Source organism: Anabrus simplex, chromosome 6, assembly GCF_040414725.1.
Source record: "Anabrus simplex isolate iqAnaSimp1 chromosome 6, ASM4041472v1, whole genome shotgun sequence".
NCBI lineage: Eukaryota > Metazoa > Arthropoda > Insecta > Orthoptera > Tettigoniidae > Anabrus > Anabrus simplex.
Window position 1 is genome coordinate 344,608,864 of NC_090270.1, and position 144,179 is coordinate 344,753,042.

The following is a 144,179-nucleotide window of genomic DNA, read 5'->3' on the forward strand; positions in this document are numbered from 1 at the left end:
AACATTCAGCTCCGACTACCTGCAGGCCTACGACACGCTGCTCGCCGTACATTGTGGTGACAACGCTCTCGATATTTCTCGAAATTTCTCGCGAGAAATAATGCCTGCGCTAGTCTCGAGAAATCCCGAGAAATCTCGAGACCTCGTCTCAGACTGCACATCACTAGTTTTTGGGGCATAATTTCTGTTTTTTTCAACTGATATTTGAGGCCAATTTTATTTGCAATGTTTCGAAGTTCTGATATCTGGGTTTTTGCTTCTTTTATATCCACTACTAGTAATGTTAAATCGTCAGCGAAACCGAGGTAATTTGTTTTGATTTTTCGGCCAATCTTTATTTTTGGGTGACATTTCCTAAACCATTCCCTAATTACCATTTCTAGAGCACAATTAAATAATAGTAGTGAGAGCCCATCTCCCTGCCATAGTCCAGTTTTTATTTCAAATGTCTCTGATGTTTCACCCCTAAACTTCACTTTTGATTTGGTGTTAATGAGAGTGTAGTCCAAGGTGTCTTAAAATTTTAAACAGAGGTTCTCTATGGATGCAATCATAAGCTTTTCTGAAATCTATAATTGTTATCACCATATCTCTGTTTTTTCTCCTATTATAGTCAATTATCAACTTAAGACATGATCTGATCAGGACAGCTTCTCTAGGGTCTGAAACCTCTGTGATATTCTCCTAGTTCTTTCTCAAGTTGTAAACTTATCCTATAAAGGATGATTATTGAAAATATTGTGTATGTTATGTCTAGGAGCGAGATTTCCCTGTAGTTATTAGGGTCGGTTTAGGCTTCTTTTTTGTGCAGTGGGCGAATGAGGGCTGTTGTCCAGTGTTCTGGTAGTTCTTTAATCCAGATAGAAACAAGTTGTTGATGGAAGGCAAGTTTTGCTGATTTTCCTGCATATTTACAGATTTCCGCGAAGGTCTGTTCTCCTGGCGCTTTGTAGTTTTTTTTATTTATTCAGAGCCTGGTAGACTTCCTTTATTGTGGGGGATTGATGTTCTCTGGTGGTGTTTTTACCGGGGTGTTGTTGTCCAAATGAAGGAGTACTGTAGGTTCCTTACAATTTAAAAGCTTGTTGAAATATTTAGCCAGAATTTCTGCATTGTCTTTATTGTTACGAGCCAGCTTACCATTTTCATCTATCATCAGTAGAGTTGGGGATTCATAATTTTGGAGCTGTTTTCTGAAGGTTTTTTAATAGTCCCTTGATTGAGTTTTATTGAATTATTCTTCAATTAACTGCAGTGTGTCCTTATGACGTCTTTTTATTCTTTTTAAGACTTGGGTAGTTTCTTTTTTCTTTTACTAGATTTACTAGTGTTACTCCTTATTGATGAGATTATTTCCTACCTTCCTTTTCTGTTTGGTTATGCATGGTGGTTATGAGATGTTGAACCTGACTATCTGAAAACTATTGAATTGTTTTGGGTTCTGTAATTAGACGACTTGAGATAATTATTTTACTCACTGATTTGTAGTTCTCCGTTCTTGTGTTCTACATTTTATTTGATTTTAACTTAGGATGTTGTATTCTGTGGTAATAGTGTAATTTGGTTGGTGTTCCTTCTCTATGTTATTCTTGGGAATGTTAAGTTATCTTGTTCATGGTCTATATTTTGGGCTACATCTGGCTCTTGAGGTATGTCTGTTTCTCCGCGTGTTTGTGCTTGTATTGAACTACACCTGTTGATGAAGTGACTGGGTTGTGGTTCATGATTTAATGTATTTGAGAATGAATATTAGTGTACTGACTCAATGATTTGTAGTTACATCTGCCTCTACCTTATCTTATTCTGTTACTCATTGTAGTGGGTATTATCTCTGAAACTTGTTAGTTAGTAAAAGGATAATCCTGCCTTTCTCTATTACTAAAACCCCAAATTACATTGATATTTTTTTTTCTGTTGCCAAAGATAAAATATGGTGACCTATCTTTTTCGGATCCTGGTGTAATGTTATGTGCATAAAACCTAAGTGTAGCTGAATTGGAATGGCGATGTACTGAATTATGGCTCATGGACTCAAATGAATACCAGTCTACTTGATAACTGTTGGTGTTTCATCCTCTACCATGGTAATGCCATGATCTAACAATAAAATGTGTTCTTCCTACCAGCAACGAGTAAGAATTTTATCCTGTAATTAAAAATTGGAAAAGATTATTCTCTTCGCTCGTGTAACGTTTCGCCCAACCCTATGTTGGTCTTCCGAGAGTGGAGGCTATGGCGTATCTAGCCACAATTACGTCTTGTGGACCTAATCTACATGTTATTGAACTTACAAAGGACACTAGCAAAGTTTTGCAATGTGAGTGAACGCTTTAGACTTTTTCAAAATCATTTCCACCACACCCAATACACTTCTCCATACGTCAAAACCAGTCACTGAATCAACTCTGCCACTTTTCTTCGCTTACATTTTCACACTCTTTATCCCATCCTGCCAGAAGCTCCTCGCCGGATGCAAAACGCCGCCTTTTCAGCTTCATATTCACTTCTGGGAAGAGTACGAAGTCACATGGAGCAAGATCAGGACTGTATGGAGGGTGATCAAGCACAGTCAACCCTGATCTGGCAGGAAAATCCATTGTTACATTAGCACGATGTGCAGGAGCATTGTCGTGATGCAAGAGACAAGTGTTGAGCCGTGACCTTGGATGGAGCTGCTTGAGAGCCTGGATGACCTGAGGCAGACAAGTCTCACTATTCCACTTCGCAGTAACTGTCCTTTGTGTTTCTAGCACAACCCGAGTCAGGATGCCCCATTTAGTAAAGAATACTGCAATCATCATTTTCTTCACTCACCTTAACTTTCACAGTCACAGGAGTACCTAGTGATGGGCAGTCTGAGACGAGGTCTCGAGATTTCTCGCGATTTCTCGAGACTAGCGCAGGCACCATTTCCCGCGATAAATTTCGAGAGATCTCGAGAGCGTTGTCCCCGTATTGTGTGGCGTGCAGCGTGTCGTAGGCCTACAGGTAGTCTGAGCTGAATGTTTGTTCCGAGTATGCGAATAGCAGACCACGGGCCATCTCAATGTCGTAAATACGTGTCAACAAGCGACTAGGGCGTTCATTTTACCGAGGTCTATTTTGACGCAGTATAACATACTTATAAAGGATACGCATTCTGGCATTGTATGCACTGGTAGGTACACGAATGAATGGTTTAAGTACAGAACCCGGCGGCTACTGTAGGTACACGTACCTGGATACTAGAGGCGTGCATTATTCGAACTCAAGACGAGGAAAGATGCGCCTTGCTGCATATACAACCACCATTACGCGTGAGTGGAATGTGTAATCTAAAATGCTTGAGTTTGCTCCAATTTTTTAGACAGGTAGGTGTACATCGTTATCAGACCCCACATTCAATAACTTATGACCACTGCCTGTGTTTACCGATATTTTGGTGGCGAAGGAAATAATTCCTTACAATGTTATAAAGTATTCGCGTCATAATTAGGTACTTCGATGTAATGACTGTAATTGTATCTAGTTTTACGCGACAACTTGAAGACGATGTCCAAAACGCAACGTTAAGTCGTGGATGTCGGTTATTTTGAAGAAATATCACATAGCTCAGCCCGCTTTGTAGCTTATTCAAAGGACGTCGGCAGAAATACTTCTGGGATGATCCGACACTTAAAAACACATAATATAAATGAGGAGAGATAGTCAGAGAACACCTCCGGCCCGGTCTGAATCACAAGGAGCTACCTTGCCGACAACGATTGCGAGGCATCCAGGTGGGTTTACATCCTAATAATAGTTATTAACAAATTATATGGGTTATTCAGCTAAGAAGTCCATCTTACGATACTGGCATTCTGTCTTCACTTTTGTTAATGGTATTAAGGAGCTCATAGTTCAACATGCAGTGCTTTCCGAGGCATTTGACAAAATTTATCGTCACACACGTTTCCATACGAGAACTGCTGATGATAACTATCAAGCTTACACTCGTGGTTACTAGGACGTCGCACAGCTCGCAGCACTCGAGAATCGGTCTCGAGAGCGTTGCCAATCAACCGTGCTGAAAGAATTGGAACAAAGTTGGGCATATTAGATTACACGTTCCACTCATGTGTAATAGGGGTTGCATATGTCGCAAAACACATCTTCCCCCTCTCAGGTTCGAATAATGCACGCCTCTAGTATCCAAGTAGGTGTACATCCTATCTACAGTTATTCAGCTAAGATGTCCACCCCAAATAAGTCGTGAACAGTTTAAGATACTGACATTCTGTTTTCACTTTCGTTAATGGTATTAAGGGGTTCATAGTTGAACATGCAGTACTTTTCAAGGCTTTTGACAAAATGTATTGGCTCACACGTTTTCATATAAGAACGTTATTTCACGCAATTACTGCCAGTGATATACTATTAAGTTTACAATCGTAGTTACTGGTACGTCGCACAGCTTGCACTACAGGAGGGTCGGTCTCGAGATCTGCAACGTCAGTCTCGAGAGTCTCGAGCGAGAGCGTTGTCCATCACTACTGGTAGGTACACGAATGAGTGATTTAAGTACAGAACCTGGCGGCTTCTGAAAGTACACGTACCTGGATACCAGAGGCGTGCATTATTCGAACTCGAGACGAGGTAAGATGCGCCTTGCTGCATATGCAACTATCATTACATAGAAGTGGAATGTGGAATCTAAAATGCTTCAGTTTGCTCCAGTTCTTTCGACAGATAGGTGTACATCGTTATCAGACCCCACATTCAATATCACATTATGACCACTGCTTGTGTTTACCGATATTTTCGTGACGAAGGAAATAATTCCTTACGATGTTATAGAGTATTCGCGTCATATGTAAAGTTAGCATAATTACCCAACAACAAGAGTACAACAAGCAATTCTATGGAAAGGAAATATTACAAGAAGTACTACTAATTTAACATTCTAAATCCAGCAGAAAATCACAAATTCAGTGTCCATCGTTTAAAGCTTTTACTTTTCATTTTACACTAGCACAAACCATCTTAAGCGATTTGATACCGGAAGAGAATCTATCAGAGACTGCTGCAGGTAATTTATTCCAATCCCTTATGGTCCTGTTTACGAAGGAAAACTTGCCTACATCACTATGCTGGTTATTATTACACTACTGCAAGTGACCATTGCCACCGGGATATTTCCCATTTGCGATGTATTTGTTAATAATAATAATAATAATAATAATTAGGTACTTCGGTATATGACAGTGCAGTCCGGCCCCGCTCTGTAGGGGGCAACGCGTCCGCCTGTCACCCGACGGCCCCAGGTTCGATTCCCGGCTGGGTCAGGTTTTTTTGATTGTAAATGATTAATATCCCTGGCTTGGGGACTGGGTGTGTGTCGTCCTTAACCCTCCTTTTCCTCACATTCAGCACTCTGCGCTTCCTCCATTTCAATTACACGCAGGTTCATATCACTTAGTGCAAGTAGGGGCAAAAAATCTCTTTAGGTCGACGCCCCGAAGTAATGTCATTTAAAAAAATGACAGTGCAATGTGTAATTGTGTCTAGTTGTACGCGACAACTTGTAGACGATGTCCGAAATGCAACGTAAGTCGTGGATGTCGGTTATTTTGAAGAGATGCCACATAGCACAGCCCGCTGTGTTGTTTATTCCAAAGAAGTAAAATACGTCGGCAGAACTACTTCTGGGATGATCCGACACTTAAACGCACATGATATAAATGAAGAGAAACAGTCAAAGAACACCTCCGGCCCGGCCTGAATCACAAGAAGCTACTCTGCCGACAACGATTGTGAGGCATCCTGGTAGGTTTACATCCTAATAACTAGTGATGTGCGCGAGTGATGCCTGGAATCGCGGTACTCGACTCTTTCGAGTCCAGGCTCGGGCTCGTTTCGCTTGCGAAGACTCGATGACAGCATGACGTCACACGTTCGCTCTCTCGCCCGCTCTTTGATGGATGGAGCACATGTACAAGTGGTCGCCGAGGTTTTATGGAATTGCGATAGACCGGTACGATATAAATATTCTTAATGAGGGAGCGAAATAAATAATATGAATTTGATGATGACTTGCGAAAAATAATACTACAAGTATACGCATAATAAAGTATGAAAATATCCGTTCATGGCGTCTCTCACCCACTCCACTGAACATGCCCTATATTCTAATAATGATAGCACAGATTATCTTGCCTTCAGCCCAACTTGGCAGGTTCGATACTGGTTTAGTCCGGTGGTATTTGAAGGTGCTCAGATACGTCAGCCTCGTGTCGGTAGAATTGCTGGCACATGAAAGAACTCCTGGGTGACTAAATTCCGGCACCTCGACATCTCCGAAAACCATAAAAATATACGTAGTTGGACGTAAAACTCATTACATTATTATTATTTAAAATCACTGTCACGGTGTCCGGCTCCATGGCTAAATGGTTAGTGTGTTGGTCTTTGGTCACAGGGGTCTCGGGTTCGATTCCCGGTAGGGTCGGGAATTTTAACCATCATTGGTTAATTTCACTGACACGGGGGCTGGGTGTATGTGTTGCTTCATCATCATTTCATCCTCATCACGACGCGCAGGTCGCCTACGGCGTCAAATCAAAAGACCTGCACCTGGCGAGCCGAACCCGTCTTGAGATCTCCCGGCACTAAAAGCCATACGCCATTTCATTTTTTTCACTGTCACGGTATGCCAGCAATCGTCCGAGGGGACAGGCGAATAGTTTATACTTACATCATACTTTCGGCAGATAATGTAGGGTATTAAGATTAGGCGTCCAGAATGTGATGTATGTACACGAAGCAAATCATCAGATAGAACGCCATTATGTTCTAGCTAAACAATGAACGCAATGAACAAAATACACCCTCCGTTTTGACGTTTATCATTGCAACACATGACTGTGCAAAGGAACAAAACCGAGTGTAGTCTTTAGAAGTTGAGCGAAGGTCGAAGAATAGCGGCGGGATGTAAGCAGTACTTTCTTTTTTTTGCTTTACGTCGCACCGACACAGATAGGTCTTACGGCGACGATGGGATAGGAAAGGCCTAGGAAGTGGAAGGAAGCGGCTTTGGCCTTAATTAAGGTACAGCCCCAGCATTTGCCTGGTGTGAAAATGGGAACTCACGGAAAGCCATCTTCAGGGCTGCCGACAGTGGGATTCGAATCCACTATCTCCCGGATGCAAGCTCATAGCCGCGCGCACCTAACCGAACTGCGTGTTTCTGTGGTGATTTGTAGTGTAGTGTGTGAATATGAAGAGGAGAGTGTTGGCACGGACAAAAACACCCAGTCCCCGAGCCAGGAGAATTATTCAGAAGCGATAAAAATCCCCGAACCGGCCGGGAATCGAACCCGGGACCCTCTGATCCGAAGGCCAGTACTCTGACCATTCAGGCAACGAGTTGTACAATAACAATAAGTGATACTACAGCATATGTATGTTTTCGAACGCCCTACACATGTATCTTTGTAATAAATTCTCTGGCAGTAATATTGTCATTATTTCGCACAATATTATTACAGGTTTTCCTACAAGGACGTCGCGGGAATAATATTTCACAGCTATCAACAAATCCCTGGTGGCTAATTCCAGGCTGCACAATAATAATAATAATAATAATAATAATAATAATAATATAGCGCTGCCGTTATCGACATTAGAAATGATCCCCACCACAGTATGGAAATTGTCCCCATCCCACGCTCATCTTCAGCCCTACGTGTCCATCTTTCAAGTTGACTGTTTGTTAATAAGTCATAAATATTTTGCCTATGATGATAATAATTATCGTAACAATCAAATGTTTGACGACCGATGACTCAATAAAACCAATCATCAGCAGCAAACATATTGCAATCCACATCACAAACATATTCTGTGAGTGACCCTGAATGCCGTGCAATCCAGTACGAGTACCGTACAATAGATTATAATTGTAAGACATGTCCACAGATAGCGACACTAGTATGCTTGGACTCGAGCCTGCAGTCGAGTATACCGATTCTAAGAGCACATTACTCGATTCTACTCGATTCCGTCGCTAGCCCATCACTACTAATAACAGTTATTAACAAATTATACAGATCATTCCGCTAAGAGGTCCACCTGAAATAACTCGTGAACAGTTTAAGATACTGGTATTCTGTCTTAAATTTCGTTAATGGTATTAAGAAGCTCAGTTCAACATGCAGTGCTTTCCTATGCTTTTGACAAAACTTATCGGCACACACGTTTCCATATAAGAACTGCTGATGATAACTTTCAAGTTTACACTCGTAGTTACTGGGACATTGAGTCGCACAGCTCGCAGCACACGAGAATCGGTCTCGAGAGCGTTGCCCATCACCCCTGCTGAAAGAAGTGAAAAATATTCGGGCATTTTAGATTACACGTTCCACTCATGTGCAATGGGGGTTGCATACGTAGCAAAGCACATCTTCCCCGTCTCAAGTTTGAATAATGCACGCCGCTATTATCCAAGTACGTGTACATCCTATCTACAGTTATTCACAAATTATGCAGGGTTATTCAGCTAAGATGTCCACCTCAAATGAGCCGTGAACAATTTAGGATACTGACATTCGGTTTTCACTTTCGTTAATGGTATGAAGGGGTTCATAGTTGAACATGCAGTACTTTTCCGGGCTTTTGACAAAATGTATTGGCTGACACGTTTTCATACGAGAACGTTATTTCACGCAATAACTGCCAATGATATACTCTCAAGTTTACAGTCGTATTGTAGTTACTGGTACGTCGCACAGCGTGCACTACAGGAGGATCGGTCTCGAAATTCTCGCGAGAGTCTCGAGATCTGCGACGTCAGTCTCGAGAGAGAGCGTTGCCCTTCACTAGGAGTACCCTCATCTTCAAACAGCCACACCTTGCTCTGGGATTTTGTTGGGAAATCTTAATAAATAAAGCCAAGATTCGTCACCTGTAACGATGCTTTCGACGTTACGTGAAGCCCCATTTTCAAACTGTTTTAGCATTTCTCAGCACCATTTCACCCGATGTGCCCGTTGTTCCTCTGAAAGTGAATGGGGTACCCAAAAGGAACAAACATTTCTAACATGGAGATGGTAGTGTAGAATTGAATGAATAGCTGGTGCAGGGATGTGGAGGGTCTCTTCTACCTGCCGATATGTCAAACGCCTCTCTCGCTGCAGCATTTTCCTCACAGCTTCAATGTTTTCCTCAGTCACTGATTCAGACGGTCGCCCCGAACGAGGATCGTCATCAACACCAAAATTTCCCCTCTGGAACTCTTTGTACCAGCGGAAAATTGTTGTCCGATGTGGACAGTCTTTTCCCAGCACAAGAGTTATTTCCTCCAGGCACTGGTCAACAGTTAATCCACGAGCAAAATTGTAGTGGATAATTGCGGGATATTTACCTTTAGACCACACTGACATCGTAACTTGCCTTCAATCCCACTGCTAGGTAACAAATGGCGTGAAGGTTGCGGCTTGCTGCCTTCTAGACCGGTTTTCATCCCTTACCATAACAGGGGTGTCCAGCCAACCGTTTTTGCATATTGCAGATCGTTCCTTAGTGCCCTTTGTATGTTAGTTAGTGAATGCCTGGTAGTTTCTTGTACGCCGTTAGCGCTGGGTTATTGAGCTCATTTGTCATGGTGTGCTGCCACCTGGCAGCGGATATGGAACTATCTCTAGCCATTCGTCAACATGAATTCTGTACGACAATCACTGTTTTCAGTTGTTATTCGGCGTTCGCTGTTGGATAAAGTCCAATCCGTGCTACTAGTGATCAACGCCTAATCTAATTCAGTAAATCCTGATGGAAGGAACGAAGATGGAACACTACCACGGGTGAAATATTTGCCATCACGCCAAAGGCCAGGCAATTTTGATTTTATCTTGAATTTGTCTCCTGCAAGAGTGTAAGTAAGTAGTTTCTTTCTTCTTGTGGACCCCGTGCTAATGTGAAGAATGAGTACGAGCCTAATATGGAACTGTGACTGAATCATGGCCTGTATGTTCACCGAAATTTGTTTGTGGATATTATGTATATTTTTGTCCGATATTAAGGGATTTTTTAAGCAGTAATGTAATTGCGTTCTTAGTCACTATGACCTTGTTAAGTTTGGGGTTTCTTGAGGTAATTACTCAACCAATATATAGGTCTGCCGAGCTCTTCAAAATTGTTCAACGTTCTACGTGATTTATTAAAGTTCACTCATTGTACAATGTCATTAGGACAGGTGTAATTCATGTACTTATCATTTAGGAAAGGTTTTCCTATGTCATGTAAATGGTGGATTGATTCACTAGTTTCTTAATTATTATTTTATCTACTAAAATACCACAGAACTGAATCTTAAGTTTAGGGAGTTGAAAACCGTTTCTTTTGACTTAGTTATTTATGGCAGCCATTTTTCTATCTGGTCATGTGACTGTTGCTAAGGTTAGTGGGCGTGTACACTTGTTATTTGACATATGATGTGCGTTCTCTCTGTTGCATTAATTCTTGATGTTTGTCGTTTGATTTTGTTGTGTAAGTTAACTTGGTAATGTGATGGCTTGCCTTGGTGTTGAATGAATGCCCATGCTCACGCACTTATGATTTGGATATTCATGTGTTTTTCGTGCGAGTTTTAACTTAGTTCTGTAATTTAAATTCATTTTCTGATTTTGCTATTTTGACGTTCCGTCATTTCTGGGAACTCGTTTGTGATACATTGTGGCTACCTTTCATTTCCTATAACTTTTTTTTTTTGCTAGGGGCTTTACGTCGCGCCGACACAGATAGGTCTTATGGCGACGATGGTATAGGAAAGGCCTAGGAGTTGGAAGGAAGCGGCCGTGGCCTTAAGGTACAGCCCCAGCATTTGCCTGGTGTGAAAATGCTGGGGCTGTACCTTAATTAAGGATAGTTCAGTAAGAAACTGTTTTCCACTCAAAGACTGCAGTCAAGTTTTGCGAAAACCATCGATTTATTGTTAAAGAAAAATTATTTTCTCTGATTAATTGGTGGTATACCAAGTGAAGATATGCATTTAAATTTGAGTATAATTGTTTGCTAGTTGTACGGGTAACTGAGTAATATGAATTATGTTATAGTCATTTTAACAAAGATTTTCGCTGTTAGGCCCCTTTAAACAGCAAGCAACAAAGATTTTCTTGCTTTACGTTTAATTTAAATTTGAGTTTAGTTTCCTTCTTTCTTGTGGGAGTATTCCTGGCCAAATATTTTATTCCTTTTAATTAAAGTTGGTTCTCTAAATCTTGGTCTTGTTATTTAATCAGTGCAGTAGAAGTCTGCTATAGCGAGTACGGCATATAACGAGAACCCCGTTCTAACGACAATTTTTGTCTTTCCCTTCAAAATTCCTATATTAAACTGTATATTATCCTTCGGTTACAGCGAGAGCCCTATCACTGATGCATCCGTTATTACGAGCGATTATGCGCTCGATTTTTCCTTTACCGATATTTATGCACCCAGTCATTATACTGCATGCGATCGATCATTTTCGGTATTATTTTCTCACTATGCCCACTAGCGAGCTCTCTCGTCGACACTCAAAGGCAATTTCGGAGTCTATTAGTAATACCCGTTGACTGCTGTTCCATAAAGAAAATAAAAATGAAAGGAGAACATGTTTTCGTTACAAATGCGTAAATAAGGTGTCCGATAACAGTTAACTCGTTAAAGATAAAGGATGAATATGCGATCGCTTAATTTTAATGCTAAATACTGCAATTAAGGAAGAACTGGATACACCTCAAGATATAGCAGAGTGCGTCAAGGATTACAGAGGTTAGTTGATATTTTCTCGCGTGCGTTAAATTACGGAAAGGCTATAGCATGTACATTTATAGCGAGAAGGTTATACTGGCGCTTGAAGTATGTTTTCATCTTACATATAGTACAGTGAAGTTAGGATAGGTGATGCTATTTGAATAAGAAAACTGAAACGTTTGCCACAGAATATGATCGATCATCTTCGGTACCGGTACGGTACAGTTTTCGTGCTATGTGCATTTGCGAGCTCTCTCGTAAACATTTGAAGGCGATGTTGGAGTCGATTAGTAATACCCTCGGCTGCTGTTCTCTAAAGAAAATTCGAAATGAAAGAGGATAACACGTTTTCGTAATAAATGCGTAAATAACGTGGCCGAAAGCAGTTAACTCGTTAAAAATAAATTTCAAATAATGAATAAAATAATTTTAATGTTATACCGTACACTGAAATTAAGTAAGAATGTTATACACCTTAAGATATGGCAGGGTACATAACTGATTTCAGAGGACAGTTTGTTTTCCCGCATCTAGTTACATTTCGGAAAGACTATTCCCGTGTGAATTTTTAGCGAGGTTATTTCTCTACATGCGTTACAAATATGTTTTCATGTTAAATCTATGGTTAAGTTAGGAGAGGCCTTTGAAGAAGAAAACGGCAATGTTTGCCACATAAGCCTCTGGAGTGATATCGTATTTTTCCGAATCCAAGATGACGTTTTTCCCCCAGAATTTGATGTGAAAAATCAAGGGTCGTTTTGCATTCCCGGCCTGACAGTAATGAACACCACTGGCAACTACTGCAGTATCCACGCCGTTTTCCTTTCACCCCCACGTGCGCGCACACACACAAAACTCGTTGACAATACCATTAAGTTTCATAGACAGCAAGAATATTTTCGTGATGGATCGTCGTATTGTAAAGATACGTGGAACAGGTATTGCCGGCAAATTTTCTACGGGTTCTCGTCGATATTATGATGCCCATTTTAATGGCTATTAAACACCCAGAAATGTATAATAATTGTGTAACCGCAAAAAATATGGCGTAGGCCTAACTAAAGCCAATGTTCGGCGTCACCGTGAAGACAAAGATAGCTTAAAAATGCGTACTATACAAAAAATGGATTCAGTGGCCTGCAACAAGGACGCTTTAAAGAAGTCGAAGATGAAATTTTGAGCTATGTGCACAAAAATGCAAGGGCGGAATTGTCATACCGCGGCGCAGTAACTCGTTCGTTGACTTTCAAAGTCCGCGATTAGGCCTATACATCGCTAGCTGCTGAAGTTGATCGAATCCGGCAAGCGAGACGTGCGTGTAGTGGTAGCCATATTTGACGCTGAGCGAAAGCAGTTTTTTAGCAACCAAGAATATTTTCCTGATGGATCGTCGTATTGTAGAGACGTGTGGATTAGGTATTGCCGGCAAATTTTCAACGAGTTCTCTTTGATATTATGATGCAAATTTTAAGTTAATGGTTATTAAACCCGCTGAAATAAACATAATTGTACAGCCGCAAAAAAAAAAAAAAAAAAAAAAAAAAAAAAAAAAAAAATACGGCGTAACTAAAGCCAATGTTCGACGTCTACAAATAGTCTAAAAATGCGTAGGGCCTACTGTATAAGAAAGTCTTATGATTTTACAAAGCACTTTTTAAGCCTTATTAATAATTTTAAGGAAAAAGTGTTCTTTGATTAGGAGAAATACGGTAATATATATTTTTCAGAATGAAATTGAACATACACTTTCACATAGTATCGGATTTCGAAAAATAACAAATAAGTAAGCCGTAGTATGGATATTATCTGCGAAAACGCAAGTTTTGAACAAACTGATTGCTGTTTCATACCGATTTTATGCCAATATGAGTTCTCGCTATAACGGACTCTACTGTATATTAGTTTTAGATTATGATGGTTGGCCGCCTCTGGGCCTACATCTTCCCACATTTTTAAACACGACTTTCGTAGGGGACTGTTACGGTAAGTGTGGTTGTGTTTATTGTTTTGTGTTGATTGGTCACTGGTCGTGTAACAACTGCCGCTGTAAATACTCGGAGATACGCGATATTGGTCAGTATTTTAAATGGAATGCATTCTAATGCAATACCCCTACAAGCATTTGGATCCCCATGATTTCCTTTCCCTTCGTATAGTATCTTTAATGTGGCTGTCCAGAACCGACCCTCTAATGAGGCACTGATTCATGACAGATGTCCAAGCTGCTTTTAGCTCTGTAATGCTCTGTTTCAAATGTTCATTAAATAGGTTAACTGGACTATAGTGATGGGCAGTCTGAGACGAGGTCTCGAGAGATTTCTCGGGACTAGCGCAGGCACTATTTCTCGCGAGAAATTTCGAGAGATCTCGAGAGCGTTGTTCCCGCATTGTGCTGCGAGCAGCGTGTCGTAGGCCTACAGATAGTCGGAGCTGAATGTTGTTTGCGCCGAGTATGCGAATAGCCAACCACAGGCTTTCTCCATTTCGTAAATACGTGTCAACAAGCGACTAGGGCGTTCATTTCTACCGAGGTCTGTTTTGACGCAGTATAATGTCATTATAAAGGACACGCATTCTCGCACTGTATTCACTGGTAGGTACATGAATGAGTGGTTTAAGTACAGAAACTGACGGCTACTGTAGGTACACGTACCTGGATACTAGAGGCGTGCATTATTCGAACTCGAGACGAGGTAAGATGCGCCTTGCTGCATATGTAACCACCATTACGCATGAGTGGAGTGTGTAATCTAAAATGCTTGAGTTTGCTCCAGTTCTTTCGATAGGTAGGTGTACATCGTTATCAGACCCCACATTCAATATCATATGGCCACTGCTTGTCTTTACCGATATGTTGGTGACGAAGGAAATAATTCCTTACAATCTTATCGAGTGTTCGCGTCATAATTGGGCACTTCGATATATGACGGTGCAATGTGAAATTGTATGCGACAACGTGAAGACTATGCACGAAACTTAACGTAAGTCGTGCATGTCGGTTGTTTTGAAGTGATGTCGCATAGCACAGCCCGCTGTGTTGCTTATTCAAAAGTAAAATATGTCGGCAGAAATACTTCTGGGATGAAACGGCACTTACAAACGCATAATATCAATGAAGAGGAAATGAAATGGCGTATGGCTTAGTGCCGAGAGTGTCCGAGGACATGTTCGCCTCGCCAGGTGCAGGTATTTCGATTTGACTCCCTTAGGCGACCTGCGCGCCACGATGAGGATGGAATGATAAAGACGACACATACACCCAGTCCCCGTGTCGGACTAATTAACTAATGATGGTTAAAATTCCCGACCCTGCCGGGAATCGAACCCGGGACCCCTGTGACCAAAGGCCAGCACGCTAACCTTTTAGCCATGGAGACGGACAATGAAAGGAAATCGTCACACAACACTTCCGGCCCGGTCTGAATCACAAGAAGCTGTCCTACCGACGATTGTGAGGCATCCAAATAACAGTTATTAACAAATTATACGGGTTATTCACCTAAGAAGTCCAACTGAATTAACTCGTGAACAGTTTAAGATACTGGCATTCTGTCTTCACTTTCGTTAATGGTATTAAGAAGCTCACAGTTCAACATGCAGTTTATCTAGGCTTTTGACAAAATTTATCGTCACACACGTCTCCATATGAGAACTGCTGATGATAACTATCAAGCCTACACTCTTAGTTACTGGGACGTCGCACAGCTCGCAGCACACGAGAATCGGTCTCGAGAGCGTTACCCATCTCCTACGCTGAAAGAATTAGATCAAAGTCGGGCATTTTAGGTTACACGTTCCACTCATGTGTAATAGGGGTTGCATATGTAGCAAAACACATCTTCCCCGTCTCAAGTTCGAATAATGCATGCCTCTAGTATCCAAGTACATCCTATCTACAGTTATTCACAAATTATGCAGGGTTATTCAGCTAAGATGTCCACCCCAAATATGCCGTGAACAGTTTAAGATACTGACATCCTGTTTTCACTTTCGTTAATGGTATTAAGGGGTTCATAGTTGAACATGCAGTACTTTTCCAGGCTTTTGACAAAATGTATTGGCTCACACGTTTTCATATGAGATCGTTATTTCACGCAATAACTGCCAATGATATACTATCAAGTTTACAGTCGTAGTTACTGGTACGTCGCACAGCTTGCACTACAGGAGGATCGGTCTCAAGACCCTCGCGATCTGCGAGGTCAGTCTCGCGAGTCTCGAGCGAGAGCGTTGCCCATCACTACTAGACCACAAGCCTCTTACGTCTTCTGTGAACAGCCGGGTAAAGGTAATGTTATTGTCGTTCTTCTTGGATGATCTGGAGTCCTTGGCCTGTAGTACCTTACTGAAATGTGATCTCCAAGTTTCCATTGTCATGTGCCTTGGGAATTTTGGTTGCCTTGCTTGCAGAACCCTATAGGGATTTTGTTCCGCTCTTATCAATTTAATTTCAGTTATATGCTGGGACGCTTCCTTGGCTTCTTTAATCATCTTTTAAAGCCTCCTTAGTGTTGAGTATGTTTGTACGTTTGTTTGAAATCTGGTCTCGCTAACTAAAGCATCTAATGCATTCCTCCTTGCCTGGTAGCAAGCAGCACTGAACCAGGGTTTAGCCCTACGTTCGATCATTCTGTTACCTTTGAGTTTTGCAGCATATTTTCTATGATATGTACTGCTTCATTCAGATTTCCCAAATGTATCCTCTCTTAAGAGATCTGGTGTTCTTGCTAATTCATCAGCTAGGAGGGAGCAATCAACCATCCTCGAATTAGTCTTGTCGCGAGTGTAAAACACCATCGTATCCTCTGTCTGATGGTCGTCTCTACTCGTAAGTGCTTCCTGACAATTATGTCTTCAAGAACCATCTTTCTTGAGATTGAGACCATGTTTGAGAAGACGAGGTCGATTGTGCTGCTCCCGTTATATGAGAAGTGTTTTCTTCTCTGGATCATTAAGAAGGTTCAAACTCTAGGAAATGTAGAATGAGTTGTCTTAGTAGTCTTATCTATTCTACAGTTCAGATCACCAGTCATTCCTCTATCATGATACTTTCATGGGTGTCTGGTGGGAAGTATACACCAATTATGGTGCACATTCAGAGATGCCAACTTTCAAGAAAGGCAATTCGTAACGCAACCGTTCGGTTAAGGGGGGGGGGGGGGGGGGTTGAATTTTTTAAATAGATTTTACTAACATCTTGGTGGAATGATGAAGTGAGAGCAGCCTGTAAACGTAAAAAGGCTCATCAGAAATGGCTCCAAACAAGGGCCGAGGCAGACAGGGATTTGTACGTAGATGAAAGAGCGAAACAAATAGTTGTTGAATCCAAAACGAAGTCGAGGGAAGATTTTGGCAGTAACCTGGAAAGGCTAGGTCAAGCAGCAGGGAAACCTTTCTGGACAGTAATAAAGAATCTTAGGAAGGTAGGGGAAAAAAAAAAAGAACAATGTTTTGAGTAATTCAGGTGAACTCATAATAGATTCCAGGGAATCACTGGAGAGGTGGAGGGAATATTTTGAACATCTTCTCAATGTAAAAGGAAATCATTCTTGTGGTGTTGCAAACAGCCAAGCTCATGGGGACGAGGAAAATGTTGGTGAAATTATGCTTGAGGAAGTGGAAAGGATAGTAAATAAACTCCATTGTCATAAGGCAGCAGGAATAGATGAAATTAGACCTGAAATGGTGAAGTATAGTGGGAAGGCAGGAATGAAATGGCTTCATAGAAGTAAAATTAGCGTGGAGTGTTGGTAAGGTACTTTCAGATTGGACAAAAGCAGTAATTGCACCTATCTATAAGCAAGGGAACAGGAAGGATTGCAACAACTATCGAGGTATCTCATTGATTAGTATACCAGGCAAAGTATTCACTGGCATCTTGGAAGGGAGGGTGCGATCAGTCGTTGAGAGGAAGTTGGATGAAACCCAGTATGGTTTCAGACCACAGAGAGGCTGTCAGGATCAGATTTTCAGTACGCGCCAGGTAATTGAAAAATGCTACGAGAGGAATAGGCAGTTGTGTTTATGTTTCGTAGATCTAGAGAAAGCATATGACAGGGTACCGAGGGAAAAGATGTTCACTATACTGGGGGACTATGGAATTAAAGGTAGATTATTAAAATAAATCAAAGCCATTTAAGTTGACAATTGGGCTTCAGTGAGAATTAATGGTAGAATGAGTTCTTGGTTCAGGGTTCTTACAGGAGTTAGACAAGGCTGTAATCTTTCACCTTTGCTGTTCGTAATTGACATGGATCATCTGCTGAAAGGTATAAAATGGCAGAGAGGATTCAGTTAGGTGGAAATGTAGTAAGCAGTTTGGCCTATGCTGACGACTTGGTCTTAATGGCAGACTGTGCCGAAAGCCTGCAGTCTAATATCTTGGAACTTGAAAATATGTGCAATGAGTATGGTATGAAAATTAGCCTCTCGAAGACTAAATTGATGTTAGTAGGTAAGAAATTCAACGGAGTTTAATGTCAGATTGGTGATACAAAGCTAGAACAGGTCAATAATTTCAAGTATTTAAGTTGTGTGTTCTCCCAGGATGGTAATATAGTGAGATTGAATCAAGGTGTAGTAAAGCTAATGCAGTGAGCTCGCAGTTGCGATCGGCAGTATTCTGTAAGAGGGAAGTCAGCTCCCAGACAAAACTATCTTTACATAGGTCTGTTTTCAGACCAACTTTGCTTTACGGGAGCAAAAGCTGGGTGGTCCCAGGATATCTTATTCATAAGTTAGAAGTAACAGACAAAAGTAGCAAGAATGATTGCTGGCACAAACAGGTGGGAACAATGGCAGGGGGTATTCAGAATGAGGAGGTAAAGGTTAATTTTGGAGAAGGATGAAGCTGTATGCATAAACTGGCTCGGTGGTGGGGTCATGTGAGGCAAATGGTGGAGGATAGGTTACCTAGGAGAATAGACTCTGCAATGGAGGGTAAGAGAAGTAGAGGGAGACCAAGACGACGATGTTTAGACTCGGTTTCTAACGATTTAAAGATAAGAGGTATAGAACTAAATGAGGCAACAACACTAGTTGTAAATCGAGGATTGTGGCGACGTTTAGTAAATTCTCAGAGGCTTGCAGACTGAACGCTGAAAGGCATAACAGTCTATAATGATAATGTATGTATGTATGTATATGTATGTATGCATGCATGCATGTTACTAACTTACATATCCTTGAAAAATCAATGAACAACATACAGTTCAACCAGATATTCAAAGACTGTCATATAGGGAGTGTATGATTCTTACCTGCTAAAGGAACAGGTGATCTGCAGAACATATCTGACTGGAGGTTGAAGGATCATTTCTTTTGTTGAGTACTGTAGTTGCTGTTTGGTAAACGAACACTGGTGACGTGAGTTTCCTTTTGATACCGTGTGCATCCTCTGCACTAACAGAGCACTTAACAGTTCAGTGTTCATATTAGTACGAAACTGTCTTGTCCTTCCTCACCATCCGCACCTGAAAAATCGCGGCTACATACACTACAAAACTCGTGTGAATGAGATTTTGAGGAACGCAGTAATCAGGGCTGTTCCTTCGAGTATTCCTCCCTAAAATTTTGAACTATTTTTGGTTTATTACTTCTGTCACTAATCACGGTAACGTCACCACACTTATTTTCCTGCACAGGAAATCGCTTCATTATTTCAAACATTTCGCATTTTGTAACACACGATTAGCATACATCTTAGAAGAGCCATGTATGTAAATTTGGCAACCAAAATGGCAATAATATTTCTTTAACAGTCACACACACACACACACACACACACACACACACACACACACACACACACACACACACACACACACACACACACACACACACACACACACACACACACACACACACACACACACACACACACACACACACACACACACACACACACACACACACACACACACACACACACACACACAGTATCCACAATGAAACTGAGTTTGTCACCACTTTGCTGTCAAAACAAAGACAAAAGAACTCTCATACTTGCATGGAAGTCATGTGATGAACAAAGACAACAACTCTGCAAGATATACCACTTCACAGGTGCCTTTATTTCTGGTACTGGAAGCACACACTGCGTTCGGCGTGTGAAAACGCCAAATATTCTTGAAGGACAGGAAAGGGGTAAAAAATTATTACTGAAAAATCTGAAAATAATATTCTGAGAATTCAAGCTGTAATGGCATTTCTTGTGTATTCTTTTGAACACTTCATACACTTAGATTTTAAAATCAACCAAAAATCGTAATTTGTGGTGTGTGATTCGTAAAGGCGTAATTGTGATGGGTAATTCATAATTATTACGATTGAATTGTAATAGTTGGCATGTCTGCACATTGTAGGTTTTACAACTAAAACGTTGTCATTTTTAATGAATCAGTTCAGAAGGTGATAGACCTGGACTTATGAAGTATGAAATACCTCCTTTTGGGCGCCCTTTCAGCCCCTGCGTTGCTAGTACATGGACCGTGTACTGATCTGGTGGAGTCCGTTCATCTGGTAAAAAGGTTTCTAATACGACTGATATCATACGTATCCAACAGAACTTGACTTGAGTTATAAGTAGTCCTATATTCCAAGATGGAGCTTCTTGTACGGTGTACAATTCCTATCACTCTTCTCTCTCAGTATGTTATTAGTCCAAATTTTGTAGTGACCTACATATGGTATTCCAAGTGAACATTTAGTCATGAATTTATGCATATGTCTATACCATGGCCATTAACTGCATTAAATTAAATTAATAAATTAAGAGTATCCTCTTGAGAATTAAATCAGCTTTTAGACCTTTCATAGTTTTACTAATAATATTACATAACCAGGGATTGTCAATCAATAATCAAAGCAAGACTTTGAAAAAGACGAGCATATTTCATAATTTTATTTAGATAGAGAGCCTAAAACAAACCATTCACCTGCATTAACTAATGACAAAATTTATCTAAAATATAAATGTAAAAAATGCAACTTTTACAAAATTCAGTCTTTAAGCAACATTTAAAGTCACATTGTTTAACTTCAGAAATACAAATATTTAAATGCAGTATGTAACAGTCTTTCGAAATATAGACTAGCATAAATATAATTGAAAACTGACATGGTAACCACCTAACAAAACCATATTGGACAGTAGTCATTTACAGTATTTTCAGAGAACTACAGAATTAAGTGCCATTTTTCGTACATTGCATTACAAGGTATCCCTGATTTCACATAAGATGATGATACACGTTTATCTTACAAGTTAAATGAACACAGAAATTGAGCAATATTCAACAATGTCTCCACAGCATCACCTTTCAGCAATACATGTCTGGAGCAAACAACACTGCACAGTAAGGGGAAAAAAGGGGGAACAAGACAGGAACGTAAATAGTCAAAATTGGTTAGCTCTTAACTTCAGAAATACAAATATTTAAATGCAATATGTAACAATCTTTCCAAATATAGACTAGCATAAATATAATTGAAAACTGACATGCTAACAACCTAACAAAACCATATTGGACAGTAGTCATTTACAGTACTTTCACAGAACTACAGAATTAACTGCCATTATTTTTTTAATACATTTCATTAGAAGAATTCTAATTATATAATTATGTAAATTGTATTTGAAGTTAAGAGAAGCCAAGTAAACATAGAACTGTTTAGAGAATGTAGAACAGTTTTCCGGGTAGTATTATTAATGGAAGAAATGAAATTAACCCTGAAATTAATAATAGACTAAGTAAAGGTAGAACATTTTATCAAGTCAGAGCTTTTATGGGATGAAAAGTACCCAAGAGAACAAAATTAACCTTATATAAATAGTATTTCATACCAACTGTAACATACGGACTAGAAACACTGGCAACTAATAAGATCCAAGCAGTAGAAATGAAAATTTTAAGAACATCGGTTAAAACAACAAGAGATAGAATTCAAAATATTAAAATCAGAGAAGAGCTAAATATAGAACCGTTAGTACAGAAAGCAAGATTGACATGGTTCAGACACAAAAAAAAGAATAGTAAAGGAACGGGTAGCAAGAAGGGAATTGAAAAGACTAGTTGGAAGACCGAGAAGATGGATGGATCAGATTTGGAAGGACATTAGAGAAGCTGGATTGGATGTGGTGGAAGTAATGGAGCAGGAAAAGTCTAAGGACAGAAAGGAGTGGAGGCTTGTTAACCACACCCGGGCGACTGGAGTGGGACATCGATGATGGTTAGCTGGATTTTGATACAGGCTGATGTAAGTAAGTATGGAGGTACATCACATTTAAAATACTGTAGTCCTCGACTTATTTTTTAAGTGTTCTCATGCCTTAACATTTACTTTCTATTTTCTGTCAAATTTATTCCATGGATCATAATCATTTCCCTTTATCCAGCTGTAGCCGGATAGGGGCAAATAAGGTTCCTCTCCACTCTTTCCACGACTCCAACACTGTGTCCCAGTCCAGGTTTCTTTCTATAAAACTGCCTTGGATTGCGTGTCGTCCATGGCTTCTCCTTCCTTGCATTTCCATCACCCTTTTTGGCATTCTTTTATCACTCATTCGCTTTGTGTGCCCAAACTATCTTAGTCGGCTCTTCTCTATTCTACCGTTCCATTTTTTTCACTCCAAATTCTTCCTGGATTTTCTCATTCCTTATTTTGTCTCTTCTACTCCTCTGTATCAGATTCCTCAAGAACTTCATTTCAGCTGCCTGTATTTGACTCTCATCCTAAGTTATGGGTAAGTAATACATGTTTCTTACACTATCACAGAAACAGCTTCGATCTTTAATTCTCTTACTAATCTCTAGCATTCTCCATTACTTCACTCACCTTTCCCTTCTTTCTGCCCGCTAGTCATAACAATAGTTTTACTATTTTCTCCCCAAATCACAATATCATCTGCAAATAACATGTTCATTTCTCTTCCTCCATATGTTGCTTTTGCTGTTCTTGCAAAGTCATCCATTACTACTGTAAACAGGATTGGCAACAGAACACTTCCCTGTCACAGCCCACCAGTTACTTTGAACTAACTTGTCCTGCCAACTTGTGTTTGCATGCAAGTACAACATTTCTTGTACATTACCTCGATCATTTTTATTAATCCCTGCCCAATTCCTTTTTGCACCAGACTCTCTGAAACTTTAGTCCTGGGGACACTGTCATATGCCTTTTCAATGTCAATGAATGTCATCACCATATTTTTCCCAAACTCCCATTGCTTTTCCATTAGTTTTCAATGAAAATGGGCTCTATTGTTGAACTTCCACTTCTGAAACTAAACTGATATTCCTGCATCTCATTTTCAACTCTCAACCTTATCCTACTTTCCAGTATCCTCTCCATCATCTTAGCAACATGGGATATCAGTGTAATTCCCCTGTAGGTCAAAACTTTCTGATCGCCTTTCTTAAAAATTGGGATGATTATTCCTTTTTTGCCATTCCTTAGGGACCTCATTCTCCCAGACAATCCTGAGAACTCAGGCCTACAGCTCCAGCTGCCTTGATCATCTCCACTGAAATTGGATCTTTTCCAGCAGTTTTTCCATTCTGCATCTTTCTTACTGCCATTTCAATTTCATTCATTGTAATTTCTTTAACCATTTCTTCATCAACTAATTGCCTTTCCTGGTCATCCATTGAATGACTCAGTTATGTTCAGCAACTTCTAAAAATACTCCATCTATTATTTCTTCTGGCTTTGTTAATATTATGCCACCTTCATCCTTCACAAATCTGGTGTTTACTTGTTCTCTCTTTTTGTTTCTTAAGATACCATACAGTAATTTCTTGCTGCCCTGCATATCATCTCTCAATTTGTGTGTGAATAAGGCCCACCATTTTCTCTCTTCTTCCTCCACTACTTGGTCAAATTCTTTGCCTCCACATATTTTCTTCTACTTTCTTCAGTCTTAGGTTTATTTGGTGTTTGTGTGTGCATGGTTTTAGAAATGGAGGGAGAGCGTCAGTACAAGAGCCATGTCTAAAAGACGTAAATTTCATAATGATTGATCTGTATTGAACTGTGATTGCAATAGTATTTAAATATTTTATTATTAAGGTCCACCTTTTTAATACAAACTATACAATATCTCACGTTACATTTACGTTCAAGGACTAGTTTCGACCTAAGTCATCAGCCTTAAAGCAAATCACACAAATATATCTTAGAAAATAAACAATGTATAGACACAAAAGTCTTAAAAAAAAACCCACCATGTGCACAACCCGTAGAATTGAAGTTAAGACTGGTTACATAAAATAAATTCTGCCAAACGTTCAAGCAATTTAATATACAGTGCAGTGTCTATGACATATAAAAATAATATATACATACCATGTATGAATTAAGGTATTACCCAGCCAGCGAATTGTTGCGGGTGGCGGAAATCTGAACTAATACGCTCCACCCAGCCACACGCCTGCGATAGAAGTGCAGTTGTCGCCAGCGAAACTTCATCTCATGTCGTGTGAGTGAATGATTCGTGCTGGGTCATGCATTGTGCGTTGTAGATTAGTGAACCCGTGTACATAAGTACGTACGTTCGTACGTGAAAACAGTTAATAGACTATTGTTCGTTGAGCAGTGGAGTAGATGTACTTTAACATAATAGTACATAGTACGAATAATAATAATAATAATAATAATAATAATAATGGAAACTTCGAAACAGGAAAAGGGGAAATGGACTCATTCCGCGGAGAAGAAAACGATATACAATGTCGTGCAGTTTTCTAAGCAAGAGAAAAAAGTAATTATACCTCTTCAAAAAGCAATTTTAAGGGCGGCACATGATTGGCAAGTCCGAAAAAACCGTAAGAAATATTTTGAAAGACATTGAAAAGGCGGAGCAAACCGGCGAAAAGGTTACAATACCATGGAAAAAAAAAAAAAAAACAACACGGTCTGGGAAAAAAAAAGATTTCTATTGATGACTGATATAATGCAATAAATTCAGTACCGGTTTCGACCCCTATGGGGTCATCCTCAGCTGACACACATTAAATTGGTTTCAAAACCATCACATGTAAGACATTACACCTTCATACAACTGACCCAATTAAACCAAACATTAAAAAGTTGCTTATTAAAATAGCAAATGGATCTTTTTTCTTTGGCTTAAAAAGTACTTGTTATGTGAGGCATATCACCTCATTGTGCCTAATCTATTGAACATCAAATTAAGTTTACACTTGTTTACACTAGTGTTTGTAAAATTGTTACGTATTTACAGCATTCATCGTATCGTAGGTATGAAGGGGCGTTGCCTACGAACGGAAGGGGGCAATTTTGAAGTAGCATAATCTGTGAATTGAAATAAGTGAACATGGCACCGTGCTGTGTAGTGTAATCCACAGGAACCTGAAGTTTTGAGCATATAATATCAAAAAATACAACGGTTTTATATTCCGAACATTTGAATATGACCGAGGAGTCGTTATATACCAAGGAAAAAGAACTAAGTGTGAAGACTGATCATGACTTTCCTCCACTTCGTAAGCCCGACGTCCTCATTGGTGATAACTTAAAGATTCTCTCGTACCTTCATGAACCAGCTGTTCTGTACAGCCTTCAAGCAGGCTTTTTACAAAAGAACCTTATCTACAACACAAAAGAAGCCCCCACGCTATCACCAGAACAAATGTACATTGGCTAACATCGACATAATTTAAACCTTACTTCAAGATGCACGGCATATCAAATGAAATTCAGTTCATAATAGGCACTATTTAACTTAATAATGGCACAGACAATTCTTCACAACATCTGTATATCAAGATAACTTCTTCACCTGCATACTAGCAGTGGTCAAAAATTGGAACGAATGAAAAACAATTATAAGCCTCAACTTTAGCATATATACACCGTGTACTTACCATTACAAGTACAATGCAGCAATAACAAACAGTACAAAGTAGAACAAAAAATTGGACCCATTTCATTTGTTTTTACCATTTCATCCATTTTTAACCGGCCTGTTACATCGGGTCTAAAAACTTTTTATGTATACATATATTTTTAAAGACGAATGCTGTAAATATGTAACAATTTTACAAACACTAGTGTAAACAAGTGTAAACTTCATTTGATGTTCAATAGATTTGGCACAATGAGGTGCTATGCCTCGCATAACAAGTACTTTTTAGGCCAAAGAAAAAAGATCCATTTGCTATTTTAATAAGCAACTTTTTAATGTTTGCTTTAATTGGGTCAGTTGTATGAAGGTGTAAGGTCTTACATGTGATGGTTTTGAAACCAATTTAATGTGTGTCAGCTGAGGATGACCCCATTGGGGTCGAAACCGGTACTGAATTTATTGCATTATAGTAAATATTGTATTGATAAGGTGGAGGCTTCTAAATTATTTTTATGTTGTAGTAGCAATCAATACGGAAATGAAGCTAATAGATTATGACTTTGATAAATGTCGTATTCGTAGAAAATTCCTAAGAGTATTATGAACAAAAATTCCTACACTGCAGAAACTGCTTGTATTTGTGAAACATGAAATACAGTTTAAGAGAGGAAAGGAAACTTTCCAGAAAATTGTAAAGGAAATGGGGTTTTATTTCTGGAAGTGTAAAAATAAACGAACTATCCTCGAGGAAAGGTCAGACGTTGCTAGACGTGCGGACTATTTACGTGCTATAAGAAATAACGCGAAGGGTCCAAATAAACCAGTAGTGTACACGGATGAAACGTGGGTTCATACACACTACACTGTAAAAATATGTTGGCAACATGAAGACGTCGCAGGGGTTATGACGAATCACAGTCCAGGACAACGAGCTATTGTCGTCCATGTGCGAGGGAGCAAATTTAATTTATGATTAAAAATCAAAATCACAAGATTACCATAATGAAATGAATAGCTGCAATAATTATCAGAAATGGGTAGAAGACAAACTTATTCCAAATATTCCACCCGAGAGCATAGTTGTTATCGATAACGCGCCCTATCATACTGCGTAAGTCAATAAAGCCCCCACTACTGCATCTCGTAAGGCTGAAATGGTAGACTGGCTTACTCAGCATAACATATATTGTGATCCCACTTGGAGGCGAGATGAACTTTTGAAACTTATAACACGTAATAAGCCAAAACCGGCATATAGAGTGGATACAATGTTAGAACATAAGGGATTTACTGTCTTAAGGCTCCCTCCATACCATTGTGACCTTAATCCAATTGAACTTATTTGGAATTTGTTAAAACAAAATATTGCTGCTAAAAATGTCTCTGCTATTAGCTTAAAAACCCTAAAGGAACTGACCAACACTTCTTTACGTGAAATCACTCAACAGGACTGGGCAAAAGCTTGCGAAAAAGTACGAACAGCTGAGGAAAGTTATTGGTACAGGGATGGGTTAATGGAGGAAACCATAGAAAATATCATAAATGTTGGCCTTGACAGTGACGATGGTGATGAAAATACAAATGAAAATGAGTGTCGTGACAACACTGAACAAAGTGATATGGATACTGATACTGCAAGTGAACCTGGTACGGACAATAGTGAGACCGACACAGCTGATGAAGAACCTGGTATCTATCCTTTGTGTGCAGGACCATCATCGTCTAGTACAATGTAACTTCAAGCAGGTTAGTGGTACTGTTCTCATTTTATGACTGTACATGCGTTCCCCCTCTTGCCTCTCTCCCGTCTGCGGCAGCCATACCGTGGGGAGCTGATGTAATGTATACACAACAGCAGCGCTCTATGTCTAGCGGTAACAATTCCCTGGTGGAGTAGTAAGTTTCAAGAGATGCACTGCGTACGTTAAAAAGTTGGTATTTGATATTCTTAAAATGCTGGTTAAGGATCCTGCATAGAAGTTGAATTAAGGCTGGCTCCTTAAATATGCTGCTTTCTATTCAAAGTTCAACTGAGCCAAAACTGTCTTCAGACGATTGCCTAAGTACTGTGAATAGAACAAAATTGTATTCCTGCATCTCTCAGCCCCGCCTTGATCCTCTTTCTTTCCGCTTCCCTTCCTCCCCGCACCTCCTCCTCAAGGCTTCAGTAAAACCTCATCCACTCCACTCCTCAGTCACGCTTCATATCCAGCTTCGCACAACACGTTGCAGCACAAGGTGAATCCCATACAACACATGTCATTTAATTATATTCTTACCCCTAATGTAACTATCTTAGCTCTCATTTATCCAGGTCAACTGTACAGTCCGCACTGAACTGCGAAATCCAACCACCTACTAACATATTTAGACCTCTATGCGCAACAATCATCTTTCAAGATACTTAAAACAGAAGAGCCTTTCTAACATGATGCACTGCATTAATGTATACTGAAAATTTGAATATTTTGAGAAGACAGCTTAACTTCAGCTCAGTTGAACTCTGAATGAATAGAAAGCAGCATATTTAAGGAGCCAGCCTTAATTGAACTATGCATCATCCTCAACCAACATTTTATGAATCTCTATCAAATAGGAACTTAATGTAGTGCAGCGCATCTCTTGAACCTTACCTTACTTCATACATGGTATGTATTTATCATCTTTATGTCACTGACACTGCACTGTGTCTTAAATTGCTTGAACTTACAACAGAATTTATTTTATGTAACCAGACTTTACTTCAATTTTATGAGTTGTGCATACTGTTTTGTAAGACCGTTGAGTTTATAAATTGTTTATTTTCTTCCATATATTTGTGCAATTTGCTTTAAGGCTGACGATGACCAACAGATCAAAACTAGTCCTTGAATGTAAATGTAATGTGAAACATTGTACAGTTTGTATTGAAAAGGTGGACCTTAATAATAAAATATTTAAATATTATAGCTATATTCATAAAGGCCACTTAGTCCTGTTAAACACCCGGATGCATTCAAAGAGGTGTCTTCAAACATCATAAAGAGCAACGATGGGCCAAGTTTAAAGAAAAGATTTAGGTCTCCATTACCAGGCCAACCACAGAAATTCATCAGGTTGGCTGAAAGTGGTGTTTGCAAAATGTCCCCAGATTTTCCATAAAAATATCCAAAATTCCAGTCAGTAAGACCAGAACAAGGAAAATGGGGTACCCTACTCGCGAAGAACAGGAAGAAATGAAAAACTATCAAATAAAGGCTAATCCAATAAAAGAAAATTTTCACCCTCCCCAACTTTGCAAGGAGAGTAGAAAAGAAACCTGCTACAAAAGTCGAGCCCTTTAAATTGACTGAATATGTACAGAAGGAATTGCCAGTGGAGCCACTGTTGAAGTTTTCTGCAAACGCTGTTCCTAGAGGAAAAGCCCCAGCCATTAAAAAAGTAAAGATGAAAGTCTCAGTTCTTCAGGAGAGAGTTGGAGGCAACTTAGCTGTAAATGATGAAACTGGTCGCTGTAGTCTATTGCCATCTCATAACTGTGACTTCACCTGAGCTTTTCTCTCGAGGAGAGAGAAAAAATAAGGCTGAGAAGGAGGAAACGGAGGAAGGAAAAAAACCAACAGATACTGGAACGAGAGAAAAAGGTGAGAGAATTTCATGCCCAGCCACTTCCAAATTTGTAAAAGATACCACATGTTTCTTGCTCACCTGGTGCTTCCACCTGTGTTGCAGATCCTAGTTGTTCAAAGGTCCAAGAGGAAAAAAGAGGAGAAGCAGTAGAAACATCTACAATAAGAAAGGCTACTTTACTTTTAATGTGAATGAAATAAAACTTCTATCAAAAATATTTTTTACATGGGAGGAAAATTAAGGAAAATAAAGTTTAAATCTTTAAATTTTTTTAAATCTTCCCCTGGCACTGAGCATAATCATTCCATGAATAATACACTTAAAAAGGAAAATATCTCTGCACGAAGATTAACGAGAGGAGATTCTTGTTTCCAAGTATATTCCTAAAAACCCTCATGCCAACATTTTCTTCTGGAAAAAACCAAGGCACTAATTCTTTAAGTTTACAAAAACCATTATATACAATTAGGATTCTTTACCATGTATATTATGCATACAAAGGGGAATAGCCAGGAATTCTCAGCTGAGATGGTTAGGTCTCTGTTTTAACTTCTTCTTTGGCTGGTACAGAGCAAGTATCCTCTGTACATTTAGGTTCTTCTTCATTCACCCCATTGACAACTGGACTGTTTTCTTCCTTTGGTGCAAGATGTTGAATACCAAGAGCTTCGAAGAATTTTATGTTTGGAAGATGTTCAGCAGGACGTTCCTGTTTGAAATTAAGAAGGACCTCCTTTCCTCCAGCTGAAACCACAAGCGCTCCTCCAACCTGCACCTTGTCACCCCTCATGTCGCCACCAACTTTTAACTGCCTTCCCTGCAAAATGAATCAAATTATTTGTAATGTTAGTCTCCAACAACATCAAGCAACTCAAACCCCACGAAAATACCCTTCAAGTAGCAGCAGTTACTTCTGAAGCTTAAGTCAGGTAAGAGTAAAGAAGAGAAAACCCTTGATTATACATGTCATCACTGAAAGAATAGTTAAAATTAAAATGGTTCAAAATAATTTAAGGATTTAGTACATATGGTTCTGGAAGGAACTACGCCTCTACTCTTAACTAGTAATCAAAATTATGCCTTTTGCTTAGATGTTCCCTGCGTCTTATCGGCCCACAGGTGACCTGATGCTGCTTTTAGTTATCAGTTCAGGTCACCAGTGACCTGACGAATTTGACTTTAGTTAGACCCTACTGTGAAATCCAAAACAATGCCTGAGCACTTGTGTGCCTTATCGCTGTGGAGATATTCCAATATATTCACATCTGCGACAGTTTTCAGATTAGAAAAAGTGTGTGACCCAGAAATGACCCCGGAAGTAGTAAATGTTAGTTTCTCATTCATTGATATGTTTTTTGGGAACTTAATGCTTATGTTAATTATTTTCATATTATGCTTAGTAAAAAAATTATATCACAAAAGGCTAGGCTGTACGTAGGATCATCAACAGATACTTAAGAGAAATCACCGTCACTGTCATAACTGTTCGAAATAATGACCAATTTGTCTGGGATGAAGTGCAGTCCTAAACCTCTTTTCCATGCCACCGATGGAGGAATAGGTTACACGAGATACAATCTGCCACCTGAAGGCAGCAACATTCAACGTAACCGCGCAAGTGATTCCTGCATAAAAATATAGGGTAGATAATCCAAACACAGGGTGACCTGAAGCTATATGAATGGAACTTTCCTTCGGGTCACCGTTGGGCAGATCGAAACCAGCAGTATACATCGAACCTTTACTTCAATAGGAACACTGTTGCCATTAGATATCAGAAATCTGTAACTAGGACGTAGTTACTCCACAATTTTGGGAAGTTCTCTCCGACGGATAAGAGTAACATGCTTCGGGACACATGGTGACCCAAACCGCAAGGAGCATGTTAAGCAATACATCGGCACTTCGTAAGGTTTTCGGTTATCTTTATCTGTCTACTTGTTAACTCGCCACTTGTTGATTTGCGAAAATGAATTTATTGTTTAACAACCTATTCAATACATTATAGCCTTATATAATTAGGATTTTATCCTTATTACCTTATAAAATGTGAGACATGTTTCGCCTTTCATTGAAGGCATCTTCAGTTATTGTACCTCCTCAAGGTTAAATCAGGCACTTGCTTTATAATTAAAATATAATTAGAAAAATTTAATATTAACATACTTAAAATAGCAGTCTAAAGAAAACTAAATAACAATTTTTGTTATTGTGAATAACAACCATATCAGCCGTTGGCTGTTGATTAATATTTGTGACAAAGGTACATAGTACATACAATGCTTAGTAGCACGGTCTGTTTTGGATGTTTTAATTACAATTTTTTGGATTGTTAGGAAAAACATTCCAGCAATATGAGAATGTTAACTCCTATGCACCCGTAAGTGGACTGATATGCCAGGGTGCAAGATCGCATATTTGAGATGTTTGTGACATGTTGGCTTTTTCTGGAAACATTTATGCTTGATATCTGTTCTTGGTGTCTCAAAGTGTCAGAGTGCTCTCGTATGCTTCTTTGGCAAAGAGAATTGATTAAAATATCGATCGAGAAATTTGTATTCTGTTGTTGACAAGATGTCTGAGAAGGAAGTTGCTTTCTCCCACGATATGCTCAGGAATAGCGAAATTCAAAGCTTACTTTATGTTTTAGGCTCTGGTTTCAGCAGTGATAGTGAGGAAGAAGTTATTAGTGATCCTGTGCATGAATGAACACTAGATCTTTCGCGTAGTAATATTGTACGACGTGAAATGCCGAATGGACTTCCTCCCACCCCTCAAGATCCGATTAAGACTGCCGGATTTGAACCTATGATCTTGGTACCTGGATGCGAATACTTTACCACTAATCCTTAATAATATACTGATTGAGACATACGGCTGCAAGTTCTCATCTGCTGCCTCATCACTGGTTTCCCATTAGTTACTTATTTCCAAATCAGGCACGTTAGGTTCGTGTCGTACAATTAAGGCCATACCACACCAAAGAACTTCTGAGGTAAGATAAGTGAAAAAAATTTAAGTTTTCAAAAGGATTTTTTTATGCGTTATATTTCTGTATTGTCCTGTTTTTTGTGTCATGAGCAATAGCGTGGAATTTCTCAATAATATAAAACGGGTCCCGTGATAATATGTGCAGTCAATCACCCACCATACTGTTTTAACCGAAAGCTTGCAACACCAAAGTTGCATACTGAAAAGTTGGCGGATTCCTATCAATGTCGGAGCAAAGGGTGGGTGGGTGCATATGGGTTAATTGAGACCTTATTCAGAAGTAAAGTCGTAAAAATTGAAAAACTATCTGGTTCAAGTCTTTGGTTCAATAAGTAAATAATGATTTAACATTTGGCGTAAACAGACAACTTGATTGGAGTATCTTGACTTAAAATAAGCCTTCATTAATCTTGTTAGTGAAGTTGCAAGTAGCACAGCATGATGGTGTTGGTGCGTGCTGGATGCTAGCATGTTGATCAAAAGGGACATTAATTTGTGATGGATGGTGTGAATGCCAAGCGTGTGTAGACCGACTAATTGAGAAAATTCATTATTAAACTTATTGTTCACAAGAAATGAGCTAAGCAGTAAAGATCAGTAAATGTTAATATCACTTAACCCTTAGACCACTAAGATGTTATTTGTGTTTGTGTTGAGTGTTGTCGAACCAATGAAGGTGACTCGGTTCCTACTTCTCGTATTGTATCCATGAGGTCGTAGTGGAGGGGGAAGCACAGCTATGGGCTTGCTGTCCACGCACAGAGGAAAGTTGATGGAAATAGGGGAGGTAGAGGGGAGGGGCGTGCTGTCGTTGGGAGTGTTAGCTGACCTGGTATTAGAGATCTAAAAAAAAGTTATTGTCTTGAAAATTAATTTTTTTTGTAGAATAGGAATTTGATCATAAAGGGGGCTTTTTATATCTATTATATCCATTCATGTTTTTGTCTTTATTGAAGTGTTGGTCCAAGAAGATGTATAGATTTTCATATTTGGTCATTGGTCTGCCTTTCTAGATTCTTTTTATGATTTTCGAGTCCCGTTCTATTGTGGTGAAAGGGTGACCAGTATCCCTTATGTGGATACTCACCGCGTTAAAGTGTTCTAAACATATCTAGTTTGGAAGCAGCGTCCAGTTTGATATGCGGAAAATTACGTTCTGAACAATTGAGTCTATAGATTCCTGAGCCTGTGTAGCGGTTATTTACATTGACAGTGTTTTGATTAAAAAATTTGTTTTGATTTGTGTTCCGCGTTTTGAAAGCGATATTGACTTTTTTTTAGGGGGTTGGCTATCTGCAAACTTTAGGTTATTGGGTTTTATTGGGGAAAGTTGTGTTAGTTTTACTTTGTTAATAATTTTATTAATCATGCCGGTATTGAAGCCATTGAATTTGGCTATTTCTTTTATGTAATTTAGTTCTTTTTTCAAATGATTTGCCAAAAAGCAAATGTTTAAAGCTCTATATATTAAACTGTAATATGAAGCTTGTTTATGGGAGTTGGGTGTGATGAATTATTTGTTAGCTGAGTGAAGGAAGGTTTTCTGTAGATATGAAAGTAGAATTTATTATCCATTCGTGTGATACTTATGTCTGAAAAATTAATCGAGCTGTTATTTTCGTCTTCCTTTGTGAATTTTATATTATTATTCAAAGTGTTTGAAAATGTGAGGATGTTATCTCTGCTATTGCATTGCTTGTCAATTACTGCTAATGTGTCGTCGACATAACAGAGACATGGATGAAGCCCATTAATGTTTTTTATTACTTTTGGTGTTCTAAGTTGTCAATATAGATGTTTGCTAAAATTCCTGAAATAGGGTCACCCATCGCTAAACCTTTTTGGTGGTATATTTTGTTGTTAAATGTGAAATAATTATTGTTTAATACGAACGTTAATAATTTAACAAATTCTTCAATTTTGTTTAGTCCACTATGTTTAGAAAGGTTGTTTTTATGATTTTGATGGTTTCAGTGACTGGGATGTTCGGATACATGTTAGTGATTTGGGTATCAGAGTAAATTTATTTAAAGTTTCGCATGAGGCAATTGAGATTTTAATGGGGTTTTTGTTATTGAATTTGAAATTTTTTAAAGAAAATAATGTAGAAATCTTGAAGTTTTGTATTGTGACCTTATCGGTCATGTACATATTTATTTATTAATTATTTGGCAGTGAAAAACCTTTGTAAAGCTCCCTCGTACTTGTTACAAAAAGTTGCATTAGGTTGCACATGCTTACACAACCTTTGTAACCTGCTAAACACCACTCCGTCTTAACTAAAAGGATACACAGATAGAGAGGGAAGAAAATTTCAAGCCAGAAAAATCGATAATGATACCGTCACCCGTTGAAAAAATGGCCGAACACGATGTTGCCAGCTCGCGAATCGCATTATTATGATGAGATTTTGAGACATGCATAATATTTAATATGGGAAACCTCGGGATGTTATATGATTTAATTATAGACATCTGCCAAAATTCTAATTCTTTATAATATATTAACGTGTGGAAGAATACACAATCGTTGCATTATATAACACGCTAAGCGTCCCTTGTACGCAGCACCCTCATGGAAGACATTGTTGGGGCATTATTTTGATAATTAATTTTGAATAAATGGCCGAACATTTCAGGTTCCGCACATAACCAGACTACTTAAGAATCGTCACATGTTTGAGTGTATTACCGATGTCATACGACACGTGGAACTATTAATTAAAAAAAGTAGTGGGGACTATCTACTGTCTCTTGCATGGAAGGGGGAAAGTTTATAAAAGGAATCGCGACGATGACAACAGTATCCATTTCACGCGAAGGATCCAAAGCAGAACCACGGTTTGATGGTGTTCTGATCTATTTAGTGTTTCAGACTGTAAATGTACAGTTTATATCTTCGAGAATATTGTAATTGTCTACAAACAATAGTATTTAAAACAGGTTGAAGTTATGTGATCGCAAGAACGGTATAATTGTAACTTTTTAAATGAAGCAACAAGTCTTAATCTCATAAAAACTGTTATAAGTGTAGAAGATAACCATTGGAATATGAACGTGCTCAGCGGGAGTAACAACGGACATGAACCCGTGACCAACGTCAACACCATGGAAGCTTAAAAGGAAAGAATGAGGGTCTTACCCGGGACCCGAACCTTGGATTGTTACGACATGATAAGTACTAAAATGAAATAATTTTTTAATAAATGCGCGGTCATTCATTATGCAGATCAAGTAAATTAGGTTAGACATGTAAATTGCATGTATTTTTTTTTTAATTAGAAAGAGAACTTGTGAGTGGTCTTCATATTCATTTATGTTCATTTCATGGAATTTATAGTCTACTCCATGGGCTTAAATATATATATAATTAACATAATGCATGTATTTGACGTGATGATAAAATATTAGTTAGTCAGAGTGCTTAGATTAGGTAAATGTAATAGATAGTGGATTTGTTTTTGGCACTGAGCCAAGCCGTAATTTTGTATAATTTATTTACGTGATATCCAAGCTTATGATAATGCAGGGTGATTATGCTTGTAAAAATGGATTATCGACTGTTAACATTAGGATAGCAAGGCACTCTTATTTTCATGTAATTCGCATGATATATTTGTAGATGGCTGTATTAATTATATGCGTAACTTGTGACATGCCTAGACATCGAACAGACGCCTTCCTATTGAGATTAGCGTTTTCCTTTAATGTCGAATAATTTCCCTTTCTAGATATGAGAATAACCTTATGGATATGTTTAAAATCCATATTTGATTTTAAAATGTAGGAAAAACCTAGGCTGTATTCTGTAATCGGATGGAATCGAAGCTGGTTATTCTGAGTTGATGGATGTGAATATGAGACAATGAACAGTGGATTGATATTGTATTATATAATTGTGGCAGGACAGTGAATTTATAAGCCAGTGGAGCTTTGGAAATATGATATGAGAATATATAATGAAATAAGATTATTTAACAAATATGTGTTCCAAGGGAAACGATTTGCTTTCACCTTGAGATGTTGAAAGGATATTTCTGCCACACCGGGCCATTATTAGCGAGGGCTTTGACGTCCGGATATTTACGACCTCAGGGGAGAGCGAAAAGGGCTTGGCTCTTGTAGAGGGTTACCGTATGCTGTATTGTTCGAGCTATTCCACTTAGAATGAAAGCAGTGCGACACCGATTGTTTAAAGGGTTCTTTGACTTTTTCATGTATGATCTTATAATAATATTTAACTAACTGGAACGCCAGTATTATCATTTATTTGTTGACCATATGATTAATTAAGAAAGGCAGTTTTTTTAGTCCCGTTTGTCGATGCTATCTTGGATATCATCGGTTCGAGTTCTGAGGCAACCATGGATTTTTGTTGTCACATTTTTTTTTATATACAGCCAATTGCATGTGTATATTGTTATTGATTATTTTCATATTGTGTACATATTTTCCTTTTTTATACATTCTTTTAGTCTTGTTTCACTCTATGTGGATGAGGGTTCGATTTCTGGACCCGACATCAGTCATTTTATTTTGATTAGGATTATATCGACTAGCATTCATTTATTCTTTGTTTATTTTTGTAATATAATTAATTTAGCTAGGTGACCACTTCAAGTTATCTTCTATTTATTTTGTTGTATAAATAATTGCTTCTTCTGATAGTGAAGAAAGTTCGTAATGATAACCGTCGCATTTATAAGGATATTTCTGATTTTTTTATTTGAAAAGTATGTTATACAAATTATGATGTAATATTTATCATCATGTCGGGAAGAAGAAAGAAGTAAAGGAGAAATAAATTTTTTTTTGACACTTTACAATTTGTATTTAGTCCGTTGGACATTGCATATTCAACATTGATATACTATAAATATTCAGGATCAACCTTTAATTAATTTGATTTATCAAGGCTCAATAAATAGCTATTTTAACTTTTGTCTGCCTGTCATTTTGCTGAATAACATTGTATCCCAGGTTTCCTTCCGTTCTTTTATGCCTTTAAGCTAGTTATGTGTTATTTTCTTTGATCTTCTGCCGCGAACGCACCATGGCCTTGGGAGGTCGGTGGTTTGATTCTTTGGAACGGAAGGGTGCAGTAGACCCTTGCACGGTCGGAAGAGCATTTGCTCACCCATCATTCTGAAATATTTTTGTTCCTTCCTGATGAGGTGGCATTTGATTCTAGACTAAAAAGGTCCCTTTCCATCAGGCGCTTTGGCGTATGGTGCTATATGGCGGTATCCCGACTTTTTAGGGATTATCATGCAGTCATTTGGTTCTATGCGGCAAATGGCGTGGGGTGGAAAGGTTACAGTATGTTGCAACTGCCCCTACTGTTGATAATTGGCCGGATAGGGATGTCTTTTGTGGGTTTTGGGTAAGGCTTTGGTGGTGGGTAACCTTGGATTCATACCGATTAGTTTATTATTTTCTTGGTCATTGAAATATGAGAAACCACGGAAAACTATCTTCAGGGCTGGCGACAGTGGGGTTTGAACTCTAGAGCTCTAGAGGTGCCAACCTTTGAAGTGGGTTATCAATAATCCCGTTTTTAACTCTCGCACCCACCCACAAAACGTTGACGAGACAAATCCAAAGAACCCCGTTTGCCCTTTGCAACAGCAATCTATTCTAAAGTACCGGTATATCCTATTACACAATAAAATTCGCTCATTACCTGTTCTGTGATTTAAAAAAAATTATTTATAACTTGTTTCGCACCTAGCAGCTACTTCTCAGCATAGGTTTTCCTGAAACATACTTTACCCCGAGATGACATTAACGTCTTCAGAACCATAAGCGATTCCAGTGTAGATGTAATTAATGTAGGCCTGAATCCTGTCTGATTTTTCCTAACGATGAAAACACTTACTGTGGGACAGTTACCGTGAGGTACACTTAATACCCCAAATACAACATTACTTATGCTTTTATACTTAATATGTCCACTTTTATTTTTAAGCTCTGCAATGTTGCCCTAGTTGACATCAAAGTTAGTTCCATGTACAAAATATTAAGGGAAAGTATCACACTGGTAAACTGCAAATTCCTCTTCAAGTTTGTCATGTTCACTTTCCTTGACCAGACTTTGGAATCTTCGAACAAAATATTCAAGTGATGAATAGGAAACCTTCATTCTGAGAGAAATGTCTTACAACTTCAGCATGATGAAGAAATAAATATAAAACTCTTATAGAATTATTACAGTCATTATCCTTCAAATATGCCCTGCCTTTTGCTCCAATTACCAAGTCTGCATTGGCTTTCTGGTGTATCCCCCTCTTGAATTCAACACCCAAAAGGGAGGTAGATTCTGGCTGAACAAATCTGACAAATAGGTCAATTAAATGACCAGTACATTTCCTCCTAAGAAGATGTATGCCTGGAACATCTTGTTGCAGAAATAAATTGAGTTAAAGATAAGAAGTGTACTCTGAAGTAGGTAGCAAAACAGTTTTGTGTGTGGGTCTTGTAAGAAATATTTTACAGTTTCAAACTCCTTTTTATGGTGTGTCCCACTACAAAACATGAGTGACAAAGCTTCTCACTGCTCAAGAATTTTTAAGAGACTGAAGAAAGAGAGCCAATGCATACCGACATTTCAAAATTTTGTGACCCTCTGTGCCACAAACAGCCTGATATACTTTCAATGTGTTTTGCCTTCTAGAACTCTCAAAATAGTAATATAACTGAACCAAAAAGTTCTCTACACTGACTGCTAATTGGGCTGCTTTTTGTGCACATGTGTATGAGATGACATGAACAACCCAGGAAATAAACAGAACAAATTTGGCAACACCTTTATTTGCCCCTATCATTGTGTATGCATTGTCAGATGAAAAAGAAATGCAATTTTCCCATGGAATGACTAAGACAATTCACTATCATACCTGCCAACTTTCAAAAAGAGAAATCCAGAAGATCCTAAAGCAGAAAATTTTCAACACCACGTACATGCGTCGCAAAGTCTTGAGACAAAATTAAAAAGGCTGGCTAGGGTAGGAGGGGTGGGAGATTATAAACAATACAAATACAAGTCAAATATATGTTATGATCACCCCTGAAATTAAATACGTGCACAAAGTTACATCTTAACGAGTGCTCATCTGTTTCCACTTAACACTGGGAAAACTTTCCGTGATTGTATAAAACAAGGAAATTAAGCAGAATATGCCTCCCTAAAAGACTGATAATATTTCTTAGTCAAACTCATTACAAACACCACTATACTAAATCGCTTACAAATTCGTCACACAATTCCTAGAGTTTCGGAACTACCGCCAATGTTACTCACACCCCACACACAAATGAAGCCTTTTAGCTGCTACAAAGCAAGACACAGTTACTAAAGTTGTTATATACACATACATATAAGTTCACGGATTTCTTTTCTTGAAAATCACAGCCTGCTACTTGTTTGGGGACGTTCCAGTGAATGAAGTACGATAGCAGTTGAGGTCGAACAGGTGACAAAAGCACGGTGATAATCGATGTGATTATCAATACATTTGCCAGTCAAATTTCAAACACGGCATCTCTTATTACCAGCTACTATCGAAAGTCAAACATACCCGATTTGACCGCAGAAAACGAAACCAAGCGCGGATATTCAAAATCTGTACAATAACGTTCATCTGTATAACCGTAAAACACACTCAAAATCAGAACATTTTATGGAAAAGCCAGAATACTTGGCAGGTATGCACTATTAATAACAGAAAATTCCCTCGCCTGTGTTGTCAGTAATCTGTAACAATGACGTTAGAAGAGTCAATATTTGACCTCTCTGAATATTAAAGAGACAACTATAGGATAAAGTTTAACTGCATTTGAACCCATACTACAAAGAAAAAGGAGTTATTTGCAAAAGTTCACTTATTTCCTTTCTTGCCTCAGATGCCGTGTATTGAACTAAAGCAGAGGTTTAGTTTTTGCACAACCATATTTCTGAGATACTTTAGAGTTTGGGAACATTGATCAAAATAAATTTCCAGCGTGATCTGAAACTGATAACGGAAAATTATGCTTCAAAAGAAATGATGTGAACAGCAATTCGGCATTTGTCACTGCAGTTTCATTACTTTTTACAAAGAACGATGAAACAGACTGGTTTTGTAATTTTTATTCACCGTATGTGTGACGTTTCATGCGTTCTATGTCTTTTCTGCAATCTCATCCATCATGAGCCACAGAGATAACACATGAACACACATTGCAGAATACGTGGTTTTCACTAACGTGATTGAAGTAGGCATGGCCATTCTTTTGTGTAACCGTCTCGATATTTCTGCAAGATTGCTGTCTTCTTAGAAGATGCAAATTGACAATTGCTCTGCTTCATTTTACAAAACCAATCACTTCTTTTCAAATCAACGACTAGGATAATTAGAATTGGAACGTGCTAAATATACCACTCACGTCTATGTACACAAAGAAACGAACGTGCGCACTGGAAAACAGCAGAGCAAGGAGTAGAGCCTACTTCATGGATGACTTGAGCCATTCTAGCTAAGAGACAAGCGTATATGTACCTGGCCGTGATTTCACAACGCTCGCGGGAAACAAAAGGAAGCGACGACCAACTAACCAGGAAATAAGTTTAGTTGCCAACTTACAAACATTGAAACGAGGAGGATTTACCAGTAATGCTCTAAGGGACTGAACATTTTTTTCACTTCTTTCCTTTTTTCATAGAAATTAATTTTTATCATGATAATGTTGCTTTTCTGTAATTTCCTCTTTGTGCATATGCCGTAATTGCGAAGTGAAATCCGTAATCATTACAGACAATCCCTAATAATGTAGTTGGGCCTCTGAAGCTCACAGCTGCACGACCAACTTGCCTGGTAAATTGTTCGTTAACCCACACTGAGCAAGTATTCGAGTAATACTGCATCATATAAACTCATGATCAGTTACACCAAAACATATGGGAATAGGGCAGCGGGCCGCCAAGTACTCAGTGTCCAAATGCAACGACGCTACTGCAGTAACAGAAGTGCACTCGAAGCGACCAACAAGTCTCGCAAAGCATTTCGCGGACCAAAAAGCGGGAAGTTTCCTCAAGTTCAGGAGGATCTGCTTAAACATATGATTTTGTTACGGAACATTTGATATGCCGTTTCTCGTGATGCTGTATTTTAAAGGACGAGAAACGAGTGCACATGGAATCAGTGTCTCCGGTTTGAAGGTTAGCTGCGGCTGGATAAATCATTTTATGAAGAGAAGTGGATTCTTTGACGAAATATAACATTATGCCAAAAATGCTGAATGATTTCAACCTAAAAGCAATTGATTTTCATCGCTTTGTAATTGAGAAGCGTAAAGTGAAGGAATATTTGATCTCCCAAATAGCAACTGCACGTCAGACGCCAACAGTTTCCATATGCCACCAAGTCTAACAGTCTATAAGAAAGGGACACCGAGTGTTATCGTATGCGGTACCGGACGCGAAAGACAACAATGTACCGCAGTGCTTGCTATAAAAGCCGATGGCAGAAAGCTACATTGTTCTAAAACTAAAAACAATGCCTAAAGTCATTTCCGCGAGGGATCCATGTTCGTATCCAAGAAAAAGGGTAACATATGAGTAACACAGTAAAGGTTTCCACCTATTCAATACAAAATATATTCACAATATTTTAAAATTATATGGAACTAGTTTCGATCCATCTAGGGGTCATCAGCCACATCAAAGCAAAGATCACTCTTGACGAAATCCTAAGAGCATGTTAATTTTAACAGTAAGATTATTATGGAATAACAAGTGAATGTGGTAAATGAAAAGAGATGTTAGTATGGGACAGGTGAGTAATAGCTAATAAATATACAAGGAATATAGATAAGAGGTTTGGAACAAAGTATAAAAAGGGGGCTTAGTGTTGTAAAAATTATATAATCATGGAAAACAGTAAGTCCTTATAATGAAGAATGCAATGTGAAATGACACATAAAATTATATATGGCTTAGGAAGAGTGGTTTAGGAGGGGAAGAGGGCTTAAGGTGATTTGTAGTTGGAAATAGGTGCACCATCTATTTCCGATTTTCTAAATACGAAATAATCCATCAAATGCAGAGTTGTGATAGTGATCTTCACCTTATGGCTGATAGTCAAACTCAAGAAATTCACATGCCTTTGGTGGTGGACGAGGCAGTATCTGCAGTTTCGTAAGCCATCAACCTTAAAGAAATACATGAATCAAAGCTGGGGGAGCAAGTTTGTATTTAAATCTCTAATTATGATTTAAGTCTCGTGGAGGTTTATTTATATATTTATCAATGTACAATACTCAAGTAATTGTAATTGTTAGGAAAAAGCATGCTGACTACTATTCATTATTTGGATAATAACGCGTGTTATACGGTAATTTTCTAATTACTGCTGTAGTAATTCTTCCTTCCTCCCGTTAGTTTTAGCGTCTCTGGTCCGTAGCTTATTTTGCAACTGTTTAACGCTTAAACACTGAAAATCGTCCGTAATATACTAGGGGATATACCTATATACAATTAATTGATATAGTCTTGGAGTAAAATTAGAGAAGATACAATCGCCTTTAGCTCAGAAAACTAACATTCTATACATTACTCGCAGCTGACTGGGAGAAACATAAGACGATCGCCTTGCGCTTACCCAGTACTACACGAGCGCTATCTGGCGCAAACTTTCTCTGCCTACATCCCTATTGTGTAATTTCTTTTGAACAGTGTGTAAATTATTTGTGTGTGACTGACAGCAGTATCTTTGATAAACTCTCGAACAGTCACCTATTTTATTTAATGTCAAGTGCACCTAACAACGAACTGTGCTTTCCATTTCAACCTTATTTTGTTCGTCAAAGTGTTTAGTATTGTTTCATGACTGACAGAAGTGTCTCTGATAAACTCTAGAGTAGTCATACATTTCTTTCAACGTCAAGTGCTACTTTATTTAGTGGAAAATCACCACGAACAATTTTCAGTTTCATTATTTCTATTCATGAACTGTGCTTTTATTTTCTTCCAATCTCTATGGTACTCGCATCTACATCTTTTGTGAACTTATAAATTCAATCTACAAGATTAAGAGTGAATTCAACGGCATATCCCAACCATATTAAATGAAACAGTGCTGTTAAACCAAAGTGTGGGGGGGACTAATTCTGGACACTCGTATAAGTTATGCGACGAGTGATTACCCCGCAACACCGTCTGAGATCGTCCAGAACGTCTAAATTCATGACTCAAACCCATATCAAACCAACCTGGGTGTTCCAGCCTTATCTCAACGTAATGTTGCCAACTTCCAGAACGTGTTCCAGCCCCGTTCAGTCTGGTGAACTGGGAGCACGGGTCATTAAAAGGCGATGTTGAAGACTGAGACTATCAACAGTAAGGTGATGTGCACTTTGAAATGCATTTTCTGAATTTAAAAAATTATTCAATCTTTTTAAAATTTTTCTTGTAGATAGGACCCTGCCTCCTGTACCAAGCCCTAGCTAGAAACCATCCAGAACTGCCCTTGAGACCTACTTCAGGCTAACTTTAATATTAATTCATAAAGTCGGGCTATTTTACTGGTAAAGTATGTACGTCAAAACTACATTTGATGGTGAATATATAGAATCAAATCTAAATACATCAAGATTGGGACAACCACGGGAATCTAGAATTCCCTTTAATCACGCATTAATACCTTTGAGGCCAAATCGAAAAACCTATCTGAAGCCAAACTTTGAGACCTCAAATCACTGATGCGCCTGATACTTGCAGATGCCAAATAAATTTACCAGGAAGATGCCAAAAAAATTTTCCAGGAATTTCAAGGAGATTCTGACACCGTGGACGGCATAGAAGGATTCAGATCCTGATTTCGAGATTGAATGAACTGAGTTTAATCACATTTTCTGTTCCTATTCTGTTCGACTGAGATAAGTAATTAAAATTCTATACTTTCTTTCAGAATCACTTTATTTTCCTTGGAATAAGGTAATCATAACCACATATACCAACCTTCATATCCTTTACTTAGTTTATGGGACTGGAATTCTGATGATCCGGTCTAGGAACCCAAGAATAATGGCTGAGAGGATTCGTCGTGTTGACCACACGACACCTCGTAATCTGCAGGCCTTCGGGCTGAGCAGCGGTCGCTTGGTAGGCCAAGGTCCTTCAAGGGCTGTAGTGCCATGGGGTTTGGTTTGGTTATTCTGATGATAGTGATGCTTGTTTAAAGGGGCTTAACATTTAGGTCAACAGCTCCTAATGGTATGAGAGACTGCTGTGTGTCTGAAGCAGAACAAAACTTGCCCAAAGGCTTGAAAATATCCATGTTAGTACTGTACTCTCAGAACATAATAGGCCTATCATGCAGGAAAATCCATTTTTAAAAAACACGCACTGCACTGTATAGACTATTGCTCACTTCTTACCATTTGTATTTGACTCAGATCAGTTGAAATTTGTCAAATCAATACGTGGTTATAGCAGGGACTTTAAGGAACAGCTCTCCTCCTAGAGTTTCTCCATCTAAAGCTTGAATAATGTGCCCGAGTTGTTGGTTCAAGCGCAGTGGGAGATTCAGGTTTTAATCACGACTGCGGTCACATATTTTTTGAAGTCTAACTCAGAAGATACTCAACAGTAAGGGATTATTGGTATAGCATTGTGATGCATTTTTCGAACGTGAGAAATACCATAAGTAGACTAACTGCCATTTACGAACTGTGGGTACAAAAATGTTAAAATTTGGTGAGAAGGTGCAATCTATTATCGTGCAACACCGTGAATACCATGTTTGACAGAATTATGTTTGCTCGAATTTACACAGAACCCTAAAGTTAAACCAAATATCTCAAAACCAACTTTTGGTGCTTGGTCTAATGTGTTTAACGTATTTGTAATTTAGATTTAAGCTTAGGTTAGGTTTTATAGACAAATTCTAGTCCTGAAGAAGATAGCTTTATACTCAAGTAACCGAATGCCAAAATTATAATATATAATCATTTTACACTTAATATGCCCAATCTGGACACTCAGACATGATTCTTTCCTACGGCATCTCCCTTTAGAAAGCGCAATAAGAATTAATGCTTGACACACATGTAAAGGTATTCATGTTCAGCTGATGATTAAAGTCGAAACCGGTCCTGTAAGCTAATTCCTACAATAAAATCTGTATTTGTAAGGTGGAACCCTTTCTTGTCTAAACATATGGTCTCATGATGCATAACGGCATCCAATTCTGAACTGCAATTAGATGTATCCTTATTATAACAAGTTAACTTCGTATGTAGAGGAAATGATCTACTTGTTCCAGAGGCATGCTGGAGATGGAAGTATTTAAATTCCGGAAGGCGGTTCCAGGAGCTGGCTGTGCAAGTATCCTCATTTTGACAAATCTTGCATATGCCCTACTGAAACAACAGAACTGAAGTTCAAACAAAATACTTTTATACAAAATACAGCAGAACCTCATTAATTCGAAATCTGTTCATTCAAAATCCTGCCAATTCAAAAAAGCTCTCGTTCCTGGAAATGTGAGGTACAGTTTTGTAGGTTATTTATATTGATTAATTTGAAATATAGATAATTCGTACTTCGAAGTACAATGTCTATCCCATTACCAAAATTTAGACTTTCAATTCAAAACTCTTTTTACATTAAAAAAAATTGAATTTAACAGAGTAATTTAAATTAAAAATTTCTCCACGTTACGATAGAACACGTCTTCCAGAACATGCAGGAGTAGCTTTCGCGCTTTCACTCACTTCGGTGTGCTTACAGTGTGCTTCATAGTTGCTAAGTTTGAGTAAAATCATGATTGTTTTGTATTCAGCTTTTTAAGGAATGGCACAATATCACAGAGTAGGCAGTGTGCGGAGAAGCAGAATCCGTGAACACTGGTGATGTAGACGTTTCGCGAAAAAGTGTGGTTCATATAGCCTAATCAACTCATACGCACTGAACAAGATTGTCACTCGTATATTAAGATTGTCAATGCAAATTAAACTGCATTTTTTCCTTTTGGGGTCCAATTGATTTCCTGCTGCATCCTACACAGGTCCAATTTGACATTAGGCAAGCATGGGAAGGAAATACATAAGTAAAAACACACGTTCTGGGTTCCTTGGACAAGTCTCACAAAAAAATTGATGTCTCCTTTCTGCCTCCTATCACTTTCCTGTCTGAACACACGGCACAGTCCTTGGTTTTTTTGTCCTCACAAGCATCTATGATTTGTAGCTTCCTGTTCAGTCAAAATTGTTCATCAAAGCTGCTCTGTCGGCCACGCTTATGGCCATTTTTGTTCCTAATTTCCCCAACAAGCCCCATAATAACTCGCTCCCTGTAAGTCTTGCGATTCACCTCAGGCTTATTTTCTGCCTTTTGTTGCAAATTATATAGGTGAAAACTGTTCACCAAAGCTACCTCCAACACCCAGAAGAACAATTTCCTCAACCACTTCAGGCTTTTCACTATAAAACCGTTAGATGAACAGTACTGATCAGCACGATTGACTCCTCCCATTTTGGCGGAGTAATCGACAATAGCAACAGGCTTCAAAAAGCTGACTTCTCCTTGCCCATCCCACCATTGCTGGGTTGTGCCATGTACTAAGAACCAACTGTGCTTGTCTTTCCACGAAAATACCATGAACTTTTCTTCCTTTCACAGAGCATGGATTTCATGCTTCTTCAGATTTAGTCTCCTATTTTTCAGCTGAGGTGGTAGTCTCAATTCAATAGCACAATCCCAGTCAGGTGAATTTTCCTTTTCAACAGTTCTCTTGTCAGTTCCATACTAGTATAAAATCGGTCAGTAAACAAATGATAATCTACAGCTTGAGTAACTTTAAGTACATCTGTCACCAGCTGTAAAACAATACTACTGCCAAATGTCAAACTGGGTAAAAGTAAATTTAGCATAATAAACGAGCCAAAGTAAGGAATCAGAGACAAAACGTACCCATTCAATTCACCAGCAATAACATATCCTAATCCCCCCACTTTGTTGGCTTTTGTGGATTGTGGATTATACATTTTGAATAGAATACGCCCCTTGAAGCTCACAGTATTTCGTCAACTGACAGATACTGACCTGGCCTATAAAATTCCGAGAAAGACTTTCCTACATACTCTAAGACACTTCTAACTTTACTCGTTCTTGTAACCATTGTTGATGCACTTGATTGTGGAGGAGGAGAAACACGAAAGCCCCAGAATATCTGAAGAAATAGTTTCCGAGAAAAAATGTCCTTACAGAAGGTCCTTACAAAAGTTGTTTTAGAGTTTTCCTTTTTGTATGTGCCATATTCAGAATGAATGCCATCATTTCAGCGACGGTAACATTACCTGGGTCCCATCATATGGAATGTTGCTGCAACGGCATACGTTTGGTAATACATTCTCTTACATACCTGCTAGTTTCCTTACATATTTCATAGAACAGTGAAACCAGGAACAGCAACAAAAAAAAAATCCAAAGGAGTTACCGGTTTCTTTCCTGTAGTAGGAGGCATGTATCCCATAGCACTGTTGTGAGAATACTTGGAAAAAATACAGTCTCCTTCATAAACTTTCCATTTATCAGCCGCTACATCACCATTTTCGCCACTATCTTCCACCTCAATTTCTTCTTCCTCACTCGAAATATTCTCAGATTTGGGAATACCAATGTCACCATCAGAATCAGTCAACAAATGATCGTCAATATCGCCACTGTCACATAATTATCTGTAAATATCATTGTGTTCCATGCCGCGGCTGGTGGACGCCAAGTTGATAATGAAAGTAAACACAGCAGTGACAGTGAGGAACTATCTCCAAAGAAAACAATTCAGCTTAAAGGAATGAACAGCAGATGGCAGTAGGCAAGAGAGAAATGCCAAGGCTGTTTACTGCGTAAAGCTCGGCGCCATTTCTGCTCCAGCATACGAAATACATAACCTTAAAGTTGTGTTGGACTAGATCTGACATAGGACTGGAACTGAAAATTAACGACTGAGTCAGACATTGGACCCCAAAGGGTTAATGCAGGGCCCAAACGGACTTATGGTTTTAAAGGAGAGAAGTGTTAGGCTGGGAAATCATACAAAGGTGGTGGTCACTGTTCAATGCAGATGGGAGCGAGAGACTTCCCCCCCCTTCGTCATAGGAAAAATCGATACCGGTAAGCCACGATATTTTAAGGGTGTTGGGCACTTTCCGTGCGAGTACAAGGCATCTAAAAATGCAAACAGTACAGTAGTCCAAAAAATAAAGCAGTTTTTCAGCATAGATTTATCCTCTTCTTTGAATTATGTTTGTTTTTTCTTTTGTTGCGTGAGGTTATGTTTGCCAGCGAGTTATTGAAGTGCATTATTCGAATACTGTAAATGCATTTTGTTGGATACATTTTGGAAAAAGATTTTTCCATGGCATTTGAAAGATTTAAACTGTGAATGAAGGTTAATTGCATACAATAATGGGTCTTGCAAACATTTTGTGACGCGGCAAGGGTTGGCATTTCTGAATTACGAGTTGGCGGTTAATTGAAAATTGTGTAATTCGAAGTCCGATTATTGCGTCCCAATGACTTTGAATTAACAAAGTTTTACTGTATTCATTTTCTACTTAGGTGCTAACAAATTACAACTGCCCTAACTGCTGAAATAATGGAAATACAAGGGAGGACATCTAAAAAGTGACTCCATAAATTCTCAAAACTATGCGGAGACTAACTATACATACAGAGTTATACAAATTAACCGATTTACTGGACCATATGCCCACAGGGGAATACATAAATTCGACAAGCAGCAAAAATTAACAATGAAAGACTTGACGACCTTATCAGTGACATACCTTATATTCTCTTTAAATCTATCTTTAACTACACTTATTAGGCTACTAGTACTGTATTCATTATTTAAAGAAATAATTGCTTCCTTCACAATACGTGCAACAGACTTGCTATACGAAATAGTGTGTCTAGTATATATACAAATGTTAATCCAAAAAGTGCTTGAGGCAAATATACATATAAGATGTTTTTGTAAGTATCCTACCAACAACACTATAGATATTTAAACAAATAATGGAATGTTCCCAACTTCTCCCAACCCAGATACAAAACAAAGTGAACCTAACCTACATAATCTACTGAACACCAATATTCATTCCACTAAATGGATCTCACTCTCGCAAAACTAACCTACTTTTAATAGGTATTAACTACTTTATCACTATGATTAATGACAGCACTTTCAACAGTTAACATCCACCAGTGCATCCAACATTGCCATCTTTGCTCTCTCAAGAACTGTTGTGCTTAGTATGCAGTCATCCCATTGGGTATTCATAATGGATATGAGCTTTGTAGGTGGAAGCATTCTAGTTTGACATCACAACAATGTAGTCTAGGTTTCACGTCCATAGAGCAAGGTGGAGTTAACTAGTCGAAATACCATCAATTTGGTGTATATTCTTAGAGCTTTATTCAGGAAGACTTTATGAGCAAGACATCCAAAGGCTAGAAGGGCAGCATGAATTCTCTTCTCCATGTCCTCTGATGAGCAGTTGCTTGAAAGAATATTTTCTAGATAGAGCAAGTGATCTACTTGTTCCAGAGGCGCATTTGAGATGGAAATATTGAAAACTGGGAAGGCAGTTCCAGGAGCATGGCTGTCACGAGTTCCCTCATCTTTGGAATGTTTGTCAGGCCAAATCATGCATATGCAGTTTACTGACAGTTGCAGCCCGTCAATGTTCTGGACGGTCAAACAGTCTTAAAATCGCTACCATTAATGCTTTCACAGCCCGTACTTATAGCCTATACATTATCAGTCTTAAAATCGTCCATACTGCTTTTCTGGGCACTATATCAAAGTCCTTTTCCAAATTTTAGAACAATAAAACGAAAGGCCTTTGTTCTCTGCACTTATCCTGTAGCAGTTTTCCACAGACGATCATGTCAAGTGCTCCTGGAGGGAAAAAAACTCTCACAGATTCATAAAGTACCTTCTCAGACTGTCTGAAGATGATTCAACAGAATTCTAGCAAAGTTTTACCATGTCATTGTAATTGCCACAGAAAATCTTTGTGCATTCGAGGGTTATTATTTAACTAATGACCGATCGGCTGCAGCTTTGCAAAGTTGGTGCGCCATCGAAATGCGCATGCATGCCCTGGACATGAGTTGACACCAGTTTCAACATCATTGCATATGGTTCAGTGTTGGCAGTTGAAATGTTTCAGATAATAGTGTGTGAAATGAGTGATACGGCAAGGAATGAGTTAGCGGTGTGCATTCACTGCCAAATATGCGAGGTGTATGGCCCGAATGCAATGAGTGACAGCAAGGTGCATAAATGGGAGAGATTGTTCAAGGACACGCAGGACAATGTCCATGATGAACCGTTATAGTAGTGACCTGTAATCTGACAATTTGGGGTGTGTAGTAGACAAAAAACCATGAAGACCGGCGTTTCACAATTTCCACTCTGTCACAAGTTTCAAGGCCAGTGCTATACAAAATAGTTTGACACCTTGCAGTTCAGAAAACGACACTGATGGGTTCCCAGACTGCTTCCTGATGAACACAAAACTAGGAGAATGGCTTGAGCTTTGCCTTTTTGTCCCGATACAGTGAGGAAGGAGATCCAAGTTCGAACCACATTGTTACACAGGACGAAACATGGGTTTCACATTTGAATCTTGAACCAAAACAGCAATCAATGGAATGGCAACATGTCATCTCCAGTTATCGGGAAATAGTGGGTTCGAGCCCCACTGTTGGCAGCCCTGAAGATGGTTTCCGTGGTTTCCCATTTTCATACTAGGCAAATGCCGGGGCTGTACCTTAATTAAGGCCATGGCCATTCCTTCCAATTCCTAGGCCTTTCCTATCCCATCGTCGCCATGAGACCTATCTGTGTTGAAAAAAAACAATTCAGCAGCGTCCTGTACAACCTTGAAAAGGCTTTGGCGTGCTGTACAGAATAAGCAATGTGGCCTATTTCCATCTGGAGTTTTCTTGCTGCATGGCATGCACAATCTCATTCTTTTGCTCAAGAGTTAATCAGATCTTTTGAACGGAAGCAAATGAACCAACCATCGTACAGCCCGGACCTTCTGCTGAGCGATAATCATCTGTTCCATTACCTGAAGCAGTTCCTCTCTGGTCAGCAGTTTGATACCAAGAAGTGAAAATAGCAGTTGAAAATTAGCTTCGGTCACAGGCAGCAGAGTTCTACGCTGAAGTGATACAAAAATTGGTGAAACACTGATAAATGTTTAACAAATACTAACTACGTAGGAAAATAGCTAAATGTGTAAAGAGGCCATAATAAAAAGGTTCTGGCAAGATTATTACTTTCGCTTCTATTAACAAACTGACCTTGTTTAAAAAAATAGCCTTTGTACTTTTCACAGATTGAGAAAAGACCTTTGACTGTTAACCAGAAGAAAATTTGGAAGAATACGAAAAAGTTTGGAATTCCATACAAGATAAGTCTGCCTTAAACAGGCAATGAACAACTGGTGTACTTAAGCAGAAGATGAAGGGAAGCCATCACAACCTTTTGCTGTGAAAAGTGGAGTAAGAGAAGGAAGTCTTCTGTTGCCAAACTTGTTTACCATGACACTTGTTTGTATGTTGAGAGAGGCAATTAATAGAAAGCACGGATTCAGTATGGATTAAGTAACAGATTGCAAAAACTGGATTTAGCAGGTCTGTCTTCTAGAATTTTTTGGGACAGGGAAATTAAACTCAATGACTTAAAAATAGAAGCTAAAGAAGTAGGCTTAAAGATAAATACCGTATTTCACGGCATAATCGTCGCCACCGCGTAATCGTCGCATCCTTTATTTTCAATACAAAAATCGGACTTTAAACCTTTAATTACATAATCGTCGCACGTCCAAATTTTGTTCACTAATCTGGTTAAAAGGTAAATGGAACTGCAACGTAAGTTGCACATGAATGCGCAATTTAAATACGTGTATGGTTTATGGGCAATTTTGCAACACAGTCACGTTTGCGACATGTTGCACAACGTATAAATAAATAATACCGGTATATGTACGACGCATGGCTTACCGGTAGACTATCGGCAGTTTGACAACGTGGTCGCGAGACAGTGTACTATTTATTCACCACCTACATATGAGTTCCCATTTGAAATACGTAAGGCTGTAAGTTATCGCTTATCGGCAACGTCGCCAGGAAATACCGGCTAGGTAGGTTGAATGGACCTCGAACCAGCCCTCAGATACAGGTAAAATTCCCTGACCCGGCCGTGAATTGAACCCGAGGCCTCCGTGTAAGAGGCAAGCACGCTACCCCTACACCATGGGGCCGGCTCCTGTTTTATTGCGCACAAAGTGAAATCCAAGACGATAACGCAGATTTCCACGGAATTATTCAGCCGAATTATTTACGATGTCTCAGTTGTCATCGCTAGACTCTTATCTTACTACTACGTCATAAGTGTCCGGGCATGGGATGAAAACTTTTATCCAAGCAGTCAAGATAATTATTATCCAATGCTATTAAAGTTTTATTTTATAAACTCGTCAGTAATGTAATGTAAAATAATCAATAACTGGGAAGAAATATTAAGCTAATTACCGTATGTTTAAAAGAAATTGAAAAAAATGAATGTTGTTACTGATGTCTCGGAATACAGTGAACTATACAGTAGATTTACACCGCGCTAGCTAGAGCTCCGGTTTGCGAGCTTTGCGCAAGCTCAGTAGTGTGTCGCAACCAACGAGCTAAACTGATAAATTGTTGCATGCTTCCTTGCTGCCTAACAGTATTGGCTGCTCTGGAATGGACAGATCACAGATGCATTTATTTGTTTCAGATTTACGTGATTACTGTAGACGTGTGCGTGAGAATTTAAGTTTTTAATTTGTGTTTTGGGTGTTTGCAGAAATAATTTGTTTTAATAGTGAACAATTACGGAAAGTCATTTATATCGCAAAACATTAACGTGTGAAGCATTTATAAGCGATTATGGGTAAATATAGAAACTATTCTGCGGGCTTCAAGCTAAGCGTAATTGCCTTCGCTGAACAGCACGGGAACAGAGCTGCAGAAAGAAAATTTTCTGTGAGTGAAAAGTTGGTGCGTGACTGGCGGAAAGTAAAAAAACAAGCTAAAAAGCACAAACCCTTCTAGACGCGCGTTTAGAGGTCCTAAAACAGGGAAGTTTCCTATAATTGACGAAGAAGTGTTTAGGTACGTCAGTGAAATACTTAACAATGGCTGCAGTGTATCATATGAAATGTTACAAATTAAGGCGCAAACACAACATACTGGTAACTCAGTTTAAGGCGACTCGTGGGTGGATTAAGGGGTTCATGCGACGACACAATCTGTCAGTGTGAAGAACACTAAGCCAAAAGTTGCCTGCTGATTACACGGACAAGATTGTAAATTTTCACCGATTTGTCATACGTTTGCGCAAGGAAACTTCGTACTTGCTTTCTCAAATCTGTAATGCCGATCGGACTCCAATCTTTTTTGATATGCCTCGCAACAGCACTATTGCGCTAAAAGGATCACGGAGTGTATTAATGAAAACCAGCGGTAGTGAGAAGTTGCGATGCACGGCAATGCTAGCCATTACAGCTGACGGGAGAAAGTTGCCGCCTTACATCATTTTCAAGAGGAAAATGATGCCTAAGAATATACAGTTTCCCCGTGGAATTCATGTACGAGTGCAACCAAAGGGTTGGATGGACGTAGAACTCGTGCTGGACTGGGTTAAAACTGTGTGGAATAGAAGACCTGGTGCACTACTAAAACAACCAGCTCTGCTTGTTTTAGATAGTTTCCGAGGTCACCTCGTGAACGAAGTGAAGCAAATTCTCACTACAGATAAGACACGACAGATAGTCATTCCTGGTGGCCTAACATCTGCTTTGCAGCCACTAGACGTATGTGTTAATAAACCCTTTAAAGACCACTTACGTCGATTTTACAACGAGTGGATGATGAGCGGCGATCAGCAATTGACGCCCGCCGGAAATATCAGGCGTCCACCCTTGGACTTGTTATGCTCGTGGGTGAAGAAGAGTTGGGATCTTATACCACCTGAACTAGTCTCCAAGAGCTTCAAAAGGACTGGGATTTCGAATGCACTAGACGGTTCCGAAGATGACGCAGTGTGGCAGGGAGACGAAGAATCTGATACTGGTATTAACAGAGGCGAGGACGGCTCATCAGATAGCGAAACCTGCAATAGCGACACCGAAGATTTCGAATAAATTGCGTACCGGTAAGTCCGCATTTCACAACAAAGCGATAATTTTTTGCAAGTGTAATATTTTAACTTTAATACTCAAATTAATGACAAATTAACTTAATACGTTCATTTTTATTTTCAGGTTGGAAAAACGTTCGCCGAATTGTTGCGAAAAATTATGATTTTTGTTTTAGACTATTTTAATTATTTTGATGTATAAACGCGAGTATTACGTGCATCTTAAATTTGTATCAAATACAATTTAGTTATAAATACATTTTTTGAGTAATACAAATACTGGTATTAAATATTCATCGTATAATGGTCGCACCCTACAATTTTTTTCGAAAATTTTGGTATAAAAAGTGCGACGATTATGCCGTGAAATACGGTAAACAGACTAAGGAAATAACCATCATAATCATATAGAAAGGGTAGAGAAATTTTGTTACGAAGCATGGTCAGCCAAGATGGAAGTGTTTTTAGAGGGGTGGTGAGACAAAGGCAAAGGAGCTTTTGAGCTTCTGAACAGTTATGACCGATACAGAGATCCCCCAGCTCCCACATTTGTACAGAAAGAAAGCTAAGAATACTCAACTCAAATGTTAGATCTGAATTACTATATAAAAGCGTGACCTGGAAAGTGACCAAAGGACACTGCCACAAACGTACAGACAACTTAGGCATGGATATCAAATTTCGTTTTGATGGAGGCCTTTTCAATCTGGCAAGACTTTGCTCACAAAGACGTACTCTGGTTATCCGGGTGACGGAACTGCAGTAAGCTGATGACACCACATCTCCTGCTCTAACACCTGCAGAACTACAGACAATCAACTGCTTTAAAACTGCATGTGATCGCTTTGGTCTTGCCATTAATGTGAAAAAAAAAAAAAGTACTTGCACAACCTGCCCCAGGATTAACACTTCCCGAGTTCAGTATTTCCAGCTCAGACATAACACTGGAACAGGTTGATCACTTTTCATATCTTGGAAGCATCTTGTCTAAACGTTGTAACTGAACAAGACATAGATAAAAGAATTGGGGCTGCTCATGCAGTATTCGGATGGTTAATGCACAGAGTCTTCATGAATAACGAACTAAAACTGCATACCAAACTCATGGAGTACAAAGCTGTTGTCATTTCCACGCTGCTGTATGGCTGTGAAACTTGGACACTATCGTCGTGATATCAAACAACTTGAGTACAGCCGACGACAGACTTCTATAAATCATTGCTTGAGGTACATTGGGAATATCAAAGACCATCTCAAACAAAAACATCTGGTAGGCCACAAGTCAAAGTTCTATACAGCAACAGATAATGGAAAATAGAAGTGGATTAGCCACACCCTAAGAAAACCAGAAGAAAGCATCAAAAAGCAAGCACTGAACTGCCATCCACAAGGTAGTCAGTCGCAGGCAAGGCAGACCGAGGGTCACCGGGAAGAACCATAGACAGGGATACAGCTGGAGATAACATTGGCAGTAGATACAACGTGCTGGAGAAATTGTCACTATGTTCCACCTACGGATTAAAGGAAATGAGCAATTCAATTGCCACAGAAGCATGGGATGGGACAATGGTGGATTACATGTCAGCAGGGACATTTTGGATTTCCCATACAAGGATCAGGGAGAAGAGCCTGGTTTTTAAAAGGTAAGCCACCACTTTGAATGAGCTCGAAGGGAATGCTGTCCAATTCAGGTGCCTTTCTTGGCTTCAGACTATCAAGAGCCTCACTAAATTCCTGAAAAGTTAAGAGAAACTACCATCCGAGGCTGTGGAGGATGATGTGGCACATGGAGAAAGCTGTCCTGCAGCTTTGTCAGTGGCTTTCAGGCTATCAGAGGAGCAGACAGAACCATACAGCCCAGTTATCCCAACAAAAATTCCAAGTCTCTGGTATTTGACAGACTTTGTGGAGTTCCTTGGCCTTTTGTTGCCACCACCTTATTTCAGTCAGGTATTTTTGTCTGAGCTCTTGTTAGCACCTGGTAGGCACCCCTCTTGGCACTAATGAGGCCAGCCCTTTCTCTTCCATCATAAATTACCTCTACAGTCTATTTGAAGTTTTTTAATGGAGTCCAGTTCAGCATATTTTGTACTGACAATGTTTTTATTTAGCTGATCTAAAAGAGCATCCTGAAAAAACAAAACTCACAGAAGTAAAAAGTCATTAAAAAATTATTTTCTAAGCAGCGAGTGTAGTAAATGTTGCCAAAATGTTCTTGTACCCAAAAGTGAATAGTCCTCTCCTTATAAACATGCAATAGTTGTGGTGTTCACTGCTGGGACATTTGAGAAAACTGTACAGCCGAACATTTACTTAACATCCAAACCATGTTACAAAATTTGAGTAAACTAGCTACCTGTCAGTTCTATGCTAGCTCACACTGAGAAGGAAGAGAAAGACGCATTCCAATGACAAACTCCTATGAAAAAGCCAGTAATTAGAGTGCGACTTCCAGAAATTGGAAACAAAACTGCCAAGCAGCAGTACTTTTCCAAAACTGTAAACCTGTGTTACCATCCCTATACAGAGAATTTAATTCCACCTGATCACCAGAACATCATTACTACATCTACTAAACAGCTGGAAAAACACCCCTCAACATGCAATCATGACCTGATAACACAAAGAAAATTCTGTTAGATGCAGTGAACGCACACAAGTATGATATACTCATGTCGGCTGCCTAAAGCATTATTATATGCCTATCAAATCAATTCTTAAATTCACATTTTAGAGCACAAAGAAAATAATGAAAAAAAAAAAAAAAATTTAAAGGAAAACTTAATGGTAACAGACTTACACGAGCCATTGCAGCTCTTGCCTCACTGGAAAAGAGAGCAGCCAGGATACTGAATAATCCAAATCTCTTGAATGACAGCGCCTTGTAAGTTGACTTGTCCACATCTACGAACAATTCTACAGAAAATAACCATATTAGTGGAAGCATTTCCAGTAGACAAGCATCATCTTAACAAGTCATAATACTGATATGCAGTGGCATTGACTTCAAATTAATTTGAGGGGGGAGTGGAACATGCACCATGATAGACAAGAACATTGAGATTTGGCAGAAGAAAACTAATAAAAGCAAATACTGCTATACTGTATTTTTCTTAACATATTCACATTTAGGCCTAACTGAAGAAACTGTAACTTGCAAAATATAATTTCTGAGGTAATGCCCTTTCTTCACAGTAAAAGAAAAAAGAAAAGCAGGCCTAAACATTAAAGTGAATGTTCCTCCCTTGCATTACAATTTTTCTATGATGGCCTAACAGCAGAAAAATAAATATAACAACCTAAGTATTAAAAAGTATACATTTCTTTTTTAAACATTTGTCGATTTAAAAAATAATTCATATTTACATGAAGATTAAAGAATGGCTACAGAATGAAGGTACAGGGGACTGCTGGTGTGAGCAGGCATTAAGGAGAACAAGGGAAAATAATTAGCATATAAATAATGCACAGGAGAGTTTTCCACCTATTCAATACTAAGTTGTATTTAGAGTATTTACTATCAGCACACTATCTTTGTGCATTTGTGTACGGGGGTGAGGAGTAAGGAGGGAGCTCTCCCGGACCCCGATAGTGGTACCAACTGAATGAAAATGAAATCTGAATTCAATCGAGAATATGATCGATCGATATGAAGTTTCTAAACCATTATTATCTTAAGCCAACAACTGTGTCATATACACATTATATAACATTTCTCGATGCAAATCTTGTTCCTAGCATGAATTCTATAGTGTGGCTTTGCTGTGTAAACAACAGTACTAGTATGTATAGTGTACACCAGATGTCGCACAACGATGCTTAAGTGATTCATAGCTTGTGTTTCAAACGTTGCCAGTACGAATCTCGAAGATTGCCGAGGTCGACCGATACAGCACTAGGGTGTAAATACACCAAGATAAAGTGTGCCGATAATATATGGAACTAGTTTCAACCCTACTCGGGGTCATCAGCCATATTAAAACATACCCAAAATAAATTCGAGATCCTAAACATGTTTTCTAGCAGTAAGAGTCTTATCAAAAAAATAATTTTACAATATGAAGTGTTGCCAATGAAAATGAAATATTACGTGTGATGTAGGCGAGTAATAATTAATACAAGAACATTATACATGGTGAGAATTCTGAAACAATAGTACAAACAAGGTGCTCTGTGTTGTTGAAATTTATAGACTCATGGAATTCAATAGGTCCTGACAATACATAATGGGTGCTATGGTAATAAGAATGAACACAACGTAAACTGACACATAAATAAAAATAAAGGTATGTACAATGTATGAGTAACAAAATGTGTGGTTGATACACTCTGGAAGAAGAGTCGACTAAACACTGTATCTAAAGTTAAAAATTTCATTGTTCCGTATTGAAGAATATTACAGTTAAAATTGAAATAATTGATAAAGAGATTCAACCTATTCAATACATTTCTTATTCTTTTGTATTGAATAGGTTGAATCTCTATCAATTATTTCAATTTTAACTGTAAACACTGTATCAGCTTAAGCAGATAATTTGGCAATTGGTGCATTGAGTAACCAAGCTGTGTTGATGGGCTGCATGGTTGACTTGTGCAGAATGTGAAGTTTTTGAATTTTTGTTGAGAAGAAAGTAGATACTGCGCGTGGTGATATTGTGGAATTCTCAGTTCATCGCAAAAACAAATTGGACCTATTAAAATTGAGAAAAGCCAGTAAAAAGCAATATGCGCACAAAAGGAAAAGATTAACACAAAGTGAATGTCCATTTACATTGGTATTATGAATTTACTCATTCGGGACAAATATTTCAGATTCCCTACGGGAATCAACATCTATATCATCTGACAGCCAAGCAGGCATCAATTTTTGGTAAGGAGACAAAGTCTCTCCTAGTGCATTGGCACTGCCGGTGGCTGCAAGTAGCCTACGCAGTGGCCTCCGCGGTATGCACCAGCCAGCATCTTGGTAGGTGTGCTAGGTACCAACTGATGAGCCCAACCTAGCACACTAAGGCGAAACGCTGGCAACCAGGAATGAGTTAGCTGCAAAATTTATAATGTCCAATACTGGACCATTTATACTGGTATGCGAGCTTGTATCCGGGAGATAGTGGCTTTGAATCCCACTGCTGGCAGCCTTGAATATGGTTTTCTGTAGTTTCCTTATTTTCACACCAGGCAAATGGTAGGGGCTGTACCTTAAGGCAATGGCCACTTCCAACTCCTAGGCCTTTCCCATCGTCGCCATAAGACCTATCTGTGTCGGTGTGACAAAGCCACTAGCAAAAAAATTCAACGTGTTGTCCCTCTATTCTTCACTGGTGCTTGGCATATCTTTTCTTCGAGTGTTCAATGTTTTTTGTTTACTGTGGAGGTCCCTACCATTGTGGTGTGCTCTATGGGGGCTCTGCATTACTTGAAAGCCCTCCAGTTGGTGCTGACAGCAGCGTGTTCTTTATTTGGTATTGCGCCAACAGTACTATCTTCGTCGGAGTGTGCTGGGTGGTACTTATGTTGGACAATCTGACTTGCTAATGGCTTCCTTTTTGTTTACCTTCCTAGCTATCATTTTGCCTTTCCATCTCCTTAATCTTCCTGGACATGCCACATGTCTGTTCTCCCTTTTGTTACTATACTACACATGCTCATTCGTGTGACCTATTCTAGTCCATTACTCGCGTATTCTTCATTTACTTGCGACAGGATCATCCTAAAAATACCAATATAGTTTGTCCATTATTGGAGATTACAAATTTTCCAGCTAACTCATTCCCGGTTGCCAGCGCTTCGCCCCAGTGAACTAAGTTGTGTCCATCAGTTGGCAAATAGCACACCTACCAAGACTCGTGGCCAGTGCATAACGTGGAGGCCACTGCTTAGGCTACTTGGAGTCACCGACAGTGCCAATGCACTATGAGGGACCTTATCTCATTTTCAAAAATTTATGCCTGCCTGGCCATCAGATATCAGGATCATCACCACACATGCCATGTAATACTCCAAAATAATGAATAATTATAATTGTGAAATAAAACAATGAATAATAAAGGTTTTCATTACAATTCAAAGCACATCACTTAAAGTTTCACAATATCATTGGTAGAAAGCATTAAGCTGCATGTACACTATTTATAACAAATAACAGGAGCACGAGCACAACATGTCCTCTCGCTACAGCACTCATCCTAAACTAATATTGTACTAAATACTGTTGGACCCATATTATCAACTTATTTGGTCAAAGTTTGAATCCATGCACATTTTTAACAACTTTCCATTGTACTTTAATATAGTATTAATACTGAAGCTATGTACATGTTAACGTATACTCCCATTGCAATTGTTTACACTTTTATCTCTGATTTTTATGAATCGCTGTTTTTGTCATGTCTTTGATATTTTGCTGATGACCTCTATTTTAAACAACTATGTAACTTTTAAACAAACCATTTAATAAATGGCAGAAATGTATTGAGTAGGTGGACCTAATATAACTGAATTATTTCTGAATTTTGTCTTATATTCGGAACCAGAATGAAGTTTATTGTTTGTAATACAGAGATCAATTTATTAACCAGAAACAATCAATTTCACAAAACATTTCCCATGCTTTTTTCTCTTACAAATCTCACCATGCATTTTTACAGAATAGCAATACCCTAGACTTACAGTATACCTATCTTGCAACTATGTTTCTTTAAATGAGTCGTTCCCAACTGTAAACACAACCATGATTATCAATTTGTGCAAAATATGTACCCAGTGAACTATCTGTTCCCATCTACAATCAACAGAAAGTTGATCCAGATATTTCTTTTTAGTCCCTCCCATTTCTTCAAAGTGCACACATTGTTTTCAATCTTACTTGAAACTACACTTGCTTCCTCATGCTGTAAGGTTCCAGACAGACTCAGCACAAAAGAGAAACCTGTGCTAGCTGCAGTTATGCACAGAGGAAGAAGTTTTAATTTCACTGCTGTCAAAACATTACCTAGGATATGGTCATGGCTTTTATGCTTGCCGATAATCATTGGTACGGGTAGCCTAACGAATTATGCTATCCTCACCTTATCTCTTAGTCTGTGCTCGTTTCGTCATTCATGCAGGACTTACAGATTATTCCATGTTAATTTTGCTCTACATCGCATGGACACCGATAGGTCTTATGGCGATGATCAGAAAAGAAAGAGCTAGGGATGGGAAGGAAGCAGCCATGGTCTTAAGGAAGAGCCCAAGCATTTGCCTGGTGTGAAAATGGGAAACCACGGAAAACCATCTTCAGGGCTTCTGATAGCAGGATTCAAACCCACTATCTCCAGAATGTAAGCTGACACCTGCGCGATCCTAACCATATGGCCAACTCACTCTGTATACTCCATGTTAAGAAAACAGCACTGTTCTTATGGACCTACAAGGAGTGACCCCCCTCCCCCTCCACCTTTTCCTTCCCCCTTTAATCTTTAACTTACCGGGCGAGTTGGCCGTGCGTGTAGAGGCGCGCGGCTGTGAGCTTGCATCCGGGAGATAGTAGGTTCGAATCCCACTATCGGCAGCCCTGAAGATGGTTTTCCGTGGTTTCCCATTTTCACACCAGGCAAATGCTGGGGCTGTACCTTAATTAAGGCCACGGCCGCTTCCTTCCAACTCCTAGGCCTTTCCTATCCCATCGTCGCCATAAGACCTATCTGTGTCGGTGCGACGTAAAGCCCCTAGCAAAAAAAAAATCTTTAACTTAAATAGAGATTTTACTCATTTATGTACTGTCATTTTTATTGTATTGGTGAGAAAACCAAAAGGAGTCCCTACTAAACCCACGGTTTTCCCGTATTGCTGTGAAAAAAAAATGATCCACTTAAAAACCCCAGTCCCCTTGAGTTTTGAAAAATTTGCATCTTAGTTCCTTCCCAGTATTAGTCTGAACTCAATGACAGGGTTTTTCTAATATACGTGCCGCTGTTTTCCTGCAATGCTGTTGAGAACAGTCGTTTGATATGGCAACAAGGAATGACCTAGCAAGACTTCTGGGGCAGGTTGGAGAGTCCCTGCCAAGTGTAAATGAAGGCTATCTCCTCTCTGCTACTTTAGGTATAGTTTCATATTCTTGCTTGATTTTCTCCTTTCTAAAACTGCACCCCTGCTAGTATAGTTACCTCAAAGCCTCATTATCCAATAACTTAATTTCTGTCATTTACCTCATACCTATACATGTGCGTGTATTTTAAACACATACAAATGATTCTCCTGATGCTATCAAATAACTCCTCTGAATGCTGCCCTTCCATTCTCAACATTAAAATAAACTTACCCATATCTTTCCCCTCCACAGTACAATACTGAAAAATCTTGTACTTTTATGTTGTATAGCCGGCCCTGTGGTGTAGGGGTAGCGTGTCTGCCTCTTACCCGGAGACCCAGGGTTCAATTCCCGGCCAGGTCAGGGATTTTTACCTGGACCAGGGGTCTATTCCACAAAAGTATGGGCTTGTACATTACAAGTAAATTCCCTAGTAACTAGTACAAATACCAGAGTTTCTGTTCCACAAAAGAATTTTCTACAGTTGTACTTTACTACTCCATACTTAAATTACCAGTGAATTTTTATAGGCATGTTCCACAAAAGTACTAGTACTTGTAACTTACTAGTGAATTGGGAAGTATTCTCTACCAGTGAAAGGACAATATATAAATGTACTAGTGCTATTTAAATATACTTATTTCAGATACATTTTGATAAATATGTGGTCTAGCAGTAGTGACAGTGATGGTAATAAAAATGAAAACTACCGTCTGTATAGGGAAGAATAAACTTCCAGTTTAACACTATTTGAATACAATGAGCGTTTTAGGTTAAGCACAATACAAGTGGAAGAACTTTTGATGGATATTTATCATAGGTTGAAACATCCTACGAACAGAAATAAATCTCTCTGCTAAACAACAGTTAGGCCTACTAACAACACTGTTTGGCAAGGAAATTGTGGTCAGTACTGCACCCTTGAAAATTGGTTATTGGTCTGTATAGAAAGAATATTTTATTACTTGAGTGGAACAATACATAAAATTATCATCCAGGAAGGTGATTTCAACTCTGCACTGTCTGCTAGCCAGCAGGGAAACAGGTTTTTCCCGTGCCGTGTATGCGAGTCTAGTTTTTTTTGTGCCTTGAAGACATCAGAGGGGTGGCACGTGGACAGGAACTCTACCAGATTAAAAGCGATCAATACTTTGAGATTTTGACGTCATAATATTTAACCAATTGAACCGCAAGGTTAGCCCGATCGCAAAATCTCAGCCAGTAAAATTTAATTATCAAACACACCTACGTCTTGAAGAAATAAATACCCATGTACTTGGGGAAATCTTTCTCATTCTCATTTGCTCACTGCTCATTTGCATTCTGTTCTGCTCAGTTGCTCAGTCGTCTACGGGAATAATTGTTCGAGCACATGTGTTATTGGAAACGGCGTATCCGACGTGGAATATTACCAGCATTCATTTGAGGAAAGACGATAAATTTTCTGCTTCTGAGGAAATTTTGGGACACAGAAATATCGGAAACGCCGCAGTTCAGATTTCCTTAACTTTATAAATCTGAATTTTTTTTTAAAGTAGGTAAAAACTGTGCCATCTTGAAGAATCGAGTGTGTGTTATGAACTATTTCTAAGACAGATCTTTTAGTTTCAGCTTTCACCAGAAGACGCAAGATCCCAGCAATCCTGAAATATCTCGGAAGAATGGAACTTCAGCATTACGACGGAGTTTGTATTTGTCCTAAGTCCTCGCCTCCTGCAGCCATGTATCATTAAAATGTGAGGCATAATTCAGCCCGGGAGAGAATAACATCGGAGATGGAGTTTGGTTAAATATTCACTGATCATCAACCGAGTCCAGAAGCCAAGTCTACTACAGCTAAGATTTTAAATTATACTTTCTCTATTTTCTGTTGTAATAATTATGTAGACGTAGTCCTTGCTTGAATATTTGAGATCATTTCTAATAGTCTTTGTAGTTAGGAATTTCACTCTTCTTTCACTGGTGTTGGTAGATTTGATGTGTGTGAGAGTGTATTTGGGACCTATAATTTGTTCTATTTGAGTGAGTGCTTCGTGACATGTTCTCACTGTCCCATGATAAGTCTAGGAAAGTGTTAAAAATATTTGACCCACGCGATAATAGTTATTAATTTATAAAATAATGATGGAATATTTTTTTGAATTATTTGGGACAGAATATCGACGTGTTCTGTGAATTTAGGATTTTTCCTTGATGCTTTGTGGTTTACCATAGATTCGAGATAGAATAGAATCATCTATGATTTCATTAAACCATAGCCTGCGATGACGCGACCGCGCGCGTATAATAATAATAATAATAATAATAATAATAATAATAATAATAATAATAATTGGCATTATTACGGTCTAATAGAATGTTTAAAGGTCATGAGTGTAATTATTACTGTGCTTATAAGTAATTAATGTGTGCTATATTGAAGTAGATGTTGGCCTGGAATATTGGTCGTGGCTTGAATGTCCACAAATTTTGCATTTACTGTTATTGGTATTTTTGAGACTTGTAAATGGATCTTAAGATAGGATTTATGTGTGTCCATTACATGAGTCAGTTAAGGAAGAGAGTGTGTCTTTGAACATAATTTCTTCTTATGCAGCACATGTTGATCAATAATTTGAGATAATAAGAGATTAAAAATAACGTAGTCGTGACTCATAGACCGTATGCGCGAATGTTTATTTATCTGTGACTGTAGGCAGTTCTATGGAATTTTAGTGATGATTTCTACTGCAAAATTATCCTGGAACATCGTTGCGGAATCTATTTCATTGGAAAAGTGATAATCCTGTCACAATCACACGTCAGACGATCGTAATGGTAGCCCTGGTCTGATATGGTCATCGAGAGAAGCTCTCATATTTCAAATAAAATTTAAAATTAAAAATCAAGAGATAGGATTCGATAAATTTATTTAATAATATTACCGTGGACCAAAGCTTGAATGTGAGATGGATGAATGACTGATTTTGTTTATAATTGTGATTTCCATGGTTATATTTCGTCATGATATGTGTACGCTGAGCGCGTAAAGTTTCGATTTTTTGTTGTTGTTTTGTGGCGAGCATATTTGGCTCAATTATGAATCTTTAAGTGATTTTATGACGGAATAAGATAGATTAGGATCTTTGCTTCGAGGGAAAATACTTAAGCAAGGATCGCGTCAATGAACTAAGCTCACAAAATGTAAAATGTTTAACGCTACAATGCGAGAATTTTGAGTCTTTATTGTGAGTTGTGCACAACAATAGGTCAATTGACATAAAAATAAGAATCAAATGAGTTGGATATTTGATTTCAAAATAATTTTATTATATAATTTGAAGCTTAAATAATTAATTAGAATAATATTTAATTAATAGAAATGATTGATTTGATTTTTCGTCTGATGTAAAAATTTGACTCACAGTTAAATGAATCGCAGAGTATTGTTGATTTAAATAATAATTAAAAAAAAAAAAGGAAAATAATTCAGAATTTTGAGATTTTGAGATAGGATTTTCTCAAATAATAATTTATTTAATTTCCTAAGACGATTTATTAAGACTTAGTTCTGTATCTTTACAGAATGAAATTTAATGGAGAACTGCGGATGAATTCCAGCAGGGAAGAGATAAATAATTTTATTTCAAGATTTTGAAAATATTTATAGAATCTGGAAAGTGCTGATATTTTATTTAATAAATGTTAAAACCCATTTCTTTTCTGTGTTTTCATTTGTCGTCAGTCCTTAGATTGTCCCTGACCCCTATAATTTAGCGTTGCCTGTAAGCGAACGTTCCGCCTCTGGGACTTTTGCTTACCGGCTGAGCTGCCCGGCAAAACGGGGGCAGTACCATGGTATTGCACATATGCATGGGATGGCAAAATCTTCGGTCTGTAGGTCAATACATTCTGTGGTAGCTGCAATAAATGATATATTTCCTCAAATTGTTCGTTGACCTGAAAATACTGACTAAACATGTTCCAGGAAGGACATTCCTGGAATCATTAATTCCAATCATTAATCCAACTTTTCCCCTCAAAAGCTCCATGAGCTTTTCCAAATCAAATATTTCCATCCAACCCTTTATTTTGTCTTGTTTTTTCAGACTCTCGCTGAATGCACCGAAATGAATATCTTTCCTTCTTTCTATTTCCCTCAAAATGAATAACTTCCTTTCCTTGACACCATTTTAACAATTCATGCAGAGTGTGCAATTTTGTAACAATTAAGTTTGGCGGCCGAATGTCGTTATTAGCGGCATCTGATTCCAAATGACAGACCAAGGTGGATATGTCAGACTATCGTGGAACATATGCGAGGATCGCGGAAGAACAGAACGGGTGATAACGGAGTAATATCCTATCATCAAAGAAATAAACTGAAAAATAACATTGTAGAATTTAGAAATTCACAGAAATATTAGAGTTCTTTGAATCATTGCTACGTAACTTAAAATATATTAAGATCGGTGAAGCAAGCATAACCTAATTCAACGAATGGAATATGAAGATAAACAGCTGATTCATGCTATAACGTAGTTTGTTTATTGATATGTTGTCACTTGTAAAACTTGTAACAATTCACTAGTAATATACAAGAGACCACCAATCTTTTGTGGAACAGAAATGTACAACTCCATACATTACAAGAACCCACACTAGTAACTTGTAATATACAAGACCATACTTTTATGGAATAGGCCCCTGAGGACTGGTTCAAGGTCCACTCAGCCTATGTGATTAGAATTGAGGAGCTATCTGACAGATAGTGGCCCCGGTCTAGAAAGCCAAGAATAACAGCCGAGAGGATCGGTCATGCTGACCACATGACACCCCGCAATCTGCAGCCATTCGGCTGAGCAGCGGTCGCTTGGTAGGCCAAGGCCCTTTAAGGGCTGTAGTGCCATGGGGTTTGCTAGTTTTCATCTGTTATCCACTAATGCCCATACCTATACCTTGCAGGCAATTAGAGGAACCCTCATCATAAATCACAACAAATAACTGAAGTTATCACACAATGCAGATATTAAAGTGCACAAACAAAAGACTGCATCAAAAACACTGTTTAGGAAAGATACATACAACATCTTACCTCCATCAAAAAATTTCCCATTTACAAAATCCTCTACTCCTAACTCTTCCACTCCAACACCAATTAGGCGAACGTTGTTTTCTCGCAACACAGGAGCAATTTTGCTGATCTCTTTAGCCCATACACGGCAGAATACACAACCCCACCGACGAAAAAAGATAATAACACAAGCTTTATCTTTCCACAGACTCTCCAAGGTCACCATCTGAAACAATGTAATACAGAATAAATCAAATGTATACAAGCTATCTTCCATTATAAACAGAATACAGAAGAAATAAAAATTGATCACCTTTCAAAAGCTCTTGCCACTAGAAGGCAACATTAATATGGCTGAATATTTATTTTCAAAGGCAATGCCTGATACCGAACAGAATAACTTCTGTACAAGTTACCCACACAATCACGGTAAATACCATTCGTCATTAGGCGAGGGCCCTCCAACAGACAGGAAAGAATTTTCTTATTGGAATCCTAGTGATCAAACCACCTGCCCCTTTTCCTACCATGACAGACCTGGAGGAGGTTAACATTGTCAATGCTGAATTATGTATTCCCTATTTGCACAGAGCAATTGCTTCATAACATGTCAATATGTAATCTTGGTGAGCATTTTAGAAAAGTTTGGGGAGTGGATCTGTAAGAGTCACAAGACTAAAATTAATTGCTGGCTTCAAGAATATAGGGAGTACAGTTTGTGAAAAAGACAAGAATGTGTCCCATTTTCAAAATAAGCAGTCTACTTTACAACATAAGGGTGTTGGAAGTCAATAACTATCGGTCTGCTTTCAGACAGCTCATATATTAACTCTCTCGAAGAGGTTCTTTTTGTTTGCCAGGATGATCGCTGTTTGGCAATCTAATTTGTAGCTGTATGCGTGTCAAACACTAGTGTGCTCTCTGCACATGCTACCATGTTGGATGCCCTGTACATAAGTTGTACCATAGACAGGAACTGAGTAATGAACAGCAAGGTACATATATTTTAAAATGTTGGCAATGTGAAAAATTATGCATTATCTGACCCCTCTACAGCTTTGATAGAAAATACATTCTAATCCATTCCCCAATAAGATGGACTTAATCATCAAAACACAAGAAAAAGAACTGGGAAGAATTTCCTTACAAAATGTGGAATGCACAGTTTTGAAAATAGCTGGAAGTAAACAATTGCATTCATTGCATAGCTCTATTGTGGAAGAATGACTACCTATTGTGGACACACAGTGCAGTCAGTTATTATGCTGTTGCCCTAAACGCATCTCATTCTTGTTCAGTATTTTACCACATTTTAATATGTTCCCATAATCTCATTCAGTAAGCTCCTTTCTGGAAGGAACCATAAACAAAAAATAAGTGATAAAAAACCTCCTAGCTCCAGTCACGAATGCTGCTGTGCTCCACGATGGGCCACTATACTAATACTGACCATAAGTGTAAGGAAAAAACACCAGCGCAGTTGTGAGTGGAGCCAGGAGCAGGTGAAGCTTCGACTTTGCAAGGAAAGTTTCTGCCTCCGGGCTTCCTTAATAGTATTACATGCATCAGGCGCCCTCCCTGAAGGGTATCAAAGGTACACGGATCATATATAAAATAAGAGTTTTGTCTATAAATTGCTCAGAATTTAAAAAGAATGGTATATCTGTATCAACGTGTCCACAGTAACAAGGAAATGCACTTTTAATATTCAGTCCTTGCTGTCTGTACGTATGTACATACGCGTATCACGAGAAAACAGCTGAAGAGAATGGAGTGAAAATTGGTATGCAAAGTCCGGGAATGGGCCACTACAATCTAGGCTATAAATAACTATTCATGCTGAGTGAAATGGTAGTTTAGGGGAAGGCCTAAAATATAATTCTCAAATATTTGTTATTAGTGCTCCTATCGGTAAAGTTATATAAAATTAAATTTCCAATCATGTCTTATACATTTTTATCGTACCGGCTATGATAACAGATATTCATGAATTTGTATTTTTGTTGCAAAGACTATATCAACGCTGAACCAGAAGAAAATGGGTGAAAAGAATTTAATGAAAATCAGTATGTAGAGAGGAGGAATAAGAAAATACAGTCTTGGCTATAAGTAATTTTATTCACCCAGGATGAAATGGTAGTTTAGGGGAAGGCACCAATAATTTAATTTCTTAACACCTATGTTATTGGTCCAATCGAAAAGTACTACATAACAAAAGTTAGAGAATACAATTTCTAATCATTTATATTTTATTCAGTTTTACTGTACCGACTGTAATAGGAGTGGTATTTCAGAGTTGGGAGAAAACTTAACCCTAGCATTACCAAGGTAAAATCTCAATTGGATATTGGCGGAGGGGGGACAAATTTACCTGCTATTATTTTCATCTCTAATGAAGTTTTTAATATACAATTCCTGTAATATTACAGTATTGAGATAAATTAACAATGACTGCACTCACAAACAAAAACAACAACAAAGAATAATGAAATTTGCATGGTGTATAGCAACAGTTAAATCATAGGAACATTACGAATGTTCTTTCATTCACTTTCACAGTTGGTACAGAGAATAGTTTTCACAGAATGACCCTTGCAGACTATTGGGAACATCTGCAACAAACCACTGTCACTTTGGTCATCTTGTCTTTGTCCTTAGTGTGAATGGATTTCAAACACTGATATCTCCCTATTGTGTATGGAGTAGAAGCAGTTTGTGAAGTAGCACTAGATAATGACCTTCCAAGAACACTTTCCATAGCTGAAATGATAGGTTTCTTCAAACCAAGCATGTTCTTTGCCTTTTCTTCTGCAAGTGGTCTTAAAAGCTGTTGCCCCAACTGTAACATATACAGCCTCCTGAGATTCGGTTTCTTATTCCAGTCAGGATTGTCTTTTTTTTATGAATATGGTGCAGGCATTTATACAAGCAATATATATTAGGATGAAGAACACAAAGTGGCCATCTTCCCATACCTTGTTTTACAGAGTGATGTCTTGCCATTTGGTCAACACTATCTACACCTTTTGTATTGTTATAATACAAGTTGATCACGGTTATCTTTTTCTCACTAGAATTGTCAATTTTGTCATCACTATGCTGGGTGGAGAGGAGATTTCTCGTGGGTTTTTGCGGGGGATGTACGAAAGCAGGGTTACGGGCGGTCTGTGTTCTTCGGTCCATGAATAAGAACTTGGAGGAATATTTCTCATGGCCCTGGGTTTTCTTCAGCTCCTCTGGTATGTGACGATTGTTCTTCAATGTCCCTGCTAAGGTGAGCTTTGCTTCTTCAAATAATTCTTCTGCCAATTCAATTGATGTGTAATAACGATCTGTTGTAACATTACTTCCAGTCCCCACCACTGGCTTTACCAGACGTTTCACAACCGCCTTTGCAGACCGTTCTTCTGTAGGTCTCATCTTTGCCAGCATAAACTTCCATTTGTAGCACGTATTGGGTATGAGCGTCTGCTAACGTTCTGATCAGGACTCCATACTTTCCTAGTTTATCTTTTAGAAAGAACTTAAAAGGACATCACCCTCTAAAAAGTGATAGCATCTCATCAATTGTTAGATGAAAACCAGGTACATAGCACTTGGGGAACATTTCATTAGTTTTCTGAAACACTTCACGAAGTGGGGCAAATTTATGTTTTCGTCTTTCTGCCCTTGTTGGTCGGTCATCAAATCTGATCAGAGATATCAATTCTATAAATCTTGCATGGCTCATAGAAGCAATGTATATATTCTTGCCCAGCACGCTACTCATACTTTCCTCTGATCTTTAACTTCAGGGAAGAATTGTTCTCTTGTAACAGATCCTTTCGAGCCAGAAGTCCAGCTATTGTTCCATTGATGTATAATATATTTCTTGATTTGTTGCTTAACATAGCACACTGGAGGTTCATCATATGTAATTCTGATGTTTGATGTGGCGGCTAATTTTGCTAAAGTATACCTGCCAACTTTACAAAACCAAAAATCAGATTTTGATATGAAAATCAGGAAAAATCAGGAGATACAATTGGTCAAAGCTGCTTATTCTATATGTCTTGAGCAATAGAGGAATACTATGGCATATATTATAACACTTATTGTCTCAAAACCCAACTGTTGCTATAGGAGGCTACAAGGCTAAAAATTGCACATCTCAATTCCCTCACAGGAAGTATGGAATGAGATGATCATCTCCGATAGCCTTCCAAAAATAGTATGAGCTCATGCTCTACACGTGTGAATCAGTCATGCACTTAGATGCCATTACTTAGCAAATGCATAGATTAATATATTGCATCACGCGTCCATGTGATGATGTGAAGAGCAATGCTATTTTTATCAAGTAATAAATTAAAATTTGCCAGAATTGTCTCCAAATGGTTCCTAAAATCTTTTCAAAAAGTCATTAATCAATATCTTTGGAATTCTGCCACTAAATTACTAAAAAAGACTCCAAATCGAGCAACTAGTCTCTAGAATAGACTAGACTAATGTGAACGAACATGAACAAAGCACGCGAGATTGACAATCGATATACACATCACGATATACAGGTTTCAATAAACATCGCACATTCGCGGGCATTTCTTGTATTATTAAAGGTCGATACTTCATTTCAAAGCAAACAATGAGTGAAGGATTTCTGGCCACTGGCGTACAAAGCTGAAATGGCAGGATTAGGAAACAAATGTCTGAAATACACCCCCCCCACCCAAAAAGCCAAAATCTGGAGAAATAATAGAATAATTAGGAGGCGGGAAAAACTGTCGAAAATCGGGAGTCTCCCGCCTAAATCAGGAAAGTTGGCAGGTATGCTAAAGAATCTGCTCTTTCATTTCCATCCTGTATGACCACGAATCCAAGACATTTCTTCAGCTTCTGTCCTTGTACTACCGGCTATCGGATTCATATTGTACTTGTTAATGGAGCTCAACACCGCTTGCGAATCACTGAGCATCTTCACACATTCTTGTTATTTTTACACCACAGCACTGCATACTTTATGGCCCAGAGTTCAGCCTGAAAAATTAAGCAGCTATTTGAAAGCCTATAGTGGGCTGACAAAATTTCAACACCATCCTGACAGTCTACAAATAGGTAGCCTATAGGGACTGATGGAGCAGCTATGTGATTGGTGTCTAATCGTTTGGATACAAAAATACCTGAAAAACTTGAGAACTTGGTAAACGTTCATTGTGTTGCACATCAACTCCAACTCATTGTTCTTCACTCACTGAAAAATGTAAAACTTAAAAATCATTGATGAAATTGATTCTACATTCAGGAAACTATACGTTTTATCGACATTCACCAAAACGACTTCGCAAACTGAAGAAAATTATGGAGTTGCTGGAATGTGTAATATCTAAATTGCAGTACCTACACCAAGTTAGATGGGTAGCAAGCAAATTAAATACTTTGCATGCAGTTGTCAAGGACTGGGAATGCCTAGTGATACATTATAGAGAATATTTCTGAAAGGAAAGGTGAAGAAGGAATCAAGGCTAAAGGTCTCTACAGAAGATCAAGGACTTCAAATTTGTCATCACAATTTACTTCCTGTATGCCTATCTCTTCCTGAGAGTCAGGATACTAGTTGCTATGGAATCGGAGTGGGCATCTCGGACATATTCTGAGTCGTGGCCCTCCTTGTGCTCAGGCGGCTAGGACTATACAATTCACCGGTGGTCCATAACCCGTTAGAGGAGAGATCCTCACTTTGACTATGTGCAAGTAGGGCAGCATCCTGCTTCATGAATTTACCGAGCTCAGAACACTTTAAGCAAGCCTCGGCCTCGGACCTATGGGAGTAATGGAGTCCCACTCCCATTTGACAGGCGAGGGACTCCTTGGAAACAACTTGGCGACTCAGGCTTGCAGAATGAACGCTGAAAGGCTTAACAGTCTACAATGATAATGTATGTACATATGCCTATCTGAGTATATTCAAAAGACTCATTTGTATTTCAGAGGCATGATCTGATTTTAAGTCAGATAAAAGTGCATGTAAATAATGCAATTAATTCAATACAGCAACTTCAGAACACCTAAGGCCCAATGGCAGAAAAATTTGTTTCTGCTATAACACTTTCAGAAGTTTTCAGTGGAATACAGTTATCAGGTGTGTCGAATAAGAATTTAACGAGCGACTAGGAACATATTTTGGCAGGTGGGATTACCTTTCTGAAAGATACATTTCTTCAAAATGAGGACGTTCAAAGTGCCACTGGTGTTTTTGACATTTCTGGCCATCAGAAAAACAAGTGGAAAATTATGGCAACAGCGAAATACAGGCTTCATGCCACTCATTTTTCAAAACACCTCCAAATTAAGGAGAACAATGTAGAAGACATACTGAGCGAGTGGTATGAGTTCAAAGTAGTCAGGAAAGGTCTTCCACTGAATGATCTACTCGAAAAATTGCAGACTGTGAAAGGACGATTTCCGATTTTAGGAAAACTCCTTAGTATAGAGGCAACAATTCCTGTATCGACTCATGTGAGCGAAGGTTCAGCACAATGAATATTATTAAACATAAACTGTGAACCAAGCTTGCCGAGAAGAACTTAAGTGATCTCATGATATCTTTGAATGGGCCATCATTAAAGGACTGGTGCAACAAAATGTATTGATCGTTTGTGTTTTGGTGGGAAATCAAACAGGCACTTGTAGTATAATTTAAGATATGCTGACCTTGAAGGAGTTAGTATCTCTTAAAATATAAATTTCCATTCTTATAAGAACTGAGACTATGCTACTTACGGTCACATTTCAAAAATAATACGTAGTTTTATCCCAGTATAACCTGTGGTTTTCATAATGTATATTTGCAATAAATGTGCTGGCTCCTGATAAAAAGGGGCTGGCTACTGAATTATTCCTATTTTCTTCTACCCCTGTTGATCACCCTCCATACAGTCCTGATCTTGTCCCATGTGATTTACTGGACTCTTCCCAGAAGTGAAGATGAAGCTGAAGCTGAAAGGGCGACGTTTTGAATTCGACGAGGAGCTTCTGGCAGCATGGGATCAAGCGTGTGAAAATGTAACAGAAGAAAAGTGGCAGAGTTAGTTCAGTGACTGGTTTCAACGTATGGAGAAGTGGAGTGTGGTGGAAATTATGAAAAAGTCTAAAGTGTTCACTAATATTGTAAAATTTTCCTAGTGCTCTCTGTACAGTAGAACAGCATCTATTGTGTTGTGCTAAGCGAGCATTCTTATACAGAGTGCCACTTTCAATTCATTTGCAAATTTCCTGGCATCCTCCGTCCCCATAGGAGTACGGTAGTAAATTGGTAAAGAAGTTCCGCACAACCGGGTCCATTCTCAACAAAAAATCACAAGAGATGAACCATTCTAACAGAGGAAAAACTTGACAAAATAGGAGCTCTCTTGGAAAGAACTTAACCAAATCCCTGTAGTGTTTCACTGTACAAGCTAATGTGTCACCTTCCACCCACAAAGCAACAAAACTGTTAAAAACCAAACCAAACAAACCCACCCCTGCCCACCATTTAAGAGGATCTGATAGTTTCGCTAGGATTCGGTATGTAACTGGTAGCTTCAGTCAGATCACGATGGGTATGTTGACCCAGAACTTTTATTTAGTAGTGATGAGGCATGGCTACACTTAAGTGACTATGTAAATAGTCAAAACAGTCTCTACTGGTGTGCAGAAAATCCCACCAGCTGCATGCCCGTCCAGTTCATGATGTAAAGATAGGAGTTTGGTGCGCAATCAGTACTCTCAGAATTTTAGGGCCTACATTCTTCCGTGAAACAAATGCTGATTGATAAATAGACCGCATTCTCAGACGATTCTTTCAAGAGCCAACGGAAGAAGGAGCAATGGTTACTTCAGGCAAGATAATGCAACGGCACACACTGACTGCTAATCTGTCTATGGAGGTAATACGAGAAGTTTTTGAAGATTGTGTGATTAATTATCCCCCTAGATCTCCTGATATAAATCACTGTAATTATTACCTGTGAGGGATGCTGAAGGGAAAAATGAATGTGAAAAACCCTCACAAAAGAGAACATTGCACAAGTTATTTTGAACATGACATGGGCTGAGATTCGCCGAGTGTCTGCAAACCTGTTTACGAGGTGTCAGGCGTGTTTGACAGCTGAGGGATAACATTTTGAACATCAAATGTAATGCCAGGTAGGTTTTAGAGTAATAGTATCTCTAGAAATGGCTTTCTATAAGTGTGAATTGCCGCGTTGTAGTGGGGACGAAAAGCGTGCGTTATACCAGATAGCGATGGAGTGTCATTGCCGTGCCGTGCTCCGAGTGGCGCTGCGGAGCAAGCTAAAAAAAGCTTAAAAGAGCCTGTAGAAGTAGAATGTTTACGGCTGTCGGCGGCCTGTCATTCCAGCTCGGGAACTTTAGACTAGTACTATTCGTTAAAAGTGAGGAAATGTGGCTTTTCATTTGATCGAGTATTTCATATGATGGCGTTGCTTTTAATTGAGACATTCCTACTGACATTGTAATGACGTATGTTGATTTCAGTTGGGAAAACCACTGCGAGTCTTTCTGAGGATGTAAAAGGGCAGGTGGAGAAAGTATGTGCAATTATAATAAAAACTCCAACTTTATTGTGACCGACGTTACCATTACAATGAAAATTCCCTAACCGAGTCTTCACATGACAAAAGACGCATGATGACTTTCCGCAGCATTTTTGGGGGACCATTAAGAGCTATGCAATTTAATACAATCTTACTACGTGTACACTACCTAACCTAGAATTCTGTACACGGGTACATCAGCTAGTTATAAATAAACATAAATAATACACTTGATAAAGAAACAGACAATTCAAAACAGCACATGTGCAGTTTATGTGGTTTCTTGTGCTTGATCCTGTCCCCGCATAATATCCGTACTTAGTACAGAATCACAAAATGGGCAGCCTCTGATACGAATAAAAATTAATTGCTGACCTTTGCAATAAAATAAAAATGTGATTTGAAGCAAATGAAGCCCTCAAAACACACCCAGAAATGTTGCTCACATGCAAGTGATTTTACACAACTACGTTTCAGTGGACCGTTGGCAAGAGGAACCGAAATCCGAGCTGTTACAGAAATACGGGCAACGTTAAGCATACGTTTTCTGCAAGTTCTGATTAGCTTTTCAGATTTCCAGAATACCAAAGGACAAGATTATTTCTGGTCTATACCCTTTAAATGTACCATAATAGAAATATTTTGTTGCACTAAACCGAGTATTAATGAGGTTTCTACTGTTCTTGTCAGTTATTTCAGTTAACCTGGAACTCCCTTAAACTGGTCAAATTATTCCCCCTCCCAATCAATACAGATTAATGAGTTTCTATTGTACATTTTAACAAAATATGTAGTGAAGTCAGATACATCTTCCACACAAACTCCAAGAAGATTATGCTCTCAGTTCAAATAATGTCTTAACTGAAATGGATTTAGAGGGGACTTCTTTTCAAAGTACTTTCAATAGCTTATCTCCCAGATAAAATCCCTTTCCCTCCTCCAAATAAATTGTTATGCCTTCCACCATTTGGTCAGCTTTCCTGGCCGCATATGCAACCACCCGAGCTCACTCAGGGTCAGTTTGTCAGTGTGTCCAATGTTCTTGCACTACATTAACAACATATTGTGTATTGATTAGGTGGTTAATCTATACATTATAAGTTATATAGTCAATACAGACCAATATGACCACAATTACTCGTAATGTTTTTATGTAAGCGGCGTATTTTGAAGAAAGGTCAAAAAGGAGAGTTATTAATACAATTATAAATAATAGTTTGGCAATAAGCATGTGGCAAAACAGGCAAAACCTTTATGAAATCTCCCCAAGAACAATAATTCCCCTCCGGAAGGAATGGAATATTGTTCCCTATGATATTTTTGAAGACAATTCACCCATAAATTATTTTTGGCCTATGCCCTTTAAATGTACAATAATAGAAGTGTTTTGTTGCTCTAAACCGAGTTTTAGTGAAGTTTCTACTGTTCTTATAGGTTATTTCAGTTAAACCGGTCAACTTATCCCCCCCCAATCTATCTTGCACAAACTCTACGAAGATTATGCCGACAGTTTGAATAATGGGCGCTATCCCATATTGAGTCATTCTAAATTAATAAATACATACATAATCATTATAGACTGTTATGCCTTTCAGCGTTCAGTCTGCAAACCTCATTTAAATTTAGAGGAATTTCAAATGTAATGTGCACTGTTCAACCATTAGGCAGCAAAACAGTGGCTATTCCTATCCACCTTACTGATAACATTAAGCCCTAAATTTAATCCCTTTCGTATATCTTAAATATTTTTTGAGTTCCCCAGGACAATCTATGAAAAATGCGTTCTTGACATTTGTGTTGTTTTGTTCGAGCACATCAATAATTTCATTAATAATTAAAAGTTGTTCCTGATTTTTTATGAGTACCATGCCAACCAAATCAAATTTAACAAAATTAATTAAATTAACAAATTAGTATGACATGGAGGGTCCACTTCGCTAACTACCAGAATGGAAGAATTTACAGCCTCAGTTCCTCTGTTTTAATTATTGCGTTGATTGGGTGAAAATTCCTTTTGGGGATCATTGCAAGTATCTAGGTGTTAATATAAGGAAAGATCTGTATTGGGGTAATCACATAAATGGGATTGTAAATAAAGGGTACAATCTCGGCACATGGTTATGAGTGTGTTTAGGGGTTGTTGTAAGGATGTAAAGGAGAGGTCATTTAAGTCTCTGGCAAGACCCCAACTAGAGTATTGTTCCAGTGTATGGGACCCTCACCAGGATTACCCGATTCAAGAACTGGAAAAAAATCCAAAGGAAAGAAGCTCAATTTGTTCTGGGTGATTTCCGACAAAAGAGTAGCGTTACAGAAATGTTGCATAGTTTGGGCTGGGAAGAATTGGGAGAAAAGATGAGCTGCTCGACTAAGTGGTATATTACGAGTGATGAAAATCATAGCGAATCCATATTGAAAATAACCTTATGAAAAATATGAGAAATTATTTTTCTTCCACCTATTCAATACAACTCAATATTTAAGGTGGAGTTAAATCCTCATTGAAATAAGAATTGGTGCATGTTTCACCCTTTCCTATGGGGCATAATCAGCCATAGAGTTGCCTCAAACAATATCACGTACCCGATTTTTAAAAAATCTAAAATATACTACAAAATTTAATACGTTAAAAAACTTCACCTAAAAAAGCAGTCATTACACGAGTAACTTGATTTAAATACAAGTGGAATTAATGTTTATGGCCTTGAGCCATGGTCAATGTTTAATATGAATGAAAGTATAAAATACTGTTTACAAAACAATGAAAATTAATGGAGAACAAAGATAAAATTGGTTATGTAACAAAATGCATTCCAACAATGCCATTTTTGCGTAAATATTAAACTTAGAACTTATTTGATATCTTTTGAATAAGACTATATTAAGTACACATGCCAAGGTCCAATATTACGTAAAAATGGCAGTGTTGGAATGCATTTCCTTACCAAGTTTTTACATAATCAATTTTATTTTTATTCTCTATTCACTTTCATCATTTTGTAAACAATATTTATACTTTCATTCATATTCAACATTGACCAGGGCTCAAGGCCATCAGTATTGTTAATTCCACTCGTATCTAAATCAAGTTACCCTTGTAATGACGGCTTTTTAGGTGAAGTTTTTTAACGTACTCAATTTTGTAGTATATTTCAAATTTTTAAAAAATCAGGTAACATATGGTTTGAGGTAATGTTAAGGCTGATGATGCCCTATAGGAAAAGGCAAAACATGCACCAATTCTTATTTTAATGAGGATTTAACTCTAACTTAAATATTGAGTTTCATTGGAAAGGTGGAAGAAAAATTTCTCATATTTTTCATAAGTGGTATGCTCAGAGCAGTCAGCGGAGAGATGGCGTGGGATGATAGACGAATAAGTTTGAGTGGTGTCTTTAAAAGTAGGAAAGATCACAATATTGTCCCCTTCAAATATGGCCTATAATAAGTATTTTGTTACATGTGGTTAACAGCTGGTATCATTCTTTCATTGAGTGTGTAATGTTAAAAGTTTATTCAGGCACAGCCGTGTCTCCATTCAGAAAACTGGTTTGACAAGTTTGGGGTGGATTATGTATTGATTTTTCCGGCCTGATGATCGACCAGCACACCGTAGTCACCGTGACCGGCCAGAAATTTCCCAAGGTTGTTCCATATCGCTGGCACGTGGCAAATGTACTCGAAGCTGTACTTTGTAGAATAATGATAGCCTATCAGGCCAAAGTGCAATGTCCAATTACAAAGCAATGCCATGCCACACCTTCAGTTGAAAACAAGTACGTGTGCACAAGGAATAAACCCTCTCTCTAATTTTGATGTTCTCCGAGTGCTGCAGATTTTCGTGAACAAAGTTACGTATCCTCTTCACCATAATTTCTCCACGGGGTCGTGTATGATAAAATTCTAAACTGTTTGTGTTAGTTTCAGCTATCACCAAGTCAAGAAGAAAGAGGACCTTTACAATTCACAATCGTATTTGCCAGGATGTCTCGCCTATCTTCTAGAAGAGCCACCAATTTGCATCTGGAAATGGACTTTGTTGTAGACATGCTGTGCTAAAATGTACGCACCATCTAGTATAAGGGAGTTAGCGACTGGACGCAGATCCACATGTGAGCAGATTCCTTGATCGGAGGCGAGATCCAGAACTTTTTTGTAACATTTCACTGTTCATCTATGTAGAAGTAGTACGATCCTATTCACTGATAGTATTTCTATTAGAATAGTTGTATTTTGGAATATTTTCATCCTTCTTTCTCAATGGTGTAATAGGAGTGTTACATTGTGTGCGAGTGATTTGTTGGATTCTATTAACGTAGTTAGTCAGTGAATGCGGTAAGATATTATTCTAATGTCCCTCTGAAGATTAAAAGTGATATTTAAAAATCGGAGACCTCTCCGATAAAATATAAGTTTATTTGAAGCAACTTCCAGTTTTGTGAACTCGTGTGGGACAGGATTACGTACCTGATATTTCAGCTTATGCATTTCTGTGGAATTATGCATGATAGTGTCATCAAATTCTGTGATAGAATCAGATTTTTTGGCAGAATTAATAGGTAATCAGCAGCAATAATAATAATAATAATAATATTATTATTATTATTATTATTATTATTATTATTATTATTATTATTATTATTATTAATAATAATAATAATAATAATAATAATAATAAAATTGAAGGTCGGGTTAAACTAAAATTTAATGGTCATGAGCGATAAATTATATTTGCTGTTATTCTGTTATGTTTGATTTGTGCTCTATTGGTGGATTATGTGCCTGGAATACAGCGGATTCTGTGGGATTAATTTGTGATTTTATTTGGAGAAGCATGTATCTTTAGTACCATGCCTTCTGCGAATGTGGAGCACGTATTTACAATAATGTGGATGAGATTTAGGAGTAATAATAGTTTATCGCGACTCATGAACCACATGTCCGATGACATTGATGTTTAGCCATTATTTATGTGTGTGGTAATTGTCGACCAATTCTTCTGAATATTGAAAACTGATTTTTAGATGATCAATATTGTGTTAATTCTACCATTTTCTTTTCTAAGTGACTGCCCAGATTCAATCACATTTCAATGACTGTCGAGCATAACAATTTATCAGATACCATCGTCTGAATATTCCATGGAAAGGATTAAAATGAAAATCAAAACTTAAAACTAAATTCCAGAATTTGATTGTAAAATATGTAAATAATAATCTTGTATCATACATGTGAATGTAGAATGAGTGCAGTAGTTAGTGATATTTTTCAGTGATTTATCGAAATGTGGTTCTGACCTGGCCACGTGCTTATCACAGTGGGCCCAGGTTATTTCGGCGTTCTTTGTGAGTACTTGTTTTGCAAGGATGAATACCTTTAGTAAATTTTATTGAAAATCTATGTAAAGTTAACATTGATGAACTATTTAAAAATGATACGTGCATATTATTTCATTCACGTATGAGCAAAATACAGAACTTTCAAATATTGCAAATGAATAATTTTCAAGGCATCGTGTAACATGAGTTAATGTCATTCATTATTTAAAGCACATTAGGATTTTCATGGAAATAATAATTCTTGAGAACATAATCAATGTTTGTAAAGTCTAAAATGGACATGATCAAGTGAATTGAAGTTACGTTAATTTAGATATTTTCAAGGGTGTAATTCAGATGATTCAACATCAATGGAACTTATCCATGAATAAGATGATTATGTAATATTTTCTAATAATATTTGTAGACGATGCCATCATCAGTTCATTTTTCTTTATGAAATTAAAGTTGACAATTCTTGAGCTAATAGAAATGTTATTGCAATAACTCATTGTTGCTAAATTTTTAATTTGTTAATAATTCGACAAATGTCAGGATGAGGTTCACCTCATTTCATTTTTTTAAAGCCAGATGTGGGCTAATTTTTACTTTATATTTCAGTTAACCCTAGAATGGTAACAAGGAAATTTAACGCTTATTGGTAACTACACAATTAGAAATAGGAAAGGATTTCCACCTATCAATACTTGTTTATTGCACTTATTATGCTACAGGACCAGTTTCAACCCTTTACATAAGGTCATCTTCAGCTGAACCATACATACATATCTATGTGATGAAGCTATGATTAAGATTATGTTGTCAAAGGACCGCCATACGATAATAAACATTAGGTCACATCCAAATGGGGCATGTAGTAACGTGAACTGGCGTATATGTCACTATGTACAAATGTCTAAAATAGTATGTTTAGGGTCTTAAAATTAATTGATAAAACACATCTCTACTTAAAACTTATATACTATATATGTACAAGACGAATACAATATATGGGAGCACTTCATGTACGTGAACGTTCGTGTCTTGCTTGTTCAATTCATCGGATGACTCCCGTGTTCAAGTCTTATTTACACAATTGTACACTGAGCTGCTGTTCCGGGAGTTTAAATGATATGGTTTGCTTGTAAAATTGTATAAGTAAAAGATTGTCTTCATGTATGTACATAGAATAAAACACTCAATTTTAAAAAGGTGCCACACATATGGATAAAATTAGGCTAAAATATGTTCAGCTCTGCTGTGTGTGTTGCCTTATGTTAAAATCAAATCATGTTGTCCTGTGACGTCCATAAAATTTGAGCGACATTTGGTTCAAAGTAGTGGCTCCTTTCCCATTTGTAGTTGTTCGGTGATGTTATATTTATCTGTGGAAGATAAGATTGAGCTGTGAGTGATATTTATGTTGGAGGAATGTCTAAGGGTTATGTGTGCTAATTTGAATGTGTACTTACTGTTGGTGTGGCTGAGATGTGTTTGACATGCGAGCTTGTAATGTACTACTTCGTGTTATTCTTGGGCTCATACTAGCTGCTGTGAGGGGAAGGGAAGGAGGGGTAGGGAGAGTTGCTGTTGTGGTATTGATAACTATACGCTTCCAAGGTGTACACGGCGCAAAACAACGTCTGTACTGTCTCCTATGTTTTTCTCCAACGTTCATGTTAACTACATCACTAAGTATAGAGGTGAATTCATTTATATTTTCTTTCTGAAACTTGAATTAATTATTCTATTTCCAACACAAGATATACAAGGCACAAATGGTACATAAAAAACACCAGTAAAAAACTAGACTCTCAAGACAGTCTTACTAGCTTGTTGAAAGTAAATTCTTGTTCCAGAAGTAACTCAAGTAAAAGAAAAATAACCTACAACAAATTTGATAAAATCTCATGAAATAAACTAGAAAGAATCACACCAATTGATGTCAACTATGCGCCTCTCAGGCGCACTACATTACGTAAGAGGGTTATTACTCGCCGAATGTGGAAAGGAACACGGCTGGGACGTGACACACACGTAGGGAGAGGGGGGGGGCTGTTTGAAGCATAGCTGGAGGGTAGGGATGCCCTGTCACGGTCACTCGCTTTTACGGGCATTTGCATTTGCGTGTACGTCTATGAGGCATATTGTTACCATTCTAGGGTTAAATACAGGCTTCATTATGAAAGGAGAAAGTTATTGTATCAGACATTAGGAGAAGAATCCAAACAAATATCAGCAAGATTATATTGTTAAATTTTTTTTCATGTTCGGTGAAGTGCTATTTATAATAAATGTCAAACCTATTGTTTTAATTATTTGTTTTTCCATTGTCATCAGTCCTTTAACTTTACCTGCCCTTGAAAATAAGCAAAGCCAGTCAGCGAATGGTCCACGTCTGGGACTCTCGCTCACCGGCTGAGCCTGCCAGGAAACTAGGGGGCAATATGAAGATAAAGTTGGAATTCAAGAGGACAAATTGGGGGCAAATATTTCTTTATAGGAAGGGCAGTTAGCGATGGGAATAGCTTACCAAGGGAGATGTTCAATAAATATCCAATTTCTTTGAAATCATTTAAGAAAATGCTAGGAAACAATGATAGGGAATCTGCCAACTGGGAGACTGCCCTAAATGCAGATCAACATTCATTGACTGATCCCTACTTCACATCCAGATCCCTCTACGGTTATCACCACTCCCTAAGCCCACCCAGTTTCCCTGAATGTACCTTGCTATAATCCTTCTACACAAACTTCCTAACTTATATGTACCACTGGGGATGAAGTGAAGACCATTTGAGTGTAAACCCTTATCTCCTATCCACCCATTAGATCTACAAATCAAGTCCCAATTTCACCACATACCCATTCCATTGTCTCTTTTAGATCCCCAATTACCCTCCAGTCAGTATCCCTCCTACACAGTATCCCATTGATAACACTGGTAGATAATGAATTTGTCATACAGAAACAAAATTCAGGTGTGCATGCATTTTCATCTGCTAATCCCAAAAATGAAGTCAGAAATTGTCGATCACACACTTTTTTTTGTAATATTGAAAATGTTTTTCCTGTTTATTAGCATTGGAGGTATATAGACTGCTGATTAGAAGCATTTTACATTTGAATTTAATTTCATTTTGTCAACAGTGGACTTACAACATTTGGTGATTGTTGCCTTGAATTCACAAGTTACAATAATTCTCCTACAAAGCAATGATTTTAAGGTAAAGTTTGCAGATGAGTCAGTGTGTCCAACTGTAGCGGAATGTGTTGTTGCTATGTGCTTTAAATTACTAACTAGCAAATTCTAAATGGGTCTAGTACACCAAGAGGTACGTAGGTTCTATCTAGCCTCAGTATCAGACAACTTACAGTGAACAACTGGAAACAAGGAGCAGAGCAAGAACATGAAAAGGTTCTTCATGTTGTCCACAAATTGAAAACAAGACCACTTTGAAGAAGAATCGACTATGCTTGTTGGAAAATAGTAAAATTCGAAATTATATTTCCAACATTTTTGCAAATTGGAAGAAAGCTTGTTAGAATTTATATTCTGACACTGCGTGGCAGAGTGTAGTGGAATTTCAGAGAACCCGTAGCAACTTCTGTTATGGACACACTGCGAGTTGGAGCTTTCTTAAAAAAGAAGCTAATTCTGTGCTCTCTTCAGTTGTCAATTGGATTGTGATAGAAGTGTGTAATACGATCCACAATAGTGCATTATAAGGAGGAGTGTAAAGTGTATTTGTGTAATGTGTATAAGAAAATGTAAAGACGTTTTAAACAAAAAACAAGAAACACTAAACAAAAAACTAGCTACTTTAAAAGACACGAAACAAATCAACCAAACCTCCCCAAAAAAAAAAAGAAAAACTTTGCTACTAGGCAACACCCCTACAACTATAAACTTATCAAAAACTTGTTTCTCAGACGAAGAATTGGATATTCTTAATAAGGGCAGGAAATTCAATTGGCCGGATCCCAACAAAGTGGACAACCTCATCACCACAGCTGCCGAAATCAAATCTAACATTAATAAACTCCCCACCGACAAATTTATCGACGTTAGATTTGAAATTAAAAAGAAACTTCCCTCTTCAGTCAATCTCTCCCACCCACCCACACACTCTTCAACGTGACAAAGATTTTGTTGAGAAAAAAAAAAAAAAAAAAAACTCCTTCCTTTTGCAAGAGCAAGAATATCAAAAACTTACTATCATGAATCCTGAACTACCATCCGCAAAAGCATTACCCAAAATCCATAAAAAAAGAAGTTCCCGTGCGCCCTATTATAAATAGCAGGAACAGTCCCACATATAAAGTCCCAAGACTTTTACACTATTTTCTTAAACACTTCAAATTCAAAAATGAAGCATACGTTAAAAATATTCCATTGACTTCTGTGAAAAATTAACACAATTTAAACTACAACCTAACCATATAATGGTCTGTCGCAAGTAGGGAGCACTATTATGTCTATAATTTCATTTTTTTGCTTTGTGTATTGTAAATGAGGGGGATTAACCACTCAACCAGTTTCAAGTGTTTACTTGTTTAGTTGTAACTTGGTTCCCTGTGTCGAAGGGAATGTCATATAGGTTTCGCTGACGTATTCGTAATTACAGTAAGTTGTTAGATACTAAATTGGGGATGCATTTTTATCTCGTCCGAAAATTTACTATTTTCTTAATTTATGTATTTTGGAGTTTCATGTACTCGGTACGGTCCCAAAGACTTATACTATTTTATCTTTAATACTATTTTATTTTGCCAAGGACATTAAAATTTGGTTTGCTCCTATTGGAAGAATTTCATTCTGCCGTAGTATAGTGCGTCCTGAATTTCCCCCCCCACCCTTAAGCCTGTAAGCTAGATATAGATCCGGACAAACCACCCCAGGAGATCCAGTAGTTAAGATCAAGGGTGCGGAGAAGTGTGTTCGAATCCTCCACAGGCCCTAGGCGTTGCCACATTTGTTGTCATGGATACTTGAACTTTGCTTTCACTGTGGCTTCGTATCCCAGGTCAGAAAGGGTTCATTATTATTATTATTATTATTATTCATGTTATTGGCTTTACTTCCCACTAACTATTCTCTTACGGCTTTCGGAGACCCCAAGGTGCCGAAATTTAGTCCCGCAGGAGTTCTTTTACGTGCTAGTAAATCTACCGGCACGAGGTTGACTTATCTGAGCACCTTCAAATACCACCGAACTGAGCCAGGATCGAACCTGGCAAGTTGGGGTCAGAAGGCCAGCGCCTCAACCGTCTGAGCCACTCAGCCTGGCACATTATAGATGCCAGTTGCATTAGTATTGACAAATACATTACACTTCAATGGATAACTATCAAGGTTACCTTTCAGCTAGTAATCACAGTATGATATGGTAATACGAAAAATGATATGTCCCCTATATTATAATAAATAATTACATTAACAATTATACAGTAGAGATACAGTACTCATGGGGCATGCGATACTTTTAAAAATATGATCAGAATGAGTTTGTAAATCCACTGCCTTGCTGCGCTCCCTTAGAAGTAACAAACCAATCTAAATATCTGCTCCCTATTTGGACACACCTCTGACAATGGGTATACAGCAGTTTCACTTTTCTGATAAGAGCCTGGAATGTTTCTTCTTGATAGACAATCCCAGATCGTGTCCCTAGGAACCCGTCATAAGCCTTTTCGAGATCAAAGACAAAGATGATATATCTTCCTTTCTCCCAGTATTTCTCTATAATCATCCTAACAGCAAAGACGAGGTCAGTCGTTCTATCACCCCTAAATCCACATTGTTCTTCTAGCTGAGGATTAATGCTATTCCTGAGCCATTTACTAACAATACATGGGACAGGAGTCAGACTCCTCTGTAGTTGCTACATTGAAGTTTGCTTCTCTTTTTGAAGAGGGGAACTATAATCTCCTTTGTCCAATCTTCTGGAACCTTATCTTCCTTCCAGATGGCATTCAAACAACCAAGTCCACAGGAATTACCACAGCCTTTATCATGTCAACACTCCATCGATGCCCGGCGATTTGCTTTTCTGCATGTTTTTTAAAGTGTTTTCAATTTCTGACCAAGTCAGGGGAGGCTCATTTTTGCTCTCAGCTTCTGGACCTTCTTTCTCCATTACATCTTTTCCATTATATAACTGCATAAAATAGTTCATCACTTGTCTTATGTCCATCTCTTTCTACACAGCCATTTCATCCTCATTTTCTATAGTTTCACAGGTATATATGGTTTTCTTATATATTTCATAACGCTGTACAAGAGCTTCCCGTTTTTGCTGTCTTTTCTAATTTGGCAGTGAAATCCAACCAACATTTTTCTTTCTCCGATTTGATTAATCTCTTAGCTTTAAGTTTCAAGTCTCTGTACTTCTGACCTAATTTGGTCACTTTTCTTATCAATTCAAAATATTAAATCAGAGAAGAGCTAAATATAGAACTGTTAGTACAGAAGATACAGACAGCAAGACAGATGGTTTGGACATGTAAAAAGAATGTGAAAGGAATGGGTAGCAAGAAGGGAATTGGAAAGAAGTTAAGGGAAAGAGACCAGTTCAAAGACCGAGAATAAGGTGGGTGGATCAGATTTGGAAGGACATTAGAGAAGCTGGATTGGATGTGGCAGAAGTAATGGAGCAGGAAAAGTGGAAGGACAGAAAGGAGTGGAAGAGGCTTGTTAACCACACCCGGGCAAACGGAATGGGACACTGATGATGATCTTATCAATAGCTAAATGGTTACAACGCAACCAAACTATTCTGTCTGCTTTTGGAACATTCTGAATTACCTTGCTCACCCAGTACCACTATAGTTACCCTAAAGCTATGTCACAATGAGTTTAGGCTTATAAAATATAGGCTAAACAATTCAGGTAAACGAAAGATAACAAATACTGTTCTAGATTTTATTAATCTTAAGATATGTACTGTAAAACAGGCAACTCCCTTGAGTTATAATACTGACCAGGAAAACTAGTAGAAAGAGCCCGCTGTGCTTCAAGCTGGCTCAGTCAACTAGAAAAAGAAACTCAGGATAGTAAGGAATTTCAAGTTACCCAATTGCAACAGTCAAGTTTTAGGGAGGAAGGGGGTCTGAGATTGCTCCTGGTAAACTGTCAAAGTGTAGTAAATAAACAATTAAAATTCGGTACATTGATGGAATCTTATGAGACCGATGTGGTGATAGGAGTGGAATCGTGGTTGAAAGAAGGGGTGGGTAATAGAGAAGTATTTCCAGAAGGGTACACAGTATCGTAGAGACCGAGGAGATAAAAAGGGAGGGGGGGTGTTTATTCTGGTGAAGGAAACTTACTGTTCACATGAATGGTTTACCGATGAAAGGGATGAAATATTAGGGATAAAATTAGTTTGTGATAATATGAAGGAGGTGGGAATTATAGGAACATACAGGCCTGGAAGAGAGGAAAGAGCCATGGAAATCTTCGAGAAAATAATAGATTATACTCATAAAAACAATAATAATGATATGGTAATAATTGTGGGAGATCTAAATTTGCCTGAAGTTGAATGGAATGGAGCTGCAAGTGAAGCCCATGAACAGAAACTGGCAAATAAGTTAATTTGGGAGGGAGGATTTACACAAGTAGTACAAGAACCAACTCGTCTCAATAACTTACTAAATGTATTCTTGCTTAAACCATGGGAAATTGTTGATAAAACTGAGGTAATTGAAGGAATAGGAGACCATAAGGCTGTAATAATGGATGTAGGACTCTTACCAAAAAGGCTTAATAAGAGGGTTACACAAGACAAGAAATTGTACAGAAAAACTAAAGTTGATGAATTTGGGACTTACCTTAAATCCCAATTCAGTTGTTGGATAAGTGAAGGGAGTAACGTGGATACACTTTGGGCTAAATTTAAAGGAATCATTTGTGAAAGAGAGAAGAGGTTTGTACCTGTTAAGAAGGGTAAAACGACCTCAGACCCTGTTTATTATACAAGGGAAATAAGACAATTAAAAAGAAAATGTAGAATAGTAAACAGGAAAATCAAAGAGGGTAGGGAGAGTAGAGAAACTAGAAAACAGCTAATGAGGGAACTGAATAGTGTGAAAAAGGAAGCAAAAGAGAATTATATGAATGGCATACTTCAAGAGGGTAATGACCACAAAAGGAAATGGAAAAAGCTGTATTCATATATCAGGAATCAAAAAGGAAAAGGAATCCAAATTCCTACAATGGTGGGAGAAGGGGGTGAACACTATTTAACAGATACTAAGAAAGCAAACCTATTTAGTAGGGAATTTAGAGATTCAGTAGATGATTGTCAAGAGTTGGAAACCGAAACAGAAGATAGAGGGAGGGAGACAGAGGGAAACAAGAAGCTTCTCATTCACAAACAAAGATATTTTCAGAGAAATCCAACTGCTTCAGCAAGGAAAAGCAGCAGGAAGTGATCAAATTACTGGGGAGGTATTAAAGACAATGGGGTGGTACATAGTGCCTTATTTAAAATTTCTCTTTGACTATGTCATAAATAATAGTGTAATACCAAAGGAATGGAAGAAATCTATAATAATACCAATTTATAAGGGAAAGGGTGATAAAAGGAAACCAGAGAACTACAGACCAATAAGCCTGACCAGTATAGTTTGTAAAATTCTGGAGAGTTTAAGATCAAAGTACATCAGAGGGATATGTGTTGATAAAAATTGGTTCATGAGGAGCCAGTATGGATTCAGAAAGAAATTTTCTTGTGAGGCACAACAGGTGGGATTTCAGCAGGACATATCAGATCAATTGGACTCAGGAGGTCAGTTAGATTGCATAGCCATAGATCTTTCCAAAGCCTTTGATAGAGTGGAACATGGAATATTATTAAAGAAATTGGAGGGAATAGGATTGGACGTAAGGGTTACACGTTGGATAAAAACATTTCTAAATTCAAGGGTTCAGAAAGTCAAAGTAGGAAATAATGTATCTCGGGAAGAGAAAGTTTGGAAGGGAATTGCACAGGGTAGTATAATCGGTCCGTTACTTTTCTTAATATACGCAAATGATTTAGGGAACAATATAACATCAAAAATAAGATTGCATGCAGATGACATAATTGTTTATAGGGAAATAAACAACATTGAGGATTGTTCAGAATTACAAAGGGACCTTGAAAGTATCCAACAGTGGGTTGAAGAAAATAATATGAAGGTTAATGGAGGCGAATCAACTATTACAACTTTTACAAACAGGAGCTTTAAAACTGAATTTGAATATACTTTGGATGAGGTAGTTATCCCAAAAGATGGTAAGTGCAAATACTTAGGTGTGAGATTTGAAAGTAATTTGCACTGGAAGGGTCATGCTGATATTGTTGGGAAAGCATACAGATCGTTACATGTCATAATGAGGCTACTTAAAGGATGCAACAAAGAATTAAAAGAAAAAAGTTACTTGAGTATGGTTCGTCCATTATTGGAATATGCAAACAGTGTTTGGGATCCTCACCAAGAATACCTAATAAAAGAAATAGATAGTGTGCAGAGGAAAGCAGCAAGATTTTTAACAGGGGATTTCAGGAGAAAGAGTAGTGTATCAGAAATGTCAAACGAACTTGGGTGGGAAACTTTAAGTAAGAGAAAGGAGAAAACTAGACTTATAGGATTATATAGAGCCTATACAAGAGAAGAAGCATGGGGAGATATCCGTGAGAGGCTTCAGTTGAAAAATAATTATATCGGCAGGACTGACTACAAATATAAAATTAGAAGGAATTTTAGCAGAAGCGATTGGGGTAAATTTTCATTTATTGGGAAGGGTGTGAAGGAATGGAACAGTTTACCAGGGGTAGTGTTTGATCCTTTTCCAAAATCTGTACAGATATTCAAGAAGAGAATAAACAGCAACAGAGAAAATAAATGAAGTGTTAGAGGGCATTCGACCAGTGCAGGTTATTCTAAATAAAAAAAAATGTGCGTGAATAAATTAATTCCATCCCCTGGTCTAATGAGTTTGGACAGCCAAAGTAGGGGACTGCCTGTAGGGGTGAAGTACAGTGGGGACTTCGACGGCCCTGGGACCGCTACGGTAGCTGTGAAGGCCCTTCAGGAACTCTGAAAAGTGGTGGCAAAAGGGGCTCTGGTTAAGACGCACCAGGTCGTTATGCTACTTAGGTTCCAGAACGGGTAAAAGAAAAAGTAAATAAGTCAATAAATGCAATGTAAATATTAATCTTATACCAGTTGTATAGTATCATTTGAAGTAATTCCACATACTGTATATCAGTTGACTATATTTGTCAGTAGCACAGGAGATATTATAAGTAGAATTTTGTAAACAATATAAATTTATTAAGCATGAGCTGTGTGTTTAATAGAAAACATTGTTAGCGTAAATTGTATAATATTGTATTATAGGAAAATTTTCTTCTCTTGTTAATTTAATATTTATGCTTGACAATGTATTTTAGTGTACCATTTGCCACCAAGGTAGACACCTCATTTGCAAATAAAGAGATTTTGATTTTTTTTTGATACGTTTTAAAAATATTATATGCACCTTTACGGCGCTTTCTTCCGATGCACTCCCAATTAATATTCGGCACTTGACCACCTCTCTTAAATTAAAATCTGTCTGACCAAAAGTTTTTTCTGGGAACATATAACTAAGTTGAGTGAGTCAGTATGTATGTTGTGTGAATGGGTATTCTTTTATCTGTTATGCATTTCAGTCATACTTTTTATTCTTACTACTAGTATTATGAAAAACAACTGTCGTTTAGTAATTTACATTTCTTGCTATTACAAATTAATTTTACTTTACTCTTAGGTGCAGATATTTAGAAGCATGTGCAGTATTAAGCACTTAATTTTAATCGTATTTATGTAGTATAGACTGTATTTAGCTTGTTGTAGAATTACTGTACCTTGCTTTTTTTTTTTTGAAGTTTACATTTTAACATCATATTAAAATTGTTAAGTGTTACAGGGCCGTGTGCCCTAACTTGACATAATATAAGTCAAGAATAAATAAAAAAATATATATATATGACCTATTTATGCAAGTATATTCCTTACCATGAAGGTTGGATTTCAAGCAGTTCCCAGTTATTTAGTCTTTGAAATAGAGAGTACTGTAAACCCTACATATCAGTCCACCAATCCCACTAAAAATGTATAAATGATCTTAAAATGAAATGGTATATGGCTTTTAGCGCCGGGAGTGTCAGAGGACACCCTTAGACGACCTGCGCGTCATGAGGATGAAATGATGAAGGCGACAGATACACCCAGCCCCCGTGCCAGAGAAATTAACCAATGATAGTTAAAATTCCCGACCCTGGCGGAAATCGAACCCGGGACCCCGATGACCAAAGGCCGGCACGCTAACCATTTACCCATGGAGCCGGACGAATGATCTTAAATTACAAGTCATACTCTCTAGCCATTAATCACAAATTCTATTGGCAAAGGGAAGAGTTCAAAGGATCAGACAGAAAGACTGATTTGTTTTGACCCATCCCACAATATCAGACTGCACTATAAACCTGTCTAGCGGGAGAAAGAACTTCGGGTCTATAAAAACTAAAACAACAAGGGGAAAAATAGCATGTAAGAGCAGCAAGTCGATCGAGTTTAGAAAAGTCTGAAGTACAAATTCTCTTCAGTTTATCCCAGGGAATTCTATAGTCCCTAACCATAGGCCGAGGATTTAAACGCCGAATGTTCTGTCATCACGTGGTATTTCAGATGAAAATTCAAACGGAATCCTACCCTCGGCCATCTGGAATGCCACCGGCCTATTTTTCAACTACCTATCGTTTGGATTCAGAAAACCTGATAATTTTCTCGCAACAGGGCCATTACCATTAGCAACAGAATAAGATTTTCGGAGGGAAATGTTCTCCTGTCCTCTGCATTCAGGGTCGCGACGATTCCTGATAATACCGAAATAAAATATCTATGGTACCGGAAAGGCGTTCTGTGTCACACACAGTGCAGTGGTTTACAAACTTGATTTCCATTATCCCAGGCTGAATTAAGGAAGACAAAAAAAAGAGGATAATGTACAACTGTAAAAAGAATTGTGGAGATATTCTATAATCACATCAAAAGTAAACTATTGTCCAGGGGATAATATTACAGCAGCATATTCCATAAAATTACCTGAATTAAACCACCTACCTGTCCAGTAGACACATCCTTCAGCTGATTGTGCGCAATACTATTTATATCCATTATGAGATAGTGAAAGACTTCTTTCTTCACACAACACAGTTCGAACAACGTTCCAGAGAGATCTACTCCACAATTCCAAATCCTACTTGCCAATAAATCCACTTATGCAACAAGGCAAATCTCACAGGTTACGCCCAACACGGCCCACAAGATACTGCAATGCACTAAATGTAAAAATAAAAAAAAAGAATAACAAATAAATAAATAAATAAATAAATAAATAAATAAATAAATAAATGAAAGAGGATCAAAATTACGACAGGACGAACAGAAATGAATAGTGAGACGACCTACTATAAATCAAATGTTAACAGCACCGCCATCTCGATTCTAGTATTACGACTGCTGCTGGTTGATAAGTTCCACAACTACGCGCCGCTGGTGTATATGGAAGGTGACAAGGTCTGTCTAGGGAGGTCAAGTCACGAATGCTACTTATGGAGCAGCCATATTGGGTCTTTAAGCGAGCGTAACCAAAGGCAAGTGTATTCGAATTTAGAGGATTTCGGTACCGTACATTGAAATAAAAACAAAATACGAACTGTTTTTCATATAAAAATTAATTGGGCATCTAGTGGCCATGTATATATAACTGTATAATACTTAAATGATATGAATACATTCACAGCTATTTGAATAGGAAAATAATTAACAGAGCGTGAAATTCTTCTTTGAGAAACAAGAATCAACAGAAAAGCTCACGTTCTTCTCTTTTACTTCCTTACAATTTGGTCTTACTGTGTCTCTTATTAATATAATCTGTCAAATACGTAATCTTATTGACAGAAACATAGAAATCTGTACAGTACCTGTGTCATATGATTACCGGTACATGAAATACTGAACTTGAAGTACTGTATTTAAAGTATTAACGACGGTTTTAATAAATTACCTTCAGCGTTTTCTTTATTAAAAAAGTAATTTCCAATATCTACTGCGTTTCTGAAAGGTTGCCCCAGTATGTTGACAAACACCGAATGCCTCTTGAGTTGAGTGCATTAAATTATGTATGGTAACTTATTATCCATTCATATGGTATTTCTTTGGGTTCTAAGGCAAACGTATTCTGCACATATGCAACAAGAGTGATGTTCTTAGCTACTCTTAACTAGTTTATTGATAACCCATGCAGCTAAATAGTACAAAGTGGTGGTGGTGATTATTGTTTGTTTTAAGGGGAACTACAACTAGACAACCATTCTCTATAAACACTAATCAGAAGAAAACAAATGGAAGGGGGACCAACACTTCGAAAAATGAAGGTATCGGCAAAAGAAAGATGATGGCCACAAAGTGCGTGGAAATGAAAAACTTCCTAGGCTTCGAATGCGCTAATGCCGTCGCGGTCGGAAAAGAACAAGTGTTGACCAGGGGAGGTCGGATGGGCTAGAATAGTGATAGGTATGTCAAGACTCAGCTAACGGCCTCGTAGTCACAACCCAAAATATATTTTCCCCTTGGGTGGGGCAATAGAACAACACCCACGGTCTCCCCTGCCTGTCATAAGAGGCGACTGAAAGGGGCGTCAGGCGTTCCTAACTAGGGAGCGTGGGTTGTCGATCACGGGGCTCTTAGTCGAGTCATGATATTAATGCATATAATAATAATAATAATAATAATAATAATAATAATAATAATAATAATAATAATAATAATAATAATAATAATAATAATAATAATAATAATAATAATAATAATAATAATAATGCTTAAGAAAATTAAAGCCATTGGTAGACACGATTCCATCAGAAATAGAAATTCAGTTGCTATTGAGTTGAATTAACCTAGGTTAGGCTATTTTAGGGATTACATTAGGATATTATGTTAGGCTACGGTACATTAAATTACAGTAGTTGGTTAGTGCGAGTGAAGCGAGTGTTGTGATCTTTAAGTATTTGTCCAGCCATACAATGTACTCTATAGAGCATTTAAGATGAATGAAATTTAGCTGTAAATAATAACTACAGTACAGTATAAGACTGCTATTATCAATAAAATTGTTGTAATGATGGCCAGCTGGACATAAATTGTTGGTTTGAAGTGATAGGCTTATTCTTTGTTGTAATTATAATTGGTAAATGAACAGGAACAAGCATTTCAAATATCTGTGAATCATTTCTACGTTGCATGTAGGGTTAGAATGATACTGTCTGTAGTTTACATGAAAAGGAATGGAATGAAATGCCGTTTGGCTTTTAGTGCCAGAAGCGTCTGAGGACAAGTTCGGCTCCCCAGGTGCAGGTGTTTTGATCCGACTCCCGTAGGCAATCTGCGCGTCGTAATGAGGATGAAATGAAGATGAAGACGACACATACACCCAGCCCCCGTGCCAGCGAAATTGACCAATTATGGTTAAAATTCCTGAACCTGCGGGGAATCGAGCCTGAGACCCCTGTGATCAAAGGCCAGCACACTAACCATTTAGCCATGGAGCCGGACACATGAAAAGGAAATTTTCATAAACATCAGTACTACTATTACACACTTCCTGTTACTTTTCTTGCTTGTTTTGAAAAACAACTCTTTCTTTGGGAGGTTTCCTATTATATGTCAAAGACTTAGGTGGATTAGGGACGTTGAAAATTGTTGGGATGGAATTCCACTTGAGTAGTTTCCGTCCATCTGCCCTCTTTAGTTCAAATTATTGCGATTCTTCAAAATGCTAAAAGAAAATACATAAGACCTATAAATATAAAACATCGTTCATATAAACATACTATTATTCAGGAATAATACGAATGTATAACTTAACTAACCTAGCACAAGACGAATTATCTGTAGGTTGACATTTGTCACGCCTTCAGATTTGTACCCACTGAGCTATCCTCTGCTTATCTCTCGGGAAGCGAAACACTAATTCCGTCGGTTGTCTTATTTTGACAATTTGGTGCGGTGCAGTGTCCCGTTTTCCTTCTACACGTAATAACTCGCATCATTACATCGGGCACGCCCACATAACGATATTTGAGACCCAATATGGCCGCCACCGCAAAGGATTGTGGTAGCGTGACCAGACCTCCCTAGACAGACCTTGGAAGGTGACAAGGTCTGTCTAGGGAGGTCTGGTCACGCTACCACAATCCTTTCCGGTGGCAGCCATATTGGGTCCTAAATATCGTTGTTATGTGGGCGTGCCCGATGTAATGATGTGAGTTATTACTTGTATTTTGAAGGAAAACGGATACTGAACCGCACCAAATTGTCAAAATAAGACAACTAACGGAATTAGAGTGTTTCTCTTCCCGAGAGATAAGCAAAAGAGAGTTCATTGGATACAAAACTGTAGGCGTGACAAATAGAAACCTACGGATAAATGCTTCTTGTGCGAGGTTAGTGAAGTTATACATTCGAATAATTCCTGAATAATAGTATGTTTATATGAACGATGTTTTATATTTATACGCCTTATGTACAGTATTTTCTTCTTGCATCATTTTGAAGAATCGCAATTTGAACTAAAGAGGGCAGATGGACGGAAACTACTCAAGTGGTATTCCATCCCAAAAATTTTCAACATCCCGAATTCACCTAAGTCTTTGACATATAATAGGAAACCTCCCAAAGAAAGAGAATTGTCTTTCAAAACAAGCAAGAAAAGTAACAGGAAATGTGTAATAGTAGTATTGATGTTTATGAAAATTTCCTTTTCATGCGTCCGACTCCATGGCTAAATGAATAGTATGCTGGCCTATGGTCACAGGGGTCCCAGGTTCGATTCCCAACAGTTTCAGGAATTTTGCTGCTATATTTGCTTTACGTCGCACTGACACATACAGGTCTTATGGCAACGATGGGAAAGGAAAAGCGTAGCAATGGGAAGGAAGCGGCCGTGGCCTTGATTACGGTACAGCCCCAGCATTTGCCTGGTGTGAAAATGGGAAACCACGGAAAAACATTTTCAGGGGTTCAGGAATTTTAACCATAATTGGTCAATTTCGCTGGCACGGGGGCTGAGTGTATGTGTCGTCTTTATCTTAATTTCATCCTCATCACGACGCGCAGGTCACCTACGGGAGTCAGATCAAAAGACCTGCACCTGGCGAATCGAACATGTCCTCAGACGCTCCTGGCACTAAAAGCCAAACGCCATTTCATTCCATTCCTTTTCATGTAAACTACAGACAGTATCATTCTAACCCTACATGCAACGTAGAAATGTTTCACAGATATTTGAAATGCCTGTTCCTGTTCATTTAGCAATTATAATCACAACAAACAATAGGCCTATCACTTCAAACCAACAATTTATGTCCAGCTGGCCATCATTACAACAATTTTATTGATAATAGCAGTCTTATACTGTACTGTAGTTATTATTTACAATAAATTTCATTCACCTTCAATGCTCTATAGAGTACATCATATGGCTGAACAAATACTTAAAGATCACAACACTCGCTTCACTCGCACTAACCAACTACTGTAATTTAATGTACCGTAGCTTAACGTAATAACCTAATGTAATCCCTAAAATAGCCTAACCTTGGTTAACTCAACTTAATAGTGACTGAATTTCTATTCCTTTTGGAATCGTGTCTAAAAATGGCTTTAATTTTCTTAACCATTATTATTATTATTATTATTATTATTATTATTATTATTATTATTATTATTATTATTATTATTATTATTATTATTATTATTATTATCATTACTATTATTATTATTTTGTGCATGCATATTTGGGCTCAGCTAAGAGCCCCGTGGTCGCAAAACCACGCTCCCCAGTTAGGAGCGCCTAACGCCCCTTTCAGTCGCCTCTTAATACAGGCAGGGGATACCGTGGGTGTTGTTCTACTGCCCCCACTCACGCGGGGAAATCTATTTTGGGTTTTGACTACGAGGCCCTTAGCTGAGTCTTGACATTGCTTTCACTATTCTAGCCCATCCGACCTCCCGTGGTTAACACTTGTTCTTTTCCGACCGCGACGACATTAGCGCATTCGAGGCCTAGGAAGTTTTTCATTTCCACGCACTTTGTGGCCTACATCTTTATTTTGCCGATATCTTCACTTTTCGAAGCGTTGGTCCCATTCCATTTGTTTCCTTCTGATTAGTGTTTATAGAGGATGGTTGTCCAGTTGTACTTCCTCTTAAAACAATAATCACCACCACCACTTTGTACTATATAGTTGCATGGGTTGTCAATAAACTAGTTAAGAGTAGCTAAGAACATCACTCTTATTGCATACGTGCAGAATATTTTTGCCTTAGAACCCAAAGTAGTACCACATGAATGGATATCAACAGTTACAATACATAATTTAATGCACTCAACTCAAGAGACATTAAGTTTTTGTCAACATACTGGGGTAACCTTTTAGAAACGCAGTATTGGAAATTACTTTCTTAATAAAGAAAACGCTGAAGGTAATTTTATTACAACCGTCGTTTAGTACTTTAAATACAGTACTTCAAATTCAGTATTTCATCTACCGGTAATCATAATATGACACAGGCTGTACAGATTTCTATGTTTCTGTCGGTAAGATTACGTACCGGTATCACAGACGATATTAATAAGAAACACAGTAAGACCAAGTTGTAAGGAAGTAAAAGAGAAGAACATGAGCTTTTCTGTTTATTCTTGTTTCTCAAAAAAGAAAAAAAAATCATGTTCTGTTAATTATCTTCCTATTCAAATAGCTGTGAATGTATTCATATCATTTAAGTGTTATACAGTTATATATATGACCAGTAGATGCCCAATTCAATTCTTTATGAAAAATAGTTGGTATTTTGTTTTTATTTCAATGTACGGTACCGAAATCCTCTAAATTCGAATACACTTGCCTTTGGTTACGCTCGCTTAAAGACCCAATATGGCGGCTCCATAAGTAGCATTCGTGACTTGACCTCCCTAGACAGACCTTGGAAGGTGATCATCTGTCTCCGAACATGTGATTCTAAATGAGATCTGATGTGACTTAATTAGAAATTTATCGTATAAATAAATGATTTAAAACCGTGTGTGAATTATTGTGATGTTTCAGGACTGTGTATACTGTTTACTGAGCGATGACTGTTTATAAGCGATCTGTGTTTCGTTCAAATTTAGATACACTCTTCCCTGTATTGAAAGTAAGAAATGAAAAATACCCACGAGATATTTTGCATTTAGTAATGATTTAATGAAATTAATTCTGAAATTGGTTCGCCAGTATCTTAACGAATATCTCAAACGTGTATGTGTCTATAGAGCTAAGTGATCTTTCATTACTTGACCCTAAAATCAAACTCAGTTGGAATTATCAAGTATAACCTTAAAAACTCACGTTCAACTGTTAATGTACATGCTACACATATCATAACTCTGCAGGCACTCACATGATTGTTACGGTAGGTACCGGTATGGCATACACATTTAATTCCTACATAACTATTTAAAAATATAATTATATGCTTAGCTTAATGAATCTTGCCAACACCTCACATCAGCCAGTTAACTGGACATATTTGACATTTTCCGGGTATGTTGTGCGGTCGTACGAGCTTTCGTTTCTTTCCCTACTGCTTTTATTCCTAAATAAAATCGGAATCGTATTGTAATGGAAAATTAATTTTGGTACCAAGTCCCGAGCAATGTTCAGTACAGCACCTAAGTTCATGAGAGAAAGTCATTGGAGGTAAACTATCCAGCCATTCTTCAAATATTTCTCGCCATAATGCTTCTTGTACACTAAAATGTCTCACAAATTCCAATACATAAGAAAACATAAATAACTAATTCGATGGGAAAATGGGATAGCGGGTGAGTTACTATATTCTGGTAGACTTGTTAGGACTGAAAACGGACTGCCTTTTTCATTCATTCATTCATTCATTCATTCATTCATTCATTCATTCATTCATTCATTCATTTATTTATTTCAATTAATTCCAACGAGAATGCAGGCTCATACATAGAAATTGTACAGGACATTACATACTGGCGGGCGCTTACACATCAAAATATAGTTTGTTATATGAGATTATTAGTAAATGGTTGAGCATATAAACACATACAATACATAAACTATGTACATTATCTATATGAGGAATGCAGAGAATTATTTCTGGCTGTATTTACATTTACATAACATGAAAGTTGCAAAGATACAAGAATAGGTTACAGGGTATTTTCATTTATATAACATAAGCGTTGCAGAAGTACAAGAATATACTACAGATTATTTACAATTACACAACATAAAAGTTGCAGACGTACAAGAATTGATTACCTACAGAGTATTTACAGTACATATAAGTAGAGGGTCTAGAAGAAAGCTGGACCAGAGTTTCGATAGAAGAATTCTGGACCAGCGGCAGCCACTGCGCATGCCCCCCGTGCGCTTCACTCCCTGAAGGGGCCTCTCACTTGGCAAGGCACGTGCGGGGGGCGCCTCTAGCTGTCAAGGCTACACACAAGTGTGGAATGTCGCTCCTTGCGGTGGCTTACTACTGCTATGCTTAGGGTGGGTGGGCGTGATAGGTGACATCACTTGTTTTGGTGCGTAATTGAGTATCGTTTTACTGAAAGGTATTGTAAGAGCAAAACAAGTTCACTATTAACCTCACTCTTCTAGTAGAGATTTAAAAAAAAGATCATCTATTGAGTGTAATAAAACTGCTTAGCTCAATTATCAAAAAAAAAAAAAAAAATATTCTACCCTACTTGCCTATGTGATTACCTCTTGAATTGTTTATGTTGGTGACAGGAAAGACATATTGACAAAAAAATCATCATGTTAGATATGGTACTAAATTTATATATTTTTTTTTTTGCAGAGTTCTTTTTACTTGTTAGGGTGCATGTAGGATATGTTAACTACACTTACCCAGAGGTCTTTATGTAAGAGGTAAATATTTCTTGAAAGGCAAGGTTCTGTGAGTAGATTTGCTTCTAAAAGTTATTTGCTGGAGTTCCTCTCACTGCTCAAGGTGAGACAGCTACATGTTAAATAATTGCAGCAACTGGATTTGCTTGACAAGGTTACTTGCGGGCGAAAGGTGAACAGGATATGAGATTTTTTTTGTAAAAAAGAATCGCTCCTCTCCTCCAGCTTTGGTGTGTTGAAGGTTAGCGAGTAACAACTCTAACCAACTGGTTGGTGATGAGTGAAGGTCAACACAAAAGTGCTTAGTTTAATTAAATAATAAAAATATTTTTCATGACTACTTACCTTTAATTATGTTTTCAACAGGATGCACATCTAGCTGTAATTCTTGACGATAGATACACGCATTGTTTACTAACCTTACATCAATAAATGTCATCTATGAAATATCATTGTACTAGGTAAAAAACAAAATTTAAAAAAAAAAAAAACTCGGATAAAGTCTGAAATCAGAGGTTGATTAAGACATTCCGTTGTTACGAACGCGATAGTATGAATTTTTACATACGGAATAAAACAAAAACATCTCGCCATTTTTGTTGGATACGTCGGCAACTGTGTATACTCATCGAGGTCAAACAGCTCATACATGAGAGTGTCATGTCTGTGATTTCTTATTATCTTTGTCCAAGATGGCTAACACAAAAAAAAAATGCATTATGATCTCTGAACTAATAAATTAGTTAGGCAAACACATGATGTGCTATCTCATCAAAAATTATATCGAATATATATGTTTAGCACGGAAGATGAAATAATAAATCGTCTAATGAATCGGTTAGGGGCGAGTGAATTCACCGCAAAGAACAACAGCAAAGAACTTCAGTGAACAAAGACATCAAACACGACAGTGTTTTAACAAAACAAAAGAACGTGCTGCCACGTAGCTGAAATATTGGTTGAAAAACTGTAAAGCATGGTTTCTTTTTAAATAAAATATTACGAATTATTTCTTAATCAACCTCTGAATTGAGACAGTGTGTGAGTGAAAGCTATAATTTGTCACACCTACACAGGTTGGTGATTTGAGGATAGAAAAAATAAAATCTGGTAAAGGATTCAAGGTTATAGCATTTGGATGGTGTAAAAACAAAAAAAATATGTGTATGCATATATAGGTTAGGATGAATTATTCAAGCAACTCGAATAATAAGTGGAACATCACACTGTTTTATTTACCTGTTAGTTCAAAATACATGATTAAATTCTTTCTTACATGCTTCACAGTCTTTAATCATTGGATTCGCTCCGTCAAAACCATCAACCTCGTCGTGTCCTCTGTAGCAATAATGTCTGACACACGGGCTGCAAACTGCTATTTCCAGTTTTGCTTTTACATAGTAGGGTAGTTTCTCCCATGCTTCATCTAAATCTTTAGCGGCATATGTTGAGAGAAACCCAGATGGTAAATAGCGAATTAGATGTTGTGGCATTCGAAGTAAACTGCCATGTGTATAGTATGATGTAATAGCCTCACTTACTAATGAGAAATATATTGTACGTAAAGGATCAGGTTTAATACTTGGTGTACAAAGTTCACATTTACACTGGATGTTACGGTTTCTCTTCTCACCAAACTCATTCTTTACTTGTCGCTCCATGACTGATGACACGCACACACTGTTGTCAACAAAGACATTACCTTAATATTTATTCACACACTTTTTTAAATAGTGTGCTACAGTTTACGTTACGTCACACTGACATGGCGTATACTCCAGTTAGCTTTAAAGTACACTTCTCTTAGCAGTTGCCTAGTGTGAAAATAGCGAACTAGAGAGAATAATTTTATGATTGCCAACGAGGAGGATCGAACTTGTACTCATCTAGATGTGAGCGAATTCACTTGCTTTATATAAAAAATTTAATGCTAGGTGTAAGATATTTTTTTTTGCTAGGGGCTTTACGTCGCACCGACACAGATAGGTCTTATGGTGACGATGGGATAGGAAAGGGCTAGGAGTTGGAAGGAAGCGGCCGTGGCCTTAATTAAGGTACAGCCCCAGCATTTGCCTGGTGTGAAAATGGGAAACCACGGAAAACCATCTTCAGGGCTGCCGATAGTGGGATTCGAACCTACTATCTCCCGGATGCAAGCCCACAGCCGCGTGCCTCTACGCGCACGGCCAACTCGCCCGGTAGGTGTAAGATAATCTCACATTATATTACCAGACGCAACTTTATTGTGTGTAAAATTATTATTTTGTAGACATATGTTTGAACATTCCTTTGTAGTGTATATCTATCCCGGATGTTTTCTGCAAGCAGCTTTCGCATAAACCGGTTAACGCCTTACTTCTTTCGCGGTCATTGCTGGTCATGGTTGTGCTTTGACCACGGTTTCATCAAGGCTACAAAAAAAGAGGATGCGTGATCTCAAGTCCGGTTCGCTACGCAGCTTACTAGCAGATGTTGTACCCTGGCAGGTTTTTTGAAACTAGTTGTTTTTTTTTTTCAAATTACATATCACCGTTAGAACAGGTATATATACTGCGATCGCTTGCTGTAGGTACGTTACAGTTTCAAACTGCCTTCGAAATGCCGTCCGTCCAAGAAACTCTCTTTGAAAAGCTTCTCGCGTTGAGGGAAATAGTTAGACTAATGGAAATGAGTGAGATAAATAATATAGTAGAAGTTCAGGGCTCATTTGAAAGAGCGATTGTTAACAGAATTCGGCATATGACTAACGAAGAGTTTCGGCTTCTCGTTAGGCTGCATACACGTATTTTGTTACGGCGCGAAAGCCCGAACTTCAATATATTATTTATCCACAAATTTAGTTTTTTTTCGTGCAACGCGATGTTAGCAGAACTAAGAGAGCTAATGGATGATCACGGAAGTGATGGCGATATTTTTGGTGAGTTTTAACTTTTTTCTAAATTTCAAGACTTCGTCTATTGTCGGATTGCGAAAGATTTTAATCTTACATTAACTTTTTCTTTCTATATAGGAGAAGATTAAGAAGTGAGCCTAGAGGAGGAGAATTTAATTTATTTGAACTGTTATAGGTGAGTGCAAAAATATATTTTATTTATCTTGCTTTCTTTTCTGCTCTTAGGAAGATAAACTAATTAAATATAATTTTTTTTTTACGTCGCACTAACACAGATACGTAAAGGAGTAGGAAAAAGGATGGAATTTAATATTTAAAAAATTACAAGAGGTTAATCTTTAGTTAAATTTTGTTTATTATAATTTATTAAGATACATGATTTACACAAAATGTTTCGAATTAATTATGCAGAGTTGAGGTAGAAATATCTTCTTGCTTGAGGTAATGTCCAACGTTGTCATCAACAAAACAAACAGCACAGTTTCTTGAGCAAGGGAAGTCTGCAACAATAGAGAGAGGACACTATAAGATGGTAAATCTATCAGACATTAGAGTAAAAAATTAAAAATATATTATACTAGCGTACTTACTATTGAATTTTTTTTTAGAATACATATTCCTTCGGAATCCATGAATTATGCGTGGCGTCGAATCCTAGCCACGATACGAAAACTTTGTCGTTCCTTCTTTTTAAAATTTTATCAATGAGGTATATTTTAGGATGTTTTGTCTTCTGCAGTTCTTGTTCATAGAACGCACCAAATATTGGTTTATTTTGATAGTCGTGAAGCAAGTAAGTTCTCGGTGATGTTTCTTTTACTTTTCTTACAGTAAATAATTCATTACTCCAATTAGGAGTATAGCCCTTTGTAAAATATCGCTTAATTTTACTTATTCGTACTGTGTCACCTACTTTAAATTTTGGTGGATAAGGTGACTTCTTTTTCTTCATTTCCCGTAATTTGTACACAGTAGCAAGTTGTTGTAGATTGTTTGTGACGTCTATAGGTTTCATACCAATCGTACGATGTTTTCGATTATTATATTCATCTAATAGTTTTGGTAGCATGCGAAGCCAGTGGTATGATCCGCACGCCGAGAATTTCCTCCACATCCACTGCTTCAGTGTTCGATTGAAGCGTTCAACTACGCTTGCCTTCAAGCTGCTCCCTGTCGAATAGTGCTTAATTTTTCTTATTGTAATCCACTGTTGAAAAATCTTATTATAAAATTCTTTTCCCCTGTCAGTTTGCAGATGTTTTGGATAGCGTTTACATTTTGAATAGATGCGTTCCATATTCTCCACTACTTCGTTTCCTGTTTTTGTTTTAAGTGGAACTGCCCAGGCATACTTTGAATAAACATCAATAACAGTTAACATGTATTTATATCCACTATTAACTTTCGAAAACAGAGACATATCAACAAGATCCGCTTGATGTAAATCATCTCTCCCCCGGCTAATAACGCTCCGTCTTTCAAAATTCTTTCGCACTGGAGCGTGGAGTTCTTTCGCTATTTCTTCTCTGATATTGTTCATAAAGTATAGGTAAAAGAATTCGTTCTGTGTCGTCTATTCGTTTCTTGAATCGCAGTCGATCTATAGCCAGTTGTTGCCAGTTGCTTCTTCTGTCTTCACATCCAATTTCATAGATTACTGAAATATCCTTTGAGAATCTAACCGCTTTAAATATATTTGCGAACGGAAGTTCGTCCCACCGCGCAGTGTTCATTTATTCGATGTACCTCGACTTTCGAAGTTCTTCTTCGATTGACAAGATTTCGTTTTCGTGTGACGAATGACCAGCACTTCTAGATGCTATTAACTTTTTCAATCTCTCCACTAGACTGTTTGGATCATTCCAGTGAACTAATTCGATCTTCTTTCTTTGTTCATTTTTCCACTTGGCTACTTTTGATCCTCTTCCTGTACGTTTGTATTTGTGTACACTTACAAATTTTGGTGTGCTCCTTCCTTTTTTCACTTTTGCATCTTCTACTAATGGCTTGATAATTTTTTGAAATTTGAGCGATTTCGTGCCTCTCATTGGCTTGCCTGCGTCATACTGTTTCCTGTGCACGTTAGTGTAATTTAATATATGACTGTAAGCTGACAGATCCTTATCATCATACAACTGTGCGTCCGGATCTTTCTGAAATATTAATTCAAGGAGACCTTCAGTTAAAGGATAGTTAAAATTGTCAATTATAAGATTGTTATCGCGAAACAGTACTTTTTTTCTCCCTAAATAGTGTTCTCCATGAACTACTCGAACCCCGAATATTCTATCAACTTTGTGTCTCAATTGTGGGTTAAGATAATTTTGCAGGAGAGTTGTAACCTTTCTGTCCAGAGTTTCTTCTTCTTCTTCTTCTTCCGATTCTTCTTCTGCCTCATCACTTATATAACTATTTAATTTTCGATTTTTCTTTGCAATTAATCCATTCGAGTTAACTGTAAGCTGCTGTAGTTTATTTAATGGTGCAGTTATTGGTTTAAATGTTTCTTCTAACTTTAGTTGGTTTAAAGCCATATCTGCTTTAAGAGAGTTATATTTTTTTTTACATCTTTTCTTAATTTTGCTAGTCTATCCTTTACACGACTTTTTTCCACTATGTTCGCCTGCATTTTTTAAACTGAAGCGTAACGTCTATTGTTTTACTCATATATAGTATATTCAAAGAGTATATGGAGCGGAAGATCGTTAGTATTCCATTGTTCTGGGTCTTTTAGGCGGAATTGAATTTCATCACCTTCCTTTACAGCAATTGGTGTACCTACTTCTAATTCGATTGGATTGTTCACGTGATTAATCATCGCATATACCAGAGAACCACGTGTACTTGTTAACGGTGTAAGTGTACCTGTGTAGGGAAGCTTATACATAAGACGACAGTTTTGTAGCATATATATTGGTGACTGATTTGACGGTAGACTGTTAATTTGAAAAAGAGCTTTTCTTGGTTTTTTGTGCAGTTCCTTTTTCATCACTTCAAACTCTTCTTTTGCAGTTGCAAACGTTTCTAAATACTGTTTGTTAACAACATCTTGCTCGTGGATAGGTGAATCAACATTTGTAATTCGTTTGTTCTTCATATTTAATTCTCCGTTAGATTCTACTGGTAGAGAATTTTTCTGAAGTTTAGATACGACAAGTTTTAACTCGTCAACTTCTCTCCGTGCAGCTGCATACTGTTCTACAAAGATTTTATTTGCAACATCTTTCTCATTTAACGGATTATGTACGTTAGTAATTCGCTTATTTTCCATACTCAAAGTACCACCCCCATCAACGTTTAGTTTCTGTTGATTGCTTATTTCATTCTTCAGTTTTTCGAGTTCTTCACGCGCTGCTGAATGTTTTTCCAGGTATGCTTTATTAATCGCATCCGTCGAATGAATAGGTTTGCCGATGTTTGTTACTCGTTTATTTTGCATATCTATCGATCCATCGTCATTCACTTGTAGTAGTCTACCTTTTGTATGCTTTTCTAAAAATAAAAGCGAAATTGCATCTTGTTCCTCTTCAGGATCTGCCACACCCGATATTCTCTTGTTGTTCATGTTGAGGATATTGTCAGTTACAGGAAGGTGATCATCCACAATATCACGTAAAAGAGAATCAACATATTCTATGCGTGCAGAAACGTCGTTAACTCGTTTCTCTAAATTTCTCTGCACATGGTTAGTGTGCGTACGCATTGTGTCAAGCGAAACTGCTTCGTTTCCATTCATCGCTGGAGCTATTCCTTTCAGCCTTTTGTTCTTAAAATCAACTGCATCCTCTTCTAGTTCACATATGTCATGTATTTCATTTTTAAGATCTAAAATGTCACGTTGTATTTCTTCTTTATTAATACTGTCCTTAACGGTTTTTAACACATAATTTTTATTACAAGCATCCTCCATGTTTATAGGATTGCCGACGTTCTTTAAACGTTTACCATGAATACTTAAGTTTCCGTCAGATGTTGATGTTACGTAATTTGTATTAACCATCATTTTTTCATCTACATATGATTTAGTAGCAATATCATGACGTGATGATGGTCGCGTTACATACACGTTACTGGTTCTGTTGTTTGATGCCATCGTGATGTTCTTTCTCTACTCAACAATTCGAAAATGAGTTCGTTAATGTATACACTCTCGTATTTATATCACATAAAATATATCGAATCCATTTCGATATCGACCTTTGCTTATTTCGCTATCCTTATCGATAACGAGAAAGCTGAATTTCGACTGTGACCAACAACGATAACATAAATCAGTGAACTGGTTGTAACTCATATCGGTGTTCACGTGATCGTCGTAGACATGTCGAAGATTTCTTGCATCTTGTTTAAACAGAATAATGAAATTAGCGTTGTCTCTAATAAGTTGTTTGGGAATGCAGGAATAGGTCTGACATAAGTAAAAAACATCCACGATATGGTGCCGGCCTCTACTAAAGTAGTCTTTCATGTGCTGCTGTTTGTCGCTTGCTACATCGTCAAAAATAAACACGGAATTTCTTTGAGCTTTTTCTGGCGGTATTACTTGCTCACGATCAGAGTAAAACTCGCATTTTATTTCTTTAATAGATTTTAAAAGCTTCTCTAGCTCAATATATTTCTTCTGCGACAATGATTTTGAGTAAACATACACATTCTCAAAACGTAACCCGTTCGGTTGCAATAACAAATTAATCATTACATTAGTCTTCCCTGCATTCGATGGTCCGCATATGAGACAGCGTATTGTGTCCGGCAACAGTTTACTATGTTTATTTTTCTTTCCTACTGAACGTTTTGTGTCGTTCAGATTTGCAACAGGTAAAGATATCGATTGTTTTATTGTCTTCACCATCACTTTCTTTTGATGTTGATAATTTTCAACGATCGAGTGCACAGTGGATTTCTTTTTTCTCAAAGTTATTGTTGATTACTAAATAAACACGAACTTTTTTTTTACCTTCTCTTTTTACTTATCTAGTTCCAAAATGGTTCGTGCATCACACTACACGTAGTATTAAGAAGTGCTGGAAGAGCTGTCCTGTTATAGTGATCTAATACTATGTTGCCAACTTCACAACCTCTCATATACCGACAAGAAGGCGACCATTTTCTATGTTCTGTTAACGGGTCATCATCTTTATCCCACGAAAATAATTCGATTCCGCAAAAAATACATTTAACTGCGTCTAGGTATCCCGTGAAGTAAAATCCAGCTTTAGCTAAACTTAAGGGGTCTATCCACGGTACACGCCATCTAGCGAAAGTCCTTATCCGATCTACCTCAGATTTTAAATTTAACGGACGAGGAATGTACGCCATGTCGCTGTAAAATGAGGAGAGCAGAAAAATATCTCTCTTATATATATATCTTTCTACCTTTCAGAAAAAAGAAAAAAAAAAAAAACTTACATACATTTTTAGTACTCAACAGTTGCACATCGTGTAAAAATGTAATTCGTATATAACATCACACTTGATAGCAGGAGCTCTTATTTGAGTATGCTGCGTCGAAGACGCAACGTTGTAGCAGCTCCATGTAAACGAGTAGGGAAAGGAGGAATAATAGGCAAAGTTCTTAATAAAGCTATAGATAATTTACCAGTAGAATTGCACATACCAGGTTATGAATTCTGTGGACCTGGGACAAAGTTAGAAAAACGACTTAAGCGTGGTGATCAAGGAATAAATCCATTAGATAAGGCATGTAAAGAACACGATATCGCTTACGCTACATACAAAGACCAGAACAGAAGGAAAGAAGCAGATGAAATCTTAGCCTCTAAGGCTTGGTCTCGTGTAAACTCTCAGGACGCATCATTAGGAGAAAGAGCAGCTGCACTAGCAGTTACGGGAATTATGAAAGCGAAAACTAAAGTAGGTGGTGGTAGACGAAGAAGAAAATCAAAACATCGAAGAGAACGAGTAAAACCAAAAAAAAGACAACATGCTGTAAAAAAAAAAGAAAGGTGGTTTTCTTCCACTCCTTCCGATATTTGCAGCCTTGTCGGGCTTGGGCGGTCTAGCAAGTGGAGCTGCGGGCATAGCATCGGCTGTAAACAAGGCGAAAGCCGCACAGGAAGAATTAAAAGAAATGAAGCGCCACAATCGAATGCTAGAAGCGATGCGTGGGAAAGGGCTTTCTACTCGAAACAAAGGAAAGGGCATTTACTTAAATCCTCCAGCATACAAAAGATAATGGAAGGTCTGCCGAATAGAGCATTAACTAACATAGATCTGTATCGTTACGCATATCGTTTAAAAATTCCCTACTTCAGAGGTGTGTTTATGCGAGATACGTTACCGAAAATTTCTCGTAAAAATGAGAGTTGTATTTTGAATTTAGATCCGATAAGTAAATCTGGTTCGCACTGGGTTGCGTTCAGTAAACGAGGTGCGTATGTCTACTACTTCGATAGTTTTGGTAATTTACGTCCCCCTAAAGAGGTATTAGAATATTTAAGAAACTGTTACATTCGATATAATTTTCATTCTTATCAAACTTTTAATTCATCAATTTGTGGTCATCTGTGTTTACTATTTTTATATTGTATAAATAAAGCAAGACCTTAGTATTTGTGTTCAGTGTGCACGATGCCGTATGAAAGACGGATTACACTCGAGGGTAGAGGCACGAAGATTGATGTAGTATTAGAAACTCCGATTTATTTGAATAGAGCCTCTTTCTATGAAATAGGTCTTGCCGCACTATTTACATCTAATAGTATTCGTAATGTCACTAGTAAAAATAATAAGTTTGCTATATATTTGAATGGTAAAAAAATTCTTTTGAGTGTAGCAGAAGGCATTTATGAATTCGAAGATCTTGTTGCAAAAATAGAAAGTTTGCTAACTATTAAAAATGTGAAACTATTTCTGCGGGAGTACACTCCAAAACTTAGTTTTTTTTATCTCAACTATTAACAACAAACCTACTATGCATTCTCCGTTTGACATTGATTTCAATGTACCGAACAGTGTTGGCACTAGCTTAGGTTATCTGTTAAATGTATATGAGAAATATGCTAACCATGAATCACAGCTGAATGAAATAGGTAACGTAATCGTTAATAGCACAAATAACCAGATTGGTATTAAAATGAAGGGAGACAAAACAACTGTACTCACATTACCGGAAGGTAGTTACACTTTTTCGGAAATAGGAGCTCTAGTTCAAGAAGCAATAATTAACAACTTTCCTATTCTCGAAGAGGAGAATGACCCTCTAGATGGAGATAGTAAACTTATTACTATTACTTACGAAAAGACCTATCTTCGCTGTAAAATGTCCTCCAACCTAGACGTAGACTTTGATGTTTCCGATTCAATTGCTGATTTGTTAGGATTTTCACGCCGAAAATATGATGCTAATAAATTACATATTTCAGGAGAGATTATTAAAATTAATAACGTGAACTCGATTCGTGTATGTTGTAATCTCGTGTTAGGTTCCGGTTCCTACCTCAACGGTAAACAAACACATTCGTTATACAATTTTAAACCGCTTGTTCCAGCAGGCTATCCTATCGTAGTTCAACCGTCAACTATAAGCTTCTTACCGGTAAACACTAGTGTTATTCAACATATATCTGTCGTACTCGAGGATCAGTTCGAAAACCCAATCGACTTACAAAATGAGGATGTAACAGTAGAGTTAATTATTCGTCCAGTAAAAATACAGTAATCATATATAACATAAAGCGTACACTTATGTACTTTCATTCAAGTAAGGAACAGTTGATCATCAACATCATGGTAGTAATTTACAACAACCAGTCAAAAAACCGAGGATTAAAAGAGGCAGCAGCTAGAGTAGTAAAATATAGAGTAAAGCTAAAAAAACAATCTCATCGTGTACGCGACAAGAAAAAATTAACCTCAAACAATAAAGACTTTTTACAATCGCTAGGCTACCGACTACTATAAGTTCTATTTCTCCTACAGAAACTACTTTACTCTCTTTTCGTGTGCGTAATCAAGGTAACATTACTCTCTTTTTGTGTGAAATCACTTTACAATGCTACCGACTGCCCCCTAGGATAAAGCATATAAATTCTAATTCTCTACGAAAAACTACTTTAGTCTCTTTTTGTGTACAATCACGCTAACATCAAGGAGAAATATGTTCAACGTAACGGACAAAGTTATATTTGACAACAGAGTTGCTAGGCGGGAAGTAAGGAGCTATCATCCATATGCTGGCACGAAATATGAAAACAACGATGAAATTCGAGTTCCTGTACACAACCAAGAACATATATTTTTACCCTCTGAAGCTGATGTTCACATCGAAGGTGAAATAGTTAGATCAAGCGCAGATAATACACCTTCAGCTACAGCCGTTCCCGATCAAAACTTTGCAGCAAATCTCTTCGATGAAATGCGTATTGAATTGAATGGGAAAGAGATTGAAAGAACACGACGTGTAGGCACGACTAGTGCTATAAAAACTTTCGCCTCTTATTCTAAAAATGAAATGTTAGCGCTGCAAAATGCTGGCTATTTTCTATCAATTTCTACACCACCAAACGAAGCTAATATTATCCACGCGACTACAAAGCTGTTCCATGCAATTATCCCACTGAGTCTTCTTTGCGGATTATTTGAAGACTACAGGAAACCATTCATAAACTGTAAACTTGAATTTATCTTTATTCGTTCTAGAGATGACAAATGTGCACTGTTTTCAGCCAACGCGGAAGATACAGCTAAAGTCAAAGTACGAAAAATGTATATAAAGCTACCAACTCTAATACTGTCCGACGAGGAAGAAGTTAAACGCATAAAGTTAATCCAAAAAAATCCTTCTATTCCTGTAGCATTTCGATCGTGGAGTTATCACGAGTTACCTACTATTCCAAATTCAACGAAAATTAATTGGACTGTTATGACTACGTCACAAATAGAAAAACCGAGAGTTTTTATGCTTGCTTTCCAAACCGATCGTAAGAAAATTAATATTTCTTCTTCTCTGTTCGATCACTGTAATATTCGATCCGTTGGTGTATTCTTAAATTCAAACTTTTATCCCTATGAAAAGGCTGTAGCTAATTTTAACAATGGCGACTACAGTGAATTGTATGATATGTTCATCAAGTTTCGTAATGCGTACTATCAGCTTGATGATAATCGTTCCGAACCGAACATATCACGAAGTGAATTTCACTCGCATTGTCCTATTGTTGTTGTTAATTGCATGGAACAGGTTGAATCGATAAAATCTTCCTCTGTAGATGTTCGCGTTGAAATTGAAACAAACGAACCTATTCCAGCCAACACTACTCTGCATTGCATTATTATTCACGATCGCATAATAAATTATAAACCACTAACGAATGAAGTATTTTTCTTCCAATAATCTTGCGCGAGTTTTTCTTCCTTTTTTTTTCTTTCTAATAGTGTATATAAACGAGAGAGTGAAGATTCTCTGCTTCAGTTCTTCGATATCAAGCACACCATGAGTGCAAAACCCAGAGGAGTGATAGTTGACATTCAGAGGTTACCTACTGGAGGTTACGAGATAGCCTGTTGTAATATAGATTCGTCTACAAATGTGTTATCTACTGCTCTATTAGGTATGAGTGTACCTAATTTAGATTTCACGCTTACGTCGTTTTTCAATCTTCTCAGTGAACAACAATACCAATATCTGGTTGTGTGCAACTGTGTTAATGAGTTACGTCTATTAGCACTGCAAGAGTATCCTCGTACATGCATAATTGACTTGAACACTATAGAAGGTGTACCTGATTTAAGAACAATGCGTAACGAGTGTTTCCCTGTTGAGTGTCCGCGCCATTTACCACATGTTGCAAGACATTCAGGCAGCTGTGCTATGTTCAACGTTCACGCAGTTCATAGTTGGCTAAAATCGTCAGATGGTGTGATGAGAATAGTGTGTTCAGTGATAAACAAATTTAAGAAAGAAGGTGTGAGCAGATTCAATAAATTTGAGTGGACTTTCTTCCCTGAAAACATATTATCTATTTACGAACAACATCAGTTAAGTGCGCTCTGGCAGTATCTACCAGATCATCTGAAGGCGAACTTACACCAGGCTTGTCAGGATTCAGGAGCTAACAACAACGACATCGTGCGAGCTTGATATCGGCTACTAATACATCAATTATTAAGGTGAAAAAAAGATATAATACCATCCTTTTTCCTTGCTTGTTTTTTCGGTTTTATTCTGCTTCTAACTAATTTATTTATTTTTTCTCCTCTGCAGGTGTCTCCTCATAGTGGGATCAACAACAACAACAACAACGTCTGAGCTTGATATTAGATACTATTTCATCAATTATTAAGGTAAAGAAAAAAAATAGTTTCCTTTTTTTTTCTTTCTTGCTTGCTTTTTCTGTTTTATGCTGCTATCAACTAATTGTTCTTTCTTTTTTTCCCCTCTGCAGGACTCTCCTCCGGTAGCGGTCGAAGATTCAGTCTCTGCAGATCTCTCCTCGTGGTTGCAGTTACAAATTCAATCAGAAGTTTATATTTTGAAAAACCTCTGTAGTTTCCTATTCAATAAACTTGATTGTAAAAAAGAAATATGTTCTCTTTTTTTTTTCATTCTCCTACTCCTACTTTAGTTAAGAGTACAAGGAATAAAAGGAGAGGCTGCGCAGGATAGTTTGAAAGAAAATCAACTTTTTGATCATCTAGTGTAGAGTTTTTTATTTTTTTCGAGAAAGAAAAAAGATTAAATAAAGGTTTACAATGCACTTTAATATATAAATGATAGAAAATTAACTTACAGTTCAATACTAGTTAGTACAATAGTATACAATGTACTTAAACAGCGAGTGTAATTGTATAAGATTCCTTTTTTTTTTTCATAATTAAATAATTATAATAATAGTATGCAATGTACTTTAAAAGTATAAATACAGTACAATACATTGAATAAAAGAAACAGCGAGTGAAATGTTTATCTAGTTTGAAATTCTATAAGCTTACATTTTTTTTTCATTAATTACAGAATGAAACAAAAGTTTCTCTAAAATAAAAATGATTAAAGTAATCATAGGAGCTTCTCCTCTTATTACTTAATATTCACCTTCAGAGAAAATTACATTATTTTACATACAGAGGGGTAAACTGATGACAAAGTGGAGGAGGTGTTCACAAAAAAAGCAAACCTACTTTGCAAGATAGCTATACATTAGTTATACTTCTTTTCTCTGCAAGACTGTAATGTCCAAATGGTAATGTATTAATTTTGTTATCTGTGATGTACCTTTTGTCATCATTAGCTGTGAGTGCTAGTTTGTATTGACGAACCGTGAACACAGAATGAGAATTGGAAGTAATGCACACTTGTAGTTTGGTCACTTGTTCACCTTCATACAGACAACGTCTATACTGATCAATTGTAAGGTGATCGACAACATTTTTTTTGACACCCTTAGCTTTACATGTAGGTTTCTCTTTTTCACACAACTTAATAGCATACATCTTTGGTCTCAAACCTACAAATTCTTCAACAATACTTCCACCGTTTTCATCCTTCATCAAACCTATTTCACCTGAATTTTTTCTTTCAATTTGGAAAGGATTATTTTCATCATAATTTCCTGTATCAAACAAAACTGAATTTTCCTTCATAAACTCATAGATATCAAATGAAAAATTGTATATTAAACTGTCGGTGTCAGTGTAGAGTAGTTGTGAGTTTGATTCTGTGTTTCTCAAAATAACGTTGTAGTGAAAATCGTTCATTTTCATTTTTGACAAATCTAAAATTGTAGCACCGAGGTAAACCGGTTGATTGTGATGAATTTGAAGTTTCTTCATTTCGATAACCATACACTGTTCGTCTACTATAATACGACGTTTGAAGTTTGCTCTTGAGATCAACGTACCAGCACCATAACGTCCCTTCCACTGTGTGACCCATCTGACGTCGCGCAGCTTCCTTACGTTCATTAATGAACGCCCAAAAATTGCGTTATTCATTAATTTATAGAAACTTTTCTCGAACTCATTTTTTGCTAACTTTCGTTTCTCTGTGTTCAAATCAATGTAGCATTTTAACCATGCGCTCTGATTAAACTGAATCGCTCTGTAAATGTGAGCTACTTTCATACCTAACTCTACACACTGTTTTAATAGCCTATAATGAAGAACATACCGTTCCTTGTTGTAAAGAGTGCTCATTAGTTTCGTAGATTTTTCAGGACACAATGGATAATCGGCATGTTTATCATGAAGTTCTAGCGGGTAGATTAAATCAACTTCTACCATAAACCCAACATCTGCTTCATCTCCTACATTCATAATGTCTAAATTCTCAACGTTTTCGACCCATTGAAAGCCGCCCGTTGGAAGAAACTGTTGCATAGCGAATCCATACAAATTGTTCACGTCAAAGTACATTATGTATGATTCCGGTTTGGACTCATCGTATGTTAACATGTACTTGTTATTTGCTACTGCATGCCGCGTAACGCATTGCACATTACCACCGCGTATGGAGCGTTCGAAAAACTGCAGCATGTCGATATCCTGAAGTAATTCTAGCTGGACAGCTGTTATTTTCTTCATAGCACTCCATGCCATAGACGGTACCGTGTAGAAATGAGCGGCATCAATACCATATGTCTCTTTTCCACTCAATCTAAAGTTTTCAAATACATCGGCCAAGAGTAAAGTATCGATTTTCAAGTAAAGATCAGAATATTCACCCAACGATTTACAGTTAAACTTATTCCAAATAAGCTGAGCAAACGCGTAGTTTTCTTCCGAAACAGTTTCACCCTTTAAAGAGCTAAAGAATGAACTCCTTGACGGTAAACTAGTGTCGTCTAACACCTCCATACTAGTAACATATTCGTATGGAAATATCCCTTTCCGAGAAGCGAGTTTAAACTGTAAATCATCGGTGAAATACCGTCTCGTTACAAGCTTTGACTCGTCACTAAGTAATAGCGACATTTTGTCCAGCGAAAAAGGAATAAAGTTGTAAGTGTCTATAAATCTTAGTTCAACACACTGTCTTTGGTTATAACGTATAAAGTTTGAAAATCCTTTGTATCGTTCCATGTTCACTGCTAATAGTTTAATGTTCGTTCTGAGATTTGTCACAACATCCCCTCCCTTCCTATGCAGTTCTCTAATTATGAAATGACCATCATAGGCTGTCAAATTATGGAATGCTACCGGCAAGATAGAAATTTTACGATACTGTAAGTTACACAATTGATGTGCTGATCCCCTGTAAACACCCGTTAAATGACAATGATCGCGAACTTTAATTTCATTATCTGCAATTTCCTTCTCACATATGTGACATAATGTAGACGAAAGAAATTCATTTTCTTGCTCAACAGTTAATGCTAACATTGGTTTCGTATCAAAATAATAGGGCGCAAGCGTGTCCACCAAGTTATACATCTCATCTACGAACCATTTTACACAATCACTACCTCGATAGAGTTTGAAAGAGCACAAATCTCTGTCAAAACTACAGTGTAAATAATATGCTACGCTGTATGGCACATGTTCGTGAATTGGAGTTGAATGTGAGGTGACATCACTTGGAAAACAAGTAGACACAGGTTTCAGTATGCATTCTGTGTCAGCATACACAATAAAAGGCACTGGCTCTTTAACCTTATACTCGGTAAAGTACACTAGCCGTTCGCTATCCGAAGGCATTATACTTTTGCCCACCGGAAATTGTATACAGTTATTAGTATGCAAAGCTAATTTTTCCTTATTAGAAAAGTAAGACAAACACCGTCTGCAAATATAAATTCTATTATGGTTCTTCGTAAGAGATGAGCGCACAAGACGTGGAAGATTCTTAATCAAACAAAAGTGATACTTCTCACTGTCGTCAATCTGAAGCATTAGAAGATCTACGATCTTTTCACACGTTTTATGTGAAATGTACAAAGGTACAAGAGTAAACTCTTTTTTGTCATCATTCCGTCCTATGCACACCCAGTTGTTCTCGTCATACTGCGCTCCGAATACATTCACGGAGATTTCGTTTTGATCTTCAAATTTTCTCATGTATCTCATTTCCATCGGGATTGGTATGTCTTTTAAATTTAAAATTGCATTATAATGTGGATAAGAAGAAATGCGATCTACATGATGTTTAGCTGGAACTAAGCCAGCAACTACACTCCACGCAAAGCAAGCATCTCGTGTGTTCCGCAGATTAATAACTGCTTTCTTGTTTCGAATTGCTGTAGGCAACGTTAGACTAGTTGGCGACTTGCCCACGTGAAAACCTACATTTTTATTAATGTTTATCCGCAATTCGCGAATTCGTAGCAGAGACCATCCCGAATCACGAGCCTCGAACTCTGATAATTTTTTCAGAATCGGTCTCGTTACATGTTCGTTGTACCATTCTCTTAAATTAGTACCGTCAGTAATTTCAGCGTTCCTTGTATGAAAATAATTGTTATCGATTTTCTCGTGACGGACATGTTGTGTGCAGAGAACGGTATTTACTTTTAATGCTTGTGTCTTGAGTGCTTCCTTCACGTATTTATTAAACCACACGTAAGATTTATCTAGGAACTCTTCGGGGAGTAAGAAATCATTGTTAACGTTTACCACCGCTAGTGTGTACACTCTGCGCCGAAAAGCTTCCTCGATTTGTTTACACTGGAAAGCAGACAAATCTTCTATCTGAAAAGTTAGTCCATTAACAGCGCGAGCGTGAAAATAAATTTCTAACATCTGATTACGCATTTCCTCTAGCTCGTTAAGATTTTCAATCAGCTTGAACTGAGCTTCTTCTCGCTCGTCGCTAGGTTCGAACCGATATGAAATTAGTATTGATCCATTTACCTCCCTCATAAACGCGCGAATGCGTTCAAACGCTCTATCGAAATGAGTTTGCATTCTACCCGCATCTTCATCTGTCTGTAAATTAATGTCTAGTTTCCTACGTTTGCTGCTCGACTCCATGACTACAAAAAAAATTACGATTTGGTGCTAAATTTTTCAGCAATCTCAAGACAAGTCCAGCAGTTGCTGTAGCAACGACTTATCAAGAATGTACAATCCGTCATTACACAGTATAACCATCGAGCTAGGTCACTACCTTCTGCATCGCGTGAACAGTGTACAGCTTCGCTAGGAAACTCCTCCTGAAGCTTCCCTAGCAATGTATTACGGTAATAGGAAATGTTATTTGAATTTTGTGACGAAAAGGAAAATTCAATTTTGTATATTTCTTCGAATGTATTATAGCCAAGAAATAAAAGAAAATGTTCATTACTTGAAAGTTCACTCAAAAGAAATCGCACTACAGCAGCTGTCACTTCCTGCTGGCTTTCGTAAGCTTTACTCAGGTTCGTCACATATACTGTATAACTGAAAAGAGAACCCCCTCTGTTCCATAGTTCAATACAATTAGCACTCACTTCTTGTTCTTGTTGTGCGCTCAGTTGTCCCGCTTCATCTTCAACAGGCTGTGAAGTAGCGACCACATCCTCCTCTCGATGTACTTGAAGACGACGACTCTGTATGCTTGGATATGCTTGATGTTCAGTTCCTGGTTTAATCTCAACTTTCTTCCACTTCATCATATTACCACCTCGGACCTGAAAAGACAACACCACATACTATTTTCAATTAACAAAACAATTATGCGAATACGGCGAAAAAAAAAAATTTACATTAAGAACGAAAATACTCTCTGCATACTTACTTAGTTAAAATAGATGTCGTAACTGATGACATTCTACTGTAGGAAGCACACTTGATGGTAGCCCCTCTCCATGCCTCTGTACATCATTTTCAAGTTGTTTTTTAAAGAATTTATTTCTTCTATTTCTTCTGCTGTAAGTTTTGAGAATTGCGCCGGCAGGAAAACACTCACAGTCTCCTCATCTTCCCCTTCTATATCAACGATTATTTTCCTCCCAAATCTTGTTTCTACCGCTCTCAGCGCTTTAACCTTAAATGGATGGTTAAGTTGCAACTCACTTAACTTTCTATTATGATATTGTGGTGCCTTGGCAATTTTGTTTAATTTCATTAACATATCCATTCTGTTGAAACTGTTATATCTTTTTAAAATTAACAAACTAAATAAACTTACACTTACTGAAGAGGAAAGAAAAGTAGTAGTAGTAGTAGTAGTAGAGAACTCTTCCAACTAGATGATAGTTTTCATGTTGCGCTCTGCTCCTTAAATACTCCCTGCCACCACCTTCACTCCTCACCAGTAGGTTGGACTTGACACTAGTTCACCTTCACTCAAAATTACAACCTACAAAAAACATCCTGTTCGTGACAGAGATAACCTTCATCAAGTTAGAAAGCGGATCTTGCCTAGTAACAGCTGCACTGTAGCACTCCTTAGTGTTTCCCCCTCACCCCTCCAGTAAGAGAGGAGTGGGGGATCATTTTTTTTTAACATAAACTAACATCCTGTTCAGCTTTCACCAGCAAGTGACCTATTAAAGCAAATCCAGTTGCCACATAGTTACTGTACCTTGGACACAAGAGTAACCTTTCAAGAAAATTAATTACCTCTTACATAAAGACCTCTGAGTGTGTTGTCCTCATTCTACATGTGGATGACCCCCTTAACCAGTGAAAGCTACTCCAGCAAAATCCAGTCACAGCACCTTGCCTCCCCACACCTTTCAAGAATTAATTACCTCTCACATTAAGACCTTGCAGTATGTGTAGTTAACATTCCACACACGCCTTGCCAAGTGAGAGGCCCCTTCAGGGAGTGAAGCGCACGGGGGGCATGCGCAGTGGCTGCCGCTGGTCCAGAATTCTTCTATCGAAACTCTGGTCCAGCTTTCTTCTAGACCCTCTACTCATATACATAACACAGAGTTGCAGAGGTACAAGAACAGATTTCAGAGTATTTACATTTACATAACATAAAAGTTGCAGAAGTACAAGAATAATTCCGAACAGTTTGCAAGATTGTTTGGGAGAATGACTTAAATAACTGATATTTTGATTTAAACAGCAGTATACCTTTCCCAAAAATAATGCTTGACTCTTTGTTTGAATTTTGCCAAAGTTGGTGCTGCTTTTACCTCCACAGGAATGTTATTAACTAACCGGATCGCAGAGAACTTCAAGCTTTTTATACCATATTTATAAGAGCGAACATTGTATAAGGCAGTCATTTGCGTGCCTAGTACTATATCGATGGTTGTCAGAATTCAGAATATATGTAGTGTTGTGGTGTATAAATTTATGTTTTATATTATACATGAGTACAGCTCTATTGAATTCTGTACACATGCTTAGGGGGGGGGTATTTCAGCACTTAGGTATAGATATTTTATTGGCATTAAGTAGGAATTAAGTATTACCATTAGCTCATTCAAGTGAGACTTCTTACAGCGCATCCAGATAACATTCAAATATTGTAGGTGACTATGAATTAAAGAGAAGTAGATCTGTTTTAAAAGATGTTGTGGGATAAGTTAACTTAGATTCTTTAAAATTCCTGCAACAGGTGTGATCTTTTTAGTAATATATTCAACATGCTCTGTCCAGTTCAAGTTCCTATCAATCACCAACCCAAGATCTTTGACAGTACTAACTAGTTTTATTTCAGTATTCTGCATATATGTTTTACTGTGTGGGATTTCATTCTGACCTTGTTTTGTCACTATCATATAATTAGTCCTTTGCACATAATTGTTAATTTATTTGCTTGAAAAAAGCACAGAGTATTGAGGTCTTCCTGCATATCTTTAACAATGGAGTCTATATTGCAACCAGTATAGAACAATATCAAAAAAGGCTTTCACGGCCGCAGTTCTTATAATCACAGCAATAAAAGCAGGTTTTGGGTGGTTAGGCCGTGTGCATTATGCAGAGTTTCATCCAGACGTGCCATTTGGACTCATCAACTGGAATGGCACGCCCCTCCAGGACTCTGCTTAGCAGTGGCAGACGAAACTGTGTGGCCCCGCCGTGTTAGCAAATCAAGTTTGCTAACCTGCTAAAGCAGAAATGATTTCTCCGTTTAAAAATGCTCCCCCATTGGAGATAAAATAGCATGATATTGCTGAGCTCGCACAGTTATTCAGCACTACATACTGTTTTCTATCGAACAGATAATTATCAAACCACTTCAAAGCAACACCACAAACTCCTACTCTCTCTAATTTAGCTAAAAGTCTTTCATGGTCCACTGTGTCAAAGGTCTTCTTTAGGTCTATAAACAACCCACCAGCAAAATTATTAAAATCTGTTGACTCTTGCAGAAGATTTATGATCTACGCTTGCTATTTCAGTGTTAGATTTCTCACGAAAGCCATATTGTGCATTGTAAAAGAAATTATTTTTGTTTAAAAAGTGAGAAGTCTATTTTTAACAATAGTTTCTAATATTTTGGAGATTATGCAGAGAATGCAGATAGGCCTATAGATACTAGGAATCCTCCCATCCCCACCATTGAAGACAGGAACTACTTTAGCTACTTTTAGCTCACTAGGTAATGTACCAGATGCCAAGGTTTCGTTAATGACCTCTGTTAGCATCCCGCTTAAAGAATTCTGGAATTCTTTTAGAAAGTTGGCAGTTATACCATCCTGCCCACAGCTACTCTTGTTTTTTAGATTTGATATTATAGATATTACTTCTGTTTCATCAGTTGGATATAGGTAAAATGAGTTCAAGTAACTAGGAACCCCACGTGTTTCAGTGCTCTGGGGAGGGATTGCTGAAGCCAGGGCTTTAGCAATATTTGAAAAAATATAAATTTAATGATTCGCACATTTCCTGACTGTCGGTAATTATCTTGTTATCTATTTCTAGAGATGTACAATTTTCGCCTTTTGTTGTTTTTCTGTTATGTATGATTTCATTGATTATTTTCCAGGTTTCCTTTGGGTTCTTGTTATGAATTCTAAATTTTTCAGAGTAATATTTGTTTTTAAGCTCCTTTTTAGATTAGTTACATTGTTTCTACACCTGCGATATTCCTGATTGAGATTGATGTTATTATTTAGCGTGGGATTTTTAAGTTTCACATGTAAAATCTCACGTCGCTTAATAAGGTTGAGAAGTTCAGAAGATATCCATGGCGAGCTACCAGTTCTTTGTGTTCGATGATTTTGAGCTTTCTGCCTTTGTGTACTAAGCGGTAGTTGGTCAATAAAGGAATTATATGGCAATCCTACTAGTAGTGTTGTTTATGACTTTTGTGTTATGTTCAGTGATATTACTACTTTCAGGTCTATCATCTTTTCGGTCTACATTAGTTGATTTCAGCCTTTTCAGTTCAAGCGATTGTGATGGAGATTGAGAATTTGAAAAAAGGATATCAAATATTAATATATTATGGTCACTTAAATAGCTACCAACATTTGATAAATAATAATATATTCCAGAATTATTTATAGACACATGATCTATTACAGTGCTTGTGGCATCACATATTCGTATTGGATATTCATTATTGCATTGCTTGAAATCATAGCAAGAAAGTAGGTTCATGTATTTTCTTTTTAGTTGGTCACTAGTTAAGATAACAATATTCGTGTCACACAAAAATAGGCAAAAATTGTTAGTTCTTTTACTTAGACAATTTTTGAGGGATGCTAGAAGTGGTGTGGCATTATTCCTATTTGGATTATATCCTGCAATTAAATCAATACTTTTATATTTACTACTACTAAATTTATCCCTACAAATTTCAACCCATATCAAGCTATGATCAAGTTCACAATTCGTTTTCACATTTACTTTCTAACAGAGCGAAATGTAATTACCTAAGCCACCTCCAGCTTTGCCGTCTCTGTGTGAAAAGATGCTTCTATAATTTGGTATATTATAGTATTTCTCCTCACTTCTTACCCAGGTTTCTGTCACAACCTATATATCTACCTGACCGATAATGCGCAAAATAATTTCTATTTCCTCAAGTTTGATTCGGATTCTCCTGCTGTTTAGGTACAAGCACCTCACCGCACTGTAAGATTTTGACGGACCAGTAGAACTGTTTCCGTCCAGGTTAGAAGCAACTGTATATGAACTGATGTTCTGTAAATCAAAATTATTTATGGAATCGTATTGAATTTCATAACAGCCTAATGGAAAATGGAATATTTGTTGTAACACTAAGGTACTGCCATTAACGTGTGTTGGTATGATATCTTGGCTGTGCCGTTACACTTGTGTCTTCGCTCTGCAACTTTCTAATATCATCAATGCTCCTAATTCGCACTGATCGATGGTTTTCAGTCCTTCTTACGTAGATTTTGCAGTCCCTTGTCCAAATATATTTATATCCATATTGCAGTAGATCCCTGGCCATCTTGTGGAGATATTTATTCCCCGATGTCAGATGTTCATTGATATATACAGCTCGGTTCGAACGTTTATCGTAACCCGACTTGCAACCCAGGGCATGGCAAGTTGTATTTGGTGCACATGCAAAAGTATACGTCCTATTTCTCAAATGCTTAATCTTTTTCACTTTTCTGTCCACGAAAAGTTAACACCAGATAATTTGCACGTATAAACTGGAGAACGTATAAAACTGCCGGAAAAAACCACAAGAGTTTACACACTTCCAAATTAAGCCGACAAAAAGTGCGCGTACTTGCACTTTTATAGACAGTAGCGCTGCAGGTGACGGAGAACAAGTACACCGTGTCTGTTAACATGTGATTAAGAGGAAGTCGTCACACTATTCCTTTCTATTCGTCCTAATATGTCTTAATCCATAGTTCGCTTCAATCCATCCCCACGTTGTCACAGCACCCGTTGCATAGAATTCTAATCAAATGTCTTCTCTTTTCTGCTTCAGTTCTGTAAGTAGTTGATCGTAATTTGTCGTGGATGTTAGTGGCATCTTGAAGCGTATCTCTTCGATCAGGAAAGATTCCCTCATCAGAAGATACACATGTCGAGATAGTGTATATTTTGAAAGCCCCAGAGCTCTCTTTAAGTATGCAGCTTTGACTTTCTCTGTTCGTCGTAGACTATTAATGTTTATGTATTCCCAGACGAGTTGTAGACCACAGGTGATTATAGGCACAACTTTAATATTGAAGAGATGTACCGCTGCTTTAACTGACATTTTACGTAAATATTTGATTTCGTTCACTGCTTTAAATGCTATAGATGTCCTGTACTCTCTGTGTTTTGTGAAAACATCACCTCTGGTTTGGAATATGACCCCCAGATGTTTGAAGTGACTAACCCTTGTTAGTTCTCTACCATTGTAATGGACTCTATCAGTCACTGCTGACCTTCCCCCTTTTCCAAAAATCATGTAGATAGTCTTTTGGTCATTTGTTATGAAATCGATTTCATGTGCCCATGCTGCCAAAAGAACAATAGACTCTTTCAGGTCCTCCAGTCGTTCTGCAGCGAGAACCATATCATCTGCATATACATACGACTTTACACCATCTTTGATGCACCGTGTCACATCCGAAGTGATTATTGACAACAGAAGAGGACATAGCGGATCTCATTATAGTACGCCATTGGTCTGTGCTTTTGCATCTGATACTGATACGTTATCCTGTATAAATACCGTATTGTTTGAGAGAATGTCTTTGATTATAACTGTCAAGTAGTGACTCTTACCAATTAATTGTTCCAACTTTGCCAGGAGTATGTTCCTATTGAGCATATGGAAAGCTTTTGAGAAGCCGAAAAAGATTGCGTGGAGCTTTCCGTCTGGTACTCTTAGTGTTTTCTCAATGTCTTGTTGCAAACATTCCACTTTTTGCAGGGTAGATCTACCTCTTCTGAAGCCAAACTGTTACTCTGGTATATATATTGATCAACAAGAGTTGTTAACCTATCAGTGAGAATTTTGGTCATTACCTTAAAAGGGGTACATTCGAGTGCAATACCGCTGTACGCGTCTGGATCTCCCATGACATATTTGCCTTTGTATATCACTTTGATGTAGGATCTCCTCCAACTACCTGGTATTCTACCTCTGCTAAGACATTCGTTCACCAAATAAGACCATGTTTCCTTTAAAACTGGAGTCACCATTTTTAAATGTTCGTTATAAATCTGATCAGGTCCACAAGCCTCTCCATTACCCATGCTGTATATAGCGTCCTGGATATTCGTTACTGTTATAGGCAAAAACTCATTTCCATCCTCTGATTGTGTCTGTAGTGGTCGAGTATTTTTGACCTGAAGCACTTGACACATATGCTTTTCCAAGAATTCTATTGGTATGTCCCTAGAAAATTTTGTTTTTCTTGGTTTCAGTATTTTATAAGGATGTCGTTCAGCTACTTCTACCTTTTTTATATCTATCACTTCTTGGTACTCTTTCTTCTCTTGTTTTATTAGCTGTTTATAGAGCCTGTGATAAAGTGTGTATATTTCAAAGTTTTCTGGAGACGGATAATTTAGGGTAATGTGTAATTTATTCGGTGTTTCTTTCCTAGCAGCATAGCAGTCTGAGCTGAAACAGGGCTGAACGGAAGCTAATTTTACACTTTGAGCAAATATAGAAAATTAGCTTTTGTCTCTGTTTGTACACCTTAGTCAAATCTTGATAGATGGAATTATCTGGTGTACTTGAAAAAGATATCAGATTTTTCTTCTATGAGGAAGTGTGAAGGTGTCAGGATATCAGAGCTACTGTCATATACGGTAATAGGGCGCGAGTTTAGAGTGGCCTCGATCCCAACCAAAATAGTATTTAGCCCTTCCTCGTCTACTTGAGCTCGTCCGAGTATCTTCTTGTGGGACATCTTAGTGGACCCTACCATTCTTTAACAGAAGCCTCCCCACCTTGTAGCTCTTGGAACTATAAATTTCCATGTAACATGGTGGTGTGACAAGTGAGTTTGAACTCTTGAATCTTCTAACAATTTCTGGCGTTCGGATATTTCTCTTTTGGTGGCGTGAAACGTTCGAGCATTGTCTGAATACACAGTGTTCGGAAGTCCACGTCTTCCTACGAAGCGCTGAAAGGCAAGTAGGAATTTATCATTTGACAAGTTAGTTGTAAAGCTCCAGATGAATTGGCCCCCGTCGTTGCGCAAGTAAACAACACGATGTAGCATCTCTTCTCTGCAGCTCCAGCCTTCACGAACAACGGGCTTGCAAAATCTAGGCAAAGATGGAAAAGGGAATACCTCCTTCAATTAAGAAGTTACCACGAAGTGAAGCAGATCAAAAAAGAAACCGAACTACGGATAGGTGATGTAGTACTTTTACAAGAGGACCTGAAGCCCAGACTGGCGTGGAAACGAGGCCGAATTTGTGACCTGCGCCGAGGACGAGACGACAGAATCCGAACAGTCATTCTTCAGCTCCCGGATCGCTCCATGGTCACAAGACCAGTGCAGCTGGCCGTTCCCTTAGAAATCGACCGACCAGGATGGGGTGCATGTTGAAGATTGTGACCATGTACCAATTAGAGAATTTTAGTTTTGTATGTTGGCAGTTGATACAGATAATGACGAGACAGTTGACAGTAGGTAATTGTATGTTTACGAGACGTAATAAAAATCACGATCTTTTAGTTTTGTAACAAACACGCTTTCAATTAACATCCGTAAAGTATATCATGAGGTTTGCTGGTTTGCTTAGCTATTATGTGAATTACATTATGATTCAATGAAATTTATTGCTTCATGATTATTGGTAAAAATGCATATATTTATTATTTCAGGTGGAGTATTACAAAACAGGAGGTGGAACATTTACTCCAAAAACAGATATCAAAGATGAGGGATTCATAGCAATGATGAAAACTCAGATTGAGCCTCTGCGGAATTGTTATCATTCATGTGCTGAATATCATGGAGGTGATCTAATTTGATCTCCATATGTTATCTTCCTTTCTGTCATATAATTTATTAATTAAATATTTTGTTGGAATAAGTACTATAACTATGACCGTTTTTTATTTTATATTAATAAATACTATTGTTTTTCCTTTTCAGATGTTGTATTAGATGTGATTAATCCATCAGATGATCATCTGCAATAGGCACCAGAAGTGGTTACTCCGACGCCCACACGCAGTCGATCAGCTCCAGCTGCAATAAACAGTGACCAAACTTCTGGTAATGTTATAAGAAGGAAGAGGGCAGCAGAGTGCATGGCAGACAGGGTAATAAACAGAAAAAATTCTAAAGACAAATATGACCATGAAATTAATGAAAAATTGAAAATGACTATTGAGGAGGCAGTAAATTCAAGCGACGAGGAAACCAGTATTTTAGTGTTGGACCATGTGAAAAGATGCCATATAGTAATTGAAAGTAAACTTGAAATAGAACTGGAGAGTGCAGGATTGGAAAGACAAGAGAAGTGAAACCAGTCAGAGAATATTAAGATAGAAAATGAACTTAAAACTTCAGCAAGCACAGTATCAACAATTAAAGTGCAACATTGGTGTTTAGAAGCAGGGCAACAACGACGTTAAATACATTATTTTTTCTACTACGGCGTGTTATATTCTTCATTAAAATGTAGTGTTGTACAATATAATTCTTAAATAATATTTCAGTTTTACGTGAAGAAGGTGGCAACCAGTGTTTTTCCTACAGCATTTCCAGACCCATTGTCTAGCAGAGGTGGGTCAATGTGACTTTCCTCAGGAACAGCTTCAATGTCAAACTCTTGACCATGTTCAACTATTGCTAGGTTATGTAAAACTGCAATAACCACAATTACAGCTAGAGCTGGTTCCAATTTAATCCTCAGCCCTACAGATAAACAAGGAAATCTCCTTTTCCAGACACCAAATGTATATTCTACTGATACTCTTGTTCTAATATGAGCATTATTATATCTCACTTCCCCTTCAGTATTAGATTTGAGAAATGGAGTCATGAGATATGGACGACATGGGGAAGGACTGTCACCAAGTAAAGTGCCATCAAGCTCCTGAGCTTCAAACCTAGCCATGATATGGGAACTGTTGAAGACTGTACCGTCATGAACAGACCCAGGAAATCGTGCGACAATATCCCTAATCTTCAATAAATGGTCAAAAACAACTTGAAAAATTAATGGAAAACAATCCCTTTCTCTTCCTATGAAGTTCACCCATATCTTTGCTCGGTGAATTAATCGGAATGTGACTTCCATCAACACAGCCTAATATATTAGGGATTCCACTCTTTGAGAAGAAACCTTCCCTTACCCTTAACAGTTCGTTCCTTGATTATGGCATTCGTATGTAAGTAGGCCTTAAACGGGCAATCTCGTTATACCGTCTTAATTTCTCTACAAACTGTACTTTTAGAATGCAATCACCGACAAGAATCTGACAAGAACCAGTATCATAAAACTTATTGTTATTAATATTTGTTCAAGAGGAGAAAATGAATACTTCTGTTTGTCACAGGACGCAAATTGTTGCCTATAACCTCAACCAAATGTATGATAGTATCCTTCAACGACATGAAAGAAATAGACTGCTACCTGCCGACCATCTTTGAATCTACTTGAACTGGTGGCAGCCATGACACTTAAAGGCAAAACAAGCGACAGATGTCACGGCAGATTGGCTGTGCTTGTATGGATATACACATTAAAATTCGTTATGCTTTATGTTTTATGCAATATAACTTGCCTTAATTATGATAAAAATATTTTTTAAATATATGTATTAAAGATACCGTTGAAGTTGTGTGATGGCAGTGCTTAGCCAATTTGAATAATTCGTTTGTGGTCATGTGGCAATAGACTGTATTGGTTGAAAGTTAGCTCCAGTTTCCTGTTAAATAATAATATGTAATGAAATAAAGACAAATGGTCTAAATAAGTGGGTTACATAAATAACAATTTAACTAGAAGTAATGATGCAATATTAAATACTTATATCTCCGTTGTAGTCCCAGGAAAGGGGAGTCGCGATGATTACTGTTTTAGGAAGTACAACTAGGCAATCATCCTCTATATAACACTAATGAGGGATCCGAGACTTCGAAAAATGAAGGATAGACAAGGGCCACGAAGGGCGTGAAATTGAAAGACTTCCTAAGCCTCAAATGCTCTAATACCGCCGGGATCAAAAAAGAACAAGACTTCACTAATGGAAGCCGGATAGGATAGACGAAAGTGAGGAGACTGGCACAAGAAAGTGGAAGCAATGCCAGGACTCAACTAAGGGGCCCGTGGTCGCCATCCCACGCTCCCAAACTGAGGTCCCCTGGGGGCCCTTTTAGTCGATTCTTACGACAGGCGGGGGATGCTGTGTGTGTTATTTTACCACCACCACCCACAGGGGGAATTCAAAAAAACCTTTAAGAAAATATGTCATAATTAGAATGGCCTATGGGATATGAAACTGCGTTCAGGCCTATACTAACGCGGAAATAATATTTCATACGTAGGGCCTAGTTGTGAAATGTAACGTTAACCTTTCTGATGGTGACTGGTGAAGTTAAATGCTACATGTATTGCATTAAATGTTGAAAACAACTTCAAACTTGTTTTTGTAGCAGTTATAACATTTCTACATTTACTCATATTAATAACATAAACAGGATATGATTTAATATAATGACGAGGACTAATACCAACATCTGTGCTTAATTGAGTTATTCTCTTGAAATCTGTAAATGCGTCGTAAGATTTTAAGAATTTTCCTGGAGGGTCAAGATTCCAAGATTCTTCTGAAAATATTTCATCTCGAGCGTTTTTTACGTGTATGTTCTGAAGCTGTACGTGGTCAAAGAGAGACGAATCTAGCAACTGATTTCCTTTTCTGTTTGTCTGGTATACTACAAAAATAAATAAAGGTTGATCAAACTCCATAGACTGATAGTAATTGGTAATATCTATCTCAAAGTTCCTTTTACCAACAATATCTGAAAATTCATGTGCGTGTAGATCAAAAAAGGAGATGAGACTTTTTGAATTTTTATATATTTGTTCTCTGCACTAAACTTCATAATTTGGTTCGTACTTGACAACAGGAGTGCGTATCTCTAAATGTGTAACAGTTACGTTTCCTTCCTCAGGCCGAGTTCCAGCGATATCACCTCCTGATTCATCTTTACTGAACCATCTATATAGCACATCTCCTGCGTTCGGCTCCAAGTGAAACTAATTGTATAATTACCTTCCCACACAATATCTTGATAATCTTTGAAGAATCCACGTAACTTTTCTAACGGATACAGTACTTCGACTGATTTTGATTGCAACTTTCCATTGTTGACAATGTTAGATTCAAATCTAACTTCCTCACTTAAAGACGAAAGGAGTTGATGCAATACAGAGGCAACGATACTTGGATTCTCTGTTCTTGAAACAAAATTGTTACCTTTTTTAACAGTTACTGCAGAGAACAAGAATGCTGGATAATTGTCTATGAGTCTCACGTTCGATTTCCCTTCGTAATGTGTATAGACTGTGCCATTAACATGAGTAACATTTTAAATTCATGAATAGTTGGAGTTTATCTTTTATCCATCCATCACCAACTTTGACTTCTATTTCAGTGTCTTTGTTTGGAACTATGACATTATTTTTAGTTCTTTTATTCACTGGGAATGAATGCCACTGATAGCTTTCAATTTTCTCCATTTATATAAAAGAAAATATCGTGTCTTTGCTTTAGCGTCTAAGGCTATTTACGATATCTAACTCGGATTACTATGTCCTTCCGAAAAGTTTTAAAACAAATAGGCACAAGTGACCACAGATAAATATACGTCATAGTTTTGTATTCTTTCAGCATTAAAGAATACATTTTCGGGTTTAAGATAATCAACCAGTTCTTTCGGAACATTACCACCGTAGGAATCGAATACAAATTTTTCATAGCCTTTCTTGTAGTAGCAAATCCAGTGCGTACCAACATGATCAGAAGTATCTAGATTTACAATCCCTGATCCTATTTTGTTTATTAGGGTTAGTTGGTAGTTCATCAATCATAAACACATCTCTAAAATTTTTAATCTTTAATTTTTTAACTAATTTCTCTATGTCAAAATTACTCAGTTCTGTGGGTATTGTTTGATCAATGAATTTAATATATCGTCATCTATTTCTCTAAAAAAATCCCTCGACCAGATTTATTTTTAGTGCCTCAATATTTTTTTCTAAACCGTACTTGACTAAGAGTGATCCGAGAATTGTTGGTAAACCAGAAACTTTTTTCTCTACAGCTAGATTATGTCTCTGTTGTTCTTCTAGTTCAGCGTCATTCTTTTGTTTATTGTGTACAGAACTTGTGATTGCCGCAGCACCTCCAGCTAATGCACCAAGAGCACGCAGAGCAGCAAATATAAGAGGCAAAATACCTCCTTCATGTTTTGATAGACCTGAACCCTCTTTCTGTTTTATTAATAATGTTCGTATATTTTTTTCAGTACAGGTATAGTAAATGTTAAGAGTAAATTACCACCTTTCTTTATTTGATTTTGTTTTCTCGTCTTCTGTGTGGCAGTTAAATAATCATCGATGCTATTGTGTTCTTTTACCTTATCTTTTGGAAATTTGATAGAAACAGATTTGGGTTTGGGTTTACCATTTTTACAAGTTATATAATTAATATTAATTGGACTCATTTATATAGATAAAAATATATTGCAATCCTAATCCGTTCTCATCAACTTCTATACCCATACCTAATTATATTTTAGAGTACATTATTCCTCTAACAGCTGCAGCAGCCAATCGTTCTTTCATATCAGCATCTTTACTAGTACATTCTCTCTTTTTCTACTTGTTGTAATTCTTTATCAGCTACATGTCTATGTTCTAAATCTTTATAATCTCTGTATGCAATATCGTGAGATTTACAAGCTTCATCGAGAGGGTTTATTCCTTCATCACCTCTTGCTAATCGTTGTTCTAACTTCGTGTAAGGGCCACAATAATTAAATCCAGGTATATGCATTTCTGGAAGAGGTAAATTATTTAAAGCCCAATTTACTATTCCATTTCCATGTTTTTCAGATTTCCAAAAAGTATGAGGAAAATTACTCAAGAACCGAAAAAGATAAGGAATACCTTTAGGATGATTCACAATGAAGTCATTAAACTTACTCGTTAACATTTGTGTGATTCCAACCTTCTCGTTTAAAAAATATTATTACCAGGATTCTCTTCACCGTGAATGACAGCAAGTCTATCAAACAAATCTCGATCATCATTCATCCAAACATATTCTACAGGCTTTTCTGTGTATTTTTTCACAAACCCTGTACCAGTTTTTACAGGGGACATTGCAGATTTTGGAGGAGTAGTCAAAGATGCTGGTCTTGATAATTTTCCTATTCCTCTCTTTACCTTAATGTCTTTCCATAGATCACTAAAACTATCTGTCCATTTTTCTCCTCTTGATGATCGTACTTTTCCTGTATCTGGATTATAGTCCTCGAAAATCAAATTCGTGTGTTCAGCTATCTCTTTGTAGTTATTTAAATCGTCTTTCGTATACTCTTTGTTCGATATCACCTTCCTTGTTAGAAGTGTTGGAAGACCTTTTGTCCATGTATATTTTTACCTGTTTTCTGAACGATGAAATCATCGTGATCGAATGTAACTTTCGAATCACCAATATATCTCTCTTTTCCTTCAGGTCTAAATCCAAATATAAAATTGTCAGAATTGTTAATGGCTTCTAGTAACTCAGGCCCTACGTTTATGAGGCTAGGACTATCTTTTAACATACGTTTTCTAGCAATTCTAGTATTTTCTTTCTCTTCAACTTGCTCCAAGAGTGGTGCTAAATTTCTCCTTGCTGGAGAAGAGATTGATTCATCGTCACTTAGGAATACCTTTCTCTCAAACGATGTTTCATCAGGTGTTGGTGGTATCGGAAATAAATCACTAAAGTCATCGTGTTTGTATGGTACTAATCTTTTTTCAACCTCTCTGTTTTCTTCAATAGCTTTTACAACACTACCTTCTAATGCCTATAATTTATTAGTAACCATACTAATGGCATCTATAACAGGTTGGTCTTCTTTCTTGTACTTTTCATATTCTATAATTGGTTGTTTCTTCCAAGCTTTGAAACCTTCTTTCAATTCTTCTGATTTTCTAATATTTAATTTTGCTTGTTTGACAGCTTCAGATTCATCCGAATACTTCGAAGTCTCTTGTTCTCTCTGTTTGGTTGTCTTCTTTTTCTTTGGCTTAGCCATCATAGACTCGTAGTGTGCTAACATTTATATAACGAAAAAAACAGTGTGTATGTCTGTTGTATCTGTTGTGTCTGTTGTGCCTGTTTACAAGAATGTTTGAATTTTATTTCTGTATCGGCCGTTGTGTGGTTTACGAGTTGAATCTATAGTTAAAAATCCGAAAGTATCTTGATTCCGACAATTACTACACATGTTTTTAAATTTATCGAATTTCATATCTCCGCCAACTGTTTCGTGGTAAATGCGATTTAAGTTAGTGTCATCTTGTCTGAATATATTTAAAAAGTTCAAGTTATCTCTAACCAACTGTTTAGGAATTCTAGAGTAAGTTTGAGCTAAATAAAAAAAATCAATATTCTTGTGTCTTCCTCTAGTAAAGTATTCCCTTACGATATCTTGATTTTCTAGAATAAAGTCGTCAAATAAAACTATAGAACAATCTTCACACTCGTCTAAAGGTATAGCATCTTCATTATTATCTATAAACGTAGCTATCGAAAGACAATTTTTATCTTTAATTTTCTTACACCTTTTGATGAGGTCTTGATACTTCGAATGATCTAAGCTCTTTGAATAAACGTACAAGTGATTGATTTTCTTCCAATTAAGCCATTCTGGAGCTAAGATATAATGATCTATCATAAGTGTAGTTTTTCCAGATCCACTCGAACCAACGATAGCACAACGAAAAGAATTCTGTAAAAGCTCTCCATGTTTAGTTTTTATCTCTTTTTCTGGTAATCGTATTTTTGGATCCCAATCAATCTTCATTTATTTAGCTATAATAAATGAGTTGATCATTAAAGTTGAGCGGAGAGTCATCTACCCTAGAAAAGAGACAAACAGTACCCTTGAGTAATAAGTTTAGAAAAGTTAGGCTCGCTGGATTTAATTCTAGATTTTTGACACCAAATGTAACTTCAAAAAACAATAAATTACATTATGAAAAGTTGTTCCTGGTTCATCGGATGATGGAACACATGTAATATCTATGATGATTATTCCTCCAGGACAATACACTATAGAGAGTTTAGAAAAAGCTATTCAGAGTCAACCACTTTTCAATGCTACCAATATAAGTATTGAAGCAAATAAACAGCTGAATTGAGTTGAAATTAAAAGTGATTTTAAATTGTAGTTTGATAAAGAAAAGAGCATCGGTTCAGTATTAGGATTTAATGATCAAATCGTATATCCAAAACAAAAACTCTTGCGCTTGACTTACCAAAAATATTACCCTTCGAAATGATCAAAGTTCACTTTAATTTAGCCGACGGTATGTTTGAAAAAGATGGGAATCACTATCACCGAGAAACAAACGTAATTGCTTGTTTTATGCCAGATGTTGAATTTGGAGTAGCGATAATCTACGAATCACAATACCCTCTATTTGTTCCGATTTATGACAGAATTCAAAATATACATCTCGAGATTACAGATGAAAACGATGACTTGATTGACTTTAATGGTGCTACGACTACCATAATATTAGAGTTACAATAAGGTTGAGAATTTTCTACACTATAAATGAAACATATTTGGTGCCTGAAGTGTAAGAGAGAAACAAACACAGTTGTTTCTCAACGAGTGAAAACAGTAAAAGGAAGAGAGAGAATATCAGGTATATGTTCGGTATGTGGTACAAAGAAAAGTCAATTTGTAAAAAAAATTGATCGGTGATGGAATACGAGAAGACATTATCGATGAAGTACACAAACCAGTTAGAAGAAATTATCCTACTAGAAAAACTATCACATACGGTATCGATGATCTATGGCAAGCTGATCTTGTAGAAATGGATTCTGGTAACTTGAAAGGAATTTCAAAAATCAATTAAGGCAATAAATATTTACTGACGGTCATCGATGTGTTTTCTAAGTTCGCATGGGCTATACCACTTAAAGATAAATCAGGTAAATGTGTTAGAGATGCACTAGACCATATATTTAAAACATCAAATAGATCTCCAAAAATATACAGACAGATAAAGGTAAAGAGTTTTACAACAAGGATGTACAAGATCTCATGAAGAAATTCAACATCAATCACTACTCTACATTTTCAATTTTCAAAGCAGCTGTTGTTGAGAGATTCAATAGAACACTGAAAGAAAAAAATGTGGAAGCAGTTTTCACTACAAGGAAATTATAAATGGGTAGACATTCTTCCAAAATTAGTACATGACTATAATAACACATTTCATCGCACTATTAAAATGAAACCAGTAGATGTTAGTCTAAAGAACCGAGAAGATGTATATATTAATGTATATGATTCTGAGCCTACTATATATGGAAAACCAAAATTTAAAATAGGTGATTACGTACGTGTAAGCAAAATAAAAGGGCTATTTGAAGAAGGATATACTGGTAACTGGTCCACAGAAATATTTAAATTGACAAAGTTTTTGCAACGAATCCTATCTACTATTTTCTTAAAGACTATAGAGGAGAAGAAATTAAGGGCACATTTTACGAACAAGAGCTACAGAAAACAAAACATCCTGATCACTACTTGGTGAAAAATTGTTTCTAAGAAAAAATGGTGATCAAGTCTATGTCAAGTGGCTCGGTTTCGATAACTCTCACAACAGTTGGGTACCGAAAGATAGTGTTATAGGACCATAAATTTTGGATATAATAAATGGATATATTCGGAAATAAAATTGGAGAGTGATTATGAAAAGATAGATATAGATGATAAAATTAAAGATTTTTTACCTAAAAAGAAATTTGATGACGAATCCAAAAAGATATCAAAATTAATAAACAGTATTGATAATAAAACTAAAGATCTTATATCTAAAGACAAATTTGATGACGAATCCAAAAAATATTGGGATTAATAAATAATACTAATGATAATGTAGACAGTAAAATTAAAATTAAATTTTACTTAAAAAGAAATTTGACGATGAATCCAAAAAATATTGGAATTAATAAATAATACTAGTGATAATTTTGAGAAAGAATCCAAAAATATATTGGAATTAATAAATAATACTAATGATAAACTTAAATATTTGTTACCAAAAGAAAATTTTGAGAAAGAATCCAAAAAATATTGGATTTAAAAAATAATACTAACGATAATGTTTACAAAAAGACAGATATTGATAACAAAATTAAAGATTTGTTACATAAAAAGAAATTTAATGCGAATCCAAAAAGATATCAAAATTAATAAACTGTATTGATAATAAAACTAAAGATCTTATATCTAAAGACAAATTTGATTAAGAATTCAAAAGTAAAATCTGGTATGGTAAGGATTATTTTGGATTCAGGAAAAAATATTAAGAAATATTGGCGATGGTGTTGAAGATGGTGACGCAATTAATTTGAAACAATTTAATACAGCATTAGAAAAAATCACCGGTTCAAAAGATATACCTAAAGATGAGTTTAAAAATTATTATACAAAAGAAGAAATTGAAACAGTATTTCGAGACTATTCTACAAAATCAGAAATTGCTCCCTTAACAAATGATATACATAATCTGGAACGGGAGGTAAATAAAATAAACAGGAAAGTTTTTGATAAAATTGAAATAGAAAAGAAATTTTCAACTGAATTCGATACTGAAATAAGCTACGTATTTTGCTATGAGCTGTATATTAGAAAAATAGTTGTTTATTTTTGATATCAAATATCCCTTTCCAGAGATACATTCTGGAAGCGATATCAATAAAGTTTTTTCTGTGTATATCCAAAATAATCCGATGGAAGAAACTATCACTCATTTAAATTTAAGTAAAGCATTTAAGGTTAATATTTACAATAAAATAACATTTACAATTAATGAAGGTCTTAAGATCTTACCTGCTCAAGTGAAAATAATTATGTTTGGTGAAATAACACTTGATGAGGATTCTATTGAAACCGAAATTGAACCTGATGAAGGTATTGTTTAATAAATTAATAATTATTAATATTTAAGTGAGGCCGTCTTTTTAATATTTTTTATTTTTTTCATTACTGACTAGATTAAAAGTATTACCTTCACTGTAAATAAAATACAATAACAAATAAAATAAAATAAAAATGTATTTTAAATTACTTTCCCTGAAGTAAGTTTTTCAATGTTGTCAAATAAATCTTGTAATATTTTTCATTTTTAATTTGAAAATGGTTGTACTTACAGTCAATATATTCCAAAGAATCTCTCATTCTCTCAAATAAATTAAATGCATTGGGATCATATTTCATTTCACCAACTATTTCCACATTTGGATATTTTGCTTTAAGACGTTCAATACTTTTCTTGTAATTAATTCTTATTGTTCTTATGAAATAATATTCTCTAACAGGATTAATAATATTCTATCTAACGATTGTAAAGGTGTTATGTTTACTACTTTTTCTGGTTTTTGGAGCTACATCTTCTTTTATAGTTTCAAGTTTTGTTTCTAATTTTTCGTTTTCTATTTTTAATTGATCCGTATTTTTTTCTATTTCATTTATTTTATTTTCTAGCTCTTCATTTTTCGTTTCATATTTTAATTAGTATTTGTTTACAAAATAATCAAGAATTATATCATTACATTTCAAGAAAAACTCTGGAGATATCCATGAAGAAATATTTAAAATCAATTACTTACACACATAATTTTCCTCTTCCTCCAGTTATTTTTATTAGAATTTCTTATTTATTTTCATCTCCCCGATTTCGTTGAGATGAAATATATTCCACCAATTGTTTTGAATTCTTCCTTTCCAACCATTTATCAAATCTCCGCCCTCCATTTTGGCACGACTTCGTTGCATTAAAATATCCCGTTGTTTTATCAATAATTAATTTAAAATCTCCAAACAATCCATAATAATAATAATTAACTTTAATTTGCTCGTAACAAACATCTGTAAGTGATGCCATCGTTTTATTTAATAAAAAATTAATTATTTAAGAGATTTTATTTTTAGAGATTCTTTACTGGTGTCTTTTTCCTATAATAAATGGAAACTGTTTCTATGGTTATTTGCCCCTTGTGTAAACAAGAGAAATAAATGCATAAAGAGATCAAAATAACTAAACAGAAAAATTTACCATCGAAGTGTGGGTGCTTTGAATGTATAAAGAAGAAACGAAAAGAATATAGAGAGGAACATTCTGAACATCTTAAGGAACTCGAACGTAACTGGAAGCAAAAAATAAATTACCTGTCCAGTATGTAAGGAAGACATTAAAATGGTAGCAGATATAATCACAAATGTGGTCGGCCAACAAAAGAAAAACGATGTTTAAATTGTACCAGCGAGCATAGGTGTAGAGATTGTTCAAAGGCTTATTATGATAAATATCCCCCGAAATTAACAGAGAATGTTGAATGCATTTGTGGTAAGGTTCTCTCCAGATGTAGTATGAGAAGCCATCTAAAATTACCTTAGCATGAGAAAACTACCGCTTAAATTATGCTGAACATTATTTTATTTTTCATTTTTCATTTTTTTATTAAGAATTTTTTCCTATATACATAGAAAGGGGCGTAGTCTCTTTCACAAGAAAATATTATTCATAATTTTTTCCTATATGAATGGACAACTTGAGAAATCTGTCAGTGAGAGATTTAAGAGAACTAGCTAGAACAAGAGGTCTTAGAAATTATTCTCAATTAAGAAAAGCTGATCTAATTCAAAGACTTCAAAATTCCCCAGAGGTACCGCCATTTAACAATAATAACTTGAACAATCTAAATGTAACAGAGTTGAGAGCATTAGCAAGAGAAAATCGTATTAGGAATTATTCTACATTAAGAAAGGCTGATCTGATTCAAAAACTTCAAAATCTTATACAAGGAGAAGAATCTGTAAGCAATCGATTCCTCGAGTTTAGTAATGATATCTTTGAAAAACCAAGAGCTCCAAGACAAAAGCGTGTTCCAAATATAAATTACTTTTATCGGTTCGATGATGATATATTTAGTAACAGTAGAGAGAGACCACAAAAATTAAAAGATATATTCCCCTTCAGCAATAAACTGTTTATGAAACCAAGAGATGAAAAGAAATAGACCAAGAGAGAAAGAACATATATTTTTAACACTGTAGATTCAAATCCAAGGTTTAACGAAAAGTATAAATCCTACGAAATTAATTACCGTTTTGAATTCAATAACAACGCTAATACGCTAATACCACTACTGATGTTAACGTAATTGAAGACACACTGACCAGAAAGCTAAAGTTGGTTGCAAAGAGGACTAAACTACGGAGAGACGATATGGTGTGTATTGTGGCTAATAATCTATCTTTTAATAATCCCATCTCTACAGGACTTTACAAATTTCACAGCTACAAGGAATCAGTTCACTCATTTTCCGAAAGAATAGCACAGATTTTAACTTCAAACGAAACTCTAGACTTTGCTGAAACTGGTTTTAGCATTCGAGTTATTTCCATGCCTCGAGGTGCTTACCGTGGAAAAAAAATTATAAATTTAAGTCAAGATGTGAGAACAAAAAATGTATAACTCAGATCAACAATACTGATAATTTATGTTGCCCGAGAGCTGTTATTGTGGATTTAACCTATCACACAAAAATAATTCTTGACCGTGAATTAAATGATAATGAAGTAACATATATTAGAAAGGGTAGAAAATTACAGGATCAACTTGCCGCAGAATTGTGTAACATATTGGGTGAATTTAATGAAGAAGGGTTTACCTTGGCTGATATAAAAATACAGAAGTATTATTAAATATTCAAATCAACGTTGTATGTGCCGAAAATTTTAACTCGATTATTTACAGTGGCAGGGATAGTGAGACAAAGATATACCTATATAAAAATAAAAATCACTTCGATGTAATCAACAGTATGCAGGCTTTCTTGAGTTTTTCTTACTTCTGTCACAAATGTAAAAAGCCATGCAATAATAAAAATAAACGTGTAAAGGAGAAGAGGTAAAAACCAAATGTATATTGTGTTCTGGAGATGAACATGAAACGGAAGAGGATAAAATATATTGTCGCCAATTTAATAGATATTGTTACAATCAAGAGTGTTTAGATAAGCATCAAGAAGTTTGTGACGCGGTTTTGAAATGTGCAGGATGTAATAAAATTATCTTCAGAAATCAAGAACGTAAGTGTGGTTTCGAATGGTGTAGAAACTGTAAAGAAGAGGTAGAGATTAAAAATCACAAATGTTACATGCAGAGAAGAAAACAACGGGGTGGAATATGTACGAGATTAATTGAGAAAGGTAGAAAACCTTTGATGGCAAGAGGATGTCCTAATTGCAGTATAGATGGCACAACTTTAACGAATGCTTTTGATAAGACAAAAATTGTAGAGCTTGTTCCATATTATTATTTCGAGTGCTCAGAATGCCACAGAATTTTAAAATGTGATAATATCTCTGAATTCAAGTGTTGTAAGGACAAAAAATGCAGATATTTAAAACCTAAGAACGATTGTGACTATACACAATTTCAGTGGTGATACAGTTTACCGATTCAAAACAAATGAAGAATTCTGTAAGTGGTTGATTTCTAAAAGAACACAAGGGTTATACATTTATAGCTCATTATGCAAGGCCTACGATTCACAGTTTATTTTGAAATATTGCGTTGGAAATACAATCACACCTTACACTGTTTACAATGGAACAAAACTTATGCTTCTTGAAATTGAGAGTATCAGACTAAAAATTATTGACAGTAGTAATTTTGTACAAGGTGCTCTGAGTGCTTTTCCAAAACATTTGGCTTGAAAAAACTGAAAAAAGGATACTTCCCACACTTGTTTAATACTCAAGGAAATGAAAATTATATAGGTTCTATTCCAGATACAAAATATTACTGCATCGATACAATGAAGCCAAAAGACAGAGAAATGTTTTTGAAATGGCATAAGGAAAGAGTTGAAGAGAATTACGTATTCAACATGAAAAAGAAATTAACGAATACTGTAATTCAGATGTTGATATTCTGCGAAGAGTCTGTCTAGAATTACGGAAACAATTTTTAGAAATTGTAAATATTGATCCTTTTTGTTATCTCACCATAGCTGGATTTTGTATGGCTATATATCGTTCAAAATATCCACAAGAAAACACAATCGCTGTACTAGATAGAGAACAAAATGAAAGATACAGTAAAGAATCTATTTCGTGGTTATCAAGTCATTACAAGAAAAATATTCAGCATGCTTTGAATGGTGGAGAAGTTAGAATTGCGGGCGCTAAAGTCGATGGTTTTGAGAGAGAAAATGATACCGTTTATCAGTTCCACGGATGCTTCTGGCACGGATGTCGAAGATGTTTTAAATCTGAAAGTATTAACCACAAAAATCAGGAAACTATGAGTGATTTGTACAAAAAAATTAGAGGGAAGTAAAAAATACGAGATGCTGGATACAACCTAATTGAGATTTGGGAATGCGAATGGAAAAATTCTCAAGCGTATAAAACGATGAAGAAGTACAAAAACTGCCTGAAATTATTGAACCTCTTAATCCAAGAGATGCGTTCTTTGGAGGTAGAACGAATGCCACAAAACTAAGAGTTACAGTTGATGGATTTCATGAAAAAATAGAATACATAGATGTTTGCAGTCTTTATCCAACTGTTCAGTATTATGATTACTATCCTGTCGGGCACCCAATAAAAATATATAAACCAGATTACTATGATCATACTTGGTACGGATTAATAAAATGCAGAGTTACAGCACCAAGAAAATTATATCACCCTGTTCTTCCTGCAAAAATAAAAATTGACAAGAATGAAAAATTATTATTTCCTCTATGTTACAGGTGTGTAGAGGAACAAATACAAAGTTTTAACCATACAGAAATAGAACGAAGTTTTATAGGCACATGGACAACAGATGAAGTCAACAAGGCTATAGAAAAGGGATAAAAAATTCTAAACATATATGAAGTCTGGCATTTTGAAAACAAGAGCAACACATTATTCAGAGGGTATGTGAAAGATTTTATGAAAATCAAACTGGAAACAAGTCCTTGGAAAGATGATTTCGAAAGCAAGGAACACTATATACAGGCTGTTAAAGAAAAATTATATATTATTCTAGATTTAGACTATATTGGAGAAAATCCAGGAAAACGTAATGTTTCAAAAACATGCTTAAATTCTTTATGGGGTAAGTTTGGTCAGAGACAAAATATGAGTAAAACTGAATACGTATACGCTGAATACGCTAGATAGATTCTATGAAATTCTTCTAGACGACATTATATAGAAAATAATACACACCAGAGCCCTTCATTCATACAGCAAAACTCCTAACTTAGGAGGAACCCTGGGGACTTTTCGAAGCCAGCGCTGGTTTTCTAATTTTTCGTCGATCTAACCCCAGGGTTTTTATTCGCTCCTTTCTCCTTCTCCTTCCCTTTCCTTTCGCCGTAATGATTCCAACCAGCTTCGGTTGTTAAACTTATCTGATAACGAAATACAGTACGCAGCGGGCGAAGTTCCTTTGAGAGGCCTCTCGTTCCATCACCTCGCCATCTCTCCTATACCGCTCAGTTTTTTATTAGAAGTACAAACGAAACTAGGATTCGAACCAGTCAGTCGAGGTGCCTTCGACCGAAAGAGAGCATTTATACGACATCTAACCACCTGAGCTAACGTGGCAGATAAAGATTCTCGTTCTGTTAGGGATATATATATGAACTTAATGTTGAATAAACCTTAAAAATTCTTTCCAATAGTTGTACTCGAACCATAATCTTTGCAGTTAGCAGTTGCACATGTTCCTCACCGCGCCA

At 37.2% G+C, this 144,179-nt stretch overlaps 1 protein-coding gene across 2 annotated transcripts; it reads right to left on the bottom strand.

The window, feature by feature from the left end:
* Window positions 1-20,620: 20,620 nt before the first annotated feature.
* On the bottom strand, window positions 20,621-93,798 carry LOC136875806 (prostamide/prostaglandin F synthase). Of its 2 annotated transcripts, none has more exons than XM_067149409.2 (4): window positions 93,627-93,798; window positions 67,598-67,802; window positions 57,250-57,353; window positions 20,621-30,041 (listed from the first exon to the last, which is right to left on the bottom strand). In XM_067149409.2, exons 1-4 carry the CDS (start codon window positions 93,678-93,680, stop codon window positions 29,757-29,759), a joined length of 648 nt encoding a protein of 215 aa, XP_067005510.2. In that variant the 5' UTR covers window positions 93,681-93,798; the 3' UTR covers window positions 20,621-29,756. The 2 variants fall into 2 exon arrangements, with proteins under 2 accessions (XP_067005510.2, XP_067005509.2); XM_067149408.2 differs by having other exon boundaries at window positions 57,250-57,365.
* Between the last annotated feature and the right edge of the window lie 50,381 nt (window positions 93,799-144,179).

Coding starts and splice junctions, on each gene's coding strand:
- LOC136875806 (XM_067149408.2), bottom strand. CDS start 93,680: ATGGATATAAATAGTATTGCGCACAATCAGCTGAAGGATGTGTCTACT. Junction 57,366..67,597: donor TGGGAAATTTTTTGATGGAG/GTAAGATGTTGT, acceptor TATTTTCTGTAG/AATTGTTCGTAGATGTGGAC. Junction 30,042..57,249: donor CAAGAGCTGCAATGGCTCGT/GTAAGTCTGTTA, acceptor TTCATTTTGCAG/GGAAGGCAGTTAAAAGTTGG.